The sequence below is a fragment of the Hylobates moloch genome, unplaced genomic scaffold (genome assembly GCF_009828535.3).
Source record: "Hylobates moloch isolate HMO894 unplaced genomic scaffold, HMol_V3 SCAFFOLD_13, whole genome shotgun sequence".
Classification (NCBI taxonomy): Eukaryota; Metazoa; Chordata; class Mammalia; order Primates; family Hylobatidae; genus Hylobates; species Hylobates moloch.
Window position 1 is genome coordinate 19,539,027 of NW_026652288.1, and position 121,015 is coordinate 19,660,041.

General features: G+C 38.6%; 2 protein-coding genes across 4 annotated transcripts; both read right to left on the reverse strand.

The window, feature by feature from the left end:
- Positions 1-3,120: 3,120 nt before the first annotated feature.
- Positions 3,121-83,634, reverse strand: WDR35 (WD repeat domain 35). 3 transcript variants are annotated; one of them, XM_058426778.1, is made up of 28 exons: positions 83,537-83,634; positions 82,702-82,819; positions 77,899-77,970; positions 76,124-76,216; positions 74,173-74,301; positions 70,960-71,093; positions 69,902-70,067; positions 69,007-69,152; positions 64,848-64,973; positions 62,106-62,291; positions 55,920-55,980; positions 46,382-46,526; positions 44,108-44,177; positions 40,864-40,917; positions 39,157-39,266; positions 38,483-38,693; positions 34,456-34,536; positions 30,981-31,117; positions 30,459-30,662; positions 28,937-29,083; positions 28,190-28,322; positions 26,132-26,242; positions 25,012-25,176; positions 23,998-24,138; positions 23,136-23,292; positions 6,936-7,176; positions 6,538-6,610; positions 3,121-4,103 (listed from the first exon to the last, which is right to left on the reverse strand). In XM_058426778.1, exons 1-28 carry the CDS (start codon positions 83,558-83,560, stop codon positions 3,978-3,980), a joined length of 3,561 nt encoding a protein of 1,186 aa, XP_058282761.1. In that variant the 5' UTR covers positions 83,561-83,634; the 3' UTR covers positions 3,121-3,977. The 3 variants fall into 3 exon arrangements, with proteins under 3 accessions (XP_058282761.1, XP_058282762.1, XP_032028209.1); XM_032172318.2 differs by lacking the exon at positions 3,121-4,103 and having other exon boundaries at positions 6,113-6,610; XM_058426779.1 differs by lacking the exons at positions 6,538-6,610; positions 6,936-7,176 and having other exon boundaries at positions 3,983-4,103.
- A 1,931-nt stretch (positions 83,635-85,565) lies between these two features.
- Positions 85,566-106,080, reverse strand: MATN3 (matrilin 3). The gene is made up of 8 exons (XM_032172319.2): positions 105,815-106,080; positions 99,194-99,760; positions 96,641-96,766; positions 95,410-95,535; positions 93,888-94,013; positions 90,638-90,763; positions 87,811-87,921; positions 85,566-86,679 (listed from the first exon to the last, which is right to left on the reverse strand). Exons 1-8 carry the CDS (start codon positions 106,041-106,043, stop codon positions 86,624-86,626), a joined length of 1,467 nt encoding a protein of 488 aa, XP_032028210.1. The 5' UTR covers positions 106,044-106,080; the 3' UTR covers positions 85,566-86,623.
- Positions 106,081-121,015: the final 14,935 nt, after the last annotated feature.

The window sequence follows — 121,015 nt, forward strand, 5'->3', positions numbered from 1 at the left end:
TTATTACTGTATTTCTATTAACTGATTTTGTTGCATCCACTGCAGTTTCTGCTTTATAAAGGTGGTTGCTATGAGCATAGATATTAGGTGTTATATCTATGTCTACAGATACTCTTACATGTTACATTGTCACTGTGAATAGCAGTTTTTAGCATTATCAAGTATTCTTGCTTGTAGTACTTAACTCACCACATCAACAAATTGAAGAAAAATCTCAACAGATGTAGAAACTGCAGTTAATAAAACTCAACTCCTTAGCAAACTAGGACAAGAAGACATACTTATTAAAACCTACCGACAAAATGTCTACAGAAAATATAATAAGCAATGATTTCTTAAAATATTGAAAAATTTCCTTTGAGATTAAGAATAAGACAAGGATGCCCAGTATCATCACTTTAATTATTCAGTATTTTATTGGGTATCCTAGCCAGTGCAATAAGATGATAAAAAGACATAAAAGGTATGACGATTGAGAAGTATTTTTTTTTAAAAGGCAGTCATTAAACATGGTTATATGGTTGTATATGTAGAAAAGAAGTGCAAAGGACTGAGAGTGACAAAACATTTTTAAAGAAGAAAAACAAAGTAGGACTTATACCAGATAGCAGGACCTATTTTAAAAACTATAATAACTGAGACATTCTGCTTTGGGCCAAAGAAAGACAAACAGATCAATGGAATAGAAAAAGAAACCAGAAATTGTTACCTACATATATGGACTTGATTTTTTTCCCCATATAATTGCACATCAGTGTGGAAAGGGTGGACTTCAATCAGCTGGAGGTATAATTTACATTAATTTCTTTTAACTTTAGAGAAATCTCTTAGGAGCTGATAGCTGTCAGTATAAAGACATAATACAGCAATTTATTCAGTCTCACCTCAGTTTCTTTTTCTTCTGTTAAATTCAACTAAAATAGAAATCTCTTATTAAAAAAATAAAACTACCAATGTTAAATGGGCAATTTGATGAGTTTTAACAAATGTGGAGTCATGTAATCATCACCAAAACCAAGATATGGAACATTTCTATCATCCCACAATGCTCCTTTGTACACCTTTGAAGTCAATCCCCTACCCTTCTCCCTGATCTCAGGCACTACTTTCTGTGATTCTGTCTTTTCTGGAATTTCATATAAATAACATCATACAGTATGCTGTCTTCTATATCTGGCTTCTTGCACATAGCACAGTGCTTTTAAGATTCATCTATGTTGTTACTTGTGTCAGTTCATTCCTTTTTATTGCTGAGTAGTATTTCATTGTGTGGATAGTCCACAATTTGTTTATACATTCACATATTATATTAATGGATATTTGGTTTCTTTCTAGTTTCTGTCTACTATAAATAAAACTTATGTACATTTGCATTCAAGTATTCTTGTAAATGTGTTTTGATTTCTTCTGGGTAAATTCCTGAGAGTGAGATTTCTGGGTTCTATGTTAAGTGTATATTTAAATTTAGAAGAAACTTCCAAACTTTTCCCAAGTGAGTGTATTGTTTTGCATTTCCATCAGCAATGTATGAGAGTTTCAGCTGTTCTATACCCTCACCATTTCTCTTGTCAATTTTAGCCATTGTAGTGTGTAGAAGCACCTCATTTTTTTCTAAATCTCTCTCAATTTTACTACCTAGAAATTTAAACTCTGCCAAAGAATAAATTAGCTAAATAATTTTTTGTTTGTTTGTTTGTTTAGACAGAGTCTCGCTTTGTCGCCCAGGCTGGAGTGCAGTGGCACAGTCTTGGCTCACTGCAACCTCTGCCTCCCAGGTTTAAGCGATTCTCCTGCCTCACCCTCCCAGGTAGCTGGGACTGCAGGCACCCACCACCATGCCTGGCTAATTTTAGTATTTTTAGTACAGACAGGGTTTCACCATATTGGCCAGGCTGGTCTCGAACTCCCGACCTTGTGATCTGCCCACCTTGGCCTCCCAAAGCCTTTTAATGTCTACTTTCTTTTAATTTTAAAGAAATCTCTTGAGAACAAATACTGATTTTGGTACGAAGAAACCAATTATACAAATTTCTTCAGTGTCCCTTCAGTTTTTTTCATCTCTTAAATTCAACTAAAATATAATTTTATTTATAAAGATCAACTAATTTTACTTTCTCATCTATACTGTTATGTATTTTTGAAAATTTCTGCCATGAACATTTTTGCTTTATACATATATATATACACATATATATATACACACATATATATACACACATATATACACATATATATACACACATATATATATACACACATATATATACACATATATATATACACATATATATATACACACATATATATATATACACACACATATATATATATTTTTTTTTTTTTTTTCGAGATGGAGTCTCTCACTTTCACCCAGGCTGGAGTGAAGTGGCGCTATCTTGGCTCACTGCAAGCTCTGCCTCCTGGGTTCACGCCATTCTCCTGCCTCAGCCTCCCAAGTGGCTGGGACTACAGGCGTCCACCACCACGCCTGGCTAATTTTTTGTATTTTTAGTAGAGACGGGGTTTCACTGTGTTAGCCAGGATGGTCTCAATCTCCTGACCTCGTGATCCGCCCGCCTCAGCCTCCCAAAGTGCTGGGATTATAGTCGTGAGCCACTGCGCCTGGCCTGCTTTTTATATTCAAAAAAGCAGTAAATATTAGTTTCTTAGAGAAAAAAATGAATTGAGAAAATGATCTTTAAAATAGACAGTAGAGGCAATATAATATTCCTATTTTCATTTTGAAACTGAGTAGAAAATCTTGGAGCTACAACATTATCACATTTAGTATTCTTTATTTTCTCTTATAGGTCTAGTAGGACATAATTTCCTTCATTCCTAAACGAGAACTCAGCATGACCATTAAGGAGTAGTTCACAGCAACCTCCAATATCTGACATTTGCCTAGTGCCTCTGGAAGGTTGTTGGGGTTTTTTCCCCCTTGTTTGGTAGCAAAAGTGGTATTGTATATCTATTGTACCTCCTGCTCCCTTTTCCCCTTCTCCACTCTGGAGCCCAATAGCCTCCTAACCAACCCCCATCAGAATACTTAAATGAAGACAAAGCAAACACCATGTTCTCCATAAGTTATAGATAAAGAAAACGTGGAATAAACACAAGTTATTTTTTTCTTCAATGTTTATTATTTTCATATTTTTTCACTTAATACTACATAAAATCTTAGATCTCAGCTCTCGGAATACAGAAAAATAGTTTCAAAGTGTATTTTAGCAAAACAATTTATAATGAAATTAGCATTTGTGAATTAAGCATGTCAACCTTACTGTGTTGCTTGTTAGGCATACTGCTTATTTGTACAGCTTTATCAGTCAGTTCCATCATTTCAATACCTTGGCTCACCAAACCACTTTGAAACATGTAATTAAGGGCAAGTTTTATAATAAAAAAACAACTTGGCATTACTCAGTGGGAAGTCAGTACATGTTTTTTGCAAGGAGAACAACATAACTGTTTAATGATGCTGTCTTCAATATACTGTCTAATTCTGTTTATGCAACTTCTCACCAGGTAATTTTTTTTACGGTCAATTTTGCTTTTCTTTGTCCCCCTAGTCGAGGGAGAGTTTGTTAGTGTTGTTATCTGGAAATTTCCTCATGTCGAATAAAACCAACTAGATCGACTCATAATATAGGTGTTTTCTCTAGTACCATTTACATACAAGACAAAGGTCCCCAAGATATTATGGCAGATTATTAAAACTTTCACAGATATAGATACCAAAGAGGCATAAGCTTTTACAAAAGTAAAAAAGATGTGTCTGTCTATATACATATGCGCACGCACACGCGCATGCACACACACACACACACACACACTCACACACATATACATATATGATAATTAGGTCCACAAGGTATGAGAGGTTGTTTTTAGAGATACTGGTTTCTGGATGCAACTGAATTAGAAATATCAACTAGTTATTGTTTAAATATCAACTAGATCCAGCAACTTAGGATCTACCTGGAATAATTCGTTGGTGAGAAAATTCTAGGGCTCAGGCAGCACGGAATTAGCGGGAAATGAGAAGGCTCCAAAAGAGAGTTTCCAAAGTTAGGTGAAGTCTGAGGAGTCAACAGGTGATCCTAGAATTAAAGCAAATGAAAGTGTAACCAACAAATCACAGTAAGGGGCTACAGGCATGACAATCGAATGAATTCTCAGCTGATTCCTGAGATAGGAAAGGGAAAGAAGAGATACTCAAGCATTAGACCATGGACTAAGAATTGCAACTCTGACCAAACTGTCCTGCAGGAATGTTTCAGACAGGCAGAGCTAATAAGCGTGCCATCCCTACAACCCTGAACATTGCTCTTTCCTTGATGAAGCAGAGAATAGTCTCATCCCTAAAAACAGAAAGTCCTGTGGAAAGATGTAAGTTCAACAGGAGATGTATTGCCTTAGACAGACTTCTCTGTTAGGATGTGATTTTCTGATTTGGGGAAATTTCCCATTCTGGTATAGGACAAATGAGAAAGCTGGAATTCATTATGTTACATTTAGGTAAGTAAGTTAGTAACTTAGGAGACATCTTAGGCAAAGTTAATAGAGCATGTATGTGTGACCACAGATAGAAAGGAGCAAGAGATACCAAATATTCATGAAGCACTAAAAATATGAAAAGTCACAAAGATACCAAATATTCATGATACACTAAGTATGCATGAGACATATAAAGCCCTCAATATGTGTGAGAAGTTGATTCAATTACCCACTGGCAACACTCATTCTGGCCTGTACTTACCCAAGAAATACAATAAAATTCATGACTGCTCAGCAGACTAATAGGCAAGCTATTGCTGTGGTCAAGTGTACCTGCCCCTGAGACCCTTCTATAGAGCAAGTGAACATCGTTGGCCTCAGGCACATTTCATCTGATTAAGTCATCTGGCTCAAACGGCCACTCTGGTCCTCTTTGTAACCCCACTATTAGGGGAAAGCTTATGTGACAGAATGTGAGTCAGGACATAAAAACATTACATAACCCAGGATTCAGGTGTTGCGTTCTTTCCACTCCGCTGGCACGTTACACTAACAGTGTTAATCTATCATTGCTTTCTCCTTGTTCCTCACTGTGTATTGCAAATTGGTTCAATAAACCAATGTATTTTGAGAATTTTTATTTGGTTTGTAAGGCTTTCTGTTCCATGACCTCTGGAATAGCTTGCGAGGTAGCGTATTTAGAGGCTACCATTGTATCGAAGTAATTTTCCACGAGGCGCACGAATAGAGACAGAGACCTCAAAGACTTCTGGTCTTCTCTTTTTATTTAGGCCAATGAGCCCACTATCTATCCTAAGCTCATCTACGCTATAAATCTCTTCTCACAGCTCACTATTACCAATCTGCAACATGCTGAACTTGTCTCTGTCTCTACAAGACAAAAACATATGAGATTGAGAAAGTGTATTGTAGCTGCAATAACAAAGTTGCGTATCTCTATGTATTGCCTCTACTATACGTAAGCCAAACCTCAATAAAATAATCTTGATGAAATAGTGCAAAGGTCTGGTCTTTAGCCACAAAATGGGAATTCATGAGAAATAAACAGAGAACATTATTAGCTATATAAAAGACATAAGAAATGATCCTTTACGGATCACAACTGTTTATCTTTCAAATTAATAATAAACGAAAACAGATGCATATCAAGAAAGAATCACTCCCTCAACAATACTTGTGTAAATGAAGGGTCCAGCTTAGTGACAATGTTTCAACAGAAGCTATAACTACAAAATGGATATTTTTGTTTCCCAAGTTATTTTCATTATAAATAGAGCCAAGTTTTCTGCACAATCATATGAAAGTGTAAATTCCAAATGCCATCTCTTGAATCAGACTAAAAGGACAGGTTTTAAAATAGAAGAATAGGGCTATTAGAAACAATTCAGATTGTAAAAAATGTCTTAAAATGCCATCGCCTCACTTCTGAAAATATAATAAAGAAGACATTCGACACTTATTTAATTAAATACGGCTACAGAGAAAGCTCATTTCATTATTACAATTGTTTAACTTCCTTGTAACATGGGTTATAAAAATTCTCTAAATTCAACTTTGCCCCACTCCCATGCTTCCCCCACTCCCTACTCCCTTCAAGACTTTTTAATGAATTCAGTTACCTTGACACTGTGAGAAAAATATTTATTTGGAATATTTCCATGGTATCATGTAACCAAATACAAGATAGACAAAAGAGAGAGGGAGAGAGAAAATATGGTTGATTTTCACACATTTATATGAAAATCAGCCTTATCATTTCACAGTTGTATTGCCATAAAAATTATTTTATTAACATATATTTTGTGCAAAAATTCAACTATAAATAATGAGGCTGATTTTCATACAAAACTCACAGAAATAAACCTTATTACATATACAGCATATAGCCATGTATATATGCCACATATATTTTACAGTTATATACAGTTTATCATTCCTTTATCCCACTGGACTATGGCATAGGGGGCAGAAGCTGTAGTGGCTTATTTCCTGAGCAAGGACACCGTGCTTGCATACACTGCACATCCAGAATGGATACTCAGTGATTGGGCTTCCTGTGGCAACGCATGTTGGCAGTTTCCCTTCTCCACTGTAAAACAAGGGGAGAAACAATTCATTATACTTTAAAACTTCTCATTAGTCTAACCTTATTTAATACACTTAAAAAAAACCTAAAGAATAAAAATTCTGAGATTAACATCAAATACTTCATTTAAAAAAGTTTTTTCAAGAAAAAACCTTTCTTACAATGACAAAATAAAGCATGAATACACTTGTAAAAATAAAATAGGATATAATGTTAATGTGAATTGCTTCAAAATTTAGCGCTTTAATTCCTACATTAAACATTGTACATCTAGAAATCCAAGCTTCTAATAAGATAGAATGACATCCACTAATTAAAATTAGCCTACCCTTCCATAAGGCTGTCCAATTCAGGTTTTCTGTTATCTTTTGGAGTATGTTTGGTGAAGATTTCTAAAGCAAGGTCTTCATACTGCTGTTTCTGTTCTGAACTGAGGGTCTCTAAAGATTCAAGTTTAATGAAAGCTTTTGAACAAGTCCCGAAGGCTCTGCTGGCACATGCGCAGAGTGCTAGCAGAGAGTAGATCTCCACAGGAGGGATGATGTCTTCATAGTCTTTCAGGTGAAGAGCTAAGAAAAACAGGGCAATTGGGGTTTTTAAAAATAATTATTATGATATCATGAACATGCAAAAGGAAGAATCTAAGGTGATTTCATTGAACTTGCATGAACGAACTGAAAGCAAACAGTGTTGAGAGATGGGAGCAGTAAGAGGAGGAACTAGGCTACACGATATCCAAGGTTCTGTGGAGCTGGCTAACAGCTCATCCTGTGAAAAGAATCACCACCAAATGCTGCACATGGCTGTGCCAGCTCAGAAATACACACACACACACACACACACACACACACACACACAATTTTGGTGTCAAAACATCCACCTTTTCTTCAATTTATGTTAGAAATTTCTGTGGCACCTCAGAAAAAGCAAATGAGTATTATACTATGTTAGTCATAAACTGCAAGATAATACCACGTTTCCTTTTGTTAAAAAAAAAAAGCAAAAAAAAAAAGCAAAACAGTACAAAATAATTTGCTTTTTTCTTTGTGTTTCTTTGGACAGATTATTGCTTTTGTATTACTGCTTTTGTCGTTTGTCTCACTGAAACAATAGGATTTTGTGAAAAAGTGAAAATGAGTCTCCAAGTTGTCAGTTGAGACAATTCAAGTTACAACATCTTATTTGTAATTATACTGGAGATAAAAAAAATCTTTCTTTAAAATGCACTGTAGACTTGGGCCTGTTGGGGGTGGGGGTCTAGGGGAAGGACAGCATTAGGAGAAATACCTAATGTAGATGATGGTTGATGGGTGCAGCAAACCACCATGGCACATGTACACCTATGTAACAAGCCTGCACATTCTGTACATGTACCCCAGAACTTAAAAGTATAATTTAAAAAAGCAGACTTAATATTAGATTTAATATTAAGACTTAATATTAGATTTATAACCAATTTGTATCTTTTTCTTCTCTAGACCTTGGAATCTTAAAAATACTTTGTTATAGTATATCAAAAACTTTATAAAACAAGTTTAAACAATATATTCATGTGTTTTACAATCAGAATCCTATAAACTGGTTGTGGGGTCAAGTATTTACAACAAAGTTTAGTAGAAGAAATGTATATAAAATGTAATCACTCAGCTACAATAAACAATATCCTCTAATTTCATATCCAAAGCATAATAGGTTTAAGGGTAATAATTTACAGGTCATACATTGTTTCACATCGCTTTACCACTGACAAAAAAAAAAAAATTAGGCATATAGAGATCTTCACCCAGTAGGTGAAGCATCTCAAGTTAAAGATCTAATTGTTCTTTTAAATCTAGAAATAGTGTATAAATTGAATATGATACAGTTATTTTAAACAGTGTATAATTTATGTCACATTATTAGTTAAAACTAAATGAAGGTCAGTTATAAAATAAATATAAAAATAAAAATAATTTTTATATGTAACTAATAACCAACTAGAAAAAAAAATTTACAACCTCATTAATGACAACAAAACTAGGAATAAACTGAAAAATAAAACTTTAGAGCCAGCAAAAAGAAAACTACAAATCTTTAGAAACACAGATACACAAGTGATTTCTAAAATGGATGCTTCTGACAAATATCACATGTTCTCACTCATACGCGGGATCTAAAAACGTTGACCTCGCAGAGCGTGCAGTAAGCCGAGATTGTGCCACTGCACGGAAGTGCAAGGGGATGGGGAAATCCCTCTCCTAGCCAAGGGAAGCCATTAGGGACTGTACCGTGCACTCCGGCCCAGATACTGCATTTTTAACACAGTCTTCGCAACCTGCGGACAAGGAGATTCCTTTCGGTGCCCACACCACCAGGGCCCTGGGTTTCCAGCACAAAACTGGGCGGCCGTTTGGGCTGACACCAAGCTAGCTGCAGGAGTTTTTTTTCATACCCCAGTGGCGCCTGGAACACCAGCGAGACAGAACCATTCACTCCTCTGGAAAGGGGGCTGAAGCCAGGGAGCCAAGTGGTCTGGCTCAGCAGGTCCCACCCCCACGGAGCCCAGTAAGCTCAAGATCCACTGGCTTGAAAGTCTCGCGGTTAGCACAGCAGTTTGAGCTAACCTGGGATGCTTGAGCTTGGTGGGGGAAGAGGCATCCACCATTGCGGAGGCTTGAGTAAGCGGTTTCGGTTTCACCCTCACAGGGTAAACAAAGCCGCTGGGAAGTTGAAACTGGGCGGAGCCCACCCCAGCTCAGCAAGGCCCCTGCAGCCAGACTACCTCCTCTCTGGGCAAGACATCTCTGAAAAAAAGCCAGCAGCCCCAATTAGGGACTTATAGATAAAACTTCCACCTCCCTGGGACAAAGCACCTGGGGGAAGGGGTGGTTATGGGCGCAGCTTCAACAGACTTCAACGTCCCTACCCGGCAACTCTGAAGACAGCAGCAGATCAACCAGCACAGTGTTCAAGCTCTGATAAGGGTCAGACTACCTTTTCAAATGTGTCCCTGACCCCCGTGTATCCTGACTAGGAAACACCTCCCAGTGGGTCCCTGACCCCCATGTATCCTGACTAGGAAACACCTCCCAGTGGGTCCCTGACCCCCATGTATCCTGACTAGGAGACACCTCCCAGTAGGGGCTGACAGAGACCACATACAGGAGAATGTTGGCTGGCATCTGGCAGGTGCCCCTCTGGGACAAAGCTTCCAAAGGAACAGGCAGCAATCTTTGCTGGTCTGCAGCCTCCACTGGTGATAGCCAGGCAAACAGGGTCTGGAGCAGACCTCCAGCAAACTCCAGCAGACCTGCTGCAGAGGGGCCTGACTGTTAGAAGGAAAACTAACAAACAGAAAGGAATAGTATCAACACCAACAAAAAGGATGTCCACTCAGAGACCCCATCCGAAGGTCACCGACTTCAAAGACCAAAGGTAGATAAATCCATGAAGATGGGGAGAAACCAGCACAAAAAGGCTGAAAATTCCAAAAACCAAAACACCTCTTCTCCTACAAAGGATCACAACTCCTCACCAGCAAGGGAACAAAACTGGATGGAGAATGAGTTTGATTAACTGACAGAAGCAGGCTTCAGAAAGTGGGTAATAACAAACTCCTCCAAGCTAAAGGAGCATGTTCTAACCCAATGCAAGGAAGCTAAGAACCTTGAAAAAGGGTTAGACGAATTGCTAACTAGAATAACCAGTTTAGAGAAGAATATAAATGACCTGATGGAGCTGAAAAACACAGCATGAGAACTTCGTGAAGCGTACACAAGTATCAACAGCCAAACTGATCATGCAGAAGAAAGGATATCAGGCATTGAAGATCAACTCAATGAAATAAAGCAAGAAAACAAGATTAGAGAAAAAAGAGCGAAAAGAAATGAACAAAGCCTCCAAGAAGTATGGGACTATGTGAAAAGGCAAAATCTACGTTTGATTGGTGTACCCGAAAGTGATGGGGCGAATGGAACCAAGTTGTAAAACACTCTTCAGGATATTATCCAGGAGAATTCCCCAACCTAGCAAGGCAGGCCAACATTCAAATTCAGGAAATACAGAGAACACCATAAAGATACTCCTCGAGAAGAGCAACCCCAAGACACATATTGTCAGATTCACCAAGGTTGGAATGAAGGGAAAAAATGTTAAGGGCAACCTGAGAGAAAGGTCGGGTTACCCACAAAGGGAAGCCCATCAGATTAACAGTGGATCTCTCGGCAGAAACTCTACAAGCCAGAAGAGAGTGGGGGCCAATATTCAACATTCTTAAAGAATTTTCAACCCAGAATTTCATATCCAGCCAAACTAAGCTTCATAAGCAAAGGAGAAATAAAATCCTTTACAGACAAGAAAATGCTGAGAGATTTTGTCATCACCAGGCCTCTCCTACAAGAGCTCCTGAAGGAAGCACTAAACATGGAAATGAACAACCAGTACCAGCCACCGCAAAAACATACCAAATTGTAAAGAGCATCGAAGCTATGAAGAAACTGCATCAACTAACGGACAAAATAACCAGCTAGCGTCATAATGGCAGGATCAAATTCACACATAACAATATTAACCTTAAATATAAACAGGCTAAATGCCCCAGTTAAAAGACACAGACTGGCAAATTGGATAGAGTCAAGACCCACTGGTGTGCTGTATGCAGGAGAACCATCTCACGGGCAAAGACACACATAGGCTCAAAACAAAGGGATGGAGGAATATTTACCAAGGAAATGGAAAGCAATAATAAGAAAAAAAAGCAGGGGTTGCAATCCTAGTCTCTGAAAAAACAGACTTTAACCAACAAAGAGCAAAAGAGACAAAGAAGGGCATTACATAATGTTAAAGGGATCAATGCAACAAGAAGAGCTAACTATTCTAAATATATATGGACCCAATACAGGAACACCCAAATTCATAAAGTAAGTTCTTAGAAACCTACAAAGAGACTTAGACTCCCACACAATAATAGTGGGAGACTTTAACACCCCATTGTCAATATCAGACAGATCAACAAGACAGAAAATTAACAAGCATATCCAGGACTTGAACTCAGCTCTGGACCAAGCGAACTTAATAGACATCTACGGAACTCTCCACCCCAAATCAACAGAATATACATTCTTCTCAGCACCACATGGCAGTTATTCTAAAATTGACCACATAATTGGAAGTAAAACACTCCTCAGCAAATGCAAAAGACGGAAATCATAACAAACAGTCTCTCAGACCACAGTGCAATCAAATTAGAACTCAGGATTATGAAACTCATTAAGGCTGGGCGCAGTGGCTCACGCCTATAATTCCAGCACTTTTGGAGGCCAAGGTGGGTGGATCACGAGGTCAGGAGATTGTGACCATCCTGGCTAACACGATGAAACCCCGTCTCTACTAAAAATACAAAAAATTTAGCCAGGCGTGGTGGTGGGCGCCTGTAGTCCCAGCTACTTGGGAGGCTGAGACAGGAGAATGGCGTGAACCCAGGAGGTGGAGCTTGCAGTGAGCCGAGATTGCGCCACTGCACTCCAACCTGGGTGACAGAGTGAGGCTCCGTCTCAAAAAAAAAAAAAAAGAAAAAAAAGAAAAAGAAAAAAAGAAGAAACTCATCAACACCACATAACTACCTGGAAACTGAACAACCTTCTCCTGAATGACTACTGGGTAAATAACGAAATGAAGGCAGAAATAAAGGTGTTATTTGAAACCAATGAGAACAAAGACACAGCGCACCAGAATCTCCGGAACACATTTAAAGCAGTGTGTAGAGGAAAATTTATAGCACTAAATGCCCACAAGAGAAAGCAGGAAAGATCTAAAATCGACACCCTAATATCACAATTAAAAGAACTAGAGAAGCAAGAGCAAACAAATTTAAAAGCTAGTAGAAGACAAGAAATAACTAAGATCACAGCAGAACTGAAGGAGATAGAGACACAAAAAACCCTTCAAAAAATCAGTGAATCCAGGAACTGGTTTTTTGAATACAACAACAAAATAGATAGACCACTAGACTATGAAAGAAGAAAAGAGAGAAGAATCAAATAGATGCAATAAAAAATGATAAAAGGGATATCACCACCGATCCCACAGAAATACAAACTACCATCAGAGAAGACTATAAACACCTCTATGCAAATAAACTAGAAAATCTAGAAGAAATGGATAAATTCCTGGACACATACACCCTCCCAAGACTAAACCAGGAAGAAGTCGAATCCCTGAATAGACAAATAAAAAGTTCTGAAACTAAGCAGCAATTAATAGCCCACCAACCAAAAAAAGTCCAGGACCAGACGGATTCACAGCCAAATTCTACCAGAGGTATAAAGAGGAGCTGGTACCATTCCTTCTGAAACTATTCCAAACAACAGAAAAAGAGGAAACCTTCCCTAACTCATTTTATGAAGCCAGCATCATCCTGATACCAAAATGTGGCAGAGACACAACAAAAAAAGAAAATTTCAGGCCAATATCCCTGATGAACATCGACACGAAAATCCTCAATAAAATACTGGCAAACCAAATCCAGCAGTGCATCAAAAAGCTTATCCACCATGATCAAGTTGGCTTCATCCCTGGGATACAAGGCTGGTTCAACATATGCAAATCAATGAATATAATCCATCACATAAACAAAACCAATGACAAAAACCACATGATTATCTCAATGGATGCAGAAAAAGCCTTCGACAAAATTCAATAGCCCTTCATGCTAAAAACTCTCAACAAACTAGGCACTGATGGAACGCATCTCAAAATAATAACAGCCATTTATGACAAACCCACAGCCAATATCATACTGAATGGGCATAACCTGCAAGCATTCCCTCTGAAAACCGGCACAAGACAAGGATGCCCTCTCCCACCACTCCTATTCAACACAGTATTGGAAGTTCTGGCCAAGATAATCAGGCAAGAGAAAGAAATAAAGGGTATTCAATTAGGAAAAGAGGAAGTCAAATTGTCTCTGTTTGCAGATGACATGATTGTATATTTAGAAAACTCCATCATCTCAGCCCCAAATCTCCTTAAGCTGGTAAGTAACTTCAGCAAAGTCTCAGGATACGTAATCCATGTGCAAAAATCACAAGCATTCCTATACACCAAAAACAGGCAAACAGAGAACCAAATCATGAGTGAACTCCCATTCACAATTGCTACAAAGAGAATAAAATACCTAGGAATACAACTTACAAGGGATGTGAAGGACCTCTTCAAGGAGAACTACAAACCACTGCTCAAGAAAATAAGAGAGGACACAAACAACTGGAAAAACATTCCATGCTCATGGAGAGGAAGAATCAATACCATCAAAATGGCCATACTGCCCAAAGTAGTCTATAGATTCAATGCTATCCCAATCAAGCTACCATTGACTTTCTTCACAGAATTAGAAAAAACTTTAAATTTCATATGGAACCAAAAAAGAGCCCACGTAGCCAACACAATCCTAAGCAAAAAGAACAAAGCTGGAAGCATCACACTATCTGACTACAAACTATACTACAAGGCTACAGCAACAAAAACAGCATGGTACTGGTACCAAAACAGATATATAGACCAATGGAACAGAACAGAGGCCTCAGAAATAACACCAAACATCTACAACTATCTGATCTTTGAGAAACCTGACAAAAACAAGAAATGGGGAAAGGATTCCCTATTTAACAAATGATGTTCGGAAAACTGGCTAGCCATATGCAGAAAGCTGAAACTCGATCCCTTCCTTACACCTTATACAAAAATTAACTCAAGACGGATTAAAGACTTAAACGTAAGACCTAAAACCATAAAAACCCTAGAAGAAAACCTAGGCAATATCATTCAGGACATAGGCATGGGCAAAGACTTCATAACACCAAAAGCAGTGGCAACAAAAGCCAAAATAGAAAAATGGAATCTGATTAAACTAAAGAGCTTCTGCACAGCAAAAGAAACTATCAACAGAGTGAACTGGCAACCTACAGAATGGGAGAAAATTTTTGCAACCTACCCATCTGACAAAGGGCTAATATCTAGAATCTACAAAGAACTTAAACAAATTTACAAGAAAAAAATAATTCCATCAAAAAGTGGGTGAAGGATATGAACAGAAACTTCTCAAAAGAAGACATTTTTGCACCCAACAAACATGAAGAAAAGCTCATCATCACTGGTCATTAGAGAAATGCAAATCAAAACCACATTGAGATACCATCTCACACCAGTCAGAATGGTGATCATTAAAAAGTCAGGAAACAACAGATGCTAGAGAGGATGTGGAGAAATAGGAATGCTTTTACACTGTTGGTGGGAGTGTAAATGAGTTCAGCCATTGTGGAAGACAGTGTGGCGATTCCTCAAGGATCTAGAACTAGAAATACCATTTGACCCAGCAATCCCATTACTGGGTATATACCCAAAGGATTATAAATCATTCTACTATAAAGACACATGCACATGTATGCTTATTGCAGCACTGTTCACAATAGCAAAGATTTGGAACCAACCCAAATGCCCATCAATGATAGACTGGATAAAGAAAATGTGGCACATATACACCATGGAATACTATGCAGCCATAAAAAAGGATGCATTCATGTCCTTTGGAGGGACATGGATGAAGCTGGAAACCATCATTCTCAGCAAACTAACACAAGAACAGAAAACCAAACACTGCAGGTTCTCACTCATAAGTGGGGGTCGAACAATGAGAAAACACAGACACAGGGGCAGGAGATCACACACCGGGGCCTGTCGAGGGTGGGGGAGCTGGGAGAGGGATAGCATAAGGAGAAATACTTAATGTAGATGACGGGTTGATGGGTGCGGCAAACCACCATCGCATGTGTATACCTATGTAACAAACCTGCACATTCTGCACATGTACCCCAGAACTTAAAGTACAATAAAAAAAAATGTATAAATTCAGTTTCATGAATGTTGGGACAGGTTCCCCAAAATCTGGCCATAAATCAGCCCCAAAACTAGCCATAAACAAAATCTCGGCAGCACTGTCACAGGTTTATGATGGCCATAACGCCCACGCTGCAAGGTTGTGGGTTTACTGGAATGAGGGCAACAAACACCTGGCCCACCCAGGGCGGAAAACCGTTTAAAGGAGTTCTTAAACCACAAACAATAGCATGAGCGATCTGTGCCTTAAGGACATGCTCCTGCTAGAGATAACTAGCCAGACCCATCCCTTTATTTCGGCCCATCCCTTCATTTCCCATAAGGGATACTTTTAGTTAATTGAATATCTATAGAAACAATGCTAATGACTGGCTTGCTGTTCATAAATACGTGGGTAAATCTCTGTTCAGGGCTCTCATCTCTGAAGGCTGTGAGACCCCTGATTTCCCACTTCACACCTCTATATTTCTGTGTGTGTTTCTTTAATTCCTTTAGTGCCACTAGGTTAGGGTATCCCCGACCGAGCTGGTCTCGGCAAGTGGCATCCATCGTGGGGGCTCAAATCCAGGTCGAAGGGTCACTGGAGCGACGGTTGGAGAACGCCGAACTAGCTGGAGGACAACCAAGTACTCTTAAAGCAATCCCTGTAGTGAGTAAGTAGGGGAGCTCGGAAGCATCAGGGTAACAATGGGACAAGTGTGGGCTGTGGTTCGTTCCACCTTGGAACTTTTTCACACTGACGATGAGGAGGAAGGACAGTATAACGAAGTAACAGAAGAGATTACAGAGCAGGTTTATTTGCCAGCTAAAGCTAAAGTGGTAAAGGAGAGAGGTTCATCCCTACCCTTCTGCACCCCCTCATTATTATTTTGAAGAAAATGACCCTCCAGATCTTTCCTTTCCGGAGGACACTGGGCAAAAAGTAGTTGCCCCAGTGACTGTTTGAACAGCGCCTCGGGCGACTGCTCTTAGTTCTATTCAGGCAGGAATTCAGCAAGCTAGACAAGAGGGTGATTTAGAGGCTTGACAGTTCCCTGTTAGAATACACCCCCCAGAACAAAAGGGAAATATTACAGCTACATTTGAGCCTTTTCCTTTTAAATTACTCAAAGAATTTAAACAAGCTATAAATCAATATGGACCAGGTTCTCGTTTTGTAATGGGACTGTTAAAGAATGTTGCTGTTTCCAGTTGGATGATTCCTACTGACTGGGATGCTCTTACTCAAGCTTGTCTAACTCCTGCTCAGTTCTTACAATTTAAAACTTGGTGAGCAGATGAAGCTTTCATTCAGGCTGCTTGCAACGCCCAGGACCAACCTCAAATTCATATAACTACAGGCCAACTTTTGGGGGTTGGCGGCTGGGCTGGTTTAGATGCACAAGTTGTCATGCAGGATGATGCCACAGAACAGCTTAGAGGAGTGTGCATTAGAGCTTGGGCAAAAATCACTTCACGTGGAGAACAATACCCTTCCTTTAGTGCTATAAAACAGGGACCAAAAGAACCATATGTGGATTTTATAGCTTGGTTACAGAAGTCTCTTAAAAAGGTGATTGCAGGCTGGGCACAGTGGCTCACGCCTGTAATCCCAGCACTTTGGGAGGCCGAGGTGGGTGGATCACAAGGTCAGGATATCGAGACCATCCTGGCTAACATGGTGAAACCCTGTCTCTACTAAAAATACAAAAAATTAGCCGGGCGTGGTGGCAGGTGCCTGTAGTGCCAGCTACTCGGGAGGCTGAGGCAGGAGAATGGTGTGAACCCAGGAGGCGGAGCTTGCAGTGAGCCAAGATCATGCCACTGCACTCCAGCCTGGGTAACAGAGTGAGACTCCGTCTCAAAACAAAAAATAAAACAAAAAGGTGATTGCAGATTTGTCTGCTCAGGATATAGTGCTGTAGTTATTAGCTTTTGACAATGCTAATCCTGACTGCCAGGCTGCTCTGCGACCTATCAGAGGGAAAGCACATTTAGTTGATTATATCAAGGCCTGTGATGTTATCGGAGGTAATCTGCATAAGGCTACTCTGCTAGCACGAGCAATGGCAGGACTAAGAGTGGATAAAAGAAATACTCCATTTCCTGGAGGTTGTTTTAACTGTGGGAAGCATGGTCATACTAAAAAAGAATGTAGAAAAAATCAGCAAGTCAGGCCACCAGATAGCAGAAAAAAGAAAACTGCTGAGCCTGAAATATGTCCAAAATGTAAAAAAGGAAAACATTGGGCTAATCAGTGTCACTCTAAGTTTAATAAAGATGGAAACCCGATTTTGGGAAATGCAATGAGAGGCCTGTCCTGGGCCCCATTCCAAACCGGGGCATTTCCAGCTCAGGCCATTCCCTCACCCCAGTACAATGTCTGTTCCCCGCCACAGCCGGTAGTGCCACAGTGGATTTATGCTGCACAAAACTGTAAGCCTTCTGCCTGGGGAACCCCCGCAAAGGGTCCCAACAGGAGTCTGTGGACCCTTGCCAGCGGGGACAACAGAGGATTACTTTGAGGAAAGTCTAGTTTAAGTTTAAAAGGAGTATAAATACATACAGGAGTCATGGATTCAGATTACAATGGGGAAATTCAAATTGTTATATCTACTTCTGTTGCCTAGAAAGCAGAGCCAGGAGAGTGCATAGCACAGCTCCTTATTGTGCCATATGTGGGAATGGGGAAAAGTGAAATTAAACGAACACAATATATTTGGAAGCACAAATAAACAAGGCAAAGCAGCTTATTGGGTAAATCAAATTACTGAAAAACATCCTACCTGTGAAATAACTATTTAGGGAAAAAAATTTAAAGGTTTGGTAGATACAGGAGCAGACGTTTCAATCATTTCTCTACAGCACTGGCCGTCTGCGTGGCCAATTCAACACACTCAACATAGTTTGAGTTGGTAACGCCCATGAAGTATATCAAAGTAGTTATATTTTGCATTGTGAAGGGCCCGATGGACAACCTGGGACTATTCAACCAATTATAACTTCTGTACCTATAAATTTATGGGGGAGAGATTTATTACAACAATGGGGAGCACAAGTTCTAATTCCAGAACAATTATACAGCCCTCAAAGTCAACATACAATGCATGAAATGGGGTATGTCCCTGGTGTGGGACTAGAAAAAAATTTGCAAGCTTTGAAAGAACCGCTTCAAGCAGAAAGACAAAGTTCTCACCAAAGATTAGGATATCATTTTTGATGGTGGTCATTGTTAAGCCTCCAGAACCTATACCTTTAAAATGGTTAACAGATAAGCCAATTTGGATAGAACAATGGCCTCCAAGTAAAGAGAAACTGGAGGCTTTAGAGAAATTAGTTACTAAACAATTAGAAAATGGGCACATGGCTCCAACATTTTCCCCTTGGAATTCTCCAGTTTTCATAATTAAGAAAAAATCAGGTAAATGGAGAATGTTAACTGACTTAACAGCCATCAATTCAGTTATACAACCTATGGGAGCATCACAACCAGGATTGCCTTAAAATTGGCCTTTAATAGTCATAGATTTAAAAGACTGTTTCTTTACTATCCCCTTAGCTGAGCAAGACTGTGAACAGTTTGCATTTACAATTTCTGTGGTAAACAACCTTCAGCCTGCTAAGCGTTTTCATTTACAGATGGGTCTAGTAATGGTAAAGCTTCTTATTCTGGATCAAAAGGTAAAGTTTTCCAGACGCCCTATACTTCAGTTCAAAAAGCGAAGCTTATAGCTGTAATTGAGGTAATGACTGCTTTTGATTTGCCTATTAATGTGATTTCTGATTCTTCATACGTGGTTCATTCTACACAGTTAATTGAAAATGCTCAGTTATGATTTCATACAGATGAACAACTGATGACAAAAACAAAAAAGGAGGAGAAACAGGGATTATGGGACAGCCCATACACAATTGAATCTAGCATTATTAACTTTAAATTTTTTGAGCCTGCCCAAATGCCAGATGTTATCAGCAGCTGAACAGCATCTATAGAAACCAGCTGCAAAGACAGAAGCAGAACAACTGGTTTGGTGGAGAGATCCGATAACAAAAAGTTGGGAAATAGGTAAAATAATAATAACTTGGGGTAGAGGTTATGCTTGTGTTTCTCCAGGCCAAAATCAACAGCCAATTTGGATACCATCAAGCCACCTGAAACCTTATCATAAGCCAGATGCCAAGGAAGAGATTCCGGGATGATCTCGAGGACCCCCCACCGTCAGTATCTCATCAGTATGTCGAGACTGACGCTGAGGAGGATCCCAACTGTCACAAGCAACACCCGTTGAACACAGTCACCCACCTGGGGACGGATCAAGAAGCTGTCACAGATGGCAGAAGAAAACCTGAGGAAAGCGGGACAACCAGTCACAATGAGTAACTTAATGGAGCTATGATAGCGGTTATCACCACTGCTGTGAGTATTCCTTCAATAAGGGCTGACACAGGGAACAATTACACTTATTGGGCATATTTATCAATCTTGGCTGGCAATAATGCCCAGATGTAATCACTCTATGATGCAGTTACACATGCTTTCTGATCTCAGTATTTACCATAATAAATCTGCTCCTATAATTGAGGCATACCGCCCTCAAAAACCTATTTGTAAACAAAATTGAACCTGGCCAGAAAAAAATGAATGTACTTGTTTAGGAAGATTGCATTGTAGAACAGGCAGAGGTGCTGCACAATGATTCCTAGGGAATCATTATTAATTGTTCCCCTAAGGGGATGTTTAGCTTGAATTGCACCTCTCAGTCTGCATGCCATGGCCACACTATGTTCAGATGGTCTGAACAAAATGTTCAGATGGTAGATATAATAAGAAGTATGGCAAGAGTTCCTATTATCTGGAACCATGGTGGTATAGTGGCACCTCAACCTCAAATGATATGGCCCGGTCTAGGAGCTAAACATTAAGGATTTGTGGAAACTATTAATAGCTCTTAATAAGATCAAAATTTGGGAAAGAATAAAAAAGCATCTAGAAGGACACTCTACAAACTTGTTTTTGGATACAGCAAAATTAAAAGAACAAATATTCAAAGCATCCCAGGCACACCTGACCTTAATGCCAAGAACTGGAGTGCTTAAAGGAGCTGCAGACAGATTAGCAGCCAGTAACCCATTAAAATGGATAAAAACACTGGGAAGCCCTGTAATTTCAGTGATGATTGTGCTTTTAATCTGTGTTGCTTGTCCTTCTATAGTCTGCAGATGTGGATCCTGACTCCTGCAAGTAGCTCACCATGACAAAGCTGCCCTTGCTTTTATCGATTTGCAAATCAAATAAGGGGGACATGTTGGGAACATACTCCCTCAAAATCTGGCCATAAACCGGCCCCAAAACTGGCCATAAACAAAATCTCAGCAGCACTGTGACAGGTTCGTGATGGCCATAACGCCCACGCTGGAAGGTTGTGGGTTTACTGGAATGAGGGCAAGGAACACCTGGCCCGCCCAGGGCAGAAAACTGCTTAAAGGAGTTCTTAAACCACAAACAATAGCACGAGCAATCTGTGCCGTAAGGACATGCTCCTGCTGCAGATAACTAGCCAGACCCATCCCTTTATTTCGGCCCATCCCTTCATTTCCCATAAGGGATACTTTTAGTTAATCGAATATCTATAGAAACAATGCTAATGACTGGCTTTCTGTTAATAAATACGTGGGTAAATCTCTGTTCAGGGCTCTCAGCTCTGAAGGTTGTGAGACCCCTGATTTCCCACTTCACACCTCTATATTTCTGTGTGTGTGTCTTTAATTCCTCTAGCGCCGCTCAGTTAGGGTCTCCCCGACCGAGCTGGTCTCAGCACATTAAGGTAGAATTTCAAATCTGTTAAGAAAGAATAAACTCAATATATGGTTTCAGGATAACTTAGATGTTATAATAAACATCATATTTAACAAACTTAAAGGAATTCCTACGCATGATTCCTAAGAGAAAAATATGAAGTAAAAGACTGGCAGCTACCACTTACTGAGGGTTCATAATGTCCAGGTGGCATAATAAGTGAGTTTTCATGAACTTCTCAATCATTACAATAACTCTATGAGGAAGATACTATTTTTTTTTTTTTTTTTTGAGATAGACTCTCGCTCCATCACCCAAGCTGGAGTGCAGTGGCGTGATCTTGGCTCACTGCAAGCTACGCCTCCCAGGTTCACGCCATTCTCCTGCCTCAGCCTCCCAAGTAGCTGGGACTACAGGCACCTGCCACCACACCTGGCTAATTTTTTTGTATTTTTAGTAGAGACAGGGTTTCACCCTGTTAGCCAGGATGGTCTCGATCTCCTGACCTTGTGATCCACCTGCCTCAGCCTCCCAAAGTGCTGGGATTGCAGCCATGAGCCACTGCACCCAGCCGAGGAAGATACTATTATCCTTTCTTTACACAAAGAGAAACTGAAGCTTAGAAAGGTTAAGTAACTATAACTTATAAATGCTAGGGAAAATCAATATATATGAAAGAGGATTATTACATATGGTCTCTAAAGAGCTCTTATAAAAATAATTAAAAATAAAAATCATCCCTATAGAATTCCAGAAATATTCAAATAAAAGAATTTCTCTAAAAGTTTTCTTTTAAGATCATGCCATTGGAATACAGATTCATGATGTATTAGGATTAGAGTGTGATGTGCATTTGGTGATGATGTGAGCAGCAAATTGATGATGTCACCAATATGACAGACGAAGGGTGGGGTGTCATGACAGTGCTTGCCATGGCCAAGCTGAAAGACCAGTAATGATTTAGTCATTCATATGCTTTGGCTTACAACATAGTTATCATAATTACACTCTCTGGAGTTCACATATCTAAATTCTAGAATATTGTTATTGTTAAGAAGAAATTGAGATCTTGATACTACATGTAAATAATCTTCCATCAATTACAGTACACAAATACCATGGACTATTAGGTAGAATGTTTACATAGATCTCTGTTTAAGAATGAGGAAAGAACTATAATATACTGCTGAGGGGAAAAACCATGCTCCTGCATGTAGAAACATCTAAAAGGAAGTTTACCCAAACCTTAGCAATGATTACCTCTGAGTTATAGAATTATTTTATAAATTATTAGATTATTTTACTTTTTCTTCATATTTTTCTATTTTGGTTGAAATTATTAGCTAAGTATCACTTTTATAAAACACAAGATAAATGCTACAGCAATGTATATGTAAAATATGAAAATATTTTAAAACGTGGTTTTCAAAAAGTACATAAAACTATGCCATGTTATACTCCCGATATTGTAAAGAATAAAATAATCTGAATGTATGTATTAAATATATTTTATGTATTTAAATATATGTATTAAATATATTTAATAGATACATGTGTATACGTTTTTCTCCAAAAAATGTGAACTTGGCTATGAAGTATTTAACTTTGAATGGCTAGCCATATGAATGCTATACACGTTCTTTTTGCTTATATCAAATTTCTGACATTTCTGTGAACTATGTGTTTTCTCTGTATTAAAAAAAACTTCAAAAACGGGAATGCATAAGACAAATTATATATAGCATAATCTCAAACATAGGAAAATAAATCCATAGGAAAAAATGTTATTGAAGGCCACAGAAAGGCAAATTGAAGAAGCTGGCCCTTCATACTCAATTTATAATTTTCAGACATACTATACACATTAGGTGACATGCCCACCTGTCTTCAGTGCAGTGTCCACATATCCATCATAGAGCTGCCTCTGTGCAAGTATAAAGAAGTGGTAAGCCTCTGCCCCTCTCCATGCATTATCTGTGAAACGATCCGTTGTAGACAGAACTTCTTCTTCCAGCAAACCAGCCAAGGCAGAAGTGGCCTACAAGTAAAGTCAGCCCACACTTTCCGTCAGCACAAACGCACACACAGTATCAACTTCCAAATAACAACAGTCATTAAAGTATCTAAATGAGCAGATTTTATCAGTACAAAACTATGATTACAGACTTTTTTTTTAAGAGATGAGATGTTACTCTGTCACCCAAGCTGGAATGCAGCTGCATGATCATAGCTCACTGTAGTCTCAAACTCATGGACTCAAGTGATCCTCCCACCTAAGCCTCCCTAGTCACTGAGATTATTGGTGTGAGCACTGCACCCAAAACAGATTTAATTTTTTATTATAATTCATAGTTTGTTAAACTGGCATGAATAAATTTTAAAATATAACTAATTAGATTCTAAGTTAGACATTCATTTATGCATTAAAATAATATATCTACAAAAGTTTTAAAACTCACTGATTAGAAAGGAGGATTTCCCAGGTAAGTAAAATTTTTTAACAAATAAGACATTAAAGCAAAGACTACAGATTAGTATTACAGAAAAACAATTTCAATATTTGTAGGTAGAAATTTCTAAATTTGAATACTAATTCTAAATCATTCTTTTTCTTCATATTATTTAAGGAAACAAATGCAGACATGCAAATTAAATGACCTGTTCATAACAGAAGTTTGATAATTTCTTTTTTTTTTTCTTAAACACTTCCGATGACTTAATGTTATTTAACGTGCTACTTTACCTTTGAACTTTTTCCTTGAACTTTTCCTCGCTGGGCATTCTTCATCTGTTCGTGGTATTGCTCTATAAGTAAGGCTGACATTACATAGAGCTTCTTGACACGTAAAGGTTTACTTCCTCTCTTTGCCTCTTCATCTGCAACCTTAAACATTTTTAAAAATTGAGGGAAGTTACTTCCTATCTATATTTGTACAAATATAATCATTTTCAAAACTAACAAATTTAATTCCCTAAAAAAGGAGGAATATCAGTAAGATGGAATATAAATATCACCTATTTAAGATAAATATCTTAAAACCTATCTTCTTTTCATTAGTATCTATACGTATTTAGTTCTTTCCTTAGTATTTAGCCCTAGGAGTTGGAACTCAGATCGCTCTTAGAAAATGAGAGGTGCTGTTAGATAACTAAATCGGAATAAAGAAAGTGTTGATGAAATGCTGGTATTTTCCATAATACAGCGATTTTTAAAATAATGTTCCAAGTACACAAAGATATGATGGTGTTAACACGGTGCATCCTTCAGAAGCTGAAATTTATTTAAATGATTTTAAGAGATAGTTTTCCTTTTTCATTAAATCAAATGGGAGTAGAATAGAATGTATAATGTGTACACATTAATACTGTACTAATTATCTTCCCTCCAAATACATATTATATAAAGCGTAATATTTAAAACTTGTACATTTAAAAGAACTCAAAACTCTATTATCAACAAAATTTAATTCCCTGTTGTAGAAATTTGTACTTTGTAGTCTCAGCAATTTCTTTAACTCTTTATTAACTCCAGCATTCAACATACAATTGTTTAGGTATTAGTAAGTTGCTAATATTAATAAACATCTTTGTTGGTAAAAGGTAATAATACTAAAATAATGTATACAGAAGCAATAAAACCAGAGAGGTTTTGCTGTAATAAATACTTGTTTCCAAAGAAAATGTAGAATGTGCTCTTTCATATATTAAAATGTTGTGACTGGAACAAATCAAATATTCACCAAGATTTTTACATTACCTTAAACATCAGTTTAGCAGCATCAAAAAAGTAATTGGCGTTCCGATACAGTTCTATGGCATCAAGAGTTTTATTCTTTTCCAGTAAATGAGATGCATACCTAGCTAACAGAGATCCAATTTCTTTCATACTATGATTTTTAGCCAATTCAACAGCTTTGTTCCACTAGGAGAAAAATTACACCATTCAGTCACCCAAGTATTTACAGTCACATATATCATAAAATTCACACAAGAAAGCTTTAAGTTTATAATAAAAACACTATTTCAAAATTAAAAACTGGTATGTTTTAAAAATAGCATTTAAAATCACAGCAACATAAGTTCTATAAGCATACGTCAAAATGATTAAATGATCTCTAAGATTCTGATTTGCTTAAGAAATACATGTGAAAATGAAAGTTTCAAAGTTTATAGTCATATTAATCTTATAATTCTAATCTTACAAAACTTCAAGCAAGAAAAAGATACAATCGTTTATATGTTATAGTAAAACAAAATATGCAATTTCAGTTGTGAAACTGTCCTATCAGATTTGACACTTAAAATTATTTTTATAAAGCAAAAGGGGTTTTAAAAAATAAGAAAAACATTAAAAGAATACATTAATAGTCAATAGTTTCTATAATAACTCTGTACTTTCAGTTTAATTTCAGCTCTTAAAAATATCAAATGTATGTTTTCTATAAAGGAAAAGGAAAATAGATTTGCCAAAATAAATATTGATAAAGTAACTCAATTCCTTCCGCAGGCAATGACCAACCATTAACTGGTCCTTCTTTGGAAACAAAACCCAACCCTAATAAAATGCAGAAAATTATGAAATTACTTCCAGACAAAAACTTGCCAGACTAAAAGCACAGGGTTTGTTCATGCTCCCATTCTGAGCTGGTTATAAGTGGGTCACCCCTCATGGTAGCACTTTTAAGAGGTAAGTGCAACTTTCTTGGTCCTCAATTAAGAGAATACCTGCCTGGCTCCTTCCATAAAATTCATGTCAGGCTCTCCAACCCTTACATTGGCAATAATCTTTAAAAGATCACTAGGGTGACTTTAATTTTCCTTTGACTTAAAAATTCCTAAGACAACAAGCTGCACAGACAGAAAGTTTCAGTTCCTACTTGGTTGAGATGTACGCAGGTATCTACCGCTGCCTTTGGTTGACTACATTTCAAAAATGCAGTCACTGCTTGTTCACACATTCCAACTCTGACAAACATTTGTGCTATTTCCTGTACAAACAAAACAATAGTATCAGATTTCACAGACCAAGGAAATTACTTACATTTTAATTTAACAAAACTCCATAGGGAAGTATGAGTATTAAATTTACTGGTAGTTAGATTTTTCTTGTAAACAGACGCAAGGGCAGAGGGTACAAATGAGAATGGATGCTAAGGCATCACTTCTATAAAACCAGAGCTTCACTGGCTCAGGCTGTGGATCTGATTTTTAACCATGCCCTGAGGACACTGCACTCCTTTCTTATCTCAGTTCAGTAGCTATTGTATACAGAAATGTCAAGCTCCAAAACAAATCCCCCACCAGTGGGTGAAAAAAGCCTTTCTGTCAATTGGTGGTATACTCAGTGCTAATTATTAACTAGAGACTTAAGGGAAATCTCACATTCACAGAGCTCCCAAATACCTCTATAAAGAAATGTCCTAGAGAAGTCTGCCATTAATCAGTTCAGGAAGCTAGACCCAAAACAGAGCTCCCTTGGAAAGTGGTGGCAGCGAGGAAGAACCAACACCACCACCACCGCCACCACCGCCGCCGCCACCACCACCACCACCACAACAACAAATCCTACTTGTTCAGCTGCACTGGACATTTTCAGAACATCATTTTTTTTTTTCTTTCAGAATATCTAACTAGCCAGAGGTTTTCCCTCCCCAACCCTTCTACAATATTTTTGGAAGTATGAAAGTATATTTTATATCCAACTTTTAAAACAATGCTTATATTTTTCTGATTATAAGGGAATACATTCTATTAGTAAAAAAAATTACAAAACATGAAAAAGTGAAATTACTCATAATCTTATCATTCATAAGAAACCTCTCTCAATACTCTGATGTAATTTCTTAACATCTTTGTCCTTTGAATATATATGTTTGTGTTGTACACAATCACACAATACATAATTTTGTATCCCGTATTTCCTACTTATTATGTACACCTTCCCATATTATTAAAAATTCCTCTATATTTAAAATTTATAATCCTAAAATTTTTACTATTTTAGTTATTTATTATTATTATAGTTATAATTACTTAGCATTTACTCAGGAATATTACTATTCTGGACACTCTACTGCAAAATGTTTGTTGGCATCATCAGACACATCTAACAGACAACACTAACGGAGGATACACTCTTCCCTATACTCAGGGTTCTAAGTAATTTCAGTTTCTTTCCTACTCAAGAAAACCCATAGGACTGAAAATAAGGGTGAGTGAAAATACCATTATTACAGAGATAGCTGCTCAAATTCACAATAGGGAGAACTGAATTACCATAATTCTATACTTATCTATTAACTAATAGGCAAAATTTTTGAAGCAGAACTCACAACTGATATACATCCAGACTCTGAAGTTGAGAGCTGCTAGCTCTACAAGTATTGTACAGCTCAGTGATTTACATATTAAACACATAAAATAAAACTTATTTGCAGTAGTCAACAACTAATTAAGAGGCTCTAAAAGAACATTCGAAAGCAAGAGAACTCTTTCGATTTCTCTTTTAACTTGAAATACTTTATTGTTAATATAACATAATAAAAGTTGAGCTATCTTTTTAAACTTAAGTTATAGCAAATTTCAAACAATTTCAGATTATTCTGAAGCAAATCCCTAGCAACATATCATTTCGTCTGTAAATATTTCATGTATTCAGCTAAGATTTAAAAAGTAACTTTATAAATCTTCACAGACTACACAAGACTGTGATCATATTAAAGTAGTAGGAATGTGACTGACTTTTCCCCCTCCATTTTCAAGCATTCTATATTATTTATACATTGCTTTATAATTAAAAGCATCATTCCATGTCTAAGAAACTGTAACATTACAGATTTTTAATTTTCTTTATTGTGGGAGATATTTCCTGACTATAACATAAAGTTTTATAAAGTAAGCTAACAATTCCAAAAACCAAAATTTGCAATACCTACTGGAAGTAACTTGTGGTTTTCTGGAAGTGAAATGGCAAGGTTCTCTAACCCCTCGTAATCCTCTAACATATAGTAACATTCAGCTAAGCGTTCCTGGTTCCGTCCTTTTACATAATATTGTACAGCATCCAACCTACAGAAAGAAAAAAGGTAAAACTTTTAAAACTAATGTGAATCTCCTGATAAATAAGCACTTTCAACCAAAATGTTCCTTCATCATAATTCCCAGTACTAGTATTACTGTTCATTATCTTCAGCTCCAGAATAACTTTCAAACATATAAATGGGGAAAAAAATCTAAAGCATATTCTAGTTGTAACATTCCTTGACTATTCTTAAGAAATACCAGTGCTTTACTCCCAAACACTGACATAAGCATACTAATCAAAATGAAAAGAATAAAAGTCAATGATTTCTGAAAATAATATATAATAAAGCAAATAAAAACACTTATTAAACTTTGTTCAAAAATAAATCATAAAACATCTTAGAATTATATACTGTAGTCTCAAACAGAAAGCTGCATGGAGCTAAGTACAAGTTATGTGTTTATACACTCCAAATTTTTATAGTGCTCATCTCACAACTTCACAGGATCTCTGGCTTTCCAAGATGAATCTAGAGCTATCTGAATTTTAGCATTCAAGAAAATGATCTTCATTTCCCCAGGATTACTTCCTAGAGAAGTACTCAGGCAGCTACTAAGTGTTGCATGAATGCTTGACGAGCTCCAGGAAAGTTACATACCACTTCTGTCGATCAGCAAAGTAGTCTCCAATGGCATTGTTGGCTTGTTCCAGGAGACTGTCATCTGCATCACCAGATCCAGTTTTCAGGAGCTGGAGTACTCTAAACCAATCCCCCAATTTCAGCCGGAGGCCAATAGCAAGATCCCTACAAACAAAGGCATTCATTCATTCATCTATTTGACAAATATTTACCAAGAGCCTACTATGTGTTAGGTACAGTTCTAGGTGCTGAGACTACACAGCAGTGGACAACGTGACTCTCCAAACACTTTAGAAACTTAGCCTGACTAGCTAAGAGGAAATCAGGAGCACCTGGAGGTTATGGTTTGAATGTGTGTCCCCTCCAAAATTCAGGTTAAAACTTAATCTCCATTGTGGTAGTATTAAGAGGTGGGGTTTTTGGGAAGTCATTATGTCTGCCTTTATGAATTAATGCCCTTATAAAAGACTCTTCAGAGAATTCGCCCCTTTTTCCCTTTTCACTTTCCACCATGTAAAGGCATAACATTCAAAGCACCATCTTGAAAGTGAGACAGGGCCCTCAACAGACACTAAACCTGTTGACACCTTGATCTTAGACTTCCTAGTCTCCAGAACTGTGAGAAAAATATTTCTGTTCTTTATAAATTATCCAGTCTCAGGTATCTTGTTAAAGCAGCCCAAATGGTCTAAGATATCAGAATAGGGAAAAGAAACAATGTTGTGCCTTTACTTTCCCGGACTTTCAATTTATTTAGCAAAATAATGATTTAAATAATAATCATTTCTTTTCAGCAATTTCTTAGATGTGGTCAGGTTTATTTCAAAACAAAACACAGTATTAACACATGTGGTTTTACACGTCTTTTCAGAGCCTAAGTCGTATTAGAGATCTCCTGGGAGTATAAATAACATTAATGAAGATGAGATACAATCTTAACAGCTGAAATGAAGTTCAGACAGACTCTCCGCCTTGCGGTTCAGTGGCTAAGATTCTCTGCTTTTGCAGCAGCTGCCTGGGTTTGATTCCTGGCCAGGGAGACAGGCCTTACAGTTCTTTAATTCAAAAGAAGAAATATTTATGAACTTCATACATTATTTTATATAAATCAAAAATGACATATAAAGAACTAATCTCGATCCCTAACGACTTCTGATTTTTATTTTATGCCTCTTGACAACATTAAATTAAATAATGGCCTAAACAAACAAACAAAGAAAGAACTGGAATAATCAGCTATGTCTTAAATATAAAAGATCCCAGTCTCTGTTGTTCTATCATTTTTTCCCATCAACTGAAAAAAAAAAACCTCCCAGAGTCAGCCATTATTAGATGTAAAAACAGAGAAGAAAACTGCCTCCAGACTACAAAACACAAATGAATGAGGGGCATGTAGAATATCTAGGTTGTAATCCAAACTTAAAATTAATTTCTAAAATAAACTGTATGATACACCTAATGTATTTATAGTCTCCATTTGTAAAAAATACAATGATGAACTGATAGAGTACTCGGGGATGCCTGCGCCTTCATAACTTACCTTCTGTCCATCTCCAGATACATTCTTTCAGCCTCTTCAAACCTGCCGAAGTAGCCAACAACTTCAGCCTGTTTCATTGACTCACTCTGTAGTCTGCCCAAGCGCTTCACAAACTTAATGCCTTGGTAATCTTTGCAGCGCACAAATGCTTGCTCTGCAGTGTATAGATCCAGTTTCTGAAGAGCTGCTTCAGCCAGTAAGCGCCTTTATTTTAAAAGAAACAAAAACATAAGTGCATATTGCAAATTACTGATAAACTAGTCTTGAATCACAACTCAATTATCATTTATGTCTATTATTTCTAGAGAAACATGGTGGAAAGTAACACATGCAAACATTTTTCAAATAATATTCTGCTTATTTTGAGGATTTCCAAATCTAAATGAATTTCTATATTTTAAAAAGAAGAGCAAGAATGGACGTCTGCTCCCATCAGGAGGATAGTAGGGGAGCAGAGGGACAAAGCTGAGACTTTAAAAACCTACACCTGACATCTTGGGAGAGTTTGCTTTTTTTAAATACCAAAGTCGGGGGTGTGGATTGTCCTCTATGAACTGAGATGCATCTTTAATTCCAACCTTCTCAATCAGTGCTCGGCTATCTCGCAGAGACCGAATCTCAAAGTTAATTAGGTAATCCTTGTTTGGATGTTCTGGATCCTAAAAGTAAAGATGAAAACAAAAAAATTCAAATACTTGCCATTAGAGTATGTGTTTCTTTTTTATGTTAAAAACCAGAACAAAACAAAACAAGAAAAAAAGTGGCATCATATTGTGAGCAAAATAAGGAAGAGAAATCTTCATGTTTGGGTCTTTTGAGTTATTTGGAAAACATCCAAAACCCACAAGTAAAGTCCCTCTGAGGCAATCAGGCGGCCTATGAGGAAAAGGAGACAGAGGTAAATGGCAGAAGGGGTCCCTCACAGTTATGCATCCCTGTTTCCCTCTGCTCAGATTGGTTTTTCACCTTAAATGAGATAACATGTCTCAAAGATTCAGCACAATGCCTAGCTGTACTATTTACAGTATTCAATATTCATCATCTCAGAACTGACCTAATGCTCTCCTGCTTCAGAATTTTGAACAGGTGTACCATCCTGACTGAATCACAGCACCCCTAACTCTTTTCTGGCAACTGAATTACTTATCCATCTCCTCAACTCCTCTACCCGAGGCCAAGAACTGTGTCTTATTGGCTGTTAATTAATAGTTGCTGAATTAATGAATAGATGAACTTTGGGTAAATCATTTTACCACTGAGAGCCTTCTTTATCTAAAAAACTTCACAAAATTCAATATAATCATCAATTACAGCAACAACACCACAGGCATTTTCACACATTCTAGAGCTTAAGGAAATCGGAAATTATGAGCCTTTCTTGAAAAATACTACTAATGATGAAATCCAGCCAACTGAAAGATTAACCAAAATTAAGAACTCACGTACAGAGAAAATGTAGTAAAAAGCCTGGCTAATAGCTTTGACTTCATTTAACTGTTAAGACTAAACAACTGGAAATTCGGATTACAAGATGAAATTTAAATGTTCTAAATCTTGACAACGTAAAAATAATGTATCTACAAAAGGAGAAAAAGAAGAAAATGTAAGAATGTTATCTTTTAGAGTGGAAAGACAATACTATTAAAAATTAAAATATAATTTAAACTAATAACTACCTGGTTTTTCATAATTTTTCTTCTCAACCCAGGAAAATGGTATTGTTTGTAGTGGAAAAATATTATCTAAAAGTCTAGAATTCCTTTAAACTCACTTTCAGGTTATCTAATTAAATTAACACTAAAAAAGTAGATTGTACAATGATGTCATTTTTATAAAACTACTTCTGTTCATCCATCTAAATCTATCAAATCTATATTTCCATACATAACTTGCAGCTGTAAGGAATGATGTTCTGATGTTTAATGGTAGTGACTAAAATATCTGAGTTGTGGGGTTTAGGGTTCTTTTTTTTAACTTTTTTCAGTACTTTTCTGTTTTGCTTGAATTCTATATAATTCTGCCATTTGTTTAAAAGCAGTAAAGTATTCATTTTAAAAAATCAATTTAACCAACACTTTCTGAAAACCAACTCTGTATCAGATCCTTGCTAGATGTTAGGGATTCAAGAAGCTCACTCTTTATCAAACCATTAAATATACAAAAGCAGACAAAATATTTCAGTCACCTTAGTTTGATTCTACCCTCGCACTGGAAAAACCACATATTCAAAATTAAAAAAAAAAAAAGAAAGAAATAATGTCTTCTTTCCCTAAATCTTTTGGGAAAGAAGACAAGCAGAAAGACATCTTCTAGCTGGGCATGGTGGCTCACACCTGTAATCCTAACATTTTGGGAGGGCAAAGTGAGCATTTCACTTGAGCCCAGAAGTTCAAGACCACCCTTGACCAACATGGCAAACCCCATCTCTACAAAAAAAAAAAAAATACAAACAATTAGCCGAGCATGGTGGCCTGTGCCTGGGACCCCAGCTACTCAGGAGGCTAAGATGGGAGGATCACTTGAGCCTGGGAGGCAGAGGCTACAGTGAGCCATGATGGTACCACTGCACTCCAGCCTGGGCAACAGAGAGAAACCCTGCTGAAAAAAAAAAACAATAGACATCTTTCTTCACACATGTGGAAAAGGAAAAAATATTATCTGGTGGTACTGCATTCAAGTTAAACGGGCAATGAAATAAGTTCATTAGTTTTACAAGTCATATACCTTAAACAAGGACAAGAAAAGTGTCATCCATATAGAGAAGAGTCAAATAGTCAAATCTGGAGGTAACATAATCCTAGGTAGTAACAGCCCAGACTCCATTTTTGATGGTTGGCTGCTGACAGCTTTTAAACCTCACCCCTCCCTCTTCCCCTCTGCCTCACATGGAGCAAGCTAATGAGAAAGCCCAGATACTCCTTCCTTTGGGGCGCCAGTGAGTTTCAAACCACATAATCCCCTATCCATTAAAAGCCTCACCCCAGACCCACTCCCTGACTACTAAACAACAAAACAACAACAAAAACACCGTCAAGCCAGTCTCCTTTCCCTGTGCTCTCCAGCCATTTCTGACAGCTTGGGAAGCCTGCCCTTCTCTCCCCTAAAAGTTTCATCATGGAAGATACATTCTTGGTGTCCCTATGGTATCATCAATCTTTACATCCAAATCAAATTTTAGGTGGTGGCCCATCCCATTGCTGCATGGTGGTTATGACATAGAAAATGAAACTGGCTCACAATAAAAGAGCCATAATTTACAGATCAAATCCAAATATAATTTACGTATCAAACCCAAACCTGTTCCAAATTGCCACTAACTTCTGGAAATTTTAAATCTACGATCTCAATTCAAAAACTATATATATATATAACATAGAAAAAGTTAATGCTTTGGCTAAAATGAAGGTAAAACTTCTCTCAGTACATTCTTAGAGAAAAAAAATTCTCAAAGGATGGTCAATATAGGCCAATGCAGGGGTTCAAAATCCTGTCTTGAATTTAAAAAGAGAAAAAAGGATTATTTTACAAAACCTGGAAAAAATGGAAACATAGATCTCTAAAAAATAGTTACTCAAGTATCTTAGAACTAGAAAAAGGCTAAACTCTTAAATATTTCTTCAGTACCTCGTTATTACTACAAAAACAATGACAACAATTAGCACTCATTTTTTTAGCTCTCACTTGGCCGTAGCATTGTGCTAATTGCTTTTCACACATTATCTTATATAATAACAATCCTATAAGTAGTATTATTATCTGTATTTTATAAAGGCAATAACTGAGACTCATACATTTTTATCATCATTTTACAGGAAAGTAAAGTGAAGCTCAAAAAGATGATGGCACCCACCTAAAGGCTGGACAATAAGAGAGCAGGGCTGGACCTGAGATATATCTGACTCCTGGGTCCACACTGCTAACCAGGATACTACACTGCCTGGTCCAGAAATAATCCCCAGTCAAGCTAGCAACAGAAATGTAACTTTTTAGGAATTACCTTTAATATCTCATCCAAAAGAACAGATTTAATTTCTAAATCCTCAAAATTACAAATATATCCCGAGGTCTGAATGGGTTCCTTTAAAGACAAAAAAAAAAAATTATGTTTCATTATGCAAAATTTCCTCTCTTCCAACAAATCATGCTTTTAAATTTTATTATCAGAGTTTTCAGGTAAACAAAAGACAGAATGTCATTAACACTCATATACCCATAACCTAAATAATTAGCATTATGGTAAATATGCTTCATTTAACTTCTTGGGTGAAGTACTGTAAAGTAAATACAGTAAATTATGGACATCATATTTTACCCCTAAATACTGCAGTACATATCTTTAAAACATAAGAATTTTCTCTTACATGGCCACATTACTATGATCACACTTTAAATAATTAATGTTAATTCCCTAATAGCATGTAATATTCAGTCCAACTTTCTCAATTAATAAAAAGTCATATAGCTTGAAAATTCTAATTCATGCAATTCAATATTAAAGTTAATTCTTCATAAAGCTGATAAACACTATATTTGTATGTAAGTCCTCTAGCAAAGAAATCCCATACCACACTGAACAGTCTCTCCTCTGTAACATAAGCCAGAATGCATTCCTGATATATCTCCTACTCTTAAGAAGATTTATTTGCCAATATGTAAGTGAATGAGACTGTTATATGTCTGTCTCTTATCTTAGTGTTATATAGGCCTGTTGAAATAAAGAATAGGATATGCATATTATAAAGTAAAGTAGCTGCCCTAGATCTTTGTATAAACATGTTTATCATTAGAAATTTTTTTTTATTTTTGGCAAGACAGTGCAACAAAACAAGATAATCAAAAGATAAATTCACAAAAGTTGATCCATGAAAAAAAAAATACTACCAAAGAGAAAGGGAGAAAGATGGAGACAGAGATGAAAAACTAAGTTTCAAAAATAATCTGATTATTAATGCATAAGTAAATACATTTATGTAATTCAGATTTTAAAAATTCAACTTCTGCTGGAATTAACCAATTTTCTTTAGTTTCCAAAATTCATTAGCTATCTATCCACCCACTTCATTTAAATATGAAGTTTCAGACCAGCAGGGTCTCACCTAACCAGTATGCAAGATACTTCTTTTTATCAAAAAAGTAACCAAAGCTTTAATAATCTATACTACACCAAGAAATATTGGCACCCTTATTCGGCACACAAGTCAGAAGGCCTCATAATATGTGCCATATAATGAGTATCCTGAAGTACCTTTATTTGTCCTACAATTTTAGCATATTGTGATATACTGAGGTTTGCATATACCTAACTAAGTGAATCGAGGGATTGTATCACCTAATTTTAGCTAACTCTCACAAACTCGACAAGTGGCTTAAAAAGCTTCTTGCAAAGAACTTGTAAATTAAAAGTAATATAATGCAAGCACAAGCAAACAAGGAAAGGCAAAACTGACACCTCTCTTAATCCTAGCACAGATCCTTGTGTCAGTCACATTACAACGTGAAAACAATGACAATCCTATCAGGTCTGACCAAAAGTCAGCTAAAAGGCCAAAGTTATCAAGTAGACTATTTGAAACATGAGACTTTTATCCACTAAGTTAACAAAACCTTGCTCTAAAATGTGCATTATGCTGATATACTAGCTAATGTAGCATTCGCATGAACCATAGCAATTAGCATGACTTATAAAAATAAAGTTATGTCATCCAGTAAAATTTATTTTTCTCATTCTTTTAAAATTTCTATTTTGGGGCATGATTCATAATATATTAATATGGTAGGTCATGTAAATAATTTCTAAATAAATATGTATATATAAGAGCATATATTCAAAAGTTTGGGAGCCCCTTGTTTGAAAAAGAAGCAAATGTACAAAAATGAGAGTCTGATGAAATTATGAGATATGAAAGAAACATGAATATGAAATTGTAGTGCCAATGAGAAGGAAGAGCCAAGAAAAAGAACAAAAGAGTGCAATCAGTACCTTCAGAGGGTCACTGGAGATGAAAATGATCAAGCGGGGAGTATCAACATTAAATATTCATCTCCTAATTCTCAAAGAAAATGTGCTTTATCAGTGAATTAAAACTTTGCACACAGATAGCATCTTTTTCTCTCAAATAATCTGAAGATTTACAGCTTAAATAAAGGTATGAATCTAGAATTCTTAACAACACTCAAATGGATAAAAATATATTCTGTTATTAGCTGTCAAACAATAACTTATCTCCTAAATAACAATACAGAATACTATATCCTGAAGGAACATACTATTAAATGTAACTCAGCAGATCCTGTAAAACAGATCTTCCCTGCTTTGAAGAGATCATGTTCTTACATGATCAATAAGCAGCTAGAAGAGCAAATGAGCAGAGTAGCTAAACCAGCTGTGACCACAGTAAGCCAGTGTCCTTGTGAATGAAAAGAACAGAACAGCATCATTTATAAAGAAATCCAGACAGTGGGAAGGTTGTAAGAAATCCATCTAGCTCTAAATCTAACAGAAATCGAACTACATGCCAAACCAGAAAACAAATTCAAATTAAAAAAATAGTATGTTTTTAAAAGGCTGTTCTGTTAAAACTACTTAAGAAACTCTTTCCACCAGGCAAAGATTTCACTTGGTAGCAGACTGACCATGTGTGCTATAGACACATTATGAGCAGCCAGATACAACAAACATTCTCCCTTCTCCAAACATATGATTTGTGACTTCGTATGAGCAGGGCTAAGGACAGAAAAAGACTCTAACATTCAAAATGTATTCTACTCCCATCCTCAAGGTTATCCCGCGATTACCTGTCAAATTGCCACAATTGTTTTGTGGCAAGGATTAAATTTCCCTTGGACCCTTGAAAGAAACCCATGCTTACAGGTCAAATGCAGCAGCCCTGAATCTGAATGCCTTTCCTTTGAACCATTTCTCAGGGTCGAAGAATCACAAAGATCCTAAGACTTGCAAAAGCTTTAACAGAGCCTTTGAGAGCACTTTACATCAGGGCATTTTACATCCAAAATTCCTGAGTAGGACTCAAATGGGGAAATGTGAAAATAATTTAGGATATTAAAGGGGCAAACAGTTTACCACTAAATAAATTACTCCAGAAACCCTTTGGCAGCTCAGGGGCCCAAGCGTGCAATTTCTTCCCAAGAAGGAAGCTATACATGCAAACAAATGGAAATTAATGATATAACGCATTTATTAACTTATTCCTTATTATTCACAAGAGTAGAGTGCAGCAGGAGTACAGAAAATTCCAAATTGAAAATCCGTTACTAATTCAAAAGTCATTTAAAAGATTTACCTTCTTAATGATGTTTTGATGAGGTTACCACTCAGATTATTTTGTATTTCCTAAATACAACAGCTGACAGTTGGCCAGAGTAGACTAAGTGACAGGAAAGTCCAGAGCATAGAAATTAGCTGATGTGAGCCACAGGCAGAAAATCAAAATGTAACCTTAAAAATGAGAACAAAGGGGGCTTCCTCATACCCAAAAGAGAGATTAATCCCTGCCTGCACTTGCATATTTGTAAGAATATCTGGGTTAAGAAAGAACACAGATTTGTGAAAGATATGGTAAATGTAAATATAAATAAGACAAAGTAAGCACAGAATAAAGTGAATAAAGAGACAGAAAAGAATGAATGGACAAGGAAATTTGAAAACTATGTTTTTTTATTAGGTTATTTTGAGAAATTCTGGTAAATAAGACTACTAACTTTCTTTGTTTTCTTAAGTTTGACAAGGGAAAAAAAGACTAGTGACCATGGCTCCACCTTTTAAAAAGAACAGATAAATAAATGCCTAGGAAGTACCTTTCAGGGAAAACAGAGAATATTTAATAGATAAGTATTTTCTCACCTAAGACCAAATATTTTTAAAATCCACAGAAATGTTCCTATTTATTTTCAGAAATTCATGCAGCCGTGTTGGCACTGCTATTCAACAAACTTCTTAAAGAAACAAAGGGGAATATATTTGGCTCATTATTTATAGACTGTTAACACTCATTTCTTGTTTTTACCTCAGGATCCAAGCTTCTGAAAACATACATTCTTGTCTTCTCCATCATTGCAAACAAATCAGGATTATCTTTGGCCCACTTCATATCCCAGACATCTCTTCGTTCCAATTTTAACAACTCTCCAACTACTTGCTGTCCTGTACTGTCCATTACTCGAGCATCCAAGTCAAAGAAAGTCAGAACTCCTGAGATGTCTATGATAGCAAGACGGCTAAAAACAATGCAATTAGAGAAAATAAAAAACTATAAAATTACTATCAGCAATCATGAGAATAATTACCTATAGCCATTCTTCTTCAAAATCAGATTATCAGAAACCTGGAATACAGTAGAAATGGCTTAAAATTTTGCTAAATAAATTTGATACAAGATATGGACTACTCTCCATTTTGCTCTCTTCTGAGGAAAATGTATCCAGAGACAAAACCCATTGGTAGGAAATATAAAATAGTCTCAGTGCTTTTAAGCTTTAAGAGTAAAAAATTATACTAGTACTTCCATACGCCCAATTAAAGACATTTAAACCAAATGCAGTATAAAATAAAACCATACTGAATTTTAAGACAAGTTCATAATAGACACACCCATCTTTACATTTATTACATATAAATCTAACAATCCCAACTGATCATTTCTAAGTCTAACAACTACATGAGCAGAGTTTTCAGGCTTACCTACAGTTGCAATTCAAGGATAACTGATAGGCTCGACAATTAAGGGAGTATTTTTGAATCAAACCAACATTAGGTAGACTGTATCTCTGAATGGTGCCAGATTCACGACCCTATGGAAATTACTTTTGATTACTTAAGCATACGTGTATCATAATAATATTAAACTACAACTATTTCTCTATATGTCTATACATTTGTCTTAAAACCAAAGTGATGTCACAGCAAATTCTCAATTCTGATAATGAATCCTGTCCTTAAGTATATATTTACCTACTAATTTAATTAAACCTTTTTCAAACAGCTGAAGTATTCTAATTTTTTTTCATGTAATGTTCAAGAAAGAAGTCAGAAACCTAGCACTTTGGCAATACACAAATTCTTACATCACAAGGAAAAAAATCTAAAGTTATTTATATTGTTATCTAGGTTAGTATTCAGGGCACATTAAAAGCTAAACCAAAGTACTTGTTGAGTTAAATTACATATGTATATGAAAAATCAACAGAAGATCATATGATATAGCTGTTACTGAAGGTCTAGGTTTTTATCCTCTAGTCATCCACCTGATACTAGTTTTTAGCAAAAGGAAAGATGATCTGAAAGCAGGGATACTATGAGTATTAGCTTAAATATGTTTAAAAAATAAAGCAGCATGTAATTTTATACACAACTCAGGGCAAATCTTAAGGTTGACAGATCAACAGTAAGTACAATGCCATGAGAGAACTGTGGGTTTCAAACCCTTGGCTGCCTCAGGCCATGGCAGTGAGACAAAGTGGAAGCCTCCACACAGTTGATCTTTAACTCTCCTCTTTTTAATCGGAGAACCACTGCTTTTGCAACATGAGTCTCATGAGGGCTTATCAGAAAGGAGGGAATACTACAGAAATACTATGCTCTTAAGATTTTTCCCCCCATAAAATTAGCTCATGGCTGAGGAATGTAACTAAAACTGGAATATATACTATTAAGGTTTTGTTTCCATAATTCAAATGCAATAACCCGAGCAGCATTACTGTATTAAAGTAAACATTAATTTCTAAAATTAATATCTTCAAATCTCAGAGCTCAAGAAAAGACACTATGCCATTGATTCTATTTGAAAATTTCAGCTTAAATTTGCCATAGGCTTCTCTATTTTACTGGCTGGCAAACATGCTACCTCGTCATTCTAAGTCTTATGAAAGTAGCTGAGCCAAAGCACTTTCTCCAACATAAAATATCGGGCTACACAGAGGAGGAAACTTTCTAATACCTACTACCACCATGCAATCTGCCCCCACCAGCATGCAATCTTCCACAGGGCTCATTCCACTCAGCGTTAGAAACTGTAAGTGTACTCTGTCTTCTCGGCTGGTCATCACTCTACTGCTTTCATAAACAGCTGTTTTTGCAAACGGTTAATAATTAGCGAGGAAAGCTTTAAAACTTTCTTATTTCTTATACTGAACTAATATTCAGGGTACAGTAAAACTTGGGGTGCCCATAAGATGATATTCAAAACTTTACTGTAATATTTTTTTTTTTTTTAGAGACAAGGTTTCACGATGTTCTCAGTCTGGTCTCCAGCTCCTGGCCTCAAGCAATCCTCCTGCTTCAGTTTCCCAAGTAACTGTGATTACAGACATGGGACACACACCTGGCTCCTACCGTATTTTTATAATTTAAACAATTATTATTCATAAAATAAGTTTTTGTAAAACTTACCACAATCAATATCTTATCTGATGCAGTTATGGCACAAATTGGATCCCTTGTGCCCTAAAATAAATTAATCAATCATTACTATTCAACAAACATTTATTGAATAACTAATCTGGTACAAAGTAGTATGCAATTCACTAAGCAGTCAATAATTTCTTAACTTAACCAACATTTATTTACTGAGCACCTACTATGTGCCAACCACTGAACTAAGCACTAGAGATACTCAGATGAAATCTTTATCCTCAGAGATTACCGAAAAGTCTATTGAGGAAGACAGTGAACTAAACACCTCATTGCAGGACAGTATGATAAAAGAAGAGGCAGAAACAGAGGTTATGAAAGCACAGAGAAAGGAATATCTAACTTACACCAAGACAGGCAAAAACCTGAGCTCAGGCCTAAAAGAGAAACAGACAGCAGAAGGGCCAGCACATACTAAATTGAGGAAATGTAAGAAGGCATTGCACTGCAACAACCTGGACAAGTCTCTAGGGCATTACGCTTAGTGAAAAAGCCAATCTCAAAAGGTGACATACTATATGATTCTATTCATAAAACATTCTCAAAGTAACAAAACTATAGAGATGGAGAACATATTAGTGATTGCCAGGGGACAAGAATGGGGCTACGCCCAGGTACTTGGGAGGCTGAGGCAGGAGAATCGCTTGAAGCCAGGAGGCAGAGGCTGCAGTGAGCCGAGATCACGCCACTGCACTCCAGCCTGGGCAACAGTGCAAGATGCTGTCTCAAAAAAAAAAAAGAAAAAGAAAATGAAGACGAAAGAGGTAAGATCCCTTATGGTGATAAAACTAGATAAACCTACACACACACCTATTAGCACATGTAAAAACAACTGAAAACTGAATACGCTCATAGTCTAGTTACAGTACTAAGCCAATGTCAGTTTCCTGGTTTTAATACTCAACTACACTTACATCAGATGTCACCACTGAAGAAGGCTGAGTGAAGGGACTCTTTTTGCAATTTTCTATTAGCCTACAATTATCTCAAGATAAAATGTTTTTTAATAAAAAATTTTAAAAACCAGCATGATATAGTCAGGAAATTTCAAGTTGTTTGCCACAGCTGGTATCTGAGGAATACACTGGGAAGTGGGCCAGGAAGGAGGAGTAGTTGTGGCTATTTATACTTTATTCTGAAAAATATGGGAACTTACAGAAAGCTTGTAATTGGGGAGGGGAGGAACTATACGTAACATGATTAAATTTATATTTTAGAAAGGTTGCAGTGGCCAGAAGTATAATAAATGGATTGGCATAGTGGGGATGGGGAAAACTGAAAGTAGAGAGACGATTCTGTACTGTTCAATATGGTAGCCACTAACCTGATGTCACCATTTAAATGTAAACTTCAATTAATGACAGTGAAATACAATTTAAAATTCAGTTCTTCAGTTTAACTAGCCATATTTTAAGTACTCAATAGCCACATATGGCTAATGGCTACTGCACTGGGGAACAAAGATATGCATTATTTCCATTATCACAAGAAGTTCTATTGGGCAGTGCTGGATGGAAATTATTGCAGTGATCTAGGCAGAAACTAATGGTAGACCAAACTGATACAGAGATGGAAAGGGGAAAGCCAATTTGAGGGAAATTTAGGAGACAGAATCCAGAGGACTTGGTGATTTACTAGATGTGGAAAGCAAGAGAAAATGAGTTCTCATGATTCTTGCAGAGATAGTGAAGCCAACCACTGATATATAGAATATATATGGAGAAATGAATTGGGAGGGAAGCTGAGTTCAGCCTCAGGCAAATTAAACTTGGGGGGCTTTTGAGCTGCTCAATTTCTTGCTATCCAGACGGCAAGAAACATGTTATTCAGAAATTGAAAAAACTCAACATTGGAAATATACATATTAGAGTCATTGGCATATGGTTAAAGGGGTGGATTTCATTAAGAACACTAAGAAGAGTGTATTAACAGGTTTTTTAAAAAAAGGTAGATGGCTTAGGGCTAGACATTAGGGAATATCACAATAACTGATGCATAGATGAACCCTTGACAAAGAAGACTCAGAAGGAAAAGCTAGAGATAAAGCCAGGAGTGTAGTTTCATGAAAGCCAAGAAGAAAAAAGTAGTCATTAAAAATATTAAATGTAATGTGTAGATCAAATAATATAAAGACAGAAAAAGACCTATCAGACTTGGCAATTCAAAGTTTTCTGGAAACCAGAATGCAATGAAGTGCAGATGGAATGAAAAGTAGGGGAAAGATGAATACAGAATAGTTTTTCAAGAAACTCAGCTATGAAAGGAGGAAGAGAGAAGGTAGTAGCTGGAAGAAAATATGTGGTTGACAATGGAAATTTCTGCTGTTTTTAAGATGGCATCTATTTTAATTTATACGAGGGTACAGGAGAAAAGCTGGTTGATGATGAATCAATTTCCCAAAAGTTCCCTATTAAAGCGACTGTTTCTTATTCACCAGTAGATTCCCAGCACCTAATCCAATGTCTCACACTTAATAGACATTCAAAAAATACTTAATTGAAAAAAATGGATACGTAGATGACTAGATGAACTCTTGCATATTCTAGTAGATACATCACTAGATCTGCTGTCAAAAAATTAAGCTTGCACCCTTGCTTTGTTACTTAATCATTTTATGATCTCGAGTAAATCAGTGAACTTCTCTATCAGTTTTCTAACCTGTAAGAGAGGAGATGACATGCTGCTTGACTTACAGAGTTTTGAGCATCAGATAAGAAATAAGACAACAGTTTTATAAACAATAGGCATTACTTTAAATACTCTGAGAAAATCATTTCAAAAACTATTTACTGAAATAGCAAATTATATTAGTTTGTAAACAAAAGCACATTTTCATAAAGAAACAGTTAACTATATTATCTGCAAAATATGTACACTCACTAATATGCCAGGGGTGACAGACCAATCCATGGTCAACTGATAGACAGATAAAGAGACAGATGGGAAGGTGTGAGGAGGAGAGGAGGAGTTATGTTTTCCAACATTTTTAGATAATATACTTTTCTAAGTAGTATATTAGCTACTTATCAACATCTACCATCTTTATTTTAGTTCAAAAATTTTTAAGATCTAGGAAAAAGCTTACAGAAGAGAATTTTTTTAAAGAATTGCTAAAATAATATCCTATTCACTGGAAACAAATTATTTTTCAGGTTTAAAAATAAAATTATAATATTTCAAATCTACAGATTTAACATTTTCTAGAAAAATTAAAATCACCTACTTGAATGGTTTTACTATAATCAAGCACACCATCCATTGATCCAGAAGGGGTATCATCAACATGATAAATTCTGCAAAAAAGATCAGAATTTCAAAGAAAGTTTAAGTATAGTTTATACTATTTCATAATCTCTGGAATAAACGATTGGATAACATCAATTAATACTGTTATTTAATATAAAAATTCTGATTATTTTAGAGAGTTCTCAACACAGTTAAATCTTACTGAAGATAAAAATTATCTACCAGGTGTTTACTAGTTATATGAATGATATGTTCCTGAAAGCTGTACCAAAAACATATCTGAACATTTCATCATATATTCCCGATGAATTTCATTAAGCCCAGAGAGATATTTTACTTTACTCTCCATCTGAACACCAGTGAAGAGTAACATCTAATTCACTAACTTTCTCTGTTGTTTCTCCAAAATTTCTCTTCTATCAATGTGTTTAATACAAGTAAAATTTAAGTGGATTTAGGAGGTTCTAATTAATGGAACTTCTGCGCTGAAGTAAAGAAGCCTTTCCTACCCTTTCCTGTGTTAGGAAGAGGTATCACTTTTGGACATCCACTGTCTCTCTAGTACCTGTACCTGTATTATTATTTTAAAATAAATTTAAGGGGTAGAGAAGTACAGTTCTGTTATATGGATATATTGAGTAGTGGTGATGTCTGGGCTTTTAGTGCAACCATGACCCAAGTAATGTACATTGTACACATTAAGTAATTTCTTATCCCTTACCCCCTACTACCCTCCCACCCTTCTGAGTCTCCAATGTCTATTATTCCACACTCTATGTCCATGTGTACACATTATTTAGCTTCCACTGGTGACCTCTGGCAAATACTTTAAACTCATGTGTCTGTTTCCTCTCTGCAAAACAAGAATAATGAGCACTGATTAGATTTATGAAAGTGTCTGGCATGTAAGAAGTACCCAATAAATGTTGGCTGTTATCACCATCATCAACTGTACTTTAGAGATGAGGAAACTGAGTTCTAGGGGGAACCTACTCAAAGTTATTCAAACCAGTACACATATCCCAGACAGAAATATAAGGAAATGCTGCCTTCTGGATTTAAACAAAAGTCAAAATCTCTTTAGCAGCTATAAGACACTCTGGAGAGGCTAGGCTTTTTGCCTCAACTTTGTCCTAAGATCTACCTTCTCCCACAAGATTGCAGGCCTCTGCTTATTATTGCTACCACGGTAACTCCTACCAGCATGAGGACTACCACATGCTGTCCTCAAAGAGGCCAAGGATTCTTTCCATTTGGTCTTCCAGCACCACCGAGAACAAAAGATATAACATTTTTCAATGTTTTTTTCCTGCCTCCAACATGAATTCGCATACCCAACATACTTTTACTGAGGATCCATCTCCTATCTTAGCACACGAGTGAGTCTTAAACGGAAGGCAAGGGGAGTCTGCTTTAAGATCTCAAGGATATGAGGGAGGATAATGATTTGAAAAAACACCTAGCATTTCTGTCGTGACTACCACTCACTTCCGCCAACACAGGCCTGTATCCCCATTAAGAATCCTTAGGTTAAAACATTCAACAAAATGCTTTCCTTACAGGCTTAGAGTAACAACAGAAGAGCAGCAAACACAGAGTATCACTAATGGAGACAACATAACTTACAAAACACAGTAAATGCTTCTTCACTTACAGACTTACTGTGGGGAATCCCTCTATCCTGGCTTCTAACCTATCTACTATGTGGCAGAGCCCTTTTCACCCCACTCACTAGAAGTAATTCCAACTCCAGAATCCTTGGAAACCAGGGCAAGAAAAAGAAGCTAAGTCCCCAGTTCACCCCACCTAAAGACTTCTTCCATATGTGTGTCTAAAGGCCTGCCTTTCCTCTGGTCACTGATATTAGAATCACCCCACCCTCTTGGGAAGACCTACACCATTAACGTATAGGAATAAACCCTTAGTTAGATCCTTCGATCTCAAGTGAATAATCATATTTTAGTATAGCATATTAACTCTAATCTGGTGGGGAGGGTAAGTGAGGACAGCCATTTCCTTACAAAAACACAGCTTTCCACTCTTTATCTCTAAGGGCTTTATTACACCATGCTACTTCTCTTTTATTTTAATAAATTTAAACACATAAATTTTAAAGATAATCAAATTAATTGAAAAAACATTTCTACTAATCAAGACACTACAGTTATCAAGCATGACAATTTACAATTACTATGTCTGACTTAAATGTGATATGGTTGAGCTGCTAAAAAGTATGTATCAAAAGATATACCTTTCTCTCCCTTCTTTTTGAGACCGTGTGATCTGATTAATTTCCAATGCTGTGAGCTTCTTTGCCACACGATATTGCCAGGTATAAAATGCTTCTTTCGAGGCTGCTATCACATGGGTTTTGGTCATTGCAACAAACAGTGGTACTGTTAAAAATAACATTAAGATAATTTACAGTTACACAGAATTGCAGAATGCTTGTGCTGCTAAGGCCTTTAGTAATCACGGAGTTCAACCCCTCATTTTATAGACCATATACCCTCACATAGTCTCAAAATACCCACACAGTCTCTGAAATCAGAAAAGAATCAAAAGCTTGTAGCATCATACAAAGATACTAACTCAAAATAAATCAAAGACTCAAATGCAAGAGCTAAAACCATAAACACTTAAAAGAAAACTTGGGAATACATCTTTATGACCTTTGGTCAGGCAATAATTGGCTTCTTAGATATGACACCAAAAACACAAATGACAAAAGAAAAATTAGATAAATTAGACTTCATTAAAATTAAAAACATTTGTGCTTCAAAGGACACTATCAAGAAAGTAAAGACAACCCATAGAATGAGAGAAAATATTTGCAAATCATGTATCTGAAAAGAAATTTTATCTAGAAAATATAAAGAACTCTTACAACTCAGTAATAAAGACAAATAGCCCAATTTAAAAGTGAGCAATGGATACAAATAGACATTTCTACAGTGAAGATACACAAATGGCCAATAAGCATATGAAAAAGATGATCAACAACATTAGCCATCGGGAAGTGCAAATCAAACCACAATGAGATACCACCTCACACCCACTAGGATGGCTAGAATCAAACAGTCAGACAGTAACAAGTGTTAGCAAGGTTATGGAGAAATCTGGGAATGTAATATGGTGTGTCCACTTTGGAAAACAGTTCAGCAACTCCTCAAAATGTTAAATACAGAGTTACTATATACCTCAGCAATTCCACTCCTAGGTATGTACCCAAGAAAAATAAAAACACGTCCACACAAAAACTCAAATGCTGATGTTCATAACAACGTTATTTATAATGATCAAAAGTAGAAACAACTCAAATATCCATTAATTGAAAAATGAATAAATAAAATCCCACTCCTTCCTCCCATCCCCACTACCAATTACTACCGGGTTCACAGTCTCACTCTGTCTCCCAGGCTGGAGTGCAGTGGTGTGATCTCGGCTCACTGCAACCTCTGCCTCCCGGGTTCAAGCAATTCTCCTGCCTCAGCCTCCGGAGTAGCTGAAACTACAGGCACACGCCACCACGCCCAGCTAATTTTTGTATTTTTAGTAGAGACGGGGTTTCACCATGTTGACCAGATTGTCTCCATCTCTTGACCTCACCATCTGCCCACTTCAGCCTCCCAAAGTGCTGGGATTACAGGCATGAGCCACCCCGCCCGGCCACATCTTATATTTCTACTCTAATTTAGAAAAGAAAAATCTCCCAAGTCCCTTCCTAAGGAATATATTCTTCTAAACAAATAATTTGTAATATTCCTAATATGTATTGGAAATATATTCTACTAAGCAAATAATTCTTTTCATCTGCCCATTTCTTAGAGAACATTTAATTGAGCTCCTACTGTATATGCTTTTATGAAGTAGATAGTCTCATCAAATCCATCTTATAGATAAATAAACAGAGGTTTAAAGAAGTAGAACAATTTGCCCAGGGTCACAAAACACAAAATAAACAACATAAAATTAAACACTCATACAAAATACATAAAAGCAAAAAACTCCTTCATAAACAGATTATACTACCTGTTTTCTAAATTCCTGAACAATCAAAACAGTGTAAAACTTAATTTCTCTATTATAAATACTATGCAATGTAATCATTAATATGGCCGGAATAAAGACATAATGTTACTAGGAGGTACCATTTATAGAGTTCTTGCCAGAGTGCAGACAAAGGACATTTGAGGCAGCAAGAGACTTAGAAACTGAACAAAGAATTAGAAACTAGTCTGATGGTATGATGTTAATTGACTGGGTTAACAACTCAGGAATTCGAATTCAATAATTTTTATATGATAAATAACTCAGTCCAACTGAGTAATTTCTTTTTTTAATTCTTTTTTCACTGTAACTGTCAAGTTTTCATTCAAAATGTGTACTATTACCAACCTCTGGAGGGAGCTCAAAGCCTTTCTTGGAAGGAGCACTTTGCTGAAAGCCAGGCATGGAGACTGACAGCAAAGCCTCCAAGGTGCACTCCTGCCAGGTCAGGCTGTGCTCTCCTTTCCCTGACCTGGTCTTCACTAAATCTTAAGACATTTGTTAAATATTTAGTAAACTCCACCATGGATACTTTAATGCTGGTAACTATTATGCCCTTAGTGTAATCTGAAGCAAGTTTGCACACCTTAACTGCTTTCTAATAAAATATCATTTTTTCCTAAGTATATAAAAGCATTCTTCCAACCAATGTTTACCTACAATTATAAATTACACTCATTTTCCTTTCTTTTTGATAGATCCTAAATACTCACAAGGGTTTATCATTAGCCTGATTACTTCAAAATTAAAATGTTAGTGGTTCAAGGTAAGAGTCAGACTTCTTGGATTCAAATGACAGGCACTTGTTAATTCTGTGGCCTTGAATAAATTATTTGTTCTCTCAGTTTACTTACTGTAAGTTGAAGATAATAATAATGCCAACCCTACAGAGCTGTCTTAAAGTTTAAGAGAGATAACAATATAAATATAAATATAATATATATTATAGCATAGCACAGTGCCTGGCATAGAGTAAATGCTTAATAATACTTTTAAAAGATAGTATTTATTGAATGTTTAAAAATATGACAGGCAGTGTTCTAAATGTATAACACATATTAACTCACAACTTCCCTATAAGGTAGGCGTTATTGTCTTCATTTAGCAGATAAAGAAACTGAGGCATGTGAATTTGCCCATATCACACAGCTAGAAAGTAGTAGAGCTGGACACAAACCTGGTCAATCTGGCTCCAGAAACTGCTCTTAACTACTAGAGCAGACTGACCCTCACTAAGGATTAAGAAGTATTAGTTAGACATGGTTGCTATTGTTCTTTTCACTTTTATCACCTACACAGGATTTTATAATAAAACCATATATAAAATCTCAGTTACTACAAAAGATACAAATATATCTGAAAAAATATGTTCTTTTGAATCAGTAAGGTGGTAATTTCAGCAAATTCATATGGGTAGATAATCCTATCTATATATATTTTGCTAGATCTTTATTAAGATTCATCCCATCTAGACTAAGCTTCTAGGAAAAGCAAAACAAAATTTTAACAGATAGAATGTTTTAGGACAAGAACACAGCCAAGATGAAGGCCCTCCATGCCCTTTTCGACTGTTCAATATCTGAAAAGAAAAAAATTTGAAATATCTAGAAAGGTTATCGGATTTTTTTTTTTTGAGACGGAGTCTTGCTGTGTCACCCAGGCTGGAGAGCTGTGGCACGATCTTGGCTCAGTGCAACCTCTGCCTCCTAAATTCAAGCAATTCTCCTGCCTCAGCCTCCCGAGTAGCTGGGATTACAGGACATGCCACCATGTCCGGCTAATTTTTGTATTTTTAGTAGAGATGGAGTTTTGCCATTTTGGCCAGGCTGGTCTTGAACTCCTGACCTCAGGTGATCTACCCGCCTCAGCCTCCCAAAGTGCTGGGATTACAGGAGTGAGCCACCGTGCCCAGCTTGGAAAAAAAGTTTTTAAGAAAATAATTATGCTTTCATTAACTGAACTTTGTAATGCTAACAGGCAGTCATTACTAGCCAAGCAAGAATGTAAAATAATTTAAAACAATCTTGGAATTCACATATAAATAAAACCTTCATGTAATATTTTAATGCTAAGGCATGAAATAAATGCCTATATCTGTAATGTTCACCCACTTTCCCATTTATTCATTTCTCAGCCCTTTCAAGTGCTGGTAAATTGAAATTTCACTGAAATGTTTTCATCAAATTAACTTTCTCTGAAATATATGGAAAACCTAGTGCACGTGTTAGATACCATCATTAGAAAGCTGCCCATGTGCTCCCACTAAAATGGCTGCAGCATAGGCAAACTGGTACTTGATGGCCACTTTCCATGCCTTCATTCCTCTGCAAATGCCGTTTTCTTTCCTTGAAATATCACCTAAAGAAATACTTACTTTTCGAAACTCAGCTCAAATGAAACCTTCTCTAAGAAGAAAGATGTCTCTGACATCCTTATGCACCAATAACCATTGACCTGGCACCTAGAGCAATACCTAGCACGCAGTAGGGAAGCAATAAATCACTGTTCAATGAATTAACTAGGTTTTAATTATTTGTTCAGAAATCCCACAGGAAATGTCATAATTAATTTCTTATTATTCCCAGTGACCAGTACAGTACCTGAAACAGTACATACTCATTGATAGTTTGCTAAATAAATGAATCATCATTTTTTATTTACATGATAGAAAATAAATAATTTCCATGCATTCAATAAACATTTATTATGGGCCAAGGCAGTGTTAGGTCATGGGGATACAGAAGTTAATTAGACGTAGATCTTTAAGAAGTTCAAAGTCTAGTGGGGAAGATAGACAAGAAAATTAATAACCACAGTGCAGGTTAAGAGGTATTTTGGATGGAAGCACACCCAAGGTATTATGAGTGCTCAAGAAAAGAACACCAAAAAAAGATACCTAACTCTCATGTGTAGAGTATAACAGAATCCCACAAACTACACTTCTATAATAATCTATAAAGTTCTTTTTAAAGTTTCTACAAAAATTGTAAAGAGGAAGAGTAGGTGGCAAAACAAAAATAATAAATTCTAGAAGAGTATCACTCATAGACTTTTTTTGTTTTATCCTCTAGTCCTCATAAACATTTGGCATAGAAACTTTAAAAAAGAAATTTTACAGGATACGTATGAAACAAAAATGTTGAGTCTTTGGCCGTGTTCACTGCAGGCCAATGAAAGAACTGTTTGTTAAAATCTCAGCCAGCGAGACTACAAAAAAAAAAGGGTTTTGAGACTCAAAAATACAAATAGTCATGCCCTCAAGTATTTGCCATTTTATGAAGAAGGATTTACATTTAGTTTTATTTTAAAAAACAGTCTACCTGTGGTAAAAATTACTTTGAGATTAACCCTATCACCATTATGATTCTATGTTAAAACTTTGGATATTAAAAGAAAAAGCATATAATCTGAAGACTGACAAAATTTACCTCTTAAAGACTGTTATGCTTCTAATAAACAAGAGATATTTATGTGATGAGAGTCTGTTAATAATTTTAAGCTAAGCTTTTTAACAAGGAACACTAATGTGTATGTATATATGTGTATATAAACATATACACATATAAAACATATAAACATGCCTATGTAGCAATGAATATAAGACATGAAGTTGAAGTGTGTCAATATATCTAAGTGAGTAGGTTATCAAGACCCTAAGCCATAGAGTATAAAGTCTTTGAGGTCATTATTTCTCATATTTGCTATTATCACCCAAAGACCTTAGCAAAATGCAAACACTCAAAAGGCAACAGGCATTAATATTTAATTGCTTAGGCTAAATGTCCAATATGAAAAATAATGACTAGTTCTCAGGTTCTCAGAAATAATGCAATGGGTTTTTAATTTCTTAGATTTAATAATTTTTGCAATACTGTATCCAATATACTGCCATACACATTAAAAGAAAATCATTATCCTCTTTTATTTCATTGAGCAGTGGTTTGTAGTTCTCCTTGAAGAGGTCCTTCACATCCCTTGTATGTTGGATTCCTAGGTATTTTATTCTCTTTGAAGCAATTGTGAATGGGAGTTCACTCATGATTTGGCTGTCTGTGATTGGTGTACAAGAATGCTTGTGATTTTTGTACATTGATTTTGTATCCTCAGACTTTGCTCAAGTTGCTAATCAGCTTAAGGAGATTTTGGGCTGAGACAATGGGGTTTTCTAGATATACAATCATGTCATCTGCAAACAGGGACAATTTGACTTCCTCTTTTCCTAATTGAGTACCCTTTATTTCCTTCTCCTGCCTGATTGCCCTGGCCAGAACTTCCAACACTATGTTGAATAGGAGTGGTGAGAGAGGGCATCCCTGTCTTGTGCCAGTTTTCAAAGGGAATGCTTCCAGTTTTTGCCCATTCAGTATGATATTGGCTGTGGGTTTGTCACAGATAGCTCTTATGATTTTGAGATACGTCCCATCAATACCTAATTTATTGAGAGTTTTTAGCATGAAGCATTGTTGAATTTTGTCAAAGGCCTTTTCTGTATCTATTGAGATAATCATGTGGTTTTTGTCTTTGGTTCTGTTTATATGCTGGATTACATTTATTGATTTGCGTATGTTCAACCAGCCTTGCATCCCAGGGATGAAGCCCACTTGATCATGGTGGATAAGCTTTTTGATGTGCTGCTGGATTCAGTTTGCCAGTATTTTATTGAGGATTTTTGCATCAATGTTCATCAAGGATATTGGTCTGAAATTCTCTTTTTTGGTTATGTCTCTGCCAGGCTTTGGTATCAGGACGATGCTGGCCTCATAAAATGTGTTAGGGAGGATTCCCTCTTTTTCTGTCGATTGGAATAGTTTCAGAAGAAATGGTAACAGTTCCTCCTTGTACCTCTGGTAGAATTCGGCTGTGAATCCATCAGGTCCTGGACTCTTTTTGGTTGGTAAGCTATTGATTATTGAAACAATTTCAGAGCCTGTTATTGGTCTATTCAGAGATTCAACTTCTTCCTGGTTTAGTCTTGGGAGGGTGTATTTGTCGAGAAATTTATCCATTTCTTCTAGATTTTCTAGTTTATTTGCGTAGAGGTGTTTGTAGTATTTTCTGGTGGTAGATTGTATTTCTGTGGGATTGGTGGTGATATCCCCTTTTTCATTTTTTATTGCATCTATTTGATTCTTCTCTCTTTTCTTCTTTATTAGTCCTGCTAGCGGTCTATCAATTTTGTTGATCTTTTCAAAAAACCAGCTCCTGGATTCATTAATTGTTTGAAGGGTTTTTTGTGTCTCTATTTCCTTCAGTTCTGCTCTGATTTTAGTTATTTCTAGCCTTCTGCTAGCTTTTGAATGTTTGCTCTTGCTTTTCTAGTTCTTTTAATTGTGATGTTAGGGTGTCAATTTTGGATCTTTCCTGCTTTCTCTTGTGGAAGAACATTCCATGCTCATGGGTTGGAAGAATCAATATCGTGAAAATGGCCATACTGCCCAAGGTAATTTATAGATTCAATGCCATCCCCATCAAGCTACCAATGACTTTCTTCACAGAATTGGAAAAAACTACTTTAAAGTTCATATGGAACCAAAAAAGAGCCCGCATCGCCAAGTCAATCCTAAGCCAAAAGAACAAAGCTGGAGGCATCATGCTAGCTGACTTCAAATGATACTACAAGGCTACAGTAACCAAAACAGCATGGTACTGGTACCACAACAGAGACATAGATCAATGGAACAGAACAGAGCCCTCAGAAATAATGCCGCATATCTACAACTATCTGATCTTTGACAAACCTGACAAAAACAAGAAGTGGGGAAAAGATTCCCTATTTAATAAATGGTGCTGGGAAAACTGGCTAGCTATATGTAGAAAGCTGAAACTGGATCCCTTCCTTACGCCTTATACAAAAATTAATTCAAGATGGATTAAAGACTTACATGTTAGACCTAAAACCATAAAAACCCTAGAAGAAAACCTAGGCAATACCATTCAGGACATAGGCGTGGGCAATGACTTCATGTCTAAAACACCAAAAGCAATGAACAAAAGCCAAAATTGACAAATGGGATCTAATTAAACTAAAGAGCTTCTGCACAGCAAAAGAAACTACCATCAGAGTGAACAGGCAACCTACAGAATGGGAGAAAATTTTTGCAACCTACTCATCTGACAAAGGGCTAATATCCAGAATCTACAATGAACTCAAACAAATTTACAAGAAAAAAACAAACAACCCCATCAAAAAGTGGGTGAAGGACATGAACAGACACTTCTCAAAAGAAGACATTTATGCAGCCAAAAAAACACATGAAAAAATGCTCATCATCACTGGCCATCAGAGAAATGCAAATCAAAACCACAATGAGATACCATCTCACACCAGTTAGAATGGCCATCATTAAAAAGTCAGGAAACAACAGGTGCTAGAGAGGATATGGAGAAATAGGAACACTTTTACACTGTTGGTGGGACTGTAAACTAGTTCAACCATTGTGGAAGTCAGTGTGGCGATTCCTCAGGGATCTAGAACTAGAAATACCATTTGACCCAGCAATCCCATTACTGGGTATAGACCCAAAGGACTATAAATCATGCTGCTATAAAGACACATGCACACGTATGTTTATTGCGGCACTATTCACAATAGCAAAGACTTGGAACCAACCCAAATGTCCAACAACGATAGACTGGATTAAGAAAATGTGGCACATATACACCATGGAATACTATGCAGCCATAAAAAATGATGAGTTCATGTCCTTTGTAGGGACATGGATGAAACTGGAAAACATCATTCTCAGTAAACTATCGCAAGGACAAAAAACCAAACACTGCATGTTCTCACTCATAGGTGGGAATTGAACAATGAGAACTCATGGACACAGGAAGGGGAACATCACACTCCGGGGACTGTTGTGGGGTGGGGGGAGGGGGGAGGGACAGCATTAGGAGATATACCTAATGCTAAATGACGAGTTAATGGGTGCAGCAAACCAACATGGCACATGGATACATATGTAACAGACCTGCACATTGTGCACATGTACCCTAAAACCTAAAGTATAATAATAAAATAAAATAAAAATAAATAAAATAAAATAAAAATAAAATCATTACTTTTGGAAGTTACAGTGAAATGGCAACAAAATACTTGTTAATGATTTTTAATAATCTACTTAGAACAAGATTTAGAATTTTTAGTGGGTTACTTTCATAGTTATTGGGTAGAGGGAATAGTAAATCTAAAGTACTAAATGTCCTTTGAAAAGAAAAAGTCAGGAATTTTTAAAACTGTCCCTATTAATAGACTCATTTCATTAGAAAAATCTGGAAAGGGCAAACTCACTTTTACAAGCAGCTAAAGTGTTTTTAGGGAAGAGAGGTATTTACAAGCAGTTTATTAATAATGAAAGAGGTTTAAGAGCAAAATTCTTTCTATAATCCTCAGTTTATTACATACTAATCGTTACACTGCATGCCAGTTCCTACACAATTATATTTCCCATTTAAAGCGAATGATGGTACTATAGCAGTTGTGAAATTATAATGGATTTTAGATAGACTAACCTTACAATTTACTGTCTTAACCAGGATACTTTGAGAGTAAAATGGGATATTAAGAATTCTACCACTGTAACAGATATAAACTGGTACTGGATCTGACAAAGTAGGAAGTATAGTCATCCTCATTTTAGAAAACACCATTCTAATTAATAATACCAGTGTTAGGTTTTTAAATTAGTGTTACAAATAAAACCTGACTGGAAAAGAAAGAAATATTAACATTTCCTTACCAATATCAATGTATTTGGGATCCAAGGGTGTACCAATAGAATTACAAAGAACTAGTACAAACTGTGAACAAATAAAACAAAAAGTATCAGAACTCCTGCTTATGAATAGTAAAGGAAGTATGCTTAATATATATCATGCTTATCTCTTTTTCAAGTATTGCTAACTGGGAAATAACTGATGAAACTGTTAGGTGCAAAAAATAGCAGACAAAAAGAAAGATGATTTACAGCATTAAATATAAAGAAAGATCAATTAATACTAAACCAAGGCTGCTTTCTCAACGTAATGGAACACTGTGGTTTTTAAGAAGACACAAGAAACATAAGTACTCTGGCTACTTTTCATCATTTCTACAAGGGGTCTTCAAAAAGTTTATGGAAAATGTGTATTATGGAAAAAATAAGCATGGATTTAAAAATTGTTTGCATCAAAATAAACATGCACTAACTTGTTAATAAACATATACTAATGTGTACTAACTTGTTAAAACATGTTTGAACAGGATCTAGTTTGAAGCACTAAGAAGGAGATGGTAGCAGTTTGAAAAAAAGCCCTGTCAAAGAAACATTAATTCTGGTAAAATTGAAGCAAGAAAAAACATCAAATTTATGGTGCAGCTTGGGTGGAAGAATGGTGAAATCATCAATCCTTTATGAAAAGTTTATGGGGACAATGCCCTAAAGAAATCAGCAGTCTACAAATGGACAACTCACTTTAAGAAGGGACAAGACAAAGTAAAGATGAAACCTGCAACAGCAGACCATCCATGTCAATTTGCAAGGAAAAAATTAATCTCATCTTGTTTCTGTCCTAATTGAAGAGGACTAACAATTAACAGCAGAAACAATAGTCAACACCACAGACATCTCAATTGGCTCAGCTCACAAAATTCGGACTGAAAAATTTGAGTTAAGCCAACTTTCCACTCAATGGGTGCCAAATCCGTTGCACCAAGATCAGCTGCACACAGGAGCAGAGCAGTAAACGGAAATTTCAGACAGGTGGTATCAAGAACCTGAGGAATTTCTTCAAAAATTGCAACAGGAGATGAAACATGGCTTTACCTGTATGATCCTGAATGCAAAGCACAATCAAAGCAATGGTTACCAAGTGGTGGAAGTGGTCCAGTCAAAGCAAAAGCAGACCGCCAAGAGCAAAGGTCATGGCGACAGTTTTGGGGGATGCTCAAGGCATTTTGCTTGTTGCCTTTCTGAAGGGCCAAAGGGCAATAATGTCCACTTACTATGAGAATGTCTTGAGAAAGTTAGCCAAAGCTTTAGCAGAAAAATGCCTGGGAAAACTTCACCAGAGTCTCTCCCCACCATGACAATGCTCCTGCTCATTCTATTCATCAAACAAGGGCAATTTTGCAAGAGTTTTGGCGGGAAATCATTAGGCATCCACTTTACAGTCCTGATTTGGCTCCAGACTTCCTTTGGTTTCCTAATCTTAAAAAATCCTTAAAGGGTACCCATTTATCTTTAGTTAATAATGTAAAAAAAACTGCATTGACATGGTTAAATTCCCAGGACTCTCAGTTCTTTAAGGATGGACTAAATATCTGGTATCATTGCTTACAAAAATGTCTTGACCTTGATGGAGCTTATGTTGAAAAATAAAGTTTCTATTTTTATTTTTATCTGTTAATTCCATTTTTCCATGAACCTTCTGAAGTCCCCTCATATTTCTACAGTTTCTGATCAGCTATAAACTTAAAACTCATTTTTATCCTATGATCAGCTATATAAGAGCTAATTTCATTTGTTACCGTTGCACCAAATGTCTCCATCTCATTCTCCTCCTTTGAAGCAATACATAAATGACAGGAGAAATTCAGAAAAATTCAGTTAACTCAAAAAAGACATGATTCAATCTAATGAAAATGGCTTATATACAAATAATCATCAATGACCAATATTAGGAAAATAATCAAACATAATGCACATTTTACATCACATTGTTTTAAAATGATCATTTCATTTTTCTTACTGTTAGTCTCTGTCTCTGTATCTTGTACTAAGAATACTATTCTACTTAGATGGTTTTCCTGACTAGAACAATAATTTCAAATAAAGCAGTTCTTTATGCACTACTTACACAGACTTTTTCTTTTTTCAGCATTCGATTAAAATTTGTTTAATTACTCAAAACATCTCAGGTACCCCATAGATAACATACATCTACTATTACCCATAACATTTTTAAAAAAATAAAAAGAACTCATTGAATTAATTTCATAAATATAAACCAAATAATAAAAATTATATTAAAAAAATCATAATGTACTCTTCCACTACTTAAAATAAGCTTATTTACTGCCACAAAATACCACAAATTGTATTTTTAAATATATCTTTCATTTTTATCAGTTATACATGCTAGTGGTTTCAAAAATCAAATAGATCCACAAGGCTTCCTACTAAAAAATGGCAGTTCCCCCTAAGTTCCCATTTCCTGCTCCCTTTACCGATCCTTTTGCTATTACCTCCACAAATCTAAGCAACGTGTTTATACTGCTATTTGTTTTATTTCAATTTAGTCCATTAGCTCTTGCCTCCCCACTACAAATGACAAGTCTTTAGCTTTCTTTCATTCCCTTTTCCACCCCACCCCTACCACACAGGGGCACATTTCCATCCCTCTCTCTATTTTTAATACCATTTTGTCAGATCAGAATTTAGGGTTGAGTATGTTTATTATACTTCAATTAAAAGGTGTTTTAAGTTTGAAAAGGGTGATTACATCATTTTGACTATGTAAATGCTATTCACAACTCAGCCGTCAAGTGTATCATGATTTATTTTCTTTTCAAGCATATTCTGCTTTCTCTGTAGTTGATAATTGTATTTTTTCTCTTTGATTAGTCTTCTATGGGCTTATTACTAACACAAATCCCCAGTTATCCCTGAATTATGTATATCTTGCTGCAAAGGCTCAAATATATCAGGTAGTCTATTGTTATCCCCTTGAATTTCTCTTGGAGCCTTCTGACCTTCTCTCGTCTGACTCACTGGACACGCTGCACCATGGTCAGCTGGTACTCTCTTCCTCACTGGTGTCTACTGTTTCTTCTGCTTTCTTGGTTTATTCCTCATTTTGTTAGACTATTTCCTAAAGTAACTTCCTAAGATAGGGAAGCTTAGAAGGGAAATTTTTAGTGAGTTGAACATCTAAAAATGTCTGTATTCCACCCATTTATTTATTTATTTACTTACTTTGAGACAGAGTCTCACTCTGTCGCCCTGGCTGGAGTGCAGTAGCACATCTCGGCTCACTGCAACCTCTGCCTCCAGGGTTCAAGCAATTCTCCTCCCTCGGCTTCCCAAGTAGCTGGGATTACAGGCACCCGCCACCACACCTGGCTAATTTTTGTATATTTAGTAGAGATAGGGTTTTGCCATGTTGGCCAGGCTGGTCCCAAACTCCTAACCTCAGGTGATCTGCCCCTTGGCCTCCCAAAGTGCTGGGCTACCCTCATATTTAATTAGTAGTTGACTTACAGCTATGGAATTCTAGATGGAAAACTATCCCTCCAAATTTTGAGGCAATTCTCCAAAGCATTGCTGTTGACAAGTAGAATGCCACTTATGATCCTTGATGTTATGAAATCTGTTTTTCCTCTCTGAAAGCTTGTAAGATCATTGTTTTCTCCCCAATGTTCTGAAATTCCACAATGATGTGTCTCAATGTGGAAATGTTTTTATTCACTGAGCTAGGCACTTCCAATCCAGAACGTCAAGGAAAATTTTCTTGAATTTTTTTTTTCATACTTACTCCCCTATATTTTGTATATTTTGCCTGTTCACTATTTTTTTTTTCTTTTTTCTTTCTTTTCTTTTTTTTTTTTTTTGGAGACAGAGTCTTACTCTGTCTCCCAGGCTGGAGTACAGTGGCGTGATCTCAGCCCACTGCAACCTCCGTGTCCTGGGTTCAAGCAATTCTCCTGCCTCAGCCTCCTGAGTAGCTGGGACTACAGGCACACATTGCCACGCCCGGCTAATTTTTTCTATTTTAGTAGAGACGGAGTTTCATCATGTTGCCCAGGCTGGTCTCGAACTCCTGAGCTCAGGCAATCTGCCCACCTTGGCCTCCCAAAGTGGCCTGTTCACTCTCTTTAGAAATATTATTGAAATGCTAAGCTTCCCGGACTGGTCCTCTAATTTTATCTTTTCAACCCTATTTTCCATTTCCTTGTCCTTTTGCTTCACTTTACAAGTGTTTTCCTTCATTTTACCTTCTAATCCTCCAGCCAAAGTTTTCATTATGGTTATCATATTTTTAATTTCCAAAAACTTCCTCTTCTATAGTATCCTTTTCTTATTTTATGGATGTAATATCTCTTAACTCTCTGAAGGTAATATTGATGGTTCTTTCAAAATAATTTTTTTTTTTTGAGACAGAGTCTCACTTTCGCCCAGGTTGGAGTGCAATGGCACGATCCTGGCTCACTGCAACCTCCGCCTCCCGGGTTCAAGCGACTGTCCTGCCTCAGCCTCCCGAGTAGCTGGGATTACAGGCTTGCGCCACCATGCCCAGCTAATTTTGTATATTTAGTAGAGACGGGGTTTCACCATGTTAGCCAGGCCGATCTCGAACTCCCAACCTCAGGTAATCTGCCCGCCTTGGTCTCTCAAAGTGCTGGGATTACAGGTGTGAGCCATTGCACCCAGCCCCAAAATAATGTTTTTCAGACATGTCTTTCCTGCACAGTCTCTGCTTCTTCCAAGTTCTTTTCTACTTTTGTTTAGATGCCTTTCTCAAATGTCTGGCAATCCTTGTCTAACTGCTTATATTTAAAGAGTCAGACATTGAAAAGCTGTTTGGAACAGAGTTGTCTGTAAGTGAGCCTCACTGACTGGCGTCTTTACTGTAAGGTGATGGGAGGGCTACTTCCCTGGGGATTCCCAATCTCAGTATCTTTAGAAGGCTTTTCTCTTGAACAGGTCGAATTCTCCTGAGAAGACTTCCAAACTCCCACCTCAAAGCTCAATGCTTGGCTGCCAGTGTTCTGGGAACCAAGTAGGAAAAGAAGACTGGGGTAATGTTGAGTAGCAAACTTTCAACATAATTGTCCTGTTTTCAGCAGAGTTCCCCCACCCTCAGCTCTGCTTGATGCTCTTCAGCACAGAGACTCTTTGATCCTCTCTGGAGAGTAAACCCCAGTCGTAGGTGGCAGAAGGGCAGCTGCCTGTGGACTCAGTATAGGGGAGTGGGATCTCCTTCTTATGTTTTTTAAAAAAAGTTTTCTCTTTTCTGCATAATCTCTGGTACTTCCAAATTGCTTTTATGTTTGTTTTTTTCTGCCACCAGGTACCCCCAAGTCCTGTGCCTCTTTGGGATTCCGTGATCTAAGCCAGTTGCCTCTGTTTTCTCCCTGAATAGCTTATGATTCAGCTTTCTTAGGTCTGCTAAGGTAATTACCGCTAATCCACCTACTCTAACCTACAAAATGTTGTTGCCATTCCCTTTCCCTTTCTGGTCCCTATGGGCTTATGACTTTTTAAAAAATATCTTTACTATTGTTTAGCAAGTTTCAGGAGAGAATACCAGCAAACATGGCTGTTCAAAGAGTCACCTTTAACGAAAAACTCTATACTTTTTAATGGGGTAAAATAATTGATAACACAGCCAAAGACATTGGTAGTCCTTTTCAGAAATATTTACATACTTCTGCAAATATTTAAGTTGTTAGTATACTTTTTAAAAAGACATATTTATATTATTTATGTTATGCTATGATATATTAATTTTAAAAGCAATATAACTCCAAAGTAGATTTCTCAATGTCAAAAGCTACCCAAACTGTCATAAATGTTCATTGCTGCATAATTTCTTCAGTGTTTATGCATAGTAGACATCTGGATGTTCATTTTTGCTCATGAAATTTTAACTTGAAAAGGGACTGTGGTATTTTAAATATATTTCAGAAACAAAAAGCTTCAGTATTGAACCAGTCAGTATGAATTGCCATATGATTAGCTGCTTGAAGAAAAAAAAAATCAGGGACACAGCATCAATGGAGTCACAGAGTTTTCCAAAATTGGTCTAGACCACTAGTGCCAACAGACCCAATGTTTTGATGTACTTGCCAGTGTAGAGGCCATGCTTGAAAAGGTAGAAAACTATAACCCAATTCTGCCAAGCAGTTAGCCCATCTATGTCTTAAGATATCAAGAAACACCTACCTGAGGATGATTTTCATCAGCTTTTGTAGCCAAAATGCAGAAATCTCCACAGGTAGTAATAGAAATGAGACCCTTCACATATTTAACATATTTTTCATTGTTTTTCGTATCCCAGAAGACAACACAGTACTCTGGACGATCAGGTCTGGTATATGCATAAACTACAGTATTTGAGCAATAACCCCACTAGGAAGAAAGGAAGGAGGAAAGGGAAGGAGATTGAAAGGGAGAAGAATTATTTAGCATTGGGAAGGAAAATCATATTATTTTATTTTTACTCTCGAAATATTGCAGATATTTATCATTGCTGACAAAATATATTCTTCAGAAATAGAAGACAGATCAAACTTTTATAAAAATAATAGATTTATAAAACAAAGAATGTGCTGCAAATATAAATTTAGTTTGTCTAACTTTCCTTATTTTAATTGGTAAGATTTAAGCTTCAATGGTAAAAATTTTCAATAATCAATAATAGCTGCTGGAGAGGGGACAACAGGTAGCGTGATCCCTGTCAAAGTTTCAATTCTGGATCTCCAAGTCGAAATTCAAAAACAGTCACTTTGCCTTTTTACCCCCATCCATATTTTTTATATTTGTTTTTATCAGAGTAACATATTCACACAATATATGGTCAAATAATCTTACCTGGCTTATTTAAAACAAAAACAAACGCAGAATCCCCTGCCAAATTTCCTCTCTCTAGAATGGTCGTGTACAACTCCTTTAACTGCAACTGTTCTGGTGTTTACTTCTGTATCACATTACCTATCGATATGGAACTTACACACTTACAGCTTTCCCTTCTAACTCTCCCAACATGTTTATATTTAATTTTGAATTAAAAAAATACATAAATTAAAAATATAAAAATAAAATAAAATAATGCCATGTTGATATTACCATGATTGTGTTTACCAAACAAACTAAGCTAAACCATGTTTAGCTTTTTGTATCCTGACTACTTTCTAAAATAAATTTTTTTACTTTAAAATAGTTTTAGATGGACAGAAAAGTTGCAAAGATAGCACAGAGTTCCCATATACCCCTCATCCATTTCCCTTATTGTTAACATTTTACTTTACCATGGTACATTTGTCACAACTAGGAAATCAACATCACTATTAACTATATTACTATTACTACTAAGTAAACATCATACTTTATTTAGATTTCATTAGCTTTTCCCGAATGTCCTTTTACTATTCCAGAATCCCATTTGGGATACTTAGATTTAGTCATGTCTCCTTAGGCCCCTCTGGGGTGTGACAATTTCTCAGTCTTTCCTTGCTTTTAATGACCTCAACAGTTTTGAGGAGTACTGGTCAAGTATTTTGTAGATTGTCCCTCAATTTGGGTTTGTCTGATGTTTTCCTCATGCTTAGATTGGACTTCAGGTTTTTAGGAATACTAGCACAGAACCGAAGTGCACTTCTTTATCATGACATATCAGGGCGTATGTGATATCCACATGACATTCCTAATGATGTTAACCTTTATCACTTGGCCAAGGTGTGATTGACAAGTTTCACCAAGATAAAGCTACTTTTTTTTCCCCTCTCCATACTCTACTCTTTGGAAACTAAGTGTAGCCACACTCAAGCCAGGGGAACAGGGGCTTATGTTCCACCTCCTGGAGAAGGCAATACCTAAGTAAACTGGAATAATTCTGTAAGGAAGATTTGTTTCTCCTCTCCCATTTATTTATTTATTCAAATAATCCATCTATATCAGCATCAACTCTTGGGCATTTATACTTTGGGTCACAATAAAATAATACATCATTTATTTTATTCTTCAAAGTGCTCCAGCTTTGGCCATTGGGAGGCTCTTTCAGCAACGTCCTTTTGACACTGCCCCATCCTTTTGTTGTCTGAGCACTTCCTTACTTGCTGGGACTGTAAACTGTTCCGGGCTTACCTTGTATTTTCCCTGCCCTAGTCCTAGAATGAGCCATTTCTCTAAGGTCCTTTACCTTTTAAAAATTAAATATATAAGATTTTTATAACAAATAGTTTACCAGATCAATCTCATATTTGAGAGCTTGCTTTTGGATCAAATGTTAAATTCAAGATAAAATACTGATTATATATTATGTTGCTTATTCTCATTTTCTCCTTCTAATCCATTCTCTGCCCTTCTCTACCCTGCCGTGAGCCTTGGAGACTAGTTTCTACGAACTCCATCACCTGGGCTACCTGGCCATCTGGCTCCCAGTTGGGTTTGGCCAATAGAAAGCACCAGCAAGTGGAGAGGTGAGTTGGAATATTTATTCCCCAAATCCCTCTCTGCCTGGCCGGTTGGCAGGGTCTGGGCTCCTGCAGAGCAGCCCCTCTTGCACAGCCACAGCTCTTGTGGGTTCCAGGAGCCTGACTCACCTGTCTTGCCCCTTCAGGCCCAGGGCTGGTGATGGCTTCTCATTGACACTAACCTTTGGGTGCTACTTTTTATCATCCCTTACTGTTCCCTTTAGCCCTGCCCACATCTCTGTAATAAGCCTTTCATCAATCTCTCTTCAATTACTCCTTTGAGTGTACCATCTGTTTCTGGCTAAGATTCATGGAGTAATTTTACTAACTATATACAGTATTCTAGAAAAGTTTACTAGTTCTAAGGTCTTCACACAAAAAGGCTTCCTTTCTGCTAGCTCCTAAAACAAGACAGCTTTGAATACACTTTGAGCTATAGCAAAATTATTTAGTAAGAAACACTGTTTATTTTACAACTGCTCTTAATATTTACCTTATAATTAGGTCGAATATTTGCAAAATATATAAAGGAATCAACAGCTAGTGCAAGTTTCAGTCCACCTCCTTCCCAAGATAGTGCAGATATTTCCTTTCCAGGAACTTTCAAAGTACCCAGATGCTGAAAAAGAAAGTTATCTTTAACCTAAAGTATAACAATTAACTCAAATACAAATTACCACCAATCACTTCACAGAGATCAAAAGTGGTATGAACATTATTTTGTGAAAAGTTACTACTCGCTTTATCACGTTTCTTGAATTTTTTTTTTTTTTTTTTTTTGAGATGGAGTCTCTCACTTTCACCCAGGCTGGAGTGCAGTGGCGTGATCTCGGCTCACTGCAAGCTCCGCCTCCCAGGTTCACGCCATTCTCCTGCCTCAGCCCCCTGAGCAGCTGGGACTACAGGGGCCCGCCACCACGCCCGGCTAATTTTTTGTATTTTTAGTAGAGACAGAGTTTCACTGTGTTAGCCAGGATGGTCTTGATCTCCTGACCTCGTGATCCGCCTGCCTCGGCCTCCCAAAGTGCTGGGATTACAGGCGTGAGCCACTGCACCCAGCCACATTTCTTGAATTTTTATAATGAAAAACATGCATATAAGAAAAATTTACAAACTATATCCAAGGAATTCAATAGCAAATTTCATCAAATCTAAAATGCCATAGACTGAAACATGAATTTTTATGTACAACTAAGGAAAGGAAAAAACACATTGCTAATTAAAATATGGCAACTTTGATTATAAGATGCCTCCTCATTTTAAAGTTGTAAAAAATTATATTTCTTAGGATCAATGAAATATTATATTAGTAAATTCAATCATAAAGTCTTGTCTTTCTCTTTCATCCCCTCACAACCAAGGAGTCACCAAGTCCTATTGCTTTTACTCCTTTCCACTCTCTACAATTACCTTTTTAACGGACTGAATTGTGGTAATAGCTTCCTAACTTGAAGTCTTACGTTTCATCTGTTTCCTTATTCTCCCCCTCTGCCCTCCCAATTCAACCTCTACTCTGCTGTCACAATTATCTTTCTGGAACACAGATCTAATCATAACCTACCCTGCTTTTTAAAAGGTTTAATAACTTTTAAAAATCAGTAACTCCCCACCATCACATTCTTTAGCATGGAATACAATGCCTTTTTCCCATCTTGTCCAAAATCATATTATGTGGCTTAATATCCCACTATTTAGCCATAACTGCTGTGTGCCTGCTCGTGAAGGAACTACTCTGCCTCCATAGCTTTGGCCTATACAATATCCCTTCTGCCTGAAATCCCCCCTCTTCTTTCCTCACAGCTCCCTTATCCTTACTGGTCCTTGTCCTCCTGGAGCACGCCTATTCATCCATCAAGATACAGCTCAAATACTGCTTCCTCAACGAGTCCTGCCTTCTTCCACCACTCTATGGTTCCAGAGAATTACAGAATGAGCTCCTTAAGAGTACTAACTGCATCATATTCACATTTATTTCCCTTTCCATTAATAGATTATTTGATAAACTGATAGTCAATATATATCTTCAATAAATATACATTATTTGATAAACTGATAGTCAATATATATCTTCAGTGAATATACATTCAAATTTCTTTAATTTAAAATTTAAAATTGTTAGTATATAAAAAAATAATTTTTTCATATACTAACAGTACTTTTTATGACCAAATTAACGAGTGAATAAATGAACACAAACACTTTTTTAATGTGGCTATAAAGCAACCAAACACGTTTAATCTATATCTTTTATTTGACAGAATGATAGAATCCCCAAAATTTCAATGAACTTTACTGGTATCCCTTGTTCTAAGCAGATATCCTCTAGGGTCAAATTTAATGTTGCTATAGTTTGAATGTCTGTCCCCTCCAAAATTCATGTTCAAATGTAATTGCCATTTTGACAGCATTAAGAGATGAGACCTTTAAGCAGTGATCAGGGCACGAGGGCCCTCATGGCTGGGACTACTGCCATTATACAAAGGGGAATTAGGTCCCCTCTTGTCTCTCTGTTGCACTCTCTTTGCCCTTCTTCCTTCCACCATGAAATTATGCAGCAGGAAAGCCTTCACCAGATGTCAGTAGCTCAATACTGGACTTATTCTCCAGAACTGTGAGCCAGTAAGTTTCCATTAATATATACTATGCAGTCTGTGGTATTCTGTCATAGCAGCACATAATAGAGTAAGACAAATGTATTGAGCTCCATTTTGCCAAGGAAACCAATGGAAGAAAAAAACCCAAAGTTTTAACCTAGGAGGGTCTGATCTATCTGTCTTGCTACCCATATGAAATTAAAGGGGAACCAGCAAGCCCTCTACAGTACTCTCAGTATTGACCCATCCATAAGAGGAGGAGAATATGGCCATCTTCTAACTGTAAACCAGCCAGGATGTGGCAGCAGCAAGGAAAGAAAACCACCTTTTAGTAAGCCTTCATTACGTGCCAGGCACTGTGTAGGCATTTCCTCATTGTAATCTCCTTTAATCTTTACAACAGCACCATGACGTATTTCCTTTATTTCTGAAAATAACTAAACTGTGTCTCAGAGGCTAAATAACTTCTCTACGTCAAACTACACTGTGGAAAATGAATTCAATGCCAGATCAACTTGACTACAAACCCCATGCTCTGTTATCTCCTACCATGGCTGAGACCACAGTGCAAAACCCAGGAGCCCCTGGCCCTCAGAATTTAAAAGCCAATTCTTCTCTGAGGTTTTCTTAAGTTTAAATCATTAAGTTTAAATTGTTAGATAACTTCCATCCAGGTTATCTTTCCTACCTTAACAATAACACAGATCTAAATAATTCCCCATATATTCACTCACTCAGAAAATACTGACTACTATGACCTGAGGAACTATGCTAGATACTTTTAGTTACAGCTAGACCAAAACCCACTTACAGTCTTCCATTTAACACTTAACACATTGTTTTGCAAGACAAACAAACAGACTTTAGAACCCATGTTTTTCTACCTGGGGAAGGCTAAACTAACAAAAATAAGCAGATAAAACATTATGATAAATAAATAAATGGCAACCAACAAAAATAACCAATAAAGAACATGAATTAAGAAGGAGGCTATAAATATAGAAATAATTAGAATGCAGATTTTTAATTATTTAGGAACCTTGAAAACTATGCTTTTTTTTCCTTCACTTTTACATCTACGAGAAATATTGTCGTTTGACAATGTATAGAGAGCATCTACGTTCTACAGTATATTTTACTGGGTAACTTTGAGATACTGATTCAAAAGCATCAGAAGACATCATTTCTTGCCCTAAAAGAAATTATTAAAATACATAAAAATAACATTAAAACAACTGGTATAGGCTTTTATGCGGCCAAAAATACATATCACTGTAGTCTATGGTGAATTTATAAAAAGCCAACAGGGTATTCAAAAGGGACAAAATATAGTATTGGGTTGGAAAATAAGATATTCAAAAAACGTATTAAGCTTAGTTATTAATAAGCTCTCACTTTCTAAATTCTTTAAAATTCACAATATATTATTAATTCTCCTACTTGACATTTTCCAATGCTACTCCTGAAAATTCTTTTAAAATTAAATTTATTAAAAATACTATTGAAAAGGATAATACCCATATGTACATTTATGAAAACAATGCTTATATTTTAATGTAGCATCACCTAAGATTAATAATTAAATTTTCTTCAAATAATTGATTACTTTGCAACAAATTACAAGTAATAGAAGTTTGGAGGAAGGACAGACAGATATGTATGCCTAACATCTAAACACATTTAAAATATCACATTAAAAATCAGAAAAATTAATCTGAAACAACTATATTACACTAAATACTACTCAAAAGCTGGCTATGAAAAGAGACACATATTCAGATCACAGAGAAAATATTCAAAATAACTACTCCATGGTGATTTCTTATGTTAAACTTCTGGTTTTCTGAATGTATAAAATTGTAATTTTTATTTTATAATTATAAAACTGTAAGATTATAAAATTCCATGATAAAATACAACAAAGATTTATACTATGAAGATGAAATGTCCCTAAAAGAAAATGTATAAGTTTACACCGTTTCCTTTGTTCTTTTTTCCTCTACCTTACTCACTGCACATTTAAATAGAAAGAAAGAAGATCAATTTGAATGCATTTACCTCACCAAACGGAGTGTAAAACTGCACAATGTTCACATCTTTGTCCTGGGTGGCTGCCTTCTGGAAGCCCGCCACAGCTAACACGCTGCCCATGTGGTTCCACTGGATGCCTACTACGTACATGCCAGTGTCAATCAAAACAGGATCTAGTCAAAAAGAGAAAAATGAAGTCACTGTGGGAAAATATGTAGCCTAGAGAACTTTATAATCTTAAGAACAACTTTTAAATATTTTTAAAACTTTCCACATTTTTAAAAAAACAGGGCTGGGTACAATGGCTCACGCCTATAATCCCAACACTTTAGGAGGCTGAGGTGGGCGGATCACTTGAGTCCAGGAGTTTAAGATCGGCCTGGGCAACATGGTGAAACCCTGTCTCTACGAAAAATACAAAAATTAGCTGGGGGAGTTGGTGCACAGCTCCTCAGGAGGCTGAGACCTTGAGCCTGGGAGGCCAAGGCTGCAGTGAGCCAAGAATGCACCACTGCACTCCAGCCTCGGCAACAGAGCAAGACTCTGTCGCAAAAAAAAAAAAAGTTAAAAATTAGAAATTGAGGCCAGGCACAGTGGCTCATGCCTGTAATCCCAGCACTTTGGGAGGCTGAGGCAGGTGGATCATGAGGTCAGGAGATGGAGACTATCCTGGCTAACAGGGTGAAACCCTGTCTCTACTAAAAATACAAAAAATTAGCCAGGCATAGTGGCACGCCCTGTAGTCCCAGCTACTTGGGAGGATGAGGCAGGAAAATCACTTGAACCTGGGAGGCAGAAGTTGCCGTGAGCCAAGATCATGCCACTGCACTCCAGCCTGGGAGACAGAGTGAGACTCCATCTCAAAAAGAAAAAAAAAAAAAATAGAAATTAAAAAAATTTTTTAAACAGAAAAATTCCTTACTTTGGTCATTCTCATGTCTCATTACTTGGCATCTTCCATTGTCAAAGCAAACAGCAAGGCAAGGGCAATCAGGCTCCACGTAGCCTTTTGTGCCATGGTACCAATGAATCCCAGCAATGCTGATAGCTCCAGTGACATTCACCAAACAACTCAGTTTCATTTTTATCTAAATAAAATTGGTTAGGTTTAATATTTTACATTTTAAAACAGAGCAATATAGAGACAATACTCAATAGAGTATTGTAGAAAGAACACTGAAAAATACAATCTAAAAATCAGGTGGCAAATTAAAGCTTAATCACTTACTGGTATACAGGCCATGGACAAATCACCTAAATGTCCATTTTCCCCACATGTAAAAAATGAGGATTAAAAAACACTGAGTTTTTATGAGACTCAAATAACACGTATATGAAAGTACTTTGAAAACAGCAAAACGTCATATAAAAGTTCATTATTTTACTTCCACCAGTGAGTAGATTTACTTAATGTCCTAACCTTTGCTAAAAAACAAAACTGCCCCACCAGTAATCATACATCTATTATAGCTAAACCTTGCAAAGCCAGAATTTTTCTCCAGATTATGCTGCCTGATCCTATTCTATTTTACCTTCTTTCTAGGGATTGATTTTTCTCACTTACCATTTAAGTCTGTCATTCTTTTTACAAACAACCATTGGTAGCTTGCTACAAAAATACCCTTTGGTATCTACATGTAAACTTTGGCTTCAGATACCAGAAGAAACCTAAAAAACTTAAACTGCACATCGCCCTACTCATTATCCCTCTGCTTAAATGCACTGACACCTTGTCCTTTCTACCTACCAAAAAAAATTGGAACTAAAAGCTACACTCTAACTTGTTGCACTAATTTGCCTTGAGAAAACCAAAATTTTAGTTAATTAAAACAAAATTTAGATGATTGGGAAAAAGAAAAAATCTGAATTGAAGACTTTAATTACACAAACCACCATAACAAATAAATGTATATACAAACATGAATGATATGTACGATAATCATATAAAATTGTATAAACAAGACTGATGCATACACTTACCATAAAATTTCCTTGATTATCATAAATGTGTATTTCCCCATTTGCCATTCCAAAAAGTAAGACTTTACTGTCCGCAGACCATGTTACATGGGATAGCTGTATACCCTTCAGGTCTTTTCCCCAAATACGACTGCCTAAAACAAAACATTTATTAAAAGTTGTTCAAGGTCATGATCCTCCAACAACTGCTTTCGAAATCTTTGTTTTCCTAAAGAACTCGCAAATTCTTCACAGCATTCACGCATTCATTCAATTTATTTGGCCAATAAATATTTACTGAGCACCTATATGTGCCTGAAAAGACATTTGAAATAGCAGCTGTTTCAACCTTTCTCCCCATTCTTCTAAACTCTGATGCTGGATCTCACTCCCAATTAGCAGTTGAGCCCATCTTCTATTTTGGAAAGAAAATAAAAGCACCCAAAAAACAAATTCCTCATTCCCATCTTCAACAATTCAGAACATAACTGAATCCATGTTTACACTTTCTGCTTTGCCCACTAATACAAAAGAAGAGGTATTTCCCCAGTCAGTCCCCTATCTAAGGTTAATTCCTCTATGTATTCTCTGATCTAATCCCTTCCTACCTTTGCAAAGATCTCCCTTTATCAACTACTCTCATTTTCTCTTTCTCATTAAACTCTTCACTCCAGGGCCTTTCTTATGTAGATTTAAACACATGCAGATCTATTTCTCTTTGAAACCATCACCTTAAATAAAATAAAATAAACACTTTTATTAACCCCAAGTTCCCCCTCTAACTACTATCTATTTCTACCATTCCTTTCCCAACCAAACTTCATGAAAGAGTTCTTCATACCTATAGTCTCCACTTCAACTCCCACTCAACCCTTAACCCCTCCCAATCTGGCTTCTGCCCCACAACTCCATTGAAACTGCCTACAACATACACTATTTGGGTGATGGTTATATACTAATAGTCCAGACCTCACCAATATTCAATATACCCATATAACAAACCTGCACTTGTACCCCCTAAATCTAAAATAAATAAAAAAAGAAGAAACCAAACCTGTTGACATCTTGATCTTGGACTTCTAGAGCCTAAAACTGTGAGAAAATAAATTTCTGTTGTTTAAAAAAAAGAAAGAAACTGCCTTCATGGACATCACTGATGGCCTGTTGCTAAAGCCAATTGATACATTTTTTTTTTACCACTCCCTCCTTCTTGAACTCTCTTGGCTGCCATTAGCCCATATACTCCTTTATCTCCAAGACTCTTATTTTTCAACATCCTTCTTCTGCCCATCCTTTAAATGTTGCTGATTTTTTTTTCCTGAGACAGGGTCTCACTCTGTTGCCCAGGTTAGAGTGTAGTGGTAAGATCATGGCTCACTGCAGCCTCAACCTCTCAGGCTCCAGCAATCCTCCCACTTTGGCCTCCCAGGTGATTGGGACTGCAGGAGTGTGCCACCACACCCAGATAATTTTTTTTTTTATTTTTAGCAGAGACAAGGTCTTGCTATGTTGTCCAGGCTGGTCTCAAACTCCTGAGCTCAAGCAATCCTCCCGCCTTGGTTTCCCAAAGTGCTGGGACTGCAGGCATAAGCCACTGTCCCCAGCCTAAATGTTGCTGATTCTTAACTCTACAAATGCCTCTTAGTTTTGTTCACCTATTTCAATGGTTTAAATTACCATGCATATATTGGTGGTTCCCAAAATTTTGTGTTCAGCACAGATATTTTTGAGCTGCAGATATGTATGTCTAACTATGGTCTGGATAGATTTACTTGAATGGCCTATGGCATGACAAAATCAACATATCCAACAGAGGAATTTTCCCTTAAAATCATTCTTTCTCCACACTATTTTAATGAAAGGCATTACCATCCATCCAGCTGCCCAAGCTAAAACTCTGGATACTGCCCTGGGGACTTCCATCCTCTCATCCCCAATCCTATCTATTCTGCCTCCTGAGTATGTATAAAATCTACTTACTTCCATTCCCTTGTCATTACCTGGATGGCTACCATCCACCATAATCTCTCACGTGAATTGCCAGAGCAGTTTCCTGATACAGCTGCCCATTATCTTTCTTTCCGTTCTCTATTCTTCATATGTAGCACAGAGATGTTTCTAAAGAACAATCTTATCACATTGCTCCCATTCTTAAAACTTTTCATTGGCCTCCCAAGTGCTGTTGGACTTAAGTCCAAACACCTTAATATAACTTATGATCTGCATGATCTGGCCTCTGTTTCTCTCTCTAGATTCACTGCATACTACTCTTCACCATTAGTATTATACCCTACTGATAATCAACTTTTTTCAATGGCCCAAACATAGCTAAGTGCAACTCCTCCAGACCTCCTCAAATACTACTTCTTAGGGCTGAGACATTCTACACACCAACCTACCTTGTGGCTAATGCCTCAGCATCAGCATCACCTCCTCCAGGAAGCCTTTCCTGATCCCTCCAAGTCTGCATTAGGTGGCACTTCTACATGCTCCTGTATTTTCCCCATCTTAGCGCTTATCACAGGGTATTGTAATTTCTCAGTTACTCATCCACCTCTCCTGATCTAGGTCTGGTTGTTGCTGTACCCTTAGTTCCTAAAATGATAGCTGTTGCTTTATAGGCTCTCAGAAACATTTGTTGACTACATGAAATTACACACACACACACAGACACACACACAGACACACACACACACACACACAGAGAGCAAACGAGAGAGAGAAATAAAAATGATTTTAAAATAAATTATTTCTCTATAGAATTTCAAATTAAAACAACGGTGCAGACCCTCAGAAGACCCAGTTTTATCTATTACTAGAATTTGAAAAATACGAGTTTTTAAGGCTATAAACTACAACCAAAAATCACATGTTCAGTTCCAATAAAAATGACCACAGACTTTTTGAAACTAAAGTCTACATATTTGTACAGACTAACCAATATAAAAAGAAATTACATAATGAGGCAGACATGTTTAAAATAATGCTGAAAAGTTAATTCAATTTTTTCAATGCCACTGTAGGAAATTAAAAAACAGAGTTTTTTCCTTGAATATATATAAAAACAGATGGTTAAAACCAAAGAATGGTTCTTGAATGTCGTCAAATTGTATATCAAATAGTTTCCCTTTTATGTCTATTTTTCAATCAGAATGCTAACATATGATAAATCTCTAAAGAAGAAAACTGTCGGCCAGATATTGATCTTAGTTCTATGTCCAATCAATACATTACCATCCACTGAACCAACTATCACAGCCCCATCTTCATATACAATGCAGATCTTCTGTCCATCAGCATTCCAGCTCATACTGCGAACAACTGATTTATTTCGATTGTTGATCATCTCCTCAATCCAAGAGCCTGTTTACACAAATTTAAAAAATTACAAGTCAAAACTTTCACATCTATTAAACAGTAGTTAAGAATTGAAAGCATTCCATAAAGTACACCATGGGATAAATAACTGCAAAGTTTTCTACAACCTGAGACATTAAACTATAAAACTTTCAAATCCAACAAAAATAAAATGAAAAATTAACTTGGGCTTAACTGATAACTGCTTCAGATTATCACAGAAAACATAATAAATGCCCATCCTTTGTTTCTTCTTTCTTTCTTTCCCTCACTGTCTCTTTCTTTCTGTCAATTAAAAATTAAACTTAATTTGCTTTTTCAGAGCTAAAACTACTGATTTTTCTGAAAGCCTAACTTTTCCTACTTGAACAATATGGTTCAGATCATAACCAATAAGAAAAACACTCCAAGTAACAATAACTTCATATATACACATAAACTCTCCAATGAATAATTACAAGCATATTAAATGCAGCATATTAGTTACCATCACAAAGAGAATGAAGGCAAAAAATACACAGCATATTAGGTAAAACCCTAAGCCTGCTTGAAAAAATTCTAATCAGTTTGTGCTACATTAGTGACACCACATCTCTAATGCTGAATGACAAAAATATTCTAGTTGTATGCAGGGTAGGAATGAGATGTAACTTGTCTTTTAGCATAACCAAATTAGAAGCAAAAAAATAGGTTATTTTGTTTTGTTTTTCTTAAAGGCTTTTTTACATACCAACATAGGAAACTCTGGCCTGCAGCCAAGCAAATAATCATGTAATTTGGAAGAACTGCTCAGAGCAGGGTAACAGAATCAAGACTGAGACCCAGAGAAGACCTGAAGACCTACCCTGGAAACAGACAAAGTTTACTCCAGTCCACTGATCTTTCACATTCTATCCCCTACACACACACACGCGCGCGCGCGCACACACACACACACACACATTTTTAAAAATTAAAGTATTATAGCATATCTTTAATGAAGACTTTTTAAATGGTATGCCCTGCCATTTAAAACAGCACACATGAACTTTTCAAAACAGCACACATGAACTAAGGCACCCTTCCCTTTTGAAGATGATGACTACAGGCCTCAGGAGAACATGTATTATGAGCTGCTTTTCTGGTAAAAGTGGATTATCTAAGTTAATCCTTCTTTTACTCGCCCTCTCTCTTGTAGACAAACTGAACCAGTAGTCAGAGTTGAGATAAAATCTGTATCCATAAAAGAAAAGGAAACTAACTGGCCCATGCAGGAAATGAATTATTCCCTTTGACTTCTTACTAAATGTGTTTTTATCTACTGAGATAACTCTAGCCACTCATTTATTCATTCATTCAACAAATATTTATTGAACATGTATACTGTGCTATGTATTATAAAAGGTTCTACATATAAAATGAACAGTCATTTCCCCTTTCCCCTCAGAGCTTACAGTCTACTGAGGAACCAATATTAAATACACACACACACACACACATGAATGTAATTATAAACTGGAACTACCTAGAAGTAATTCTTATTCGAAATCTGGAAAAAAAAAAAAGAGCTATCTCAAGTAGAAGCTATTCTTCTGCTAAGAGTCTAAGTTCATTTTGGAGATAGCCAACAGTCACCTAATTCACTTTCTTAATAACAGGGTTAAAGTTTAAAAAAAAAAAGTGAAAAGTAGGCAGCAATAAATCCAGAAATATTATCCCTGTGCAGTCAGGATGAACTCCTGTTGTTAGTAAAAGGGGTCTATTTTGGAGATGTTATTTACCCATCCAAATACTGTGATCCAGATGCCAACTTGTGAAAAATTAAATAATCTCTCCTAGTAAAGTATACCTTTATATAACATCCACACAATGATAAGCCCGTTTTCATCACTGGTAGTCAACTTCTGATACTGCTCATTCCATGTTACAACTTGAACAGAACCTAGAACATTATAAAACAATTTAGAAACTTAAAGGTTACAATTAATTTCAAATTTACATTTTTATATAAACACCAAGATCATGTTAAAATCAATATGGTTCCTGTACAGCTAACTAGTCTTTAATATTCCTCAAAACCTATTCATAGGATGCAGTTATTGATATCACTAATTTTCTATAACAATGCATAATACTATTTTTCATATCTATCCCTATTTCATCCCAGTAAAAACACCTATCATGGCTAGCTACCAGAACTACCATATACCTGATGACAGAAACAAATACAAGCATGGTTTACTCAATTGGCCTGACTCCCAAAAATAATAATGTTCAAAGGACACCATACCGAGTACTTGCTTAGGGGACTTTTATCACTTTTGTAGATATGTCCTATAATCTCTCTTCTGCCCACCTCTCACCCCTGTTTTCCATTCTATTAGTAAAACACTCTTGAGCATATCTTAAACCTCTAGGGTACATGAATAATTGATGACTTTTAATTTTTTAATCCCTAAATACTTTAGTGTACATTTCCTAAAAATAAAGACACTCTCTTCCATAATCATATTACAAACTAGGAAGTTTAACACTGATATATTATTATCTAACTCACAGTCCATATACAAATTTTATCAATTGTCCAAATAATGTCCTTTATAGACACTTGTTTTTCTCATTCCAAGAACCAATCTAGGATTATACAGTGTATTTAGTTGTTATACATCTTCAATCTTTAGTCTTTTTTTTTTCTTGAGACAGGATCTTGCACTGTCACCAAGGCTGGAATGCAGTGGCACAATCATGGCTCACTGCAGCCTCCAACTCATGAGCTCAAGGGATCCTCCCACCTCAGCCTCCTGAGTACCGGGGACTACAGGCACACAACACCAGGCCTGGTTAATTTTTTTAATTTTTTGTAGAAACAGGGTCTCATTATGTTGCTCAGTGTGGTTCCAAAAACCTAACCTCAGGCAGTCTTCCCACCTTGGCCTCCCAAAGTGCTTGAACTATAGGTGTGAGCCACTACGCCCAGTCTCTTCAGTCTCCTTTAATCTGGAATCATAGGACGGATTCTAAAAAGGATTATATATATAACATCCATAGACAGGAGTATTTTCAATATATAAAATATCAGTTATTTTCTTCTAGATTTATTTAAGATGTTGTTTAATCACGTAAAAGTTGAATGACTCTAAGTTGTATTACTTATGTCTCAACAGAAATGATTACAAACAGCTCCCAACTTACAATGGTACTACTTAAATGACTTTTCGGTGGTGGGAATGCAATGTGCATTCAGTAGAAACCATACTTCGAGTGCCCATACAACCATTCTGTTTTTCACTTTCAGTACAGAAATCAATAAGTTACATAAGATATTCAACATTTTATTATAAAATAGGCTTTATGTCAGATGAGTGTGCCCAACTGTAGGCTAGTGTTTTCTGGGCATATTTAAGGTAAGCTAGGCAGAGCTATGATGTTCAGTAGGTTAGGTGTATTAAATGCATTTTCAACTTACAATGGGTTTATTGGAACATATCCCCATCGTAATTCAAAGAGCATCTGTACTTTAAATATTACCATTATTTAAAATGTTGACATTTCTGCATTAAGTAGAAACTTTCTAAATGCCTAAACACCACTCAAACATGACTTAAAAGAAACTGAATGACTCACCACTATGACCTTCAAGAGTCTGATTCATAGAAAGGTTACTGGGGGCTGCAAGGCCCCTCAATTTTGCATCATCTAAAACAAAACAAAACAAAACAAACTACTATGATAAATATATAAAAGTGGCATATTATAAGATTTTGACTCTTTTTGTATTCCTGGGCAGTATTAATCATTTTTCTAAGTATGCCCCATTCTGATATATTTTTCTCATGGTACAAACATGAACAATAACACATACCCCTTGCAAAGATATTCTGGTAAAATAAAGCAAAATACACAAATGAAGATTGTTTACTCATACATTACATATATTAATAATCATCACTGCTTTTTATTCCTTTCCAAAAGACCACAAATAGAAATATTTATGGCCTACAGATTGAAAACTCTACAGCTTACAAGGGATCAAAACAGCATAGACTTTGAAAATGGGTTTTTACTAGATTACACAGAATCTTATATTCACTCATTTATTCATTCATTCAACAAATATTTATTGAATGTGTACACTGTGCTATGCGTTACAAAAGGTTCTACATATAAAATGGTGAACAAAACAGTCATTTCCCCTTTCTCCTCAGAGCTTACAGTCTGAGGGACCAATATTAAATACATACACACACATAAATGTAACTATAAACTGGGAATGTGAAAGCATAATAAGAAAGAGTAGCAGAAGTGACTTAATTTAGATTGATGGGGAACCAGGGAAGGCTATCAGAAGAACTGATATTTAAGCTGAGACTGAGAGGTAAACTGGAGATAGCCAGGAAAGGTAGAGAAAGAAGGGGAGTATTCCAGGCTAGGACACAGCAACACAAAGGCTCTGAAGTAGACACCTAGAGCCCTTGACAAACTCAAACCCTACCACAGCTCCAACCCAGGGCCATCATCCTCAAACCCTACCACAAGCAGCTCCAACTCAGGGCCATCATCCTCAAACCCTACCACCAGCAGCTCCAACCCAGGGCCATCATCCTCAAACCCTACCACCAGCAGCTCCAACCCAGGGCCATCATCCTCAAACCCTACCACCAGCAGCTCCAACCCAGGGCCATCACCCTCAAACCCTACCACAAGCAACTCCAACCCAGGGCCATCACCCTCAAACCCTACCACAAGCAGCTCCAACCCAGGGCCATCATCCTCAAACCCTACCACAAGCAGCTCCAACTCAGGCTGTCAGCCCTTTAAGTACCTTTTGGCAAGGAAATGACATCATCTGGTCCCTTTAAAAAAAAAAAAAAGGGCCAGGCGCGGTGGCTCACGCCTGTAATCCCAGCATTTTGGGAGGCCGAGGCGGGCGGATTGCTTGAAGTCAGGAGATCACGACCATCCTGGCTAACACGGTGAAACCCCATCTCTACTAAAAATAATAATAATAATAATACAAAAAATTAGCTGGGCATGGTGGCATGCACCTGTAATCCCAGCTACTCAGGAGGCTGAGGCAGGAGAATCGCTTGAACCCGGGAGGTGGAAGTTGCAGTGAGCCAAGATTGCACCACTGCACTCCAGCCTGGGAGACAGAGTGAGACCCCATCTTAAAAAAATAAAATAAAAACCTGACACTGGCTAGAGTGTCAAGAACGACTAAGAGGAAGCCAGAGACAATGGAAGGAGGGAAACGGATTCACACAATAGACCAGGTGAGGGATGACGGTAGCTGGAGCTAAAGAGGGAGCAGGGGAGACAAAGGAAAGGATGGGTTCAAGATACACTTTGGAGACAAAAGCAACAGGATTGCTGATGCAGATGTTGTTAACGGAGGAAAAGAGAAGATTTCCAGCTTGAGCAAATGAGTGAAATGGAGATATTTGCTGAAATGGAGAGAATTGAAAGAGATTTGGAAGAATATCAAGAGTTCAGTTTTGAACACAGTAAATATGAGATACCTGTGAAAGACTCCAGTGGAGACACCCAAGTCTGAAAAACCAGGATTGGGCTGGAGATATAAAGGTGGGGCTCTTCACCTCATACCACAGATGGCATTTAAGGGCATGAGAATGAAAGAATAAATAGGGCAAGTGAATAGAGAGCCCAGAAGCAAGTTCTCAGGAATTCTAATAGAAGAGGGAAATCTAGCAAAGAGACCGAGGACTGACCAGAGAAGGAGAGAAAAGTAGTACGTCTAAATATAACAATAACTTAAACATTCTGAATTGTCTTGTCTTGAAAAATGTTTCAAGTCAAATCCTGATGAGTCAATAAAAGCTGTCCATTAGATTTAGAACATGAAAGTCACTGGTGAGGGAGAGAAAAGGAGAGAGGACTGATATTGAAAGGAGAGAGAGAGGATAAATTGGCAGAGAGGTACCTGAGAAGGTGAAGGGAGATGGGCTCCAGCAAAACACTGGAAGCTGGCCTGTGAGAGAAGTAAACCTGATGTAAAAAGATGGATTGCTGGTTCTAATTCCTTTCCTTCTAGAGCAGGGGACTGAAAACTGGAAACGCAATGTGGTGCAAACTTTCTGGAGGATAATTTGTGTATACATATTAGGAACCTGTATAAATGTACACACTCTTCGATCCAGTGAATGCCATTTCTAGAGATTTATTGTAGAAAGTATTAACAATTTATGCAAAGATTTGGATACAAAGATACAGTTGCTTTAATAATAAAAATGTGGAGACATCTAAATGTCCAATACTAAACTTGGTTAAGCAAATTATGATATATTAATACCAATATAATGAAATACTAAATAGACATTAAAAATGGTGCCATAGAAGATGATTTATTGATGTAGAGGATTGCTGTATTATGTTGCTGTACCCAAACTACAAAACATTATACTTAACATGTGGCATCTTTAGCACAACACAGTGCTTGATATAAAGCAGGCATGCAATATCTATGATTGTTACTGGAAGGACCTGCTGAATCAACACTATTTGTATTAAATATAATATACTGATCTTGTTAGACTCTCACAGCCATATTCCTCATATTTATTTCTTTCAGCACAATTCATAATCATTCAGTTCCAAAACAAATACTTTACTCCATTTTCCAAACCTCCCAAGAATCGATTTCCCATCTTGTTCACTAATTTCAAAGAATACTCTAGTCACAGCTCATCAAAAGGGCAGAGCAGAAAAAGAAGTTTGTTTTTTAAAAAGCCTTCAATGTTAAACAAAATGAATGCATTTCTTAACGTAATTTAAAACTTGCAGGCCAGGCACGGTGGCTCATGCCTGTAATCCCAGCACTTAGGGAGGCTGAGGTGGGCGGATCACGAGGTCAGGAGATCAAGACCATCCTGGCTAACACAGTGAAACCCTGTCTCTACTAAAAATACAAAAAAATTAGTAAGGCATAGTGGTGGGCACCTGTAGTCCCAGCTACTTGGGAGGCTGAGGCAGGAGAATGGAATGAACCCAGGAGGCGGAGCTTGCAGTGAGCCGAGATCCAGCCTCTACAGTCCAGCCTGGGCGACAGAGCGAAACTCTCTCTCACAAAAAAAAAAAAAAAAAACTTGCTACATATTGTAAGCAAAAGTATGTATATACAGACACATATATATACACATACACATGCATATATGTATCTATATATACATTTAAGAAACAGAGAAAAACTTCCTTTTAACACAGTTTTAAAAAACTAAAGCACTGACAGATTGAACTATAAAACAGCATAAGCCAAACTTTAATTGGTACTCTTCTTTACTTAGGCTGTCCACTAGCCCTTTGTGTGGTGGTTAAAAACAAGGACGTGAATGTGAGACAAACTTAGTTTCACATCCTTGCTCTGCCACTTACTGGCTGCGTGACCTAGGGCAATTAACAGCTCAGAGCCTCAATTTTCTCACCTAGAATACCTACTGCCCAAGATTATTGTGAAGTCAAATAAGATTGTGAAGGTTAAACATCCACTATATGGAAAATCGTCAATAAGTATTTATTATTCATACCACATTCAAAGCTGTAAGGTAATACTATTCAAAGTGGGGTCTGAGGACCAGCAACTCAGCTTCAATAGAAATGGAAATTCTCAGGCCCCATCCCAGGTCTATTGTGTGGGGGCAGAGCATGAAATCCATCTTAACAACCTCTCCCAGTGATTCTTATACCTAATACAATTTGAGAAGCTATGTTGTAAGGAATCCAAAAACGTAATGCAGTTTAACCTCCTACATTTTCATTTTATGGAAGACTAAACTAAAAGAGTAAGATCCTCAGCTACTTGTTGAAAGTCATTCAGTAGTCTTGTGGAAGAGCTGAGATTTAACTCCAATTGCCTTATCTAGATCTTCAATCTAGTGTGGCACTAGGGGGGCTAAAGAAGTGGGAAGCTGTTTGCTGTGATTCCAGAGAACTAGATAAAGAAATCAAGCTGCAAAAACAAGAGACCTACTAATAGAAATATAAAACGTATCCCATTTTCTGTTCTTGGACACTAGGTGAATAACCATTAATGCATCTGATAAGCAGAAAGGATGACACAGACCTGTAAACAATCTGCCAGATTTTCTTACTGAAATGTTGACTCACAGGATTTCTGTTAGACTCCTAATAATATAGTACAATAATTAGACATAGCATAACACAGTGACTTATTTTCATTCTTCATTATTTTTCATTTTCCATTAATAACTCAGCAAAAACCATCTGATGTTTACATTCAACATTCTCTGAACTTTATTGCAAATATACTCCAGAAAAACACCATAAAATGTTTAGGTAGTTTTCCCTTTAAAATAATCAGAATTGCATATTGACAGATAACATGAGTAAATCGCACTGAACAAGTAACATTAGCCAATTTACTACCAAACATGTGGGCTTGCATTCATTTACCTGTCTGCGTCTCTAATTTCAAAATTTTCAGTAATCCATCTTCACCACCGCATGCTATGAACCCTTGTTCCTTGTTCCAGGATACACACTTCAGCTTCACGTTATTGGGAATGGAAATCTGAAAAAGCAACCACAGCCGCACTAGCAACTTTTCACGAAGGAGTTGGGAAGTAAGTCTGCAGGAGATGAAGGCTGAAGAAAATCTTCCAAGAAGAAAAACGGACGGCCTTGCAGAAAAAAATGAGCTGTTGTGAAAATGGGCATGGTCCCCTGAACTGACCCGGGCTCTAGCATTTGGGAAAGAGGGAAAGAAGTGCACAAAAGAGAAGGATAGTGACTGCGGAGGAAGCCAACGCCAGAGTCTCACCGGATGGATTTTTTTAAAGGGAGGGTGGGGAGAGGGTATAAATCCATACCACCAGTCCCTCTTCCTTTTTATCTACAACACTTAGGCTATCCTATTGTTATTTCTTTTCTCTTGCCCAATGGCTCGTGGTGATCCAAAGAGTTTAAATCACGTGGATCAGCAACAAGTGGAGGAGGAAAGACAGGGTAGCACGTGGCGACTTATCCTCGAGCCACCCAAAAGGACCTAGCCAGGGGCAGGAATGGGAGAGTGCTGCGAGAGGGCAGCGAGCTCGGCCAAAGACTGTCTGGGGCTCTGGGAACCGTAGGAAGAGGTCGGAGGCTGGACCCGGCGGGAAGGATGGCTGCGGAATGGCGAAGCCACGATCAGGACCGGGTGAAGAAGCCTCGCTTCTCGGGAAGGCAGCGGGAATCGCCGCAGGCTGCGGGAATGGCGGAGAAACGAGGACGCCCCCCTCAGGAAACTCACTTTCTTGGCTAGGTAGAAGAACATCGTGGGATCCCCGAGAGGGTCACAGCGGCCGCTAAGGCCCTCGACAGTTAACGGTTCTACGTAGCCGGAAAGCTCCCGTCGCCGTGGCAACCGCTGTTGCCCGGTCGCATCCGGGGCGCCGCGGGACACTTCCGGTGACGCCCTCGCACCGGGCACCGGCGTAGTGCGCCTGCGCGGACGTCGGTGGGTTTGTGGGCACGGGGCGCGAGACGGTAACTGGGCTTCTCCTGTTCCCTGGCGTCTGGGCCTTTCTGCTCTCCGCAAGGAGCTGGGTCGCGACCTGTCACTGCTAGCCGTGCGCTCGCCCTCTGCGCCCCGTCTGGTGGTCACTGCCGCCCTCCCTCTCGCCACACCTCTGATGATCGCGATGGAGCCGCGCCTCAGGTGGCATTACTATAAACCTAAGAGGAAAGGCGCCTGTTCGAATGAGGGCAAATTATTTAGTATTTTGCAAGTTCCAGAGTTCCAACATTCTTGAAACGGAAAAGCCATTTACTGTATTTGATAGGCTGGCGCCACGGGCCAGATGAAAGTGCAAATGTGCGTACTGAGATCTTACAACCCTTCTCTGTGTCTTTGGGGATTGGAGAACCTCTAGCGCAATTTAGGAATAGAAGATTTTGTTTATTCTGCTTGTTTTGACATTTTTTAACAGTTTAATTATTACCGCAACCCCGAGGGTCCTTTTAAAGGAATTTCTATAAAGGTTGGGTAATTATAGCGTACAATTGCTATTGGGGCATAGCCTCCCGTTTTACAAATATTTGAGCGTCTGGTGTTTTCTCGTCCAGAGTCGACTGTTATATATTCTCTTCTTTTTCTTACCTTATTTCTTTCTTCATTCTCCTTTGTCCTTTTTGAATGCCTGAGAGTTACAAAGCCTCAAAATCTAAGGCATAGAGCAGAAATCCAAGTAGAATCACTCTCATAAAATTATTTAGTCTCACCCATGTTATTTCTGGTTTTCCCTTTTACCATAATCTAGCATGTAATTTAATTTCCCCCTTGGAGTCTTCCCATCTCAGACAAAAATAAAATAAAAATCCTCCAATCCTTTGACCTGGTGATTTGTCTCACCCAGCACAATCTATTATAGAATTGACAACAGTCCCTAGTGCCTTCCTGGCAAATCTAAACTCCATCCAAAATCAGATCTTCCCTCAATCCTAAATGTTTTTACTAGGGAGCCCCCACCTCAAGTAAGCCAATATGCTTTCTGCGGGGCAACATTCCATCCAGCTTTGCTTCCCAAGCCACTTTATATATTCCGTGATGGTCCTACCCTCTTAACAGGCCAGTTGTGCCTAGCCAAACCAGCACAAATCAGTCTCCATGAGGAATTCTTTCCAAACTTAACCCAATCCCATTCAGATAATACGTTTGTTTTCCATTGTTTGTGTGTCTGTTTAAGATACATTGGCCCCTGTCCATAGGCTCTCTATACTGGATGCATGAGATAAATTAGTATTATCTAACCCAGGAGTTTCCAATAAACTAGTCAAGACATGATTAGTTGAAGCTAGTTACTAATGGTGACACTTGAAAACTCACCTCTCTTTAAATATCTTTCCCTTCTTGCACATGAACTCTCATTTATTCCTTCTATACCACCATTTCTCTGTGGTATATTAATATGTATTACTGATTTTGGGCTCAAACAAGTCTGGAAAATACTACTGTAGCTCTATGTCATACCCTTTCAAAATTTTTGAAAAGTAAGAGATGCTTTATATATTTCCTTGGTATATTCAGTTTTTGTTCCTTCCTTGAAGTTTATATTTTATATTTACATCTGTAGGATATATTTGCTTTTCAGGAGCTTATATTAATGTAAAGCTCATCATTATTTTATCCAAATTTAGATAATTTTATATTGAAGCCTTTCTTTTGAACCTGAACTTACACTTTTAGCCTCAAGAGTGTGAGATTAAACTATAGGAGGAGTATCAAACTTCTGTCTTTTGATAAGAAACTGTTGAATATCAAAATAACTGTTAATTTAGTATAATTTAAAGAAATATCTTTAATAGACAAAATTGATGAGTCATCAAAAAATAGACGATAATATGTAAAGGTAATAAGTTTTATTATATTAAAGACAATACAAACGAAAAACAGAATTGAGCAGTGCAAAATTTAAAGGACTGTTTTGTTCTCAAAGTTGCAAGTTTCAAAGCCAAAAGAATTATATGTATCAAATATATAAGTAAAAAAAAGTTAGACTTTCATGCCTGTAATCCCAGCACTTTGGGAGGCTGAGGCAGGCGGATCACTAACATTAAAAAGACAACATTAGATTTTGTCGATTTATAGCAATTTTATAAATATATAACTTTATCACTTGGATCCTGAAGCAAAATAATAAAGTCAATTTGGGATTTTTTGTACTTGGTAAAAAGTTTAACACCTAAGTTCACAACTAGTGCTCTTTAGTAGTACATTTCTTTCGAAGACCAGAATGAATTAAAAATGGCAATGTAATGTTCACTTGATCTGTGTTAACTATTTTTAGATATGTGTATTACAATCTATTGATCACATCTTCAATAGTACTCCAACAAAATAAGCAAAAAACAAAAAGTGCTAAACAGTTCAAAATTACATTCATCTCAGTTATATGAAGTTGTATGTGTAAATACCTTGTACAATTTGCACTCTCAGTAATAAGATTGATTTATATTATAAATACTATCAAAAGAAACTAGACCTAAAGTTTCCATCGTGAATATGGTTATCTAATATAAACATTTAAAAATTAAATGGCTCAATTAGTAGATAAAGAAACACTAAACTTTTCATTCTATTTCCTACCAATCATTTCACAGTCATAACTCAGAGACACTAAAGTTTGCTCTTAATAAGTATCTGCATATTTATTTCCTTGGAAAAATCATGCTGATTCTCCAGAAGATCTTCACACAATTTATCCAGTAATATTCAAGCATTAATACAGGTAATGGCAAATTATTAGCAGAAACATTGGCAATAACAGGTATGCAAAAGAATGCATGAGTATTAAATATACCAAGCTGTCCACATTTCCAGGTGAGAAATTGGAGCAATTTAACGATGTATTTGTCCATATTCATTTACTTTCAGCTTCTCCAAAATGTCATCAAGTGGCAAGTTGTTAAGGCCAACACCATTTCTTTTTACACATTAGAAAATATAAACACACTTTCAAACACTTCACAAGATAAAATCATTATGTCCTATGATAAGTGAAAAAAAGAGCAAAACTGTTTTCTCACCAAAAGTTGAATTCAGTCTAAAAGTCACAAATCCTGTTCTTCAGAGAGCACAATAAAAGTAGACCACTGCAGTGGTCTTCAGATGTTTTTGTTCATATAAAATTTAATTGGAGTAGCATCTTAGTGTGAGGAATGGGGGAAGCAGTGTTTATGAAGTCTTGATTAAAGGGATAGTTGGATTGTCCCTTTGTTTGGCTCTCTCAAGATACTGCTTTTCTAAGAAATGCACCTTAGTAGATCTAGGGTAAATTAGAAGTATGCCTTTCTTGTGTAAAGTTAGGAGAATGGTGATACGGAAATGAGAGACGGGAAAAGAAAATGCCAACTGATTCCAACTAGTGTCTTAAGCAAGTGAAGGATTTGGAAATTGATTCTTTCCAATTATCTGCACCTCCCTTAAAAGTCTCTGCATACGCCTAGATTGTACCTACCACAATCTGAATTCCACTCCTCTGGGGTACATAGGAACAGAGTTGTTAACTTGAACTATTCTGAGAAACTTTTCCCGAGTTACTCCTTTGGAGAAAGAACTGATTTTGAAAGTTTCTGAGATTGTATCGTGTTACATTTTAAAATCTGCTTTTTGACCACTTGGCTAGTCAAAGGGTACAACTGTGTGTAATCTGAGATATCACACCCCATTAATCAGCTGACTTGCTTTGTACATGTTCAGATTCTAAACTAAGAAAGCCATATTAAGGAGTTATTAGCATAAATGTTCCATCTGTTATGTAAGAGCATCATTAGGAGCATATACAGTTTTGGAAAAGCACCAGGGGACAAAATAGGCAGCTTTTACATGTAAATATTGAATGGGTGAAACAGTCTATTAAACCATTGGAAAAGAACTCTAAATTTTTTAAAGTTGTGTATTACCACTGCTCATATTAAAACCTAACAAATAAGTCACTTGCCTGTGGAATGTCTTAAAGCGTTTGGCTCGATTGTAATACCTTGGTTGGCTCCAGGCAGAAGCAGAAAACCTTCCAGAAAGGATATGTTTAGTGTTCAGTCTTTGAAGATACGAGCTGACCTTGTCCTGGAATGCCAGTGTAGCTTCACATCCACAAGCATCTTCAGTGGAAACGAGTCTTCGTGCTTCCTCAATGGCTGAAGACAATGACAGTACACAAATATACTATCTAGGAATAGCTATATAGGAATCATAACAAATCAGGAAATCCACAGTTGAATATTTCCACTGTTAAGACTTACCTAAGTGCATTTTCCAAGAGGTAAAGGGATAGATGAACAAACAAAAAGACAAGAAAATACTTATCACAGAAAAATTCATCTTAGGAGACATTGGGAAAAATGTTTATAATTGTCAAAGCTGAGTGATGCTTAAGTGAGGGTTCCTTATTTTATTCTCTGTACTTTTGTGATTGCCAGAAATTATTCATGAATAAAGTAAATTTAGAAAAACATGGTTGGTATAGGGGGAGGCCAGAGATATAGAAATAAAACAGTGTTCATGTGATACTGTGTAATTAAGAAAGGAAAATGGGCCTGGTGCAGTGCCTTATTCCTATAATGCCAGCACTTTTGGAGGCTGAGGCAGAAGGATCATTTGAGGCCAGGAGTTCAAGACCACCCTGGGCAACAAAGCAAGGCCCTGTCTCTACAAAAAAGTAAAATAGTTAGCCAGGCATAGTGCCACACACCTGTAATCCTAGCTACTTGAGAGGCTAAGGCAGGAGGATCACTTGAGCCCAGGAGTTCAAGGCTGCAGTGAGCCATGATCACACCACTGCACTCCAGCCTGGGTAACAGAGTAAGATCCTGTCTCTTAAAAATAAATAAAAATAAAACTAGGACAATAGTCCTCTATTTGTATGGCCAGAATATATCAAAGATGAAAACTAGGGCCGGGCGCGGTGGCTCACACCTGTAATCCCAGCACTTTGGGAGGCCAAGGTGGGTGGAACACTTGAGGTCAGCAGTTTGAGACCAGCCTGGAAAACATAGTGAAACCCCGTCTCTAATAAAAACACAAAAATTAGCTGGGCATGGTGGCACACGCCTGTAATCCCAACTACTCGGGAGACTGAGGCAGGAGAATTGCTTGAACCCGGGAGGCAGAGGTTGCAGTGAGCTGAGATCGCACCACTGCACTCCAGCCTGGGTGACAGAGTGAAACGTTGTCTCAAAAAACAAACAAACAAAAAAGGATAAAAACTAGGTTAAGTCCTGATTTCCTCTAGAGGACTGTTATTCTATTTAATGGTTTGAAGTAACAGTCCTAGTTCTTACCAATAAATACTTTGGAACTGAAAATTCAGGTTTGTATTGACATTTAACCAAATATGAGAGGTGATAAAAGTAACTCCTATTTATTTATATAATTCAGTCAGGCAGCTATTCCTATTCAGTATCAGGGATCCTATTAAAGTTGTGAATAGAAATAAGAGTAACTTCCCAGGTCTGAAGACTGGTGTATCATCTTCCAATGCAGTAATGCCTGAGGACAGGAAATGGTCTTTGCTGCAACATTTTTACTCTTAACATTTTACAAAGATCCAATATAGGGAGGGGAGATCATAAATTCATTAAATATAATCTATCATCTATCCACCTGTCTAAATCCTATTGAACCTTTTAGGGATAACCAGTCCAAATCCCATCTTAGTTAATCAGTCAATAAACCAGGAAGTATCTACTGAATATCAACTACATGTCCATTATCCCTGTATCCATAAGATGGGTATATATAATACTTGTTAAGTGTCTGTCTTGCCTGATAGTCTCTAAGCTCTAGCAGGGCATGGGCTCAGTGGGAGAGTCTAATTAAAACATTCCATAGAAAATTGTAAACCTGGATTGTAGAAAAATTGAAAGTTGAGAAATGGATCTCAAACTCCATTTCTCAAACCTGGGTTGTAGCAAAATTGAAAGTTGAGAAATGGAGAAATGGTGCTTATAATAGCACCAGAAAGAATAAAATAGTTAGGAATAAATATTTTCAAAAGTACAAGACTTGTACACTGAAAACTACAAAACAATTTTGAAAGAAATTAAAGAAGACCTAAAATAAAATAAATAAAATAAAATAAAATAAAAGACATACCATGTTAATGGAATGAAAGACTGTTAAAATGGCAGTACTCCCCAGGAAAAGATGCCTCACCTCATTAGTAACCAGGAAATGAAGAAAGTATCAACTGGATTGGCAAAAATTTAATTCAACAAAACCAAATGTTGGCAAGCAAATTCTGACAAGCAAAAAGCGTTGAGGGGAGGGTGGAAATGAGTGAGTGCAGGGCATGCTCCTGGACCATCGAACAGCCCACTGTGGCTGGACCAGGATGCGGGAAGAAGCAGTGAATCTGGGGGCAAATGTAGCAGAAAAGTTTTAAAAGCCAAGATGAGAGTAGTAGTTACCATGGGCTGAGGGGAGCGGGTGATGGGCAGTTATTATTTCTTTGGTACAGAGTTTTATTTTGCAATGATAAAAAATTTCTGGAGATGGATACTGGTGATTGTTGCCCAACAGTGTAAATGTACTTAATGCCACTGTACTACACACTTGAAAATAATTGAAATGATAAATTTTATGTGTATTTTACCACAAGAAAAAAAATTCAGACTTAGGCAGGAAGTTTAATTATTAAGAAAAATGTGAAAAAGAGAGAAGACAGAAACAGATCATGGAGCGTAGGCTGCCTGGTATAGGGGTATCATTGTTTTATTCTGTAGACCAGTGGGAGCCACTGGAGAATTCTGACAGGGAGAAAGAATCACAATTGTGTCTTAGACAGAAAGAAAAAAGCTTGCTCCTGAAAAATTTTCCTACCAAAGGAAATAGCCTTAAAGGGCTGATCCTCACCTGAGCATGTTTTCTTGTCCTCATTTAAGGTGTAGCCAGGATAGCAATCACAGTGGTAGGATGCGACCCCATCACTCACACAAATGTGCTGGCAACCATGAGAGCCTAGGGCACACTTGTCACGGACTGTCCGCACGTGGTGCAGGAAAGAAAATATTCACACATTAAATAGAAAAGTAAACACAAATGTTTGAGAGGAGAAGCTTCCATTTGGCCCCCGCAAGTGCTGAGAATGTAGTAATAGTCAATAGTCAGCAACAAGCCCCATGCTGCAGGAGCAAGCCTGTTTTCTCTTCCCATACCTCTCATCCCTTTGGCCTCACATCACACACACTCCTTTCCTTTATATCTCTCACAGATATCTAAGAATACCTTTCCTTTTTTTCTACCCACAGCATTGGGCGGCACTGAGTCTTGACTATATTCCAGAACTTACCTCCGGCCTTTCCCGATGACTACCAGTGCTTCTAGCATCCCCAGCTACTCATGGATCATCATCATCATCACCAAAAGTAATGTTTTAGGGACCTAATCATACATGGAACTAAGTTTGATGCTGTACAAGAAGCACTATATTGACCAAGTGCCTGCCTTCATAGCTTACAAAGTGGAACAGAAAACATTGACCTGGAGACACACGCACACACACACAAGCACAGATGGGGAAATGACGCAGGGTTAGTAATAATGATGATGTGTATGATTAGAGAGTGAAGTACTTACTATCTATCACAAATAACATTTCAGGGACAAATGGAGTTTGCCCAAATTTGAGTGGAGAGCAGAGCAAAGTGCCCTACTCATCCCATGTTCAGACTGGCCTAGGACAAATAAAACAGCAATTCTCCTTTAAAACCCAGAAAGCCTTCCTGGAAAACACAGGTTCCTCCTCTGCCATTGCAGGAAACAAAATAGTTTATTTCCCTCTAATTTTCCTCTTAAATGTCGTTTCATGTGCAGAACATTTTGTGGCTCACTAATGCCTATAGAATAGCTTTGTGTGCCTTTCCAACCTTAATATGGCTATTCCCTTTCAGTGCTACAATTCAGATTTTTTTTCAGCAAAATGCCTTATAGTGGGGTGTTTCATTTTTTTCCCCTCATTCCAGCTTAGTACCCACTCTACAGGTAGCAAATGGACATGCTTCCAGCCCCTGGCCCTTATTTGGGGCTCCACATTTAATTTACAAGCCTTCCTACCACTAGCAAGGGAAAAGCAGACCATTAGAAGGGATCTGATCCATGGGATGTTCCCCAGCTTTATAGCAGTATTCACTATTACTTTAAAATACATAAATAGGACAGGCACAGTGGCTCACACCTGTAATCCCAGCACTTTGGGAAGCCAAGGCAGGTGTATTGCTTGAGCTTAGGAGTTCAAGACAAGCTTGGACAAAATGTCAAAACCCCATCTCTACAAAAAATACAAAAATTAGCCAGGTGTGGTGGCATGTGCCTGAAGTCCTAGCTACTCAGGAGGCTGAGGTGGGAAAATCACTTGAGCCAGGAGGTAGAGGCTGTATGAGCCAAGATCACACCACCGCACTCCAGCCTGGGTGACAGAGTGAGACCCTGTCTCAAAAAAGAGAAGAAAAAAAAAATATATATATATAAAAAACTAACTTTCCCACTAGTATGTCTTTCTCTTCTGTCCCTCTTCGCTGTCCTGTGCTTTGTACACTAAGACAGTAAGGCTTAGTGGTTAAGAGCCTATGTGACCACTAGAGCAAGTACCTGGGTTCAAACCCTGGTCTGCTACTTGCTAGCGGAGTAACCATGGGCAAGTTACTGAATCAGTTTCCTCCTAACGTTGCTGTGAGTATTAAGGTACATTACCGTAGCTAAAATGCCTAGAATCCTGCATGGCCTACAGTAGGCATTGAAGAATATGGGATACTGGCATCTGGGAGTGTTGTCTGCCTTAATTGAAAATTTTCTTTGATTTATGTTTTTTTAAAAAATAAATTGCTTCACTTTATTCCATACTATCTGTTAGTTTAAATAGAAATTTGTTTTTGGTTTGTTTTCCCAGTCTTCAATGTTCCTGGCAGCTTAAAGTACCAACTGGGACATTTGTCACTAGTTTGAGAAGTGCAGCCATAGGTGAATTCTCTCCACCCCTACTTTCTTAGTCGTCCTGCCCTGAACAAATCAGCTCAAGCTAGTCCCCGGCCAGTGCCACTTTCCACTTCTCTCCATTGAAACCTTCACCCTCCTTCAAGGCCCAACACCAGCCCTTCACAGATGCCCACCTCCCCAGCCTCTACAGCCCTTCGTTTCCATCAGTCCCTCTCCCTGGCTCAGTCTCTGCTTTCATAAGGAGCCGGCTCTCTGTTCACCCAGGCTTAACTTGCTCAGAGGCAGAAACTTATGCTTCTTTATATGTTCCCAATGCTTAGTGCCGTACTGGGAACAAAGTAGGTGCCCAGTATTTTTTTATTGGTTTCCCTTTAAAAAGGGGGAGGGGACTGGGTGACATGCCATTTCCCTTTGTCTATCTTGATTCTGTATCTCCTCAAGGGAGAGGAAAATATATATCAAATCTAAAACACATTCAATATGCCAAAGCTAAACAGCACCTTGAGAGCTTGGAATTTCTCTCAGGAGTGTTTTTACATTTATAAATGCCACCCTGTCCTGCCAGTAAGTTTAAATCAAATTAATGAGGATTAACAGCACTGGCCTGGGCTCATTGGCCAACGTTTAAGGCTGAGTTTCACCGATGATTGATCGTCTAGAAACTGCCAGGGAGTGACTGGCCTCAAACTTACTGGAAGATCTGTGTGGGTCTAATTCAGGCATTCACAAAGTCTTCTTTACTAAAATCATCCAGCTTTAAGATTAACACTACCGAAAAGTTCCAGGCCAAGTTTTAACTGGAAAAAGATCAGTTCATCCTATCACACCAAATAGTTACTGTCCAACTGACTTCCACTAAAGTTTTCTCTTTGCTTAAAAGTCTTCAGTGTACAGAGCTATAACATTTTCCTGGATAAGGACCCTACATTTAGTTAGCTTTTCTCATATCCCCCACTCCCTACCTATTTCCCAGTAATTTTCTGAAGTAATCTATGTTTGCTCCAGTGAGCTCACCACCCTCTGAGCAATGTGTGCCTTCATCTAAAAGTGTGGTAGAATGTCTGAACCTTGATTCCTTAAGTTACCTTTAAAAACCTCTTTGCTGGTGAGTTTCAAGTTGGTTTCACTGTGAAAGACCCAAGTATGAAAGAATTTTTTGAGTGGATCTTACCTGAACATGTTTTTTTATCTGCGTTCAGAGTGTAGCCCTCATAGCATTCACAGTGATGGGACCCTGTTCTGTCATTCACACAAATGTGCTGACACCCATGGGCACCCAAAGCACATTTATCTTGAGCTGTGAAACAAAAAGTCAGGAGAAAAGAAATAGAAGGTGGAAGAGTATTTTATTACCCATGGATAGAAACCTTATTTGCAGCTGGAAACATATGAGGGAAACTTACTGGAAACTATTCAAAGCCATTGGCACTGTTTTTTTCTAACTAGAAGTTAACTGAGTTAAGTGAAATCCTGTGTATACAATAATTATTCTCTGACCTTCCACAATTGCTTTTCAAAATCATCAGTATTGAGTTTTTATAACCTAAATATCTCATAAATACTTTCTAGCATTCCTTTTAGGCTTATTATACTTATCCCAACTCAGCGGGATACCAACAGTTGTGTGGCTAATTACATTAGATTCAGAAAAACATAGAATTAGAGTTTGAAGAAATTGTAGTTCAACCCTCTCCTATTTTTTAAATGAGGGAAAGGAGCGCAAGGCAGACCAGTTGATTCAGAGCAGCATAAAAACTCAAGACACACATTTTCATTCAATGCACTTTCCTCTGTACTGATATATTTTTAAACTATTTTTTACTTTTAAACTTTTCATCTGAGATAATTTCAGATTTATGAAAAAGTTGCAAAAACAGTGCAAAAAATTCCTGTACGTCAACCCTGTTTCCCCAAACAGTAATTTACATAACCATAGTATGATTATCAAATCAGAATTAACATTGATACATATGATTTACTAATCTACAGACTTTATTCAAATGTTGCCATTAATGTCCTTTTTCTGGTCCAGGATCCAATCCAGGATTCCACATTGCATTCAGTTTCACATCTCCTTGCTCCTCTCCAATCTGGGACACTTCTTAAGTCTTTCTTTGTCTTTTATGACTTTCACGCTTCTGAGAAGTACTGGAAAACTATTTTGTGAACTGAGAATGTCTCTCAGGTTGGGTTTTTCTAATCTTTCCTCATAATCCTGAATTTTTAGCAAGAATACTACAGGTGTGCTGTTGTGTCCACAGTATTGAGCACAGCATGTCAGGTCATACATGATGTCACCATGTGTCATCACTGATGATGTTAACATTGATCACTTGGTTAAGGTGATGTCTGCCAGTTTCTCCACTATAAAGTTACTGTCTTTCCCTTTGTAAGCAACAAGTAACTTGTGGGTTGTTATGTGATTTCAACCTACTGAATTGTCTGTAGCATTTGGGAAGGATTGTTCAGGCTAGGTACAGAGAAGGAAATAAGCAACCTATTTATATATTTGGGCCGAGATACATACATGTTACCATTTCTAACGTTTTGGAGAAGACTTAAAAATGGGAAAAACTCAAGGTGGCAAGAGAGGAAAACACACCAACTTCCCAGTCAATGTGACCTGCCCTTCCATCACTGGGTAGGTAGGCAGATAGCTAAGTAGCAATAGTAAAGACTCCTCCCTCACTTACCTGAACAAGTTTTCCTGTCTTCATTCAAGGTATAACCTTCATAGCACTCACAATGATAAGAGCCACTTCTGTCGTTCACACAGATGTGCTCACATCCATGGGTGTTAAGAGCACACTTATCAAGAGCTATCAAAAGATGATTGGGATAAATGTAAATGCATGCAGAGCATGGCAGAAATAAATAATTATGGGCCACGCCACTTACAGTTATACACACACACACACACACACACACACACACACACACACAGAGAGAGAGAGAGAGAGAGAGAGAGCTAATGAAACAAGGGAGGGGCGGCTGGGAGTTGGGAACCAACCGTCTGGTCTTGGCTCTTTCACTAAGAGACCTGTGACATGGGTAAGTTTTTTCCCTTCTGTCCATCTCAATTTCATTATCTATAAAATTATCTCTAAGCTTTCTTCCTCCCAAAAACTTTTTTCTAGGATTAAAAACAAAACAAAAAAAATCTAATTCCCATTCCTCATTGACTCCATGTATGTATGTACCAGACCAGTGAGTACCCCTCTAACTTCTTTGCTACTTCTAGATTCCATGAGCATCTGTGACTAGAGAGGAAGAGGGTAGCTTGTATGTAATTAAATAAAATCCAGGAAAATTTTCAAATCCTCAGAAGGGCTAAGAATCTTGGACCCGTTTCTTTTCCTTTTTTTGTGTGTGTGTTTTGTTTTCTGAAACAAGGTCTCCCTCTGTGGCAGTGCAGCAGAGGCATTATCATAGCTCATTGCAGCCTCGACCTCCTGGTCTCAAACAATCCTCCCACCTCAGCCTCCCAAGTAATTGGGACTACAGGCGTGCACCACCACACCTGGCTTTTTTTTTTTTAATTATTTTTTGTAGAGATGGGGTCTCACTATGTTGTCCAGGCTAATCTCAAATTAGCCTCAAACTATCCTACCATCTCAGCCTCCCAAAATGTGGGAATTATAGGCATGAGCTACTGCACTTCAGCCTGGACCTCTTTCTTAGTAGCCTTTTCTCCTACGATTTTATTTAAAACTTACAAAGTTTGGAAATAAGCTGATTTATGTATCATTTCACTTTTCTCCGTAAGCTCCTTTTCAGGGAAAACTGCTGATGAACACCAGTAAACCAGCCAAAAGGCAGTTAGGTAAAAAGGGGTCAGAGAGTCAAAGCACAAGGCCAGTCCAAAACCTGGAGCATAGGTTCCCAAGTATTTGATTCAGTCACGGCCCCCTACACAGGCCTCACCTGAACACGTTTTCTTATCAGCATTCAAGGTGTATCCTTGGCTACACTCACAGTGGTGCTTGCCTTCCCCGTCACTGATGCAGACGTGCTGGCACTGGTGTGTTCCAAGCACACAGGGGTCCAGAGCTGTGAGAGGAAGTTTACAACAGTCAGCACTGACGCTTAAGAAACATCTCAGATACCTTCTCCCATGTCAATAGACATTGCTCTCCAGGCTCCTTTCCGAGTCTATCTTTACTTCATTATAAAAAATGGTTATTTGTTTTCTGCCTCTGCTTATTAGCAATGCTACTCTTAAACTAGAATTGTTGCTAATTTAAAACTACACATCTTGCTATATAGACTTTCTCAAGGGAGAAAGGGAATTTGGAGTTTGGAGCTGAAGCCAAACACTTAGATAGGCCAGGCAATTGGATGTTTTATTTGGCTTATCCACCTCCCCATGAAAAAAAAGATTTGTGCTTCCCCACCACAAGAAATGGGAGAACAATAATGCACAGCCTGAAGTGACGTGAGCTAGTTGTCCCATTGTAGTCAGAATCTGATTTCCAAGGTTCTATAGCCTATGTCTAAACAGAATTCTCACACAAGTTTGGGTCTAAGCCTAGAACGAACTCACAGGTGGGCAGTGATACATATTTGAACATGCAAATGGTAGAGGACAGTTTGGGTAACTGTCTTCTGAATATGTAAGGTGGGCGAAGTCATCCATACGCTAAATCCATAGTGAACTCATATGCTAATACCGACAGGTAAAAAGAAAAGAACAAAATAAATGAGATTACATTAGCTAAACTACATCTCCATCTTACTGCTCCTGGAGCCATTTATATCTCATTGGGTATTTTTTTCCTAGTGACCTCTCTTGAAAGATGAATCAATCAATTAAGTCATTTCTGAGAAACCAAGGAGGCTGGCCCTCCTGTGGCAGGTAACCCAACCTCCACTGCCCTTGGCAACAGGACAAGGCTAATATTTTCCCAAGAAGGGCCTTTTCATGGAATGATCTTTCCAACCCATTGACTACAACAAGCTGCCGCTCAGTCTTTTTTCCATAGAGAGGACATTTTTCCCCCAGAACAAGCAGGTCTTTTGTACCAGAAGGAAAAGATTGCCACTCACCACTTGTTACTTTATAGCCTTCGAAGCCCAACCCCAGGTGCTAGCTTTGAAACCCAACTTTGCCACAGACCAGCATGTTGAGGGAAAGCTCTCACCCACAAGCATGGAGTGGGAGGGTGATTTCCTGGGAGAAAGAAAGCCACTTTCTTTCTGGAAGCCAACGAATGCCAAGTAGATGCCACCAAAGCCAGTGATGGCTTGTGAAAGCCCAGTGTCCTGGGACAGGAAAGACAAGGGGATCCCAGCCAAGTGTGACTGCAATGAGGCCAAACGTCGCCCCAGAGCAAGACTTCATCTCCCTTTTCCTGACAAATCGTTGATGGCTCAGTTTCACATTAACTTAGATTAAAAGTCTCCTTGAAATTTATAATTGTAATTAATTATTGGTTCATTTGTTTGTCTCACCCCCACCCCCAGAATGTTACTTAATGGTATGGAGGGATTACCTTTATCTTTGTATCATCAGAGATCAATAAATGCATGCTGAATAAATAAGTGTGAAATAAATTATATTGCAAAACGGTATCTATGTTTAAAAATTCACCTGAACTAGAAATTTGTCCACAACTGCTTGGATATTCACATAGAGGCAACAAAAGATTATCTCCAGATGATAAAAAAATAAAGCATGAGTCCCACAGATCATAATTCTGATCAGTGACTAAAAATAAACTCCAGCATTGAATGGATCTGTAGTCCTAGATTTGGTCAATTCATGCTAAAAATTCCAACAAAATTAGCATGTTCTTATTCAAATTCCATCCTAAAGGATGGAAGGAGTAGCAGAGTAACAGAATGATTTTTTAAGATCATCTTGCTTTCTTTCAGGTGAGCTGAAACCCTAATCTGCCTGGTCCCTGAATCCTGTTGTTCAACAAAGAGTAATCAGATAAACAGCCCAGTCTGAAAACCAGAGCGTTCACTAAATGCACGCTCGGGCCGACGGTGACATTGGAATAGAGGCCTGCTGACTCCCCCAAGGACAGACGCTGCTCCCTGTCTTCTGCAGGAGAACAAACAGAGTTCTGTTAGATCTAGAGATGGTAAAACTAAAAAAATATGTATCGGGGGAAAAAATGTAGTGGTGGGGCAGAGGGGACAGAAGAGGCATCTTGAGTTTTGTTTTTCCTGACCCTGACAGGAACAGCAGGGTCATTTATCCTGGATATTTGCAGACCTTCACAGTTCTAACGCAAACATGAAGATTTTATGAGCAAACCAAGTTCCATATAATGCCGCTCTATATTCCTAAACCAACAGAGTGTGTTTAGGTTGGTCATACACACGCGCGCACACACACACACATTGGATATATTTAAGTTTTTCATTAAATTTCCACCAAAAAAAAAGAGAATAATACTCTTTTCTCTGGATACATAATGTCTGAATATAACATCCTTTCTAGTTGGAAGCAAAGACTGACCGACTTACCACAGAAGGTTTCCTGGAATCTAGAGGAAAGTTTCTCAATGACCCCATAGGTCTCCACATAGAAAACATGCTCCTCTAGGGGCTCACTGGCCATCATCTTGAGGGACTCCAAGTCTGCCCGGTCCACGCCCACAGCGTAGAGCTCAATACCAGATGCTCGGGCCCGAGCCGCCACCTCATTCACCTGGTCCTGGGGCCTCCCATCTGTCACAATAATGGCCACCTTAGGGATGTTAGAAGAGGGCTCTCGAGCCCCTGCCTCCACTGTGAAGGCTTCGTCCATTGCTGTCTGGATGGCTAGGCCTGACATGGTGCCTGTTGACAAGGGTGTGATTCGACCCACAGCCTGCCTCAGGGACTGCTTATCTGTGTAGGCCTGGAGTTGGAACTCGATCTTCACAGTGCTAGCATAGTTCACCACTGCCACCCGCGTGTCAGCCGGCCCAATGTCCAGAGTGTCGATTATCCGGGAGACAAAAGTTTTCACTTTGGTGAATTCCGGGGGCCGTACGCTACGAGAACTATCAATGATAAACACTAAGTCCAAGGGTCTGCTCTTGCAAACACCTGCAAAAGACCAAGCAATGATCAGATCACAATTAGAAATGCGGTAACCCTCACTTCCAGGGAACTCTGGGATTCCAGGAGGCCAGGCAAGGCAGCATCTCCTGACCCCAACATCGCCACTGCCTACGACCTTCCCCAAGACCATCGAGGTGTTGAAAGCACCAAGGACTTCAGAATTCCCTAGTGAGAATTCACCTAGAGGTGTGAAGTTTCCCCAAATACCTCACCTGCAGGCTGGCTGAATCCTGAAATTTCACTTAGAACCTCATCCCTCTGCTTAAGCTTTTGCTCCCAAGGGCCTCATGATTCCTGGGAATTAATAGATTCTAGATGTTTCTTAAGCACCTTGGCTATCTGGAGCAATTGGACAATGTGTCCCTGAACCATGTAAAAGGCCTTGGGCCCTCAGGGACAGCCTCATTGCCAACCACTGTGCCCAGGCCTCAGGCAATGGTAGTCTGAGGCAAGGCACTCACGGGCTCTTCTGGTGGCCCCCCTCTTTTACTCCACTTCCAAGGGGGTGAAAACTGCTCCAGAGTATCCCTGAATCCTCCCTCCATCTGGCCATCATTCCTGTTTAGTGAATTTGGGGGCTCACTGGAGCCCTGAACTAATTAAAAGTAGAGCCAGGCGTGGTGGCTCACACCCGTAATCCCAGCACTTTGGGAGGCCAAGGCGGGCTGATCACGAGGTCAGGAGATCGAGACCATCACGGTGAAACCCCATCTCTACTAAAAATACAAAAAATTAGCTGGGCGTGGTAGCAGGCACCTGTAGTCCCAGCTACTCGGGAGGCTGAGGCAGGAGAACGGTTGCAGTGAGCCGTGGCCATGATCCAGCCTGGGCAACAAGGAGATCCGTCTCAAAAAGTAAGTAGAAAGAGGGGCCTGGGCGCAGTAGCTCACGCCTGTAATCCCAGCACTGTGGGAGGCCGAGGCAGGAGGATCACCTGAGGTCAGGAGTTCGAGACCAGCCTGGCCAACTTGGTGAAACCCTGTCTCTACTAAAAATACAAAAATTAGCGGGGCGTAGTGGCATGTGCCTGTAATCCCAGCTACTCGGGAGGCTGAGGCAGGAGAATCGCTTGAACCCAGGAGGTGGAGGTTGCAGTGAGCTGAGATCCCGCCATTGCACTCCAGCCTGGGCAATAAGAGCAAGACTTCATCTCAAAAAAAAAAAAAAGTAGAAAGACGGATGCCAACTTAATCTTGTATCTGTTTAGTGAGCTTCCAGCTTCATGAGCATGTCTCGTAAGAAGCAGGGATTGTGATCTGGTATCTACCCTACTGCCCCATCAAACTCTCTTGGTCATCTCTCTTTGACTTATTCATTCGCCAAAAACATTTTTTGAGGGCCTACATGTATGAAGCCCTGGAGCTACAAAAGCACATAAGCCAGATTTCCCACCTTCAAAGAACTTATCTCTTTTCTACACAAAAGTACCTGACAGTTTAGCATCACAGTACATTTTAGTGTTCATCTATTCTTTCCCATTCTTTCCTGTTTCCCCCAACCCATTTGCACACCCTCTCTCCTCGATACAAAAATCAAATCCACAAGTCAGGATGAGACAAGAAAAAAGCCAATTATTAAACTTCTTTTTCTTTTTTTTGAGACAGAGTCTCACTCTGTCACCCAGGCTGGAGTGCAGTGGTGCAATCTCAGCTCATTTCAGCCTCCGCCTCCTGGGTTCAAGCAATTCTGCCTCAGCCTCCTGAGTAGCTGGGACTATAGGTGTGTGCCACCACACCCAGCTAATGTTTGTATTTTTCATAGAGACAGTGTTTCACCATGTTGTCCAGGCTGGGCTCAAACTCCCGGCCTCAGGTGATCTTCCCACCTTGGCCTCCCAAAGTGCTGGGATTATAGGTGTGAGTCACTGTGCCCAGCCCTAAACTTCTTTTTCAATCCATTCCCCCTTCTCACCCAACACACATGCACATGCATACAGGCATTACATGCATACAGCCATTACACGCATGCAGCCCTAAATGGAAATGAGGTCCTGGGGCATGAAGTGTCACTCAAGGCTCTTTCCTTTCCTAATAAGGAGGCAGAAGTTGATGCTACTCTAGGAAGGTAATTTACTTAGTGAGTAGGAAAAAAAGGTGATTCAAAATTAATGCCTAGACTAAGCAGTTTATAGAAAAAAATTAAAGCCTTACCTGGAACAGCCTACCTTATGTCTCTGTCTAGTTTTCTTTTAAAAGCAGAAAATTATCTTCTTGTTTTTAGCCTGCTGCTTGAAGGTATTTAATTAACAAAAAGAAAATCTTCCTTTCAGTAACACTTTAGGAATCACAAGGTACCAACACATCAACCCTGTGAAGCTGGAGGTGCAGAGGTAGTTTTTATATCCATTTTACAGGTGAGAAACCTGAGGTTCAAGGAGGTGTGAGAACTAGAAAGTGGCAGAGCATGGATTGGACTCCAGGTTTCCCGACTCCCAGTCCCTGGGGGCTTGCTACTGAATCCCAGTTACCTCTCTCTGAGGCAACATTTTCCTCCACAAAAATCAACATTCTCTCATGTATTCAGTAAACATCCTGCTTGTTGACTTTGAGTCACTGCCCTGAAATATGCTGTATGTCATGCATTTAGTTAAGTCAAAAGGAATTAAACCCAGGTGCAGTGGCTCACGCCTGTAATCCCAACACTTCTAGAGGCCGAGGGAGAAGGATCACTTGAGCTCCGGAGTTCTAGACCAGCCTGGGCAACACAGGGAGACCTCATCTCTACAAAAAGTTTAAAAATTAGCCAGGCATGGTGGCAGACACCTGTAGTCCCAGCTACTTAGGGGGCTGAGGCAGGAGGATCGCTTAAAGCTAGAGAGTCAAGGCTGCAGTGAGCCATGATCACACCACTGCACTCCAGCCTGGACGATAGAATGAGACCCAGTCTCTAAAAGCCAAAAAAAAAAAATAAAAATAAAAGGAATTAAAATTCTTTCTTTAAAAAAAAAAAAAACAACAACTCCAGCAGCCGTAAAAAAGAATGAGTTCATGTCCTTTGCAGGGACATGGATGAAGCTGGAAGCCATCATTCTCAGCAAACTATCACAGGAACAGAAAACCAGACACCACATGTTCTTACTCGTAAGTGGGAGTTGAACAATGAGAACACATGGACATAGGGAGGGGAACATCACACAGCAGGGCCTGTCAGGGGGTGGGGGGCAAGGGGAGGGAGAGCATTAGGACAAATACCTAATCTATGTGGGGCTTAAAACCTAGATGATGGGTTGCTAGGTGCAGCAAACCACCAGCGCACATGTATCCCTATATAACAAACCTGCACAGTCTGCACATGTATCCCAGAACTTAAAGTAAAATAATAATAAGTTTTTAAAAAGATCTGAATAGGAAACATTTATCACCTATTGTCTCTAAGGGTAGCCACTATAAGACTTCAAAAGAATGTTGATCTCTACAGTCTTTCATCTTAACCTGAACATTTCCTTTCTATGGATCCCAGGTCTTTAGACAAACTCAACCAATTGTCAACCAGAAAATGTTTAAACTTACCTATAGCCTGGAAGCCCCCCACCACCACCAGCTTTGAGTTGTCCCACCTTTTAGGACCAAACCAATGTATTTCTTAAATGTGTTTGATTGATGTCTCGTACCTCCTTAAATTGTATAAAAACAAGCTGCACCCTGACCACCTTGGGCACATGTACTCAGGACCTCTTGAGGGCTGTGTCACAGACCATGGTCACTCATGTTTGTCTCAGAATAAATCTCTTCAAATATTTTAAAAAAAAAACCTCCAGAATTTTACTTCATTCCTGGAAAGTCCCATAGATCTAGAGCTAGGAAGAAGAATTATGTTGAAAATCTTTCCTGGAGATGGGTCAAAGTATTTTTGTTTAATTACAAAAAGAAAAGGTGGGGGCAACATGAAGATACGAACTCTGTAATTGACAGTGCTTTCACCAACACCCAAATGGTGTCCTTCTAAATATCATGGCTATGTTCTTATAACTAAACGTGCATGATTCCTTCCTTCTCCACTTGGTTATTCACACCGAATCTTCTATTCAGGGTGTGGTATGCAGAATAATGCCCGCCCCCCCCAAAGACATCCACATCCTAATTCCAGAGACATGTTACTTTTACGTGGCAAAGAGCAGAGACTTTGCAGGTGTGACTGTTAAAGACCTCTACACGAGAGGTTATCCTGGATTATTCAGTGAGTCAATGCAATTATAAAGTAGAAGAGGGAGGCAGATGAAAGAAATGTGAGTAACTCAATGTGAGAAGGCCTCAACCTGCTTTAGCTGGCTCTGAAGATGGAAGAAAAAGGCCATAAGCCAAGGAACTCATCAGCCTTCATGCGCTGGAAAGGGAAGGGAAATGGAGTCTCCCCTAGAGCCTCCCGAAAGGAACACACCCTACAACACCTTAATCTTAGCCCAGTGAGACCAGTGTCAGACTTCTGACTTACAGAACTCTCAGATAATAAATGTGTGTTGTTTTAAGCCACTAAATTCACAGTAATTTGTTACAGCGGCCATAGAAAACTAATACCTTAGGCTTGAACAGGGTGGCAGAAAATTCTGTGAACATCTGGTTCCTTCCTGATTGGTACTCCGCATCAATCATTAGTTGTTTTTGAATCTCACTCCCATTTACTAAATAGCAGCAATTTGATTCCCAAGAACAAAGAAAGAATCTGAATCTCCTAAAATGTTCCCATACTCACAATACCACTGAATCCTTATAGTCCTGATAGAAATAAAAATCCATAGCAAAGCTTAGCAATTTCTGGTTGCTAAAAGGACAGAATTTGGAACAGGGTGGAATCTGGCATTTATTAAGGGGTTATCATTCATAATCAGGTTCGGACTCCAGCTTAGGGGGACATGGCCACCTGGTGCTGAATCTCTCCTTCCTCGTCCAGTCCCATCCCAGAGGGAGGCAGGTCAGGACTAGAGTAAGATTAACTTCCAGAAGAAAGGCTTTCCCTCAATTCCCGGCCTGGAGCAACCAGCCACCAGCTGAATCTAGCCCTGTGGACCCCGGCACCTCCTGCCTTAGCAGCAATGCTTTTGCCATTTCAAATCTGCCACTTCAAATACGGGGACTGAGTATTTGAGTCAGGAAAGAGTCCCTTGAGCTCCTTCCCAGCTTATCCAGAAAGATGCAGAAGGGGATAGACAATTCAAATCAGCCTGAGGCATGCAGCATGACTGGCCAGATGAGACTGCATACCCAGAAATGGCCTGGCACAGACTCTAGCAACACTGAAGCTGGGCTTGGTGGAAATGAAGATACAATCTTATGTAAACCATATTAAGAGGTTGGTAGGCTGGGGCAGTGGAAAGGGACCTTGCTTGGGATTTCGGAGCCCTGAATTCTATTGTGGGCTCTGACACTGATTCACAGAGTCCCTTCAACTTGATATTCCTCCGTTTCCCTTCATGTGCTGTCAGGGGCTGTGTCAGACGACCTGCCAGCTTCGCTGCACTATGAGCTTTGCTCTGCTTCAGGAATCAATTGCTGACCAAAAAGAGAAATAGAATTGTTCGCCAAAGACCCAGAGTGTCTTGATCCTGGGGTATCCTGCGGCTCCTCGGATCTCCTCCTGGTCTCACACCCCCATACCGTACCTTCCAGTCTGAGGCAGCCAGAGAGCTGTGGGAGGGGAGGAAAGATCACGCCCTGATATTGGATGGAGATGGAGAGATTTCAAGAGAACTAACAGCAGAGTCGCAGGAAGGGTTTGCTCACTGAATGGAAAGGTCAGGACTGGGACGGAGCTGGGCAGCAGCCCCTGCGCTCCCCAGCTGCCCTGTGCTCCTGGCCAAATCACAGGCGAGGTTGCTGGAGTGAGAGCTTCAGGAGACCCACGTCTCTAGCCTGGACATATGAGTGATATTGGGCATCTCCCTCCCCTTCTCTGGACCTCAGTTTCCCCTACAGGATTCATCCGGGAGGGGCCTCTTTCCCCCGCACCACGGTCGGCCTGAGGCCGGGATGCAGCGCGCTTGGTGGATGTCCGGGGCTTCACCTCGTTCGATGCTCACGCGTCCCTCCCGCCGCCCGCCGGTACCTGCACCGCGGGCGCGGCCAGGCTCGCTGGCCCCGGAAGCGGGCGCGCGGTCGGGAGCCGCAGGAGAGGGGCGGCGTCCAGGGCTGCCCCCGGGACCTCGGGTCCCCAGCCTCCGGAAACCAGGGTGGGCCACGGGTTCGGGGGCGGCGGGGGGCAGCAGCAGCAGCAGCAGCGGCCAGAGCAGCAGGAGGAGTCCCGGGAGGCGGCGCGCGGGGGCCGGGCGCGGCATGGTGGGCTTCGCGGGCCTGGCGGTGTCCGTCGAGGGCCGGGAGCCCACGCGAGGCGCCGATTTAAAGGTCCCGCGGCCTCGGGCCCCGCCCCTCCCCGCCCCGCCCGGCCCCGGGGCCTCGAGCGCCAGGCGGGCCCGGGGAAACCCGCCCAAGGCCAACAAGGAGCCTTGTCCGCGCATTCCAGCGGCAGAAACGGAATGTCTGGGCGAGGCGGCCAGCGGCGCGGTGGTCACCTCCCGCCCCTGCCCTGAGCCTCGAGCTGGCTGCAGCTGGGTGGGCTCGGCTGCTGTCGCAACCTCCGTCCTCCCAGTAACACCGGGGCAGTGGGGGCAGCCATCCGCGGCTGCAGCCTACGCGGCCCTCCACTCTCCCTCCCACCCCAGCGGGGTCTGTGTCCCAGGTCCGGGATGGGGACCCCTGGGCTCTGCCTTCCCTTCTGCCACTGGTTCGCCCGCCTGGGGCTGAAGGTGAAACCCTGCTCCTCGCTTTACATTCCATTCCTCAGCCAAGTAACCCAAGTTTTGCTGTGGGCTCTTGTTTAAAAAAAAGAAAGAAAGAAAAGGCCTCACAGATTCTAGAGGCATGAATAGAAACGCTTTCATCCGAGCTTCAAATATCCACAAGCATTTGAACTTTTATTACCGGGAATAGAAAGTCAAACATACATTCCCCAGAGAGCCCCGTTAGCTGGAAGGACAGCCTGTACCAACACAGGCTTCAAAGGCTCTCCCGAGACCCCATTTCCTCTCCGGAAGAGTTATCATGCTACAGGGCTGGAGGCTGCCAGGGGACCCCCATGGAACTCACTGTCTATGAGGAGGAGATTTGCATAAATGCGGTGTCTGTCTACGGGAATGTGGTGGATTTAGGAAAGAGACACTGACTGCCTGCGGAGACCAGGAAGACTTCTAAAACCAGGTGACATTTGAGCTGCGTCTTAAAACAATGAGCGCGAGTTCCAACAGACCCTATCTGGTCGTCCTATTTCACTATTTTCCCTCTACAAGCGATCCTCCTCACAGGATCCTAAACCTCACTTCTCATATTTGTACCGCATGTTGGTAGCAGCATTATACACAATAGCCAAGAGGCGGAAGCAATCCAAGTGTCTCTCTTTGTATGAATGGAAAAGCAAAATGCAGTACAATGGAATACTGTTCAGCCTTAAAAGGGAGGAAATTTTGGCACATGCTACAACATGGATGAACCTTGAGAGTATTATGTTAAGTGAAATAAGCTAGTCACAAAAAGACAAATACTGTATGATTCCATTTACATGGGGAATCTAGAGTAGTCAAATTCATAGAGACAGAAAGAATGGTGGTTACCAGAAGCTGAGGGGAAGTGGGGATGGGGAGTTGTATAATGTATTGATGACACTGGGCAGTGATAGTCATGCTGAGGGAAAATGTCACTCAACTCCCAGTGAGGACTCACCAATTTAGAAGGACCTTAGAAGAAACGAGAAGTTTGTAATAATGAGAAGAGGACACTAAGAAGTTTGAAAGAAACTATGCCAAGAAGAGGAGGGATTGATAAACAGTATTTACAAGCTCTGGTGGACATTTGTCATTCGTCTTGCTTTTAGAGTGATCCCCAAAGCCTTTGAACCCTGCATTAGTCAGGGTTCTTGAGAGAAACAAAACCAATAAATTTTATGTATACATACATATATAGACAGGGTGGGGGCAGTAATTGAGATTATGAGGGATTGGCTGATTATGAGCCAATTATGAAGGCTGAGGAGTCCCACAGTCTGCCGTCTGCAAGCTGGGGGCCCAGGAAAGCCAGTGGTGTAATCCAGTCCAAGCCTGAAGGCCCAAGAGCAGGAGAGCCAATGACATAAGGCCCAGTCTGAGTCCAGAGACCCAAGAACCAGGAATGCTGATGTCCAAGGACAGGAGAAGCTGGTTGGCCCAGCTTGAGCAGAGAACACATTTGCCTTCCACTGTCTTTTTGCTCTATTCAAGCCCTTAACAGATTGGATGATGCCCACTCCACTCACATTGATGAAGGTGATCTTCTTTGCTCAGTCTGCTGATTCAAATGCTAATCTCTTCCAGCAACATCCTCACAGACACACCCAGAAATAATATTTAATAGCTATCTGGGCATCCATTAGCCCAGTCAAGATGACATATTAAAATTCACCATCACAAATACCTTCCTAAATTTAAGGATTTCCAACTTCATGAGTCAGCATCTCCCCAAGTTGACTCCAAGAACTTGCTTCCCCAGCATCTCTTGCAGCTAGGATGTACGTAAGTGGCCCAGACTTCATTGATCATATGTGGTGTGTATGCCAAGCATCAGTGACTCTAGGTCTCCCATACAGCAAACCTGCAGTATAATTTTGGGAATGGTTGATGACTGTGTGGCTTCCAAGCTTGATTCTTAAACCTTTCCAGAAATTATTTGAACCACTTAATATCCAGGGCTACTTACGGATGGTGCAGGTGTACATTGCACAACTTCACAGGGGCACTATTCACATTCGTAGTCAACACATATTGATTATAACATTTGGAATTCCACTTCAACTGAGGAGTGATGCTTCTTGAGGAATGATTGGCTTTTCCATTTGCACTTTGAGCTAGTAGTGGGGCAAATAATACCCTTAATATATACTTTTTCTGTTTCTTTATTATTATTATAAATAGAGCCTCATTCTGTCACCCAGGCTGGAGTGCAGTGGTGCCATCAGAGCTCACTGCAACCTCAACCTTCTGGGCTCAAGCAATCCTCCAGGTTCAAGCAATCCTCCTGCCTCAGCCTCCCAAGTAGCTGGGACCACAGGTGTGCACCACCACGCCCAACTAATTTTTTTTTTATTCTTTGTAGAGACAGGGTCTAATTATGTTGCCCAGGCTGATCTTGAACTCCTGGGCTCAAGCGATCCTCCCACCTCAGCTTGTCAAAGTACTAGGATTATACATGTGAGCCACCATGCTTAGCCTCTTTTTCAGCTCATTCTAGCAGGAACGGGTTCTGTTTGCACCAACAATGTGGATATATTAATCTTGTGATTTTTTTTTCTATTGCATACCACTGGGGGGCACTGTTTTAAAGAGCTCAAAATAAAAATCTCAGCTCCCTGGTGAATGTCCCTACGCATTCGTTGTCAGTAACTCAGACAATTTCAGATTCTGGTGTATGAAAGTCATGCCATCTTGAATGAAATAGAAATTGTCTGATAAGTTTGTATCTCCAGAGTTCACACTCCAGGGTGGTTGTCTTACATCTGACGTCCAAAGATTGTAAAATAAAACAAAGGTAGCTCTTCTGACAGAGGAATTCAGGTGGCTGCAGGGCCTTCTTGCATGTCACCAACTCAACTGGCTGCTGGACCAGGTGGTAACTTTGCTTTCAGGTGTTTACATGGAAATATTGCAAAAGCTATATTTCTCCACCACTGCATATTATCTTATACTACTTTGTCAAGATAAAGACTAGAATAATTTTTCGATAACCTAAAGACTTAGGTCATAAAAAAGCCAAATAAAGGTTTTTTGAACTATTCAAAAATCTAAGAAATACAATAAAGATTTATATATACACTTTACATTGTTTTTAGAATTTTATTATTTTTAAAATAGGTAATACATGTACTTGGTCTAAACTTTGAAAAGAAAAAAGAAACCGACCAAATGTTAGGATTACTTTCAACTTTGCATCACTTCTTATAAGCAATAAATTCAACATGTTGGGAGAATTATTTTTCTCATAACTAGGATTTCAGCAGTAGAATAAGACTTGCGAGCTATTTAAGGAACCACTTATCTCCTGCTTTGCTGCCCTTAATGTGTGGATTTTGTTCCCAAGGCTGCTGGAACTCCAAGTATCATGTTGGCATTCCAGGATGAAGGAAGAGGGAAGGCCAAAGGCCAAAGAGCAAAGGACAAAAAGAGGTTTGCTGCTGACATCTCATGGCCACACCTGGCCACAAGGGAGTCTTGAAAGGTAAGTTTTTAGCTTTTTTGATCCACAGTGAAGAAGGCAAAGGAAAACACATTGGAATGGGAGTTGACAGCTAACCTGTGGCATATACTACAGGTATACGGTGAAAAGGAACTATCCCAACCACCCTTGCCAATGACACCACTGTTGCCAATGTCTTGAATGTGCATAGACTTGTAGGTGTAAACATTGAAAAATATGTGGCCGGGCGCGGTGGCTCAAGCCTGTAATCCTAGCACTTTGGCAGGCCGAGGTGGGCGGATCACGAGGTCAGGAGTTCGAGACCATCCTGGCCAACATAGTGAAACCCTGTCTCTACTAAAAATACAAAAAAATTAGCAGGGCGTGGTGGCAGGTGCCTGTAGTCCCCGCTACTCGGGAGGCTGAGGCAGGAGAATGGCATGAACCCGGGAAGCGGAGCTTGCAGTGAGCCGAGATGGTGCCACTGCACTCCAGCCTGGGGGACAGAGCCAGACTCTGTCTCAAAAAAAAAAAAAAAAAATTGAAAAATATGTGTGCAGACATCCACTGTTCTATTGAAAGAAGACGTGTGTTTGCAACTTTAGACCAAAAAATCTACCCCCAAACAAGTTGAAAAGGCCTTTGATTCCATGGATGCATTGGAGAAAATGTTGTCAAAAGATGTCCCAAGGCTTCTTAAATCTGATAAATGACAGACCATGTACTTGGAGAAAAAATTTGTTTTATTTTGTTTTCAAAACTATCTCAATCCCAAGGTGGAAGTCTTTTCCGGAAAGTATAGAACTCTTTACCTATGTTTTTTGCAACTTACCCACCTGAAAAAACCAAGTAATTATGAAAAATGAATATGTTCAATAGCCTACAAGTTGTATTGCCATCTTTGTTTTTTAATTGCCACGGGGATTAAGATAGTACAAATTATGGATTGGTACTACCCATTAATATTCATTTTATTAAATAAATATTTCTAGAATGGATGTGGTAGCTCATGCCTGTGATCCCAGCACTTTGGGAGGTGGGAGGATCGCTTGAGCCCAGGAGTTCAAGACCAGCCTGGGCAACATAGTGAGACTCCATCTTTATGAAAAAATTTTAAAAAATTAGCCGGGTGTGGTGGCACACACCTATGGTCCCAACTACTCAGGAGACTGAGGTAGGAGGACCGCTTCAGCTCAGGAGGTTGAGGCTACAGTAAGCCATGATCGTAGCACTGCACTCCAGCCTGGGCGACAGAGTGAGACCCTGTCTCAATCAATCAATCAGTCACTATTTCTGTGAATAAGCAGAAAACATGGAAACTAAATCTAAACTCTTGTGTTTTAAGGCCTGTGCCTATGTTTAATACCAAATTCTTAGCTATATGAGAGTAGCTTGCAAATGAGATGAGGTTGAAGGCAAAGTTTGGCTTGTTCTAAAAAAGAAAAAAAACACTATTTCTGAAACATAGGAAGCACATTTCATTATTGCCAGTAAGTTCTGAAGAGGGCTGTTAATGACCTACTATTATTAACTAACATTTACAACTTAAGACATATTTCTATTCAAAATAGTAGAATCAATATTTGAAAAGAGCAACTCATAACACTTTTGCTTCCTTTAATAAAATATTGGTTTTAATTTTTATTGTTTCATTTTAGAAGTACAAGCATGAGCATTAAGTTTCACTAGTAAATAAAAAAACAATTATCAAGTCGGCCACTTCACTGTAATGTCTTCCCCAGAGTTGATTCTCTGAAGCCATATTGTAAATTAGGTTTTTCAAATTTATTTTTACCACAATTCACTATAACAACACATTTTATGAGCCAGTTACTACACAAATATATAATAGATATATACAACAGAAATGAGTTGTTGTTTTGTTGTTGTTGTTGTTTTGAGACAGAGTCTTGCTCTGTCGCCCAGGCTGGAGTACAGTGGTGCGATCTGTGCTCACTGCAAGCTCCGCCTCCCGGGTTCACGCCATTCTCCTGCCTCAGCCTCCTGAGTAGCTGGGACTACAGGCGCCCGCCACTATGCCTGGCTAATTTTTTTTATTTTATTTTATTTTTAGTAGAGACGGGGTTTCACCGTGTTAGCCAGGATGGTCTCGATCTCCTAACCTCGTGATCCGCCCACCTCAGCCTCCCGAAGTGCTGGGATTACAGGCGTAAGCCACCGCGCCCGGCCCAGAAATGAGTTTTATAAAGCAATATTGACAACACATGTGATGCACTCTAATGATTCCTATTTTATTCAACTCCATTCATTTCTATTTCATTTTCTTAAAAATCTGGCTATAAACATCTAAATAGAATTCATGATTTACTAATGTTTGAAAACCTCTGTATTAAATAGATTTTCTTCTGCTGCCTCTGCCCTTTCAATCTACAAGTGTCCGGTTTGTTGCTTCAGTGGGCCTTACTCACTTTGTAATTATTTAATATGTATTAAATGCGTTTATTCCATCAGACTCCACTAGAGCGTAGGCTCCAAGAGGGCAGAGGCAATGCTTGCGTTGTTTGCTACTAAATTCCCAGAAATTCTACCTTACGACATGCAGGTTCACAACCTGTGTTAGGACTGAGACTTCAGGAAATGGGAGATCATGGAACAGAGCTGATATTCAGCCTTTCCTTGGCAGAGTAGTCAACAGGCACGATAGACTGTTTGTAGGAAGAGAAACAGCCTGGCACCGCTTTTTCCAGGAATTGAGTGGTGGCGAGTGCTCTGTTTCGCTTCACTGACTGACAACAGACTGCCCTGTGCTGGGCATTGGCTCCACAGACCATCTCTTCCTTGGCCTTCTCTAGCAGTGGAGTGAGATCCTCCTCCAACACCAGGCTCCTTCTAGGGAAGGAGTTTGGGGGAGACGCAACCCAAAGTGTAATGTCTGTTTCAGCACATTAGCATGTGAGCATCTGTGGAAATTAAAACTATTTATCCAAGGCTAGAAAGTAAATTAAGAGTTGCTTTTCTTTAAAAAATTCACTTTAATATTCCTATAATTTTTTTACGATGCTAAAATATTTATTAGTCAACTTTGACTAGGTTATGCTATGGTAACCAATGGCCCCACACTCATGTTCTTATAACAAAGAACCTTTATTTCTGTGTTATGTGTCCTTCATAGGTTGGCTGCAGCTCTCCTTCATGTCTTCTTCATTCTGGCACCCAGACATAGGAGCAGGCCCTATCTGGAATGTGCTGGTCTTGAGGCAAAAGAAGGAAAAAAGATGGTGGAATCATGCATCTGCAAGAAGGTGGCAAATCAATTTCATTCACGTTATTGGCTGAAGCAAGTCACGTGGCCAAGCCTGATGGCAGCAGTTGGGAAATATTAATATCAACTTTTTGCTGGAAAAATGGCAAATACTTGGAAACTATAACAGGATCTGGCACAATTTATTTAGACATTGCTTATGACGGGGATAGATGGGTGCCCTCAGAGGGCACTTCTCTTAGAAGATTCAACAAGAACCCTGCATCTCCCATTCCAGGTTGGCTTCTCCTCAAGAGGCCACTCACGTTGGCTGATCTAATCCTAACCACTTTCTAACAGCTTTTCATCTTCATAAGTAGATAGCCTTGGTGGAACAATTTCTTTGTTCTTGTTGCTTGGTGTCCTGTGAGTAGGGAAACTGCTAGCTCTCAGCTCAGGCCAAATGGGAAGCATGGTTGGAATCTGCTTCCAACAAGTTGTCACTCCCAAGAGTCATGCCCTTTCTTGACTTTGGGTTGTGCAGATCCTGACTCTAAAATCTCCGAGGACACATGCAAGGCCATGGATCCCAAGATATATTTTTTCCACATCCTAGACTTACTGATTTATGACAAAACATGCATTTGTGCTATTTACAGAAACCTCCAATGGAAGCCTTTTCATATCTCTCAGAGGTTCAGTCTGTTCCAGCTCTGGGTGCAAAGGAAACAAAGGGGAAGGAGGCCTGTAGTCCCCATGCCCTGATGCAGTGGGCCTGCAACTGGACTGTCAGAATCACCCGGGAGGCCTTATCAAAGACAGATTCCTGGACCCCCACCCTATATGTGCTGAATCAGATGGTTGGGTTCTGGGCCCAGGAATTTCCAGTTTCTGGAGGTGTATTAGTCTGTTCTCATGCTGCTAATAAAGACATACTTGAGACTGGCTAATTTATAAAGAAAAGAGGTTCAATGGACTCACAGTTCCACATGGCTGGGGAGCCCTCACAATCATGGCAGAAGGCAAAGGAGAAGCAAAGATACATCTTACATCATGGCAGGCAAGAAAGCTTGTGCAGGGGAACTCCCATTTATAAAACCATCAGCTCTCGTGAGACTTATTTACCACCACAAGAACAGTATGGGGGAAACCACCCCCATGACTCAATTATCTCTGCCTGGCACCAACCTTGACACATGGGGATTATTACAATTCAAGGTAAGATTTGGGTGGGGACACAGCCAAATCATATTATTCTGCCCCCGGCCCCTCCCAAATCTCATGTATTCACATTTCAAAACCAATCATGCCTTCCCAACAGTCCCCTAAAATTTTAACTCATTTCAGCATTAACTCAAAAGTCCACAGTTCCAAAGTCTCATCTGAGAGAAGGGAAGTCCCTTCAGCCTATAAGCCTGTAAGATCAAAAGCAACTTAGTTACTTCCTAGGTTCAAGGGTGATACAGGCAATGAGTAAATACACCTGTGCCAAATAATAGAAATTGACAAAAACGAGAGGGCTAGAGACCCCGTGCAAGTCTGAAATCCTGGGGAGGGGTAGTCATATCTTAAAGCTCCAAAATGATCTCCTTTGACTCTGTGTCTCATATTCCAGGTCAAACTCATGCAAGAAGTAGATGCCCATGGTCTTGAGCAGCTCTGTCACTGTGGCTTTGCAGGGTACAGCCCCCCTCTTGGTTGCTCTCAAGGCTGGCACTGAGTGTCTGCAGTTTTTCCAGGTGCATAGTGCAAGCTGTCAGTGGATCTACCATTCTGGGGTCTGAAGGATGGTGCCCCTCTTCTCACAGCTCCACTAGGCAGTGCCCCAGTGGGGACTCTGTGTCGGGGCTCCTACCCCACATTTCCCTTCTGCACTGCCCTAGTAGAAATTTTCCATGAGGGCTCTGCCCCTGCAGCAAACTTTTGTCTGGACATCCAGGCATTTCCATACATTCTCTGAAATCTAGGAGGAAGTTCCCAAGCCTCAATTCTTGATTTCTGTGCACCTGCAGGCTCAACATCACATGGAAGCCAACAAGGCTTGGGGCTTGCACCCTCTGAAGCAATGGCCTGAGCTCTTTGTTGGCCCCTTTTAGCCACAGGTGGGATGCAGAGCACCAAGTACCCAGACTGCACAAAGCAGCAAGGCCCTGGGCTGGGCCCACAAAAACATTTTTTCCTCCTAGGCCTTTGGGCCTGTGGTGGGAGGGGGCCGCCATGAAGACCTCTGACATGCCCTGGATATATTTTCCCCATTGTCTTGACGGTTAACATTTGGCTCCTCATCACTTTTGCAAATTTCTGCAGCAGCTTGAATTTCTCCTTAGGAAATGGGTTTTTCTTTTGTATTGCATCATCAGGCTGCAAATTTTCTGAACTTTTATGCTCTGCTTCCCTTTTAAATATAAGTTCCTATTCCAAACCATATCTTTGTGAACACATAAAACAAAATACTTTTAGCAGCACCCAGGTCACCTCTTGAACACTTTGCCGCTTAGAAATTTCTTCCATCAGATGCCCTAAATCATCTCTCTCAAGTTAAAAATTCCAAAAATCTCTAGGACGGGCAAAATGCCACCAGTCTCCTTGCTAAAACATAGCAAGAGTCACTTTTGCTACAGTTCCCAATAAGTTCCTCATCTCCATCTGAGACCACCTCAGCCTGGACTTTATTGTCCATATCACTGTCAGCATTTTTGTCAAAGCCATTCAACAAGTCTCTAGAAAGTTCCAAACTTTCCCACACTTTTTTGTCTTCTTCTGAGCCCTCCAAACTGTTCCAACCTCTGCCTGTTACCCAGTTCCAAAGTCACTTCCACATTTTTGAGTATCTATACAGCAGCAATTTACCAATATCAATACCAGTACCAATTTATTCTACCAGTACCAATATACTGTATTAGTCTGTTCTCTTGCTGCTAATAAAGGCATAACCGAGACTGGGTAACTTATAAAGGAAAGAGGTTTAATGGACTCACAGTTCCACATAGCTGGGGAGTCTGCATAATCATGGCGGGAGGCAAAGAAGAAGCAAAGGCACATGTTACATGGTGGCAGGCAAGAGAGCTTATGCAGGGGAACTCCCATTTATAAAACCATCACATTTCATGAGACTTCTTCACTACCATGAGAACAGTATGGGGGAAACTGCCTCCATGATTCAATTATCTCTATGTGGCCCCACCCTTGACACGTGGGGATTATTACAATTCAAGGTGAGATTTGTGTGGAGACACAGCCAAACCATATCAGGAGGCAACTGCTATGCTGGGGGAGTTTGTGTCCTGCAGTTTGTAGTATCTCATTCGAATGATCTTGGCAATAGGCCTGTATCTGCAGTAAGAGCAGGTGCAAGGAAATGGCCACCAGCAAGGAAACTGCACAGTGGCCCCGTGTCTTTGTTATGAATGGGACTTGCTGACCATCTGGATCTGTGGTCATGAAACATCTGGGGCCAGTGACTATCCTCCCACCTCCTTCTCTCCACACCACACTTCTCAACAGCTGTCACTTCTTAACCCATTTCTTACTGCCTCCCCTGTACCATCCTGGGGCAAGTGCTCTTCCTGCCTCCCCCACACTATCCTAAGGAAAGTGCTCTCCTAAGTGCATAATGGCTCAGATCACCAAGCCCAGAGGACTCTTGGTAGAGTTTAGACCACCCTGTTTTTGGCAGGAGATCCAGTGTTACCCTCTTCATCCCAGGTTGTCCTATAGTCCTGATTCCACACTGTCTCTCTCATTTGCCACTTCCTTTTCTTCTTTCCACACTCTATGAAGTGTGGAAGTCCACAGGCTTTTTGCTAAATCAGCTTTTAAAAAGGTAAATCGATTTTTTTTCTTAGTATAAAAGTAACATATACTTTACTATACAGAATGTAGAAACTGTAGATAAGCAAAAGAATGGAAAGACCATCCATAGACTACTACCCAAAGATAAGCTCTGTGGTATTATCTCTTTTGTCTCTGCTTATATATTCATACATTTTTATTAAAAATGAGACCATGCTATGTTGTAGGGTTATAACTTGCTTTCTGTACTTAACATATAGTGAACACTTTTCTGTTATATTCTTCAAATACAACATTTTTAATGACTGTACTATATTTCATTTACTTAACCAATTTTCCATTGTGGGACATGTAGTTTCTACTTGTTTTTAATTGCAAGTTGTGCTTCACTGAATCTCTTTTTGTGGATCTTTGTGAATTACTATTATTTCCCTAGAAGAAATTACTAGAAATGGAAGGGCTGAAATGACTAGGTCTTCTTTGATACCTTGTGTACCATCTATGTTAGGAGTCTCAACTACCAGGGTGGTTTCAGCTACCACCTCTATATTGCTAATTTCCAGATCTGTGTCTCTTGTCCCAACCTACTCCTGAGCAATAAAACTACATTTGTAACTCTGCTTTTGTACTCCTCTATTCAAAGGTCACAAAAGTACCTCATGCTCAACCATAACCAAGAATGAACTCATCTTCCTCTTTTTTAAAAAAGTTCACTCTCCTTTATTCCCCATTTATTCCACTATTCCTCTGGCCAGACAGGCATGAAAGAAATCTTGATGACCTCCTTCCTCTCTTGATCCTTTCATATTAAGTTGCAAAGTCTTTGATTGACATCTCTACCAGTTCAAGTCCTAACCAACTCTCAAGGCCTATCTCAAATCTGCTCACTGTAGGAAGCTTATCTTCCCTTTTCCAGCCAGACAGGATCCCTGAAGGAGAGAGAAGAGAGGACAGAGGAAATATTTGAAGAGCTGATGACTGAAATTTTTCCAAACATGATGAAATCTACAAACCTACAGATTTAAGAATCTCAATGAACCTCAAATGCAACAAACATGAAAAAACAAAAAGCCAGCATTGAGGAACATCATAAACAAATTGTTCAAAATCAGGGCTATAAGAGAAAATGTTCATTACCTGAAGAAAAAAAATGTTCCATACAGAGAAAGAAAGTCAAGGATGACAGTAAATTTCTCATTAGAAACCATGTGTTCTAGAAGACAGTGAAGCAGTATCTTTAAAGTACTGAAAGAAAAAAACAAAAATAAATCAAAAAAAGGTCCACTTAGAATTCTATATCCAAGGAAGATAGCTTTTGAAAAATAAAGGTAATTTTTTTTTTTTTTTTGAGACGGTGTCTTGCTCTGTTGCCCAGGCTGGAGTGCAGTGGAGCAATCTTGGCTCACTGCAATCTCCACCTCCCAGGTTCAAGAAATTCTCCTGCCTCAGCCTCCTGAGTAGCTGGGACTACAGGCACGCACCACCACACCCGGCTAATTTTTGTATTTTTAGTAGAGACAGGGTTTCACCACGTTGGTCAGTCTGGTCTCAAACTCCTGTCCTCATGATCTGCCCACCTCAGCCTCCCAAAGTGGGTAACAATATTTCTAGATATGCAAAACACAAAAGAACTTATCACCAGCAGAACCACACTGTAAAAAATGTTAAAGTCTTTCTGACAGAAGAAAAATTGTACCAGATGGAAATATGGATCTACACAAAGGAATGAAGAACACCAAAAATGGTAACTAAGAGGGTACCTATGTAGTTTTTTAAATTATCTTTTTAATTTTATCTTTGAAAGATCATGAACTGGCTGGATGTGGTGGCTCACACTTGTAATCTCAGCACTTTGGGAGACCAAGGAGGGAGGATTGCTTGAGGACAGGAAATTGAGGCTGCAGTGAGCTATAATTACACCATTGCACTACAGCCTGGGTGATAAAGACCCTGTCTCTAAAAAATAATAAAAGATAATTAACTGTTTAACCAAAAGTGAGAGTCACAGAAGGTCAGAGGAAGAAGGAATGTACGATCTCATTTGCAATCTGAATTACTTACTGAATTCATATAATTGGTGGGAGGGCCAGGAATATAAATCAAGTTCTCTGATGCAACCTAACCAAATGATGACAGATATACTAGTCCCCGCTCATCTGTGGTTTTACTTTCCAAAGTTTTAGTTATCTGTGGGGGACTACAGTCCAAAAATACTAAATGGAAAATTCCAGAAGTAAATAATCCATAGGCTTTAAAAAAATAATTTATAAGTTTTAAATTGCATGCCATTCTGACTAGCATGATACTCTCACTGTCCTGCTCTGTACTGCCCTGGACGTGACTCACTCCTTTGTCCAGTGCATCCACGCTGCCTGCATGTGTTACCCACCTATTGGGCACTTCGTAATCATCTTGGTTATCAGATCAACAGATCACAAGAAGAAAGGTTGGTACAGTATGTTTTGAGAGAGATATAGAGAGGGAAACCACATTCAGATAACTTTTATTAAATTGTAATTGTTCTATTTTCTTATTAGTTATTGCTTTTAATCTCTAATTTATAAATTAAACTTTATCACAGGTATGTATTATAGGAAAAAGCATAGTATATAGAGGGTACTGTACTATCCATGGTTTCAGGCACCCACTGGGGTTCTTAGAGTATATCCCACACACATAAGGGGGGACTACTGTACAAAGCTCCTAAGACAGGAAACAAAGTCACTCTTTTTCTGGTTTCCAGGTCAAATACTTTTCTTCTCCCTCTCCAGCCCTTCCTCCAGCCATTCCTTGCTCTCATACACTCTCATAATATTTGCACAGTGACTTATGGTCTGCCAACCCTTCCAGGCCTGTTACCTCACTTGATCTTAAGAACAACTCCAAGTACATAGGTCAGTTATTTGCATCTTTCTGATTTTATAGATGCAAAAACTGAAGCTCAGATCCTAGTTAAATTTCCCAGGGTCAGCATGTAATAGCTGGATGAAGACAGGAATTGAATTTCAACCTTCTGATGCCAAACTTTGTGTTCATTCCGCCATCCCAGTGTTGCCTCTCTCGTGTGCCTGGAATTCCACATTATTTGGCAACACTCATCTTGTTTCTAAATTATTTTCTCATAACCAAAGTCATGACATTTACAGAAAAAGCAACCTCAGAAAAGCAAAGGTACAGCTTTTTCTTTCAGTCAACTCTTAGGCTTATTTATAACACATTCCTTCTTTGAAAGTAGGAGTTCTGAAAATAGCACATCTATCCTTTGCCTATTAAGGGATAATGGAACAATTAGGCTCAGAACAAAGCTAAGTCCATGATAACTGTGAACAAATTAGCCACAGACTGAAAAACAGCACGAGTCACCGAACAGAGGGAAGAAAATGTAGAATTTATCAGTGAAAGATCTCTTGGTTTCCTATTGCTAGAAACTTTAAATGTAAGTGTAGTATATGTACTGGTATATTCCCAATTATATTGAAAATGATCTATTAGCAGTATAAAATTTGTGGAGGGGAAATTCATTCAGAAAACATTTAATTCCCTCCCCCTCAGCTTTTTGTGGGTCACTGTGCCAAATATAGATGGGAAAAGAGAATACGAGGTCCTCATCTCCAACTTGTTCCTTAACAGGGGACACAGGACACATGAGCTGTAGTGGAGTTGCATCCTAGGTACTGAAAAGGATTTTATTTCTTTTTTGATTATGAAGCTTAGTTTGGCTGGATATGAAATTCTTGGTTGGAATTTTTAAGAAAGCTGAATATAGGTCCCCAATCTCTTCTGGCTTGTAGGGTTTCTGCTGAAAGGTCTGCTGTTAACCTGATGTAGCTGACCTGCACCTTCTCTATAGCTGCTTTTAATATTTTTTCTTTCACATTGACCTTGTATTTTTAGTACAGACAGGGTTTTACCATATTGTCCAGGCAGGTCTCGAACTCCTGGCCTCAAGCAATCCACCCGCCTTGGCCTCCCAAAGTGCTGGGATTACACGCATGAGCCACTGTGTCCAGCCTGAGTTCTGAAATTGAATCAGTAATAATAATACTCCTACCAACTGGA

What these genes read in the sequence shown, in the direction of transcription:
- WDR35 (XM_058426778.1), bottom strand. Translation starts at nt 83,560, where the DNA reads ATGTTCTTCTACCTAGCCAAGAAA. An exon ending in TGTGTGGATGTTATATAAAG is followed by an intron (nt 74,302 to 76,123) that starts GTATACTTTACT and finishes TTGTGTAAACAG; the next exon opens with GCTCTTGGATTGAGGAGATG. An exon ending in TATCTGGAGATGGACAGAAG is followed by an intron (nt 29,084 to 30,458) that starts GTAAGTTATGAA and finishes CTTTGTTTGTAG; the next exon opens with GGATCTTGCTATTGGCCTCC.
- MATN3 (XM_032172319.2), bottom strand. Translation starts at nt 106,043, where the DNA reads ATGCCGCGCCCGGCCCCCGCGCGCCGCCTCCCGGGACTCCTCCTGCTG. An exon ending in ATTCCAGGAAACCTTCTGTG is followed by an intron (nt 96,767 to 99,193) that starts GTAAGTCGGTCA and finishes TTCCTCTCACAG; the next exon opens with CTCTGGACCCCTGTGTGCTT. An exon ending in AGATAAAAAAACATGTTCAG is followed by an intron (nt 90,764 to 93,887) that starts GTAAGATCCACT and finishes ACGTGCGGACAG; the next exon opens with TCCGTGACAAGTGTGCCCTA.